At 38.8% G+C, this 144,179-nt stretch overlaps 6 protein-coding genes across 8 annotated transcripts in view; 5 read left to right on the forward strand and 1 right to left on the reverse strand.

The window, feature by feature from the left end:
- The window catches only part of afap1l1a (actin filament associated protein 1-like 1a), a 36,485-nt gene extending 34,771 nt beyond the window's left edge, over nt 1–1,714 (forward strand). The window contains exon 15 of the mRNA XM_039776338.1: nt 888–1,714. Within this exon, the coding sequence (XP_039632272.1) occupies nt 888–914 (27 nt within the window). The 3' untranslated portion in view covers nt 915–1,714. The remainder of the gene's footprint in view (nt 1–887) is intronic.
- A 28,102-nt stretch (nt 1,715–29,816) lies between these two features.
- On the forward strand, nt 29,817–47,424 carry grpel2 (GrpE-like 2, mitochondrial). Its single transcript, XM_039775344.1, has 4 exons — nt 29,817–29,940; nt 38,681–38,837; nt 46,075–46,156; nt 46,414–47,424. The coding sequence occupies exons 1-4, from the start codon at nt 29,858–29,860 to the stop codon at nt 46,764–46,766; spliced, it is 675 nt and encodes a 224-aa protein (XP_039631278.1). The 5' UTR covers nt 29,817–29,857; the 3' UTR covers nt 46,767–47,424.
- Nucleotides 47,425–58,514: 11,090 nt separating this feature from the next.
- Nucleotides 58,515–68,016, forward strand: LOC120542752 (prenylcysteine oxidase-like). 2 transcript variants are annotated; one of them, XM_039775389.1, is made up of 6 exons: nt 58,515–58,689; nt 60,338–60,544; nt 61,060–61,234; nt 64,073–64,284; nt 65,238–65,378; nt 67,045–68,016. In XM_039775389.1, the coding sequence occupies exons 1-6, from the start codon at nt 58,572–58,574 to the stop codon at nt 67,695–67,697; spliced, it is 1,506 nt and encodes a 501-aa protein (XP_039631323.1). In that variant the 5' UTR covers nt 58,515–58,571; the 3' UTR covers nt 67,698–68,016. The 2 variants fall into 2 exon arrangements, with proteins under 2 accessions (XP_039631323.1, XP_039631322.1); XM_039775388.1 differs by having other exon boundaries at nt 58,516–58,689; nt 67,042–68,016.
- A 15,712-nt stretch (nt 68,017–83,728) lies between these two features.
- LOC120542705 (interleukin-17B-like) lies at nt 83,729–92,179 on the reverse strand. 2 transcript variants are annotated; one of them, XM_039775329.1, is made up of 3 exons: nt 91,974–92,179; nt 89,576–89,889; nt 83,729–84,665 (listed from the first exon to the last, which is right to left on the reverse strand). In XM_039775329.1, the coding sequence occupies exons 1-3, from the start codon at nt 92,016–92,018 to the stop codon at nt 84,407–84,409; spliced, it is 618 nt and encodes a 205-aa protein (XP_039631263.1). In that variant the 5' UTR covers nt 92,019–92,179; the 3' UTR covers nt 83,729–84,406. The 2 variants fall into 2 exon arrangements, with proteins under 2 accessions (XP_039631263.1, XP_039631264.1); XM_039775330.1 differs by lacking the exon at nt 91,974–92,179 and adding an exon at nt 90,887–91,384.
- A 9,652-nt stretch (nt 92,180–101,831) lies between these two features.
- On the forward strand, nt 101,832–107,651 carry rpl26 (ribosomal protein L26). The gene is made up of 4 exons (XM_039774996.1): nt 101,832–101,935; nt 103,138–103,310; nt 105,638–105,778; nt 107,478–107,651. The coding sequence occupies exons 2-4, from the start codon at nt 103,143–103,145 to the stop codon at nt 107,604–107,606; spliced, it is 438 nt and encodes a 145-aa protein (XP_039630930.1). The 5' UTR covers nt 101,832–101,935; nt 103,138–103,142; the 3' UTR covers nt 107,607–107,651.
- A 4,479-nt stretch (nt 107,652–112,130) lies between these two features.
- atp6v0e1 (ATPase H+ transporting V0 subunit e1) lies at nt 112,131–121,610 on the forward strand. The gene is made up of 4 exons (XM_039775294.1): nt 112,131–112,390; nt 114,656–114,703; nt 118,384–118,511; nt 121,137–121,610. Exons 1-3 carry the CDS (start codon nt 112,287–112,289, stop codon nt 118,475–118,477), a joined length of 246 nt encoding a protein of 81 aa, XP_039631228.1. The 5' UTR covers nt 112,131–112,286; the 3' UTR covers nt 118,478–118,511; nt 121,137–121,610.
- The last annotated feature ends 22,569 nt before the right edge of the window (nt 121,611–144,179 follow it).

The following is a 144,179-nucleotide window of genomic DNA, read 5'->3' on the forward strand; positions in this document are numbered from 1 at the left end:
GGAAATGCTGAGAAAAATTCTCATCAGCATAACTTGTAGACAGGAGGAGATGAAAATTAATGTAAAAGAAGCTATTGAAATGATTACAAACACCTGGATGCAAGTTAAAGAACGCACTATAGTGATAAATACAGAATCTCATTACTACGGAAATTTCATTACAACAAAATATTTATTAGGTCCCTGGCACTTCATTGTAATGGAATTTTACCTGTATTATATAATAAAATGCTAAGTAAGGTGTGTGTTTCTGTTTCCTGTGAGCAATCTGATTGGTCAGTTTGGCTTTGGTGGTACAATCAAAAGAGGAACTGCATGTGTGAGACACATGAGAAGGAGTAAACGCGTAGGAGGCACGCCGAGAGTCACCTTTAAAGAATGGAAGTATAAAAGTGGACTGAAGGCAAACAAGGTGCCTCAAGATTAGAGTCTGGGAAACAGGCTTTATAGGAACACGCTTGAGAGAGAGAGAGACACAAGGATACCAAATAATAAAAAAAAGAAAACCACTGAGTCCATCAAGCTTGTTGGTTAGCAAATGGCTAAACTGTCAGTAGTTGATCCTGGTCGCTCTTAAATGCAATCAAGTTATCAACTACCAGGCAGTGTTGTTCATGGCCCTTTGTATAAAGACATTGCTTTCATGATAACCTTAAACATGCCTTACAAGTTAGTTGGTTTAATTCTGCTAGTAAACCTTTATTGATTAATCTCATTGAGAATTTTTTCAAGATGTAGATTTGGACACTTTAAAGCGATTTCTTTTCAGAACTGATGAGGCTCAGTTCCCTTAGCATGCCTTTTTGTCTATGAAAGCACCTGACTGCTTATCTGTAAACTTTTAAGGCCATTATGTAAAAATAGATTTTCTTTTTATATCTTTATAGGAATGGGAGACCAAGAAAGGAACTTAAATGAGTCATACTCCTTCAAAATGGACTGTTGTATAGTAAGTCGCTGCTGAAAGGGAAGAATCCTTTTGCCTATGCTCCACTGGGAATCAAACAGACTGCCAAAAGATTTTTCCCCAAAAAAAGGAAAATTATCTTTTCCAGATTAGGTTGCAGTTTATCATTTTTGTTAGACAAATGATTTAAACTGTCAATGTGCCAGAGGAAAAGAAAAAAAAAAGTGTCGTCCAGTAAGTTGCTAGGAACAAGTTTGCAGGACATGTAGTACAGTACAAACCTCCTCCTTATTTATATCAGGCAGGCAGCATTTTCCTGTCAACATCAGAAAACTAAGCCGGAAATTGCAACTGAAGAGGAAGTGGATTCTTCACTCTGACCTCAAACAGGATGCACAATTTTTCCTTTGATCCCAGGCAAGTGGCTCTTCTTACTGCAGAGTGGTGAATATGTGTCCTGTTCTTTATTGGGATCATACACAACTCTATAAAGACTTTCTGCTAGATGTCACATACACCGGATCCTGTTGACAGTTTTTCACTCTGAATCAGAGAGGAAGGTAAAGTGACTTGGCATGATGTTTACTCTCTGATGCTCCCTTTTTCCAGTCACGCTTTTGTAAAGAGTTTTCCACATTGCTGTCTCTGCTGTGGTGAAGAGCCTTAAATAGCTTGTAATGAGGCACACTGCTAGTCACGCACACCAGGGGTTTTCAGAGAGCCAGACCTGTGCCTGGTCAGTGAAGCACTTTGTCATAATGGTCACCGTGACGGACAATGCATCAAATAAACCTTAACTAACTGGAACACTTGACACACAGTATTCACAAAATCATGTTTTATAGTACAGCATATTCCAGTCTGTTCCTAGTTATTGGAGAGGGGCCCATTTGAGGGAAATGCAAATCTACAAAGTGGGTTTCCTGTGTGGAAAGAGGAAATGATCCACGGAATAAGGAAAGAGATGTCATAGGTCAGGGAAGGGAGATTATCTGTGACTGTTCTGACAGAGGGTTAAATTGAAATCTGTAGATAGTAAGGGTTTCCTTTGAGTATTTGGCACAAAGAGTGTTTTACAATATTTTGCTGGAGAGAATGCTGCTGTGAGATGGTAGCCTAGGGTCAAAGAAATGGGACAGTGCATCACAGGAGCTTGGGAAGAAAAGGAGAGTCTGTCATTAACATCTGAGGTGGGTAAGGTCTCTCTTATTTTCCAGGGGCTGTTCTACTAGTTCCTACTCAGAAGGCCCTTTCTGGAGACCCTAAGTGAATGCTGCTCCTTTGCCTCTTTCTGTGTTATGAAGATCAGTTCCCATATTTATCAAGCATCTCAGAGTAGGAAAGTGGTCCTAACTGGCACAAAAATCTCAGAGTGACACAAATTTGGCCCTACTCTTAGGAGTAGAAGTCGTAGTATTTAATCAATTTCCCTAATTTAGAAAATCATTCCCAATTTCACCAGGATTTAGAAGAGCTCATGATATGTCCTGACACACTAAGAGCTGTCAGAAGATGGCATTCAGGTGGAAATCGGCACCTACATTCTGTGAAAAACAGAATCTTTTGGAAACATTGGACAACAATGAACTTAGATAGATAGATACTTTATTAATCCCAAGGGGAAATTCACATAATCCAGCAGCAGTATACTGATACAAAAAAAACAATATTAAATTAAAGAGTAATAAAAATGCATGTAAAAGCTGACAATAACTTTGAATAATGTTAGCATTTACTCCCCTGGGTGGAATTGAAAAGTCGCATAGTTTGGGGGTGGAACGATCTCCTCAGTCTGTCAGTGGAGCAGGACGGTGACAGCAGTCTGTTGCTGAAGCTGCTCCTCTGCCTGGAGATGACACTGTTCAGTGGATTCTTCATGATTGACAGGAGTTTGCTTAGCGCCCTTCGCTCTGCCACAGATGTTAAACTGTCCAACTTTATTCCTACAATGGAGCCTGCCTTCTTAACACGTTTGTCCAGGTGTGAGGCATCCTTCATCTTTATGCTGCCTCCCCAGCACACCACCGCGTAGAAGAGGGCGCTCGCCACAACCGTCTGGTAGAACATCTGCAGCATCTTACTGCAAATGTTGAAGGACACCAACCTTCTAAGGAAGTATAGTCGGCTCTGACCTTTCTAACACAGAGCATCTTGTAAATATCTTGTAAAAAGATATCGATTTAAAAGCGATGGAATAATATTTGTAACAAATTTTGTATGTTACAAGATTGCTCCATGTATGTGGAGAAGCCAGTGTGCTGTCAGCCAAAATGAAAGTAGCAATGATTTGGGCATGTCACAACCAACCATTTCTAGAATTTAGTACCAAACTTTGACATCCTTACAGTACTTGAGGTAATGCACAGCCGTATAAGTTTCTGCACCACTCAACATGCAGCAATGTTAAAGTAAATTGCATTATTTCAAATCTCTGGGTTTTCTGCAGTTCTTGGTGTGTTTGCTGTCACACATATAAAGATCATTCCCCCTATTGTGGATGAGCATGCATCTGTGAAGTGCAAGCTATATCACAGTATCAACACATAGGAGGTCATGGATGCAACCTGCGTTATTCTTGATGTTGTTGTGAACTATGTGCAGCTAAGCACAATATCATACATTATTATGTTTTCCTTGTTGCTCTTCTTCTCATACTACTTTGAATATTATTATTATTATATTTATTCACTTTATGGTAAACATTAGCATTTGCAGCTCAGGATGCCATAAAATGTCATTCATTCACAAGCATGGCCTCCTACTTCCTGCTGGGAGTGTGAGTAGGATGCTTCATAACTACCCATCATGTCCTACTTTGTGGTTGGACAAATTCTCATCCTATTCAGACTTTTAGTGCAATTCCTGGGAGCAAATCTGAGGTGTTTAATAAATGTGGGCACAGGTATATAAGATGGTCTGGGGCTTTAAAAAGCGAGCACTACTAGGCGTCCTTAAAGGTTACCCTTGTAAAATGACATTGAAATGGGGGAGAAAAGCAAATGTTATGAGAAAAAGTGGGAAAGAAACATAAAAAGTGGAGAAGGAAACAGAATGAAAGCAGGCAGCTACCCTTGTATTTAAGTATGTCCCCTGTACTGGGAGATGGTGTACCACAGTGACTAGCACTGCTGCTTCACAGATCAGGTGTCCAGGGCTTGAACCTCATGCCTGGTCATGGTCTGTTGTCTGTTTTCGAGTCTTTTCTTATCTGCCAGATGTGTTTTAAGTTAATTTATGACTTCAACTTGGCCAAGGGTGGCATAGGCCCTGCTGCAGATTGGTGCCCCATCTATGGCAGGCTGGTTACTTAGCATGTTCTACTGCTGGGATAGGTTAGCTTCTAGCCCCCCAGTGACCCCTAACTGCATTAAGTGATTTTTATGCACTGTTATGTCCCAGCGGGTCGGGATTGTTGTGTTGTGTCGTCATCATGCCGGTTAATCCTTCCCTGAGCAATGGTGAAAGGATGGCCATTTTACCACTGTTATTTCACACAGAAGTAGTCTGCCAGGCAAAACTCATCGCAGTATAGTAAAAGTCAAGATGTATGCTTATTATTATGAAATCTCACAGGAAACAGAAATAACAAGCTGTAATTTGGCTTAGCAAAGCTTCATTTGCATTTTCCACACTGGAGTGTCCTCACATTGAATGGTTTTCTTTTTAAATGTACTACTAACCCTGTCAAAGATGCTTTGACATGAAGCTATTTGTTGAGAGTGAGACTTTTGGTAACACTTCAGTTTAGGTACTGTTAAAAATACCCGTATTACTCATTTACTGTTCATGTAACAAGACAGTAACTAAAGCTTCTTTTGGTCTTTGTAACTTTTACAAAGCATCAGTGGCCATTCAACTTTGCGCAGCGTGGCATATTGACATGCAGGTAAAATTGTTAATTTGAAGAATTCACAGGTCTTATACTCAAATACAGTATGAAGTATCAAGAGAAGCAGGTCACAGGCAAGCCACCTCAGACCATTCCAAAGTGAAGTTATTGCAGTGATGAATAAACACTTAATTGATGCTTTGTACGGTAAGTGCCATTAAGACCAAAGGAAGTGTTTGTTACGTAACAATAAGTGAGTAATAGCTGCATGTTTGCAGGACCTAAACTAAAATGCTGCCAGACTTTTCATTTAGATTTCATGAGTAATCCCCACTCCCATCTGCCCACCAGCTAGAACAACACCATCACATTTTATAGGCCCTTTCCAAAGTAAACACCATGCCAAGTTACTTTGCATTTACAGTGTTGTGTACTTGTTTTTATTTTTTAAAACTGGAGGACTGGCAGATTAAGTGACTCCCTCAGGTCACACATTGAGTTTATGGTGAAATTGGAAACCCGGAGCCTTGCCGTTTAAAGACGACTTATCCTCCAAGCCACACTGCCTGCCAAAGTCAAGACAGGGATGTCATCCTTTGGTGAAGATGATGGAAGGTGGCCTAACTGGAAGTCTGTACAGTGGGGAGTACCTGTGGAGGAAACAACTCTGCTCTGCCATGTGTCCAGCAAGCAACCCACAGGCACGCAGCTGCCCACTCATTTAGCAGACATGCCTGCAGTTACGAAGCTCATTTTTACACTGCGCCATCTTGTGCTACAGAGATGGGTTTGTTCATTTTATGATGATTCTGTGGGGTGTTTTGTTCACAAAGATCCTTAATACAGCTTTGTTTTCAGGTGACATTAGCCAATCAAACAATAGGGAGATCCCTCTTACTTAAGAACATAGTTGGAATGAAACCCAGCCACCCTACTGCTGTCCACCAGGACCTGTGTTCTCCATCCCCATTTTGATCAATCCGTTATTTCTCATTTTTACATTTTCAAAGTTTAGTTTTCCAGTGGATACAGAGAGATAGATCAGTGGCCTGACTCTGTGTGGCTATCATTTCTACCGTCCTGCTTCTCTAACCCCCGGAAGCTCCTCTTCGATGAGTTCCTTTATAATAAGCACTTTATGGTTGGTTTGTTGTTTTTTTTTCTTTTTAAGAAAATATTTTGTGTGTGTGATTCAAACTGTGCTCCTGTTTGGATTCTGGTTTGTATACTGAGTTGTAAATTAAAATGAATCTCTTCCATATGTACGTGTGTAAGTCGGACTTACTTAACAAAGTCTGAGAGAAGCCAGTGCTACTCCATTTACAGATGAGCTGGGCTATCCATCATTAGAAGACTTTCTTTGTGAAATAAAAGAAATCTAAGCTTTCAGACCGGGCTAGCTGCTCATTTTGTGACTGACGGTGTCTCTGCTAGGACCCTCCTTGGAAGCCTTCCATGTGAATGGCGTGTCGGTATGTTTTTTTACAGAGGTGTTAGGGTCTGCCTTTACAGCTGGCTGCAATCAAAGCAGGAAGGCCATCAACATGAAAGGCCCGCTTCTTCTGCTGTTCTCAGTAGTGTATTTAAAAGTTACCTGGAGGCTAATTTGTCCCTTAGTCTAATGATGCAGTGAAACGTTGGGGCGACAGAGATCAATCAGTCTTTATTTTACATACAGTACCACCTGTCATAGTGAGCTTCTCCATCACGAGGCACTTAACAAACCAAATAACTACGGATAACCTGAGATAAGCAAGCCTTGTCTGTGCGCAAGGAGAAAATACGAAGCAAGACGTACACTTCAGCTTCATGCGTTAGCACACAGGAGCCATATTAGAATGGAGGGCTGCATTGTATCACAGCAGGGGTTCATCTTTATTTCCTTTATAATCTTTCTCTCCTTGATTTTTTTTTGGTTTTTTTTCTCTTTTTTTCTACTTACTGCAACAATATAATAGCCATTGCTTGTTTTTGTATTTTTAAACTTGAAATTGCCTCAGTTATGTTACAGTTTGACTGCATTCATTTAAATACTGAAGATTACTTCCGTAATGTACTGTACATTGAAATTGACTCCTACAAGACTAAGCCAGCCAAATAGCATTGGCTTGTGGCCATTTGAAATCTGGAAATTAAAATTGTCTTGTTTATAAGGCCAAGCTAACAAAAACTTCAATCTACCTGACAGTTTTGATGTGGGCGATGCATTTTCTTTAGCAGTCTTTATATTACCTTGACCGTCATTTTCTAAAATACTGTCCCGGGAAAAGAAACTACCTGCTAACTGTCCCGCTCACCTAGTTTCCCCATTTGCTTTTAGAGACAGAGAGAGATCGATAGAAGAACTTTGTGTCCCAAGGGGTAAATTCGGCTTTTTCCAGAAGCTTTTTAAATAGATAAGTAGGTACGTAAGTATGTAAGCAAATATACATGCACATTTTGGACTGAATACACACCAGAATGACTGTAAAGCAAGAAAATTAAAAAGAAAGAAAACGTCTGACCTGACTGTCACAGTCACAGCGAGGCATTATGCAGACGTTTTGGTGTTGGTATAAAGGATCCCCAGTAGCATTTCCTGACACACCTCAGCTGAATAATCCATTGGCTGAAAGTCTTCGGTGTTAGTGTGTCAGAGAGAAGACGTGCAGCAATGTTCATAATGGCACTCCGTTTTGTTTTAATTCTCTCCTATCACTACTACCTCCTGGGCGTCCAGAGGGCATCCTATAATTGAGTTTGCCCTTTTAATTAGTCTGTGGATTCGCTGGGCCTCTCTTCAAATGATCTTACCAGCCCAGCACACCACAGTGTACAAAATCTTTCTGGCCATTACAGAGTTGTAGAAGATGTGAAGGATGTCACTTCACACATTAAAGGAACACGGTTGCTCTGCCCTTCCTTATGTAGTTCCTCCATGTTCTGAGACTAGTCCACCCTGTCATTAATGTGGACCCCCCCCAAGTACTTGTAGGAGTGGACCACCTGTACATCTACTCCTTGAACAGTGACCGGACATAGAGTCTCTTTTGTGTGGTGAAAGTCGATAACTAGAACCTTGGTTTTGCTGCTGTTCAGATGCAGACAATTCTTTTTGCACCAACAAACAAAGTCCTCCACCTGATTCTTATACTCTGTCTCATTCCCTTTGTCAGTACACCCTATAAGTGCAGAATCATCCGAGAATACAAGTGACATGGCCAGCTGTTATATTTATAGTCTGAGGTTTACAGACTGAAGAGACAAGGAGACAGGACTGTTCTTTGTGGTGCTCCTGTGTTGCTCACATCTGTATCAGTAACACAGTCCTTCAGTCCTGCAAACCGCAGTCTCCCCAACAGATTCAGGCAACCATAGGCTCACCCACTGCACAGCTGCACTCGGGTCCTAATCTGGGATCCTGAGTTGGTTTGTCGTGTGGTGCATGCGGCAATGCGCTGTATTAGCGCCCGCTCCTAACCTCCTCCTCCTCCTCCACCTGCATATCTCTGAGTTTACCCCTTAACAGGGTTGGCTGGATGGTACTGAAGGCGCTGGTGGAATCAAAAAACGTAATCCTCACAGTTCTACCGGCTTTGTCCAGGTGAGAACAGGCATTGTGGGGCAGACCAATAATTATTTCCTCCACTCCAATCTTTGTCCAAAAGGCAAATTGCAGTGGATCCTGGTGGTCTACCACCTGGGGCATTCTACTCAACAACCCCAATTCTTTGGTCACAAGCTGCTACTACTACTTCAGAAGACTGCTCAGCAGAGTAGCAATGAAAGGTGAGATTTTAAACATAGCATAGCCTTGTCTTGCATTCATTAATTGTAAAAAGTTTGCTCGACTAGCAATGTTGTATTGTACTTGTTTTGAACTTTTACTCTCTCTTTTTTTAGTTGAGTTCTCATTTTTGTGAACTTACATACATAACTCCCACTCCTCCGTTTAAAGAGGTTAATGCACTGCATGACACGCCTCATTAATCAATGTTGATAAATCTGCTTAGTGGGGAGATGGGAGGGCCAATGGCTGTCCAGGCCTTGACTTGCTTTAAAAAAAGTGCTGGGGGAGTGGAGAGAAAACTCAAGTTGGAAATGAAAGGCAGATGACATTATCTCTCTCTTATAATAAAAAATCCAGGGACGAGACGTGATTTTTTTCAGAGAGATACTTTCCCGCGAGATGAGACTTTGTGCCAAGAGATTTAACCACGCCCGGGCCGGAAATAAAAGACAAAGAGTAGATAAAAAAGGAGAACGTCGTAAAGAATTCAAAAGTGACTTTGTGCACAAGAGATTGGAAAAGCAGCAGGCCCTGATAGTTTTACCAAGCACTAATCACTGTCTTTCCAAAACAAAATAAGGACTTATTACAATGTGCATCATACGGAATACGTTAAAATACTCTCGGAAAACTTATGTTTAATGTAATATACTCACCAACTAAATCAAAACCCCAGACATTGGATGCAGAAAAAAGAGTAGATGGATTAAACTGTAACTAACCCAGAAGCTTCAGTTTGCATCAATAACATTTGAACGTGGAAGGATGCCCTTTGTGTTTGCAATTGCCATTGAACCACTGGCAATACATTGTCGAAATAATCAGATAAAGGGGATTAGCAGAGAAGGACTGGAACAGAAAATCTCATTATATGCAGATGACATGGTACTGTATATATCGGACCCAGAAAATTCTGTGCCTGCAGTCTTAGCAGCACTCACAGAATTTCAAAAGCTCTCTGGTCTCAGAATTAATCTGAATAAAAGTGTACTCTTTCCGTGAATTCAAGCATATAATATAGATTAGACACCCTTCCTTTTATCATTGTCGGGGTAAACATCACAAGTAAACATAAAGACTTGCATAGATGGTCAACCCTTCATCTCACACTAGCTGGAAGAATTAACACTGTTAAGATGAATATACTTCCTAAGCTCCTTTTTTATTTCAAAACATACCAATATACATTAATAAATAAGCAATTAGATTCAACAATAACCTCATTTATTTGGAATTCTAAACATCCAATTCAAAAGTGTTCGGCAATACACTAATAACCCAATTGTGCTCCACTCACATGGAACCAATGTAGAAACATGCAGAGCAGGTTAGAGATAATGGAATTAAGTAGAGACTTTATATAGAAAAATTTGAAATTGTACAAATTTCTTTCAAAAATGATAGTAAAGCACCCTCATCCACGCTGGAAAAATTATTGCATTAGACTCCATCTCTACAATATATAAAATCCTTTTACAATCCCTTCCTTTCAAAATCCAAGAAACAGAAATTAGGAGTGGAAAGTACTGCAGAGAATTCACTGAAGTAACAGAACAGTGAAAAGAGATTGCAACCAAGCCCCAGCCTCACTATATGTTCTTGCTCCAAATTAACATTATTTGGATTTAAACTAATTTGTGTTGCCATCACTGTGGAAAAGTCGTGTTTCTTCCCAGTTAGAATGAATGGCAGGATCTAATCAGTAATATTTTGAAATGAGTTTATCTGTGAGAATGAAAGTGAAATCCACATACACACAGACAGGTTAGAGATAATGGAAGCGGCAGATCGCATTAGTACAAACAAACAGAAATTATTAGTGGAACAGTGAAAAGAGATCGAATATATTGTTTGGATTTAAACTAATTTGTGTTGCCATCAGGGAAAAGTCGTGTTTCTTCCCAATGAAGAGGCGTATCTGTGAGAATGAAAGTGAAATCCACATACACGAGCGGCAGACATAGACGGGGTTTGGAGAGCTTAGACAGCAGGGGGCAAAGCCCCCCAGTTAACATTAGAACAGTCTAGACGAGAACGAGCCATTCAGCCCAACAAAGCTTGCGAGTCCTATCCACTTAGTTCTTCTAAAATAACATCAAGTCGAGTTTTGAAAGTCCCACTTATTCTTACTTATTCCAAGTGTGTATAGTTCACTGTGTAAAGAAAATCTTCCTAATGTTTGTGTTAACAAGTTTCCAACTGTGTCCCCGTGTTCTTGATGAACTCATTTTAAAGTCACAGTTTTGCTCCGCTGTACTAATTCCCTTCATAATTTTAAACACTTCAGTCATGTCTCCTCTTAATCTCTTTTTACTTAAACTAAAAAGGCTCAACTCTTTTAATCTTTCCCCATAACTCATCCCCTGTGGCCCTGGAATGAGCCGAGCCACTCTAGGAAATGCTGTCCTGTAATAAAAGTCTTACAGACGTGTTCACCTCACTGGTTTGTGTGGATTTAAGGGGGTGTGTAATTTCTGCCCTGAGCCTTTTAACAGGATATCAGGTTCAGGAACAGAATTTTGAAAAGAACTGTAGAGTTACTCTGCATGGATTTGTATATTGTATTTGTGCCAGGACTCAAAGAAAAGCTGCCATGGTGAAAATCTTGTAAATACCTCTTAATGGAGGAATGAAGTGCAAAAATGGAGTATTTGGCCAACGGAGGTACAGCATTGTGTTTTGTCAGTTATCTTATAAATGTAAGCTTAGATCACCATTGGCATTTTCTTTCTTCCTGGTGAGTACCGAGGGTCAGTCAGCTGCCAGGTAAGAATGAGGTGGACACCGGCATCCTTGACCTTAGCAGTTTAAAATAAAAAGATTTTTAAACATAGACATGATGTTTTATAACTTAAAGTAAAAATGTGCGCTTACCATTTGTGATTGATGCTTTTAGATGAAGAAGAAGTACTTGCATATTGTCATTAAAACAAACAGCATCTTGATAATAGAGGATATTGACAATTAAGCAACATGAATAAGTCTTCTGGAGTTTTGTTTTCTTACTAAGTATTTGTTCAGCATTCATCTGTGTGCTCAGATCTCATAACTGTCTTCCATCATTGTTCATTTCAACTGCAAGCAGAGTTTTAGCTTCCTTTAAAAAGTAACCAAAGCATGTTGCACTTCTGCCATCTAGTGATGCGTCCTGGAGCCATAAAAAATCTAATCGTGGAATGCCAGGAAGAGGCTGCCATTGTAAGGAAAGCAGTGCCCTGTGAATACATCTAAACGAACAGTAAGTCAATCAAAGAAATAAATGCACTGTAATAACAAAACATATTATTTTTGTAGTGCCTGTCTGCCATGAGTACAAGTACGTAGTTACAGTATGACTGTTTAAGTGTGGCTTCCAAGTAAAGAGTCAGGTCAGGTTGGGGAGCATGCACTGGTACAGCACATTACCGCACCCACCACACGACGAAACAGCTCGGGATCCTGGTTGGCAACCCCCCAGGCAGACACGCGGTCCGGGCCCACCCTTCAGAAATGCCTCTCTACCTGCCGCAGCCAGGTGTTATGTGGGTGTCCCCTTGGCCTGGTCCAGCCACTTGGGTCCTCAACAATGAAGATGACCCTCTGGGAATCACACCACATTGTAGAGAATTTATTTTAGTTATCATTACTGTTGTGTATTTGGATGATTCCTTTACCCAAGTCTGTTTGAAGAATCAGGATAAATTACAATGTATTTACAATTCCAGCACATCAGTGTTAAGAGAGTTGCTCACAATGAATCAGTGGTGGGATTAAATCAAAAACTTTGGGGTTTAAAGGTCCAATGTCGTAGAAACTACATCACACTTGCTGAAATGATATACATTTCAAACAAATGTACAAATTACGATTTACAAATTTCAAACACCCAACTTTACAAGAGATCAAATGAGCAATGCACTCATTTTGAGGATCTGTTTGTTCCAGGACTTGGCCAATAGGTGGACCAAGCCCATACTATCACATATAGATAAACTGCAAAGGTACAGACCAGCCTTGGACGCAAGTCCATCATGGAACACACTCGCACATAAATCCATTTCAATCAAGGCAATTTAGACTAAACAGTTAACCTAAAATAAATTTCTTTGGGAAGTTAAATGAAGCTCAAGTACATGCAGACACCACACAAATGGTCATCCAGCCAGGAACCCAGCTGGTCCTTGAAGTCATGAAGCAGCAGTGCTAAAAGGCCGCAGTGCCCAGAGTTCAGAGTCTGCATGTAATGTCACAATGTCTGTCTGTACTACAGCCCGGGCTCCAGCAGGGCACTTGATAGATTTTTTCAGGCTGCAGTCCAGGGGTCATCAAGTTCAGCCATTCAAGGCTGCTGTGGTTACAGGTTTTTGTTCCAATTAGGGCTGACACGATAATAATCATCAATCACCGATTGGCTGGACATATTGCTGATAAAAATAAACATCATCGGTTGGTTCCAAACATTTGTGGAAATTTCGATAAAGGGCCATACTGCCGCCATCACTTTTTTTTCTTTTAAACCCTGCACGCCTCACGGGAAAGCTGTCAGGCAGTCATATTTGCAGCAGAAGGTGCGTTGAGATTCCTTGTTTAGCAGAGGTAAGCTGTAGTTGAGGGAAGGCAGCCTGATCAGTACGTCATTCAACAAGTTTGAATGGGAAGAGTCGCTGTGGTGTGTAGACCTCCAGTGCTTGAAGTGGGCCACTATCACCGGCCATTATGGCAGTTAGCGTCCAATGGACTTCAGCCCGTGCAAATTAAAACAGTTGAAAGAAACTGAGGATTGAGCTCCTAGGACTCTCCACAACCAATGCCGTTCACAGGATAGGACCCTATGTGGTTAGAGCATTAGAACATTCTAGACGAGAACAGGCCATTCAGCCCAACAAAGCTCACCAGTCCTATCCACTTATTTCCTCCAAAAAACATCAAGTCGAGTTTTGAAAGTCCCTAATGTCTTACTGTCTACCACACTACTTGGTCGCTTATTCCAAGTGTCTATCGTTCTTTGTGTAAAGAAAAACTTCTTAATGTTTGTGCGAAATTTACCCTTAACAAGTTTCCATCTGTGTCCCTGTTGTATTGATGAACTCATTTTAAAATACAGGTCTTGATCCACTGTACTAATTCCCTTCATAATTTTAAACACCTCAATCAGGTCACCTCTTAATCTTCTTTTGCTTAAACTGTAAAGGCTCAGCTCTTTTAATCTTTCCTCATAATTCAACCCCTGTAGTCCTGGAATCAGCCTAGTCGCTCTTCTCTGGAACTTTTCTAGTGCTGCTATGTCCTTTTTATAGCCAAGAGACCAAAACTGCACACAGTACTCAAGATGAGGCCTCACCAGTGCGTTATAAAGGTTGAGCAGCACCTCCTGTGACTTGTGTCTATGCAAAGAGATGAAAGGGTTGAAATCAGGCGTCCGAGCAGGCTGCATGAGTGGGAAAGGCGATCGGAAGGAGCAAAAGTGGGCAAGTCAAATTAAGCACAAGAACAGTAGTCAAGGTGTTAAAGCCCAGTCCTGACTCGGTCATCATCATTGCCTGAGTGGGGTTGCCTGTGTCGACACAGAAACTTCCAGCTGCTGTCATGTGTCAGAAAGAGCCGTGCTACAAAATTGAACTAAATACAAACAATAGGGACACGTCACACAATAAAAATAGAAGCTTCTGTTAATGCACGCCAGTTACGTCAACCATGTCAATAGTAATACAAGGCTAGAGCAAGACTTGGGCATGGCTGGCACATATGCATCACAGGTGCCATGAGATAAGTAAGGAGCTAATTCTGCGTTTCCCCACAAGCTTTGCCAGTTAGTCGCTCTCTTTCATGCCTTCAGTGCATCGAGCAGTAGTAAAGGGTCCAACACAGGTGAAAGCACTTATGTCCCAGTTTCAGGGGGCAAGGGATGAAGATCCTGTTTCAGTGGAACATTTGATGATAAGTGTTATACATTAAAAAATCAAGGAAAGAAGAAGAGGGAATTTAAAAATGGCACAAATCAATACAAGGTAAAGGTGCAGTTTGTACATGGAGGTAAATTTAGGTCAGAGGAATGGAGTTTAGGGCCTGGGCCCCCCAAAAAAAAAAAAAAATCTTAAATTTCATATAGGTTTATGTATTTTCAATGAATGCCTTTTACAGAATAACATTAAATAACAAAAAAAACTGAATTAAAATCAATGTCTGGTGAAAATAGTGTAATGTGGCATATTTTAACTGATTAAACTGAGTCATTTAACTAAATCTGGCAAAAAAAAAATGAACCTCATACTACCGTTTTTTTCTGTGGTGGCTCACTTTTTGTAACCAAAATCATCCCAAGTTACACCGGTATTCTAGTAACTACAAACACATTATATCTCATCTGTTGTTCTGGGGAGGATGTGTCAATTTTTGGTCACCTCTTCGTTGTGTCTTCTATTGCCAATCCTTCATCCAGCTGTTCTTCAATACTAAGCCTGCCAAAAAAAATAGTCTCATGCTGTTGTCTAGATGACTGCAGCTACTTTCATGCCACTTGCGTTTTTCAGAAAGATGTTTTAAATCTCGTACACTGTCGTTATCCACACTTTAGTACCAACACTCGGAAACAGGAAACAGGGAAAGCAAAAAAAGGCATTACTTACACTGCATCGGTTAGCCAACTCCATTTGTCATAACAAGAGCTGGAAAAAGTCCGTGTGTGAGCTCATCCTCAAATTTTCAAGTCAGGTCAAAGCTACTTTATCTTCTTTTTTTCCTTCAAGTGAACGATTTATGAAGGGGTGTTTCGTTAAATACCGAATTTCCTTTAATTTGTAAAGTTCTGCTTGAAGGTGCCATCTTCTTAAAGTCGCGCTTGCTCATCTGTAGTTACGTAACGTTAAAGGCGGGTGTGAACGGTGAACCATTGACGTCAACATGACAACATCAACAGGCATTGACAATTGTCCAATCATGTCAGATGAAAAAACACTAAAACAATACTAATTCATTGTCAATGAAGGGTGGGAGTGTCCGGGGGCGCAGAGAGCTGCATCACTTGAAAAATCTGAAAGCAACCAATTAAAGGGCAGCCTCAGGTCACATGCATGCCAAAAGATCAAGAACTTCCATACACTTTCAGCTGGCCGGTGCCCGTCACTCTGGAAATATAGGTATTGATACAGAATTTTTTTTTAAATGTACACAGACATTAACAAATGAAAACTGGAACAAATTTTTAAAGGATGTTAACATGGGTCGACACTAGGCATGCTGTGCAAATAATCAAATTTATTTCATGATTGTTTCACATTACCTAATTAATTTTAGTAGAATTTTTAAAATATTTGGGGGGCAGTGCCCCAGCAACCCACATTTTCAACCAACCCTGGCATCAAAGTGAATGTTCTGCGTGTCTTCCAGTGTCAGCAGTCAGGGCATGCGTATAAAATTCCCACATTTCCTATGTAAGTCAGACAGCAGGGCCAAGAACTGACATTGAGTTAGATGGAGTGGCCAGCTAGTAAAAAAGCTACGGCTTGGTGCCATAAACATCATCAGACCTAGCTTGGTGGTTCCAGGTATAATGTGCCTGCCAAACCCCTTCATTTTAAGCTTGGTTTAATGAAAATATGGAGCCTATCTGCTGTGTTCCAGGTTTGTCTGTGGCTCAATTAAATAGGCATTTTTGTTGGGCCTGATAATAGAAAACTGATTTCTGAGGTAGAATCTGATGGTGTGATGAATGACCTACAACAACAGGCTTGGGTATCATTCAAAGAAGTCATTTCAAAGTTTATGTGCAAATACGAGGCCCCTTCCTGCAACTTGTGTTGACTAATAAGGGAAGGTTAGCCAAGTTGTTATCTTAACTGGAATCATTAGTCAGAAAGTGCGCAATAATACACTTGTAATGTTTGACGCTGTTCAAGGTATTGCCGATGTAGAATCTGCACAGTCACCTTGAGCCTGTAACCATTCATCTCTCTGGAATGCAACTTTCCCTCCACATCCCAAATGAAACCATTTTAAGTTACTTGGCAAAGTTTAATATGGCCTTTTAGATATAAATGTGCCCTGTAATGAACTAGGATGAATCCTGTAGTGTTCCTTAATGCTCCAAGGGCTGGCTCTGTGTCCTTCTAACACTGAACTGGAATAAGCAGGCTTGAAATTGAGCAGGTGGCCACACAAGCAAACTCTTTCAACTGGAAGCACATCCCCGCAAGTATTATCGCAAACCTGTCGTCTAACACACACACTCTAGGCAACACAAAAGAGACCAAGATATAAACAACGGCACAAAAAATGACTCCAACTAGACGCCAATTGCCCAGCTATGACAGCAGAACAGGTTAGTAATAGTAGGGTGTGTGCGTGTGAACGTGCTTTTATTTATGATTCAAATGTCAGGCCCTGCATACTTCGGAAAATAGAAGCTCTGTTCTCTGCCATACCAGATTTTCAGTACCTGACCTCTGAGCTCTCTGATGCATGGGGTAAGCCTGACTCTTTATCACTGTTCTCTGTGCAGTAGGGTGTGTGTGTGTGTGTCTCACATGAGAGCAAAATTGTTGTAACTTAAGTAAGAGGAGAGGGAAGGAAACAAAACAATGTGTCAATGCATATTCAGGACAGGGAAATCTCCTCTGCCATCTAGTGGCTAAAATGTTGAACAGTAGGTCACCCTGCTGCCTCTTCAATCACAATGTGAACTCTTTGTACTTGTGACTTGTAAGTCACTTTAGATGAAAGTTTTATTTCAATAATGGAATAGAAATGTAAAACCTGTTGCTGCTTTCAATGTCAAAGATAAGATGGACATACGCAACCGGCAGTGTGCTGTAGAGGTTAAGGCAGTACGAGGCAACTGGCACAACTCCTGCCTGCTACCCACTGCATGACAGCAAGCAAGATATTTAACCTGTCTGTCCTTCATTTGTAAAAAAAAAAATACCTGTAATGTACACTAACATTAAAAGTGTTAGTCAAATTTTGAATAATAATAATAAACTGCACAAAAAAATGAACACTCAATTAGAAAAAAAATCTTGCTGGATATCTATACTGATATGGACTGGTAATGTGTTAGGAACAAAAGGATGCCACATCATTTGATGGAAATGAAAATGATCAACCTACAGAGCAAGAGAGGGTTAACCGTGGACATGACACCCTCCCGTCCACAGTCCATTGGTTCATTGACCTGTTGACAGCTAGCCATGATGTGCCTGAGTTCTTCGCATTTGTAGCAGCAGAGAGGGGCAGAGGAGGGTCCACAGCAGAGCAGTGAGTCCACAGCAGACTTGAAGTTCTTATTTGAGAGTGTTATAATTATTGGCAGCTTTTTATTCTATATTGAAAACTCCCTTTTGTGCCTCACCCATCAGGAGTGGATCCAAAATTTAGGCCTAGTCTTCTTTAGGCTAGTATTGTCTTGTGGCTGTTCATTCAAAGATAAGTAGTTAAACTTCTACAAAGTTTTTGGGTTCCAGTGACAATAGTACATGTGAGGGTCCCGTAGACTTTTCAATGAACCTGTTGCACAGATACCTTGAGCTGCAGCTGCCAAACTTGCTCCTCGAGGGTTAAGATTACATCAGTAAAGTTAACTGGTTTGGACATCATTCAGTCTGGTCCAAATCCTGCTGACTACGCCAAATGAGATTAAATTAAGAGCTGAGGAAGCCCGAAAAGGGGATAGTGAACCAGTAGGGTCCCGTTTAATACAGATAGGTGTTGAAAAAAATAGGAAAATATATAACATTTGAGGGCGCTTTAAAATGTAAAAGAAGCAAGTGCTTCTGAGCTGTCCATCTTGGTCACTGTGAGTCTGAACAATTATTGCCTCCTTCCAGTCCCAGGTAGATTTAAAAAGGGTTGGTTTCTGGAAGGGTGGGTCTTCATTGTAGAAACCTGGCAGTGACGGCACTCATACCTTTGGTCAACATCCTCCTGAATTACAGCTGGAAAAGAATGTTGTGTTAGCAAGAGCATCTCCTGTCATCCCACGGTGGTATTGCTTACCTGTTCAGACCCTTGAAGATGTCTCCTACTTGCATGTGCTTGACCAGTGGCGTAGCGTGGGTGTCAGCCGCCCCCTTATTTAGGTATTTCAATTTAAAAAACTAAAATACACAGTAATTCTTTGCCACCCCCTAAAAGTGCTGCCCGGGGCGGGCCGCCCCCACTACGCCATGCCACTGTGCTTGACAATGCAAATTCTTTTTATGGATCTTGTCTTTGTGAAGGCCATGTCACATTAGGCGACTTTTACAGTAATTTTCAGTTGTAGCCTTCATTTACATAACTACAGTCAGCAATGTGCTTCCATAAAGGACAGCTGCCTTCTGTGACATTTTTGGTGACTCACTCCAACTAGTCTGCCATTTGTCCCAGCAAAATCAAACAGGATACTCTGTCCCTTCTCCCATCTTCCTCTCTAGCACTGGATCAATCCCAGCTAAAAGTGTTGTGTCCATAGTGGAACTCGGAACACTACTTCAGGTAAGTCCAGTGCTTTTTGTGAGGCTCATAGGCACAAAAGGGCATACTTTAACACAATGGCAAAAGTCTGAAATCCGATCCGCCATGAACATTTCTATAAGAGATGGGAGTGGCTGAGCATACAGCAGATAAAGCAGGCATCCTTCAGCATTGGACAGCTGGGCCCCTATCACTGAGCACAGATGGGAGAAAGTGCGGCAGGAGCTCGAAACAAGGATAATAACAATTAACCCTGCAGTGTCAGAACTGCTCAAGCTCACCTTATGAACACATCTTCCAGTTTTATTTCATCTCTGAAGATTTACTGTATAAAGAAACAGACTTCAAATTCACAGAACATACTTAAGAATGTGAAAGATATTTTCAACCTTTCATTATTTCAGTTATTACAACAAGCTAATGGGGTCCTGGGGAGACAGTACCTACTCTAGCAGCACTGGAAGCAAGGCAGGAACTAACCATGAATAGGACACTCAATTATTAAAAGAAAGCATGCACACACAAGGCCAGTTTTCTAACAGTGGTTTTGATTCTTCCATAAAAGTGTGAAGAAAAGGTCAGTATAGAGCGGGTTGCAGTTTTTATGGGGAAATTAAAAAGAGAATTCTGCAAAGAACCGGGTTGAATTTAGGAAAGTCTAAGAAAGCTGCAACCAAAACAAGAAAATCATACCAGCTCAAAAAAGTGAGAAACACAACATCAAAATTCCACATTAAAAACCTGAAAAAGAAATTGCCCTAGGAACTTGGTTTCCCAAGCTTTACAATGTTCAGGCAAATACTGAGTTGTAGCCGAGTCTTAAATAAGATGGCCGCCATGGGATCACATGCATGTGCACAGGTGCTTAGTATCATAGCAGCCAAGATCCAAAATGGCAGAGCAATTGACATATAAGGCAAGAATGAGACAAAATAACAAACTGAAAAAAATCAAATGCTAAAATTACTATAGTGTAAAATTAGGATAAACTTTCAATGAGTGAGTGAGAGAAGAATTTAGAGGTTAACAGTCAGTCAGTCATTCTCCAACCCACTATATCCTAACACAGGGTCACGGGGATCTGCTGAAGCCAATCCCAGCCAGCACAGGGCGCAAGGCAGGAACAAATCCCGGGCTGGGTGCCAGCCCACCACAGGGCACACACACGCACACCCACACACCAAGCACACACTAGGGACAATTTAGGTTCAACAGTGCTCCTCACCTGCATGTCTTTGGACTGTGGTAGGAAACTCACGCTGACACGGGGAGAACATGCAAACTCCACGCAGAGAGGAAGTGAACCCAGCGCTACCACTGCATCACCGTGCTGCACTAGAGGTTTAACAATAGTTAAGTATTTTGGTTTGGAGTTATGACCACCGGGGGCACACCAGCTCCCCAAACATCCGACACAACACAAGACTTTTATTCAGTGGGAAACATTTTCCCAGTTTCCCACCAGCACCAAGCACAGTACAGAAGTACAATACAGCACTTTTCTTCTTCCTTTTCTTCTGTTTTCCACCTCCACTCCTCCTCAGTTAAGAGTTGTTGTCCTCCCCCTCCCAACTCTGGCTCCCAGAATGGAGTGAGGTGGCTCCTTTTATAAAGCAGTCAGAAGTGCTCTAGGTGTCCCGTGATCTCCTTCCAGCAGCACTTCCGGGTGTGACAGCATTCCTGCCATAAGACACTCTGCTGTTCTCCATGCGCCACCTAGCAGTGTCTATGGGTCCCAACAGGGCTTAGCTTCCAAGCTCCAGACCCGTGGTACTGTCCTAAGCCAGGGGGACTACCCTCTGCCATTCTAGGAGATGTAATGCCCCTTGCAAGCTCACTCACTGGTTCCTTCCTTTATGCAGGTGTCCTGGTCGGGTAGAAGCCCACTACACAATGTACATTTAAATTTAAGAATTGGTTTTGGAAAACTAATGAGATGGTCTAGCAAACAAAGGATGTACCAGAATGAAAAGTTGATGTAATAGACAAAATGAACCAAAAGATGATTAAGAAGTCAGCACATGTCCTTTGAACAACCAGAAAGGACAGTTGTTACGTACACAAAAATTTAAAGGGTGGAGGCTCAACCCAAATGGCATAAGAAAATTAAGAATATAATAAAATAGACTTTTATTTTATATATATCATTTAGGTGTAAACCAACCAGAGTAAAATGTATGTATTGATTGTTTATTATAAAATGGACCTATACCCTTAATATTTTGAGTATTTATTGAAGAGTAATAAATGACACAATAAACAAGGTTTTATCAGACTTGTCCTGTTAGAGGATGAGTTTCTTTTTCTAAGTCGTATGTATTTCTACCATAACTTGCCTTTGTGTTACGTAAGGAAAGAGAAGTACAAGCTGGAAACTTCATAGTCACTGTTAAGAAGACCCAAACTTCACATAGACAGGGCCCAGAATTGTGAAACTTTGAGGTAGAAAGGTAACAACAGTGTTGCCTCCTGTTCACAAAATGCAAATAAGAAACCTATATCAGTGTAGGTGAAAATCAATATGGTACTCCTAGGACATGCGGGCTAAATGACAGGATGCTGGATTATCCCCTGGCGTTATTGCAAATCCTCCATTTTCAACTCTTCCATAAATTTCAGTGTACTCTAGTTTTTGCAGTTGCACTCCACAGCCGATTTAACAACATTCTACAACAAAGACATTGTTGACATTTTTTACCAGGTATTTTGTGATCCCCGGGTCTCAGCAAGGTTTTCCCAAGGATCTAATTGTAGATGATACATTTTCATTCAAGATCTGAGTTGAGAATCATGTGGCCTTCTGACACCACCTAGAATTGACCATCTGGCCAAACTGAGAAGCCGAGCAAGAAGGACCTTGGTCAGAGAGGTGACCAGAACCCAACGGTTGTTACTCTAACAGAACTTCAGAAGTCCTCTGCTGAGATGGGAATACCTGTCAGAAGGATGACCATCTTAGCAGCACTCCATCAATTGGACAATTACGGTAGAATGGCTAAGTAATGCTTGGAGTTTGCTAAATGTGATTTAAAGGACTCTGAGAGCATGAGGAAAACGATTTTCTGGTCTGATGAGACAACAGCTGATCTCCTTGGACAGAACTCCAAGCGTTATGTCCGGCAAAGACCAGCCACTGCTCATCACCTGCCTTTTATTAACGCTACGGTGAAGGATGGTGGTGGCAGCATCACACTGTAGGGGATGCTTCTCAACAGCAGGGAAAGAGACTGGTCAGAATTGGGGAAACAAAGGGTTTGTACTTACCTTCATGGAAGTAATTATGGTGCAGTGTGGGATGCCAGCAAAGGAGGCTGAATGGCTGCACAGGTAGAGCACAGTGTGCCAGCATGACAGGCTGTAAGGAACTGTTCGGTGAGGGGAGGTGGTGGACAAGTTGTGTGAGCATGAGGCCTATTGGGCCATGAACATTTCCGTGGTAGGTGTTGACACCCTAGCAGTGCTCCATTACAGCAGGTGAGATGCCAGTTCATAAAAGCCATTCAAGGGTCTAGAGAGAGTTCAGGGAGAGGTTTTTGCCTTGTGCCAGCACCGGCCCCCTTAATTCTGAATTGGGTGAAGCAAGCTTGTGAATGTTCTGTTTACAGGAAGTTATAGATCTGCACATTTTTTGAGGATGATGGAGGAAACAACTTTTAACTGATAATGTCGTGGCAGAGGATAAAGCTGAAGTATTTGTGCAGAATTGTAACTTAAAAGTAAAGATGTTATTAATACTGGAAGGCGTGTGTATTAGATAGCCCTGCTGTATCTCAGTGATAGGGAGCTGAGTTTAAGTCAAGGCCTATGCATGAGACAATACTACTACTACTACAACTGCTACCATACTCCTACTACTAGTAGTAGTACTCGGTCACTGTCTTTGTAGGAGGGCTAGGTATTCAGTTTCCCTCACATCCAAAAAGATGTGCATTTTATATCACTTGGGAGTTCTAAATCGCTCAGGCATGAGTGAGTCCTGGGATCATAGTACAGTTAATATAATCCATCTAAACCCACTTATTCAGGTAAGGTTCCCAAATCATACACGTAAACACTGCTTTAAAATAATAAGAATTAATTTAACTGTATAATCTCCCTGTAGAGATTTTATGGGCACGACCAGCTGGGAGGAGACCCTGGGGAAGACCCAGAGCTCACTGGGAGGATTATATTTCTCAGATGGCCTGGGAACACCTTGGGGTAAAGAGCAGAGCTGGGACAAGCAGTATTCCTCATCACCACTCAGTCTACATCCCTGCTCCTCACCATAAGACAGAGTCCACTCTTTTCCAATTCAAAACCTTAGATTTCGTGATACTTACAATTAGTGCTGGGCAGAATACCGGTTCATATTGAAAACCATTTTTTATTTTTGTTATGATGTGGATTTTTGTTATTCCGCAACACCGGTTTAAATTTCCTAAACGACAGTCGGAACGTGGCGCAGCAGGAAACTGTTCAAGGGTGGACCTTTTTCACTGTTACACCACTAATCACATAAGACCGGAGTACATGCGAAGGTGCTCGTGGCTGTTGGGTCTCCACCGGCTGAGGGAGCAATGGGTGAGCCAGGGAGAAAGAGAGACTGCATTTTAACTTCTGCATTTTTAACCTCTGATTTTAAAGAATTTATTTGATTTTTATCCCCACTGGACACTTGTTTTATGGAATATTTATTGAAACCTGATGCACTGCACTTTGGATACTGATTATTGTTTTAATAAAAGCACTTATGCACTTTTTGGGAAATATCCCCTGGCTTCATGTGAGATTTGTCCTCATTTGTCAGCTCATCTTGGTTATAACGATCGACGGTGTTCAGTTTAGGGACACCCGGAAGGTGTTGGGAGCGTGGAGCGAACCGGCATCGTCACAATGGCATATGGCAACCCACAAAAACGTATCCATCGCTTACAACTTCTTCAAAATTGTGCTGCCAGGATAATAACCTGTTGTTCTAAATCCACTGAACATACTACACCTACTCTCTCTCAACTTCACTGGCTTTCTGTTCACTACAGAATACAATACTAAATACCGCTCTTAACATTTAAAGCTCTCCACAACCTCACTGATCTCCTACAGACTGACACTCGTCTCGCTCACTCTGATTCTAATCTACAGTTCTACTTTCTGTACCACACATCAAACTCTGTGCTATGAGAACTCCAGCGTCCTCTCACAGCGCTCCTGAACTCGGGAATTCTCTTCCCTCTCATATACTTCAGCTCGATTCAATAACATATTTTAAAACTACCCTCAAAACGTATCTTTTCAAACTGGCATACCAATTGTGAATTTTGTACTGTTACTGCCAGTTATTTTTGTTTGCTTGCTAATTATTGCTTTTTGATGTATCATTCTCTTGTTTTAATTGTACTAATGTTGTTTAATTTTATTGTAAGGTGACCTTGAGTGCTAAGATTATAAAACAGGATTTTCTAATGGCCAAATATAGCCAAAACAATTGTTCAGCCTTACCTATGAAATGTAATCCCCCGGGATCTGGTTTGGAGTGTACAGCGGTTTGTACAATCCCAAGAAGAAACATGCGTGAGGAATCTTTATCCATTACTTCACTCCACAGCAGTGCCACTCGCAATATGGCGGCAACATTGACATACGATGCTGCTGGTCATGCGGCATCTAGTAATTCTATGCCTATGAGTGTAGGTATTGCGCGGTGAAAATGGACAGAGAACATTCCGAAACTGAAGCTGACGATAAAGTTGAACATGATGACACAGAAGAACTTTGCCAAAAAAAGGAGTCACATCCGTTGCCTGGAGATACTTTGGTTTTAAAAGGTCGGATATGGACCATTCTGTTCAAATGTGTGAATACTGTTTCTATACTACTGGGTAATACTGCAAGCCAAGTTGTAATTCTTTTATTTTTTTTCAATACTGTGTGATGTACCTGGGTATTGTGTAATGGTGAGACGACATGTTGACTCTATTCTCGACATTTCCACTTTAATCTCGACGTTTATGTCAAGATTAAAGTCGACATGTTGACTTTATTCTCGTAATTTGTCATTAAAGTAGAACATCATAAACTAAACTTCATCGTAAAATGAATATTTAATTTACTAGATTTTCTCAAACCCCATAATAAGTTATATAGCACATTAAATGCTTTGTGTTAAGTGTTCCCCGAGCCATGTTAAATCGGTATGTGCTTCTTAAACTGACTTCCTCTTGTACTGAGGAGGCACTGGCAGTGATCGCCGCATAGAATACATTCACTTCATGATATTCCTGCTCCCTGAACATTTAGAATGCTAAGATAAATACTTGATATAATTTTCATGATGAAATGCATTAAAGCATATATTAATCATGTGGGGGCACGGCAGCAAGGGGGTCTCGGATGTACCCTGCCTGGTTCTGTTATGCTATATTGACCCTACTAGTGTATGTGTTGCTCGTATTCACCCTGCAATGTGCTGGCGTTCAGGATTTGCTTCTGCCTCACACACAATGCTTGCTGGGATGGGCGCAACCCTGAATGGATGGCATAATTAAACATGTATAACAAAGATTTTTTTTAAAGTTCTGAACATCCCGTGGGCAAAGTTTATAACTAGTTTTAATTTCACAAAGACGTTTATCGTGTGGTGATTGGTTAGATGGAGAAAGAAAAAGGAAGGATAGGAACTGAGGGTTTGGTATGTCAGACAGACAACACGCATGCAATAAAGAAAGCTCACTCAGAAGAAATTCCATTGAATTCTGTGTTCGTGTCTCCAACCACCAGATCACAAACCCAACATTTACACAATATTTAAGTTAAACCTGTGCGATACCCATTCATACATCCAATTTTTTGGAGCCTCGTCACACCTGCCATAAAGTTCTCTACACTGAACATACACCTGGGGACCCCTTACTGCGAGGAAGCAGCACTACCGCCACACTACTGTGCATGTTTAATACATGCTTTAATGCATTTCATCATGAAAATGATATCAAGTATATATCTTAACATTCTAAATTTTCAGAGAGCTGGAATATCATGAAGTGAATGGATTCTGTGCGGTGATTGCTGCCTGCACCTCCTCAGAAGTCAGTTTAAGAAGTGTAGTGATTAACAACTGGGTCAGGGAGCACAACACAAAGCATTTAATGTGCTACATTAACTTATGACGGGGTTTGAGAAAATCTAGTAAATTAAACATTGATTTTAGGATGAAGTTTATTTTACGACATTCTACTTTAATTATAGAATAATCTATGAGAATAAAGTGGAAATGTCGACTTTAATCTCAACATAAGCGTCAAAATTAAAATGGAAATGTTGAGAATAAAGTCAACATGTCGACTTTATTCTCAACATATAGTTTGTTTTTTTTCTTGCGTGTCCATATTTTTGTTTTCCTCACCGTGGCCCTAAAACAATTCCGTGGAGCTACACCACAAATAGCATTATAAATGCAAGTTGCAGTTTTATTATTTACTAGCAAAATACCTGTGCTTGGCAGTGGAGAAGTACTGTGTTGAAGAAGTTATAACAAAGAAAAGGAAACATTTTAAAAATAATGTAACATGATTGTCAATGTAATTGTTTTGTGACTGTTATGAGTGTTGCTGTCATCAAGGATTTGATTATCATTATTTGTTTCAATCAGGTTTGTATTTGGAGGATGTGTTGTGTGTATTCCATGTTTGTCAACCGTTGTAAACATAACAGGTTTCATTTATCGAAGTGTTCACTACCCAAATTGGTACTCATGAATCTAAGATGTTTAACAGGCATTCCCGGTATCAAGTTGTGGATTTGCCTGCGAATATTTAGCAGCAGTGTGTCTATGAACTGAATTTAAACTTAAGCTTTACACCTTGCTTTCCTATTGATATGTCTACAAAGGCTAGTTCAGCTTCAGAGTTTTGTTCCTTTCTTACTGCATCAATAAACAGCTCGTCTTCCTCTTTATGTGAGACATCACACACTGCATGCACGGGTTTACCTTTCCCAGTCCTGCAAACTTTAGCAAAGTGGTTCAATTTACCACATTTTTTACACTGTCTTCGTTTAGACGGACATTGACTTTTTCCACCGTGTGTTTTGTTTCCGCAGTACCTGCACTTATGAATATGCTTGTATGCGTCACTCACTTCATATTCTTTTGTCAATGTTCACTAAACATACACTATAAATATTGTCACATTTCAACAGTCAGACTATTTCAGTGTTGCCTGCAACTGAACTTTATATAGGTGTACAAGGAAACCCAAACCTTCTCAAGAAGAACTGGAAATGTCTTAGTCCACTGCTGAAATGAGAACTTTGTTAAATGTAAATATACGCAGAGGTGTTAGACCAGAACAAATACCTGGCCCAGTGCTCAGGGATTGTGTAAACCAGCTGACAGAGACAGGCAGTCATCTCCAAGGGCTTCAGATCCACCATCATCATACCCGTAACAAAGAAGTCCACTGTCTCTTGCCTCAATAACTATTGCCCTATAGCACTCACACTTGTTTTTCGAGAGGTTAGTCTAACTATTCAAGTGAAGTTGTCATATCACCTGCTCTTCCTTAGGCCCTGTCCCATTTGGACAAATGAGACACATATTGTATGTTAGAATGCTTTTCGTTGACTTTAGTCCAGCTTTCAACAACATCATCCCTTAAATGGTCATAGAGAAGTTTAGTCTGCTAGGCTACAACACTTCCCTATGTAATTTGATCCTGGATTTTCTGGAAAAGAGATGCTAGACAATTTACATCAGAAATATCATTTCCAGTACCATCACGCTGAGCACTGGTGCCCACCGGAGCTACATACTCAGCCCACTTCTGTTCACTCTGCTGACTCACGATTGTACAGGGATATTCACTCAAAAGATGCCTGGAATATTCTGTTGTAACTCCTTATAAGATGAAGCAATCTGACCCAAAAACATTATGCTATATACTTTGACACTTGTGTAATCAATTGTATTGTATGCAATGCTGGAAGTGGTTTCCGTTTTCTGCCAGACACATTTTGACGTGGTGCTCCATGTTCCTGAACATATCGGAAAGCATCTCGGGGGGGAATAGCAGCAATTTTACATTGGATGTTTTTCTTCAAATCGTCCACACTGCGAGGCTTGTTCTAATAGACTTTTTCTTTGCGCATACCCCAAAAGAAGAACTCAGTTTCTGCCATGCTCCTTGCCAATGTGTGACACATTGCTCCATCTTGCAGAAAGTAACCTTGCGTTAACTCACGATCATCCAGTTGATTCTGACATCACTTAAACAAATTGGTGACCCAATAGGTTCTCATTATTAAGACAAACTGTTCAGTACTGTACACCACCATCCTGATGAGAAGTCAAGTGACTGAGTGAAGGGGTACGGGTGGTATGCACCCAAAAGTAGCAAACAGAGGTTAAATGTTGCGATGGCTGTCTGGTGCCTACCTCATCGCTCTGACACAGGGGCATCCTGGCTTGTTCGTAGCTCCATATAGTGAGGAGCACATTGCAAGTTGCTTCGTTCAGTTTGCTTCGTCATAGCGAGTTATTACAGAATATTCAGGGCCTCTTTTGAGTGAATATTCCTGTACATCTGAGCATAGTTCTAACAACATCAAGTGACACGACGATGGTGGATCTCATCAGCAATGGGGTTGAACCAGCTTACAGAATGGAGATACGATGATCGGTGGACTGGTGCAAGTGTAACAATCTGTCTTCTAATGTGGACAAGATGAAAAGAGATGGCTGTTGAATTCGGAAAGGCCCATGCTGTCCACTCCTTACTGTACAATGAGGGCTCTGCAGTGGACTAGATCAAGAGCACCAAATTCCTTGGTGTGCACCTGACAGCTGACCTGACTTGGTCAATTAACACCACCTTCATAAACAAGAAGGTGCAGCAGTGTCTCTACTTCCTTTGCTGGCTGAAGAAGGCAAGCCTATACATCGCCCCATTCTTATAACATTCTACAGGGGCGCCACCAAGAGTGTTCTGACCAGCTGCATCACTGTCTGGTTTGGAAACTGCCGCATCTCTGACCATAAGGTCCTGCAAAGGATAGTGGACACAGCAGAAAAGATCACTGGGACCTCTCTGCCTAAAGACATCTTTATAAAGCAATGCATATGCAAAATATATAGCATTATGAGGGACTCCCACCCTCTCCCATGATCTCTTTGTCCCACGTTCTGCCATGTTCTGTCCGGACTGTGAGCTCTCTGCTGCCCCTAAGCCTCCCCCCACCGTCGATCTGCTCCTAGTAGTTTGTTAATATGCAGTATATTTGTTACTCTGATTACTACTGTTTTTTATTATTAGTTATTGCTGTTTTTTATTACTATCTATTGTACTTTAAATTATTATTTTCTATTATCTTACCTATTTATAATATTTATTTATTGATAGTCTAGTATAGTTCTTGTGTTTATGTATATGTTGTACCGAGGTCCTGGTGAACATTATTTCGTGCTTCTGTGTGCCGCAATACTGTGTATGAATCATATGACAATAAAGCTAATTGACCTGAATAAACTTTTATTCCATTTCGAATGCAAAGTATTACCAGCCTAACACTGCTGCACCATTTCCTCCAAGTATTATTATTACACACCTAAAAAGCGCGAATAAACTGAATTCAAAAATACTAAATCAGGAATAAAACACTCATACAGTGTACAGTATATGGTTTTGTTATATAAATGCATTTGCTAAAAAACGAAATCAGCGGGTGGATTATACACAAAAAATAAAGTATTCTTTGCGCTTATCTTCTCGGATAAAAGATTTTTCTTCTCAAAACTGAACGTTCGTTTAAATTGGCCCTGTTGTGTACTGCTTCGCGTTCACCTGAAGAGGAGAAAGAGAGGAGATTTTTCTCGCAAAGGCCACTGGGATTTGTTGTTTTTTACGCTCATATCATCTGCGCATGCGTACCAGTTTTACACTATTCGAATATGGCTGTTAGGTGTTTGAAAGCGGCTCAGAAGAATCTACAATATTTAAATCATTTGTTATCGCTGGCTGCGAGGAATAACCGGTAAGCATTATATTGTTTTAGTGAACTTAGCAGAAGGTGTAGTAGAATATTTTATTGTGTGATGTTGTGTGTTGGAACGAGCAGACTTGAGAAATGTCTCATTGCCTTCGAAAGGGCTCGTCGCACAAAGTGCAATGAGAATATCGTGATGTCGTTTAAACAAACAAAAAAGGTTTACTTGGACTTAACCCAGCGTATTGGACCAAATAATTGTACGGCCACAACTGGTAATGTTATGGTTGTGTAGATATTACTGAACAGCCTGTCTGCGATTAAGTCATAGTTTTACAAATTAATCAAACAAAATAACTGTAGTAACTGAATTCAGTCTTTCTTATCACGTGCCTTGGGAACTACAAATTAATCAAACAAAATAACTGTAGTTTTCATATCACGTGCCTTGGGGGCCACGCTTACCAGGGTGCATTGAAGTGCGAGCTTCTTAGAAGTCAGACAATGGACAAACCTGGTAGTTTTATTTCACATTGTGGTTTTCGGTACACACGTATTCATTTGAACACAATCTAAATAAAATCGGAAAAGTAAAACACTTTGTAGATAGGTTTCACGCAATATATTTCGTTTTCTTATCTAACCATAGTTGCGTGACGCTTGTAAAGTTGTGCGCTATGATGAAAATGCAGATTTGTAATGCTTTAGGAGTATAAATTCCACCTAAACGGCTGCTATATCGAATGGAGGGTCGTCTTTGTGACTTGGAGGCTTAGTCTCGTGACTGATCAAAAGCCGCTGGCAAGCAACTCGGGCGCCCCCTTCTTCGCGTGATCTGTCAAAAGTGGACGCGCTTTGCGTTTTGGATGACCGCTAAAATTGCGGTATAATTGCATAGTATCTGTGTTCCATTTACCTCGGTAACGATCCATTCTTCATAGGTGGTTTGTTTTGCGTTTCCCACCCCCACATAAGATACACGTCTCTTCTTGGAAGAAGCCTAACGTCCATTGCGATCGCTCGGCTCATCACGTAATCTCGAACTGCAGCGCGGCCCCGCGGAGACTAGAGGTGTGAACAGACAGAGAGCGTGTACGAGCCAGACACGTGTATCCGATCTAAAGTATCTTTTGGTTACTTTTAACAGATTAAAAGTAAAATTTACCAGTTTCATTTATCATTGGGTTTTCCATGAGCTCCGGTCTATTAGTGTTTTTCTTTTTTTCATTCTGTAGCCCAGATGTCTCTTGATCGTTTAATACTTTACAACAGTTTGAACATTCGTTTGTGTACAAACACCTAGTGGTCTATCAAGACCCCCAATTAAACTAAATATGTCACCTCTCATTAATGACATCAAGAAGCTGCCGTTTGAAAAGTGTATTATGTCTCGTTCAAGCTGCATTCCAGAATAAGGGGGTAATGCAGTATTGACACGTTTTAGATTTCTATGTTTAACGAAATGAATGCTGCTTTCGACCCGTTTACTTAAGTGCTTCTTAAATTCAGGCCAGGGTGCGGGCCTGGCGCCAGTCCACAGTTGGTCGTGCCTATAGTCATGTAGGACAATTTAAGAGTCTCAAGTTAATCTAACCTATACGTAGATTTAATTTAGACGTTTAGTGAATATACCATGGACGGGGGTTCTAAAGGAAAGCTCACACCAATTGTTGTACATGATGAAATACTTGAAAGGCTGTCCTCTGTATATACTGCAACTGGCACAACACATTGAAATATACGTTCACAGAGGCTTAACGAACGCAAATGTTTAGTAAACATGATTTCAGATTTTATAGAAGTGGCAAATTGGCCGGCTTGGCTACTATCAAAAAGAATTTCATTTGTGTATAATGTAACGAAAAGTAGCTTGTGGTACAACCCTGTAAAACCACACAAGTGCACTTTTGGGTCGTGGCGTTTTAGAACAAATCGTTTGGATAGCCCCTTTGCTTTCACCGGTCTGTTCCAGTCCTGTGCCGTTTGAAAGTACATTTATTGTGAAGGTGTATGGTGTGCCCAGACTGGCGTCAGACGACTTTGCCATTGTGGGTGAAGGTTACAATACATTGCAATGTTGCCACCAAAAGTTACGACCGAATCAGATCTTGAACCACATTTTTTATACTACACTGAATATTACCTTTGAAATTCTGTTCATCTTTCATAAGCTGAACGCTAATGGTAAGACTTAAAGAAGACGACTAAGAAATTCAAAATTTAAATTGTAAAATGGAGCAAAAACAATAAGGTCTCAACAGTAGAATGTCACACTCCTGTTTAATGCACAAGTATTACAGAAAGTAGAATCTGTTTGGTCAGATTGGACTCGCCCACTGTATTCTCAGTTTTGGTTGTTAATAGTAGGTCACAGGTTTAAGGTCCCAAGGCTAAAAAACAACCCGTTCAAATGCTATTTCATCCTTACTGCTGTTAATGTTCTAAACAAGTTCAGCTTTAACGAATAGTTAGCTTTTGCCTTATTCAGCAGTCAAGTCTGAATTTTTCTAATATGTTTGATCTAATATGTCATTAAGTATGTTCACTACTATATTGTAATTATTTTACATCTAGTTTGTTTGATGGCCATATGTCATCTCTCTGTAAAACCTGCTAAAACCAGATTCCCTCTTCAGGCAATAACAGTGAATTGGATTGAGAATTAAAAATGATAGTAACTTTGACAAAGTGCAAAAGTAATATAAAAGTAAGAATTGCACAATGAGCTGTGGACCCGCTACACCACAGTGAGTTTCAGGTAACTAATTGATTGTTTTGTTATGGGTAGCCTTTTGAAAAATGTGAGGAACGCAGACATTCCTTTACAACAAAGTTAAGCAGGAAATTGCTGAGCCGAATTACCATTTGGCCCAGCCTGGCATGGTTTGCTTCAGACCTGCTGTTCTCCATCACCAATGGAAGGATTGTGCTTGAAATCCATTGAAGCACATGGAGGAGAATAACCTTAAGGCATATTCTGGGAACAGTAAAAATGTAGCAGCATATACCATATATAATAATAGTAGTAGTATTGTCACACATACAGAGTACAGTGAGATTCTTACTTGCATATTCTAATCAGTTTGCAACACATTGCCACTCTCCTGTGCCATGATAAACAAGAATTTATAATGCCTTTCATCTTTATCTAGCAATCATATAGTGCTTTTCCTCTCTCTGTATCTTCTATATAAAGCTCAAAATCTGTGTGTGTATGTATGTATAGTATGTATGTCTGGTATACAAATCCGCACCACTGGAGCATTCTCTGCCAAAATCTGCACACCTCCCTCCGAGGAAGACCATCAACTATGTCCCAACTGGAAATTTTGATATTGGGTTTTTTTTTTTTTCTTCCTCCTACAGTTTGAATGGCAGTACCACCTGATGTTTTAGAGCAAATGAAACCACAGAGTAGACTGAAGCCTACCTGATTGATAAACAGACCACAAATTAAAATTACTTGTGCAATGCTGGGTGCTGCTTTTAGTCAGTTATGTAATGTGTTTCCTAAGTACCTGAATATCTATCATATAGTGCCTTTGTGTTCTTACCGCTTTCAGATTTGGCCTATACTGCTCTTCAATTTCCTATCCATAGTATTGTTTATGTTTACATCACCAATGCATTTTGCCATTCGAATATGCTGTGCAAATAAATACACAATTTCTTGCCAACATATTTTCATTTAGACTAAAGAGAAAAAAAAAATCATAGTTTGTGTACCTTTCGGAATCTTGGCCCCTCTATTTGTCATCAGCGTTTTATGTGTGAATATCATTTGCACGTGAAATTGCAGAGTCACAAATAGATGTAAATGGTAAGCATGGGGCTTTCTAGTGATGTGTATGTTAAAGGGTATACAACTTGGAAATGAGCAGTGAAATTGTATCTAGAAAGAAAAACTTCAACAAAGAAACAGATAGACAAGTACAATACAAAGTAGTCCTTGCTGATTTAATGTAAATTTGGTGAGGGGAAGAAGCAAATTGAGCTTTGTGTGGTAATGGTTCATTGTTTGCTGTTACACGATTATGTAAAACAAATCTTAGATGGCTGTAAGAACCTGACTGCAGCTGAGCTGTACTGTTTACTTTTTTAGACAGTTCATAGGGTGAGATTAATTCGTGTGTAACACTCAGTTGTTTGTAATCTACTCTTGGCTGGTGCCTCTGTTTGAGTGGGTTTGTGTTTTAAGAGGGGATGCTGGTGGGGGAAGGTGTAGTAGGTGGGAAGAGAATGTCCCTGGCCAAAGAAAACACCAACATGAAGACATCTCGTAACTTTTAATAATGACTACTAATATAATACAACATTGTCAAACCTGCTATATTTCATTTTGAGTTGTGGAGAATCAGAGCCTTTTTGGACACTACTGTGCTGAAAGCAGGAATTCGACATCCCTGCCCATTGCAGGGCTCATGTTAACACCTACACTCACAGTGTGATAGTTTGGAATCGGTCAGACATAACATGCATGTCTTTGGGATGTGGTGACCAGAGGAACCCCAAAGAAATTGATGCAAACAGTGTTTGGCTGCCTTCCACTCCTTTTCTGAAATGTTGAGTGAGAGATCCTGTTCCCACTGTACTATGAGATCTTTGAAAAGGAGGGACTTCCAAATGTTTTTATATATTCTGGAAATGCTGTCTGAGACTTCAAGACTGAACAATGTTTCTGGAATAGAAATAGGTGGGAGGTGAGGAAAATTTGTTCCTTCTGCATCTAGTCTGTCTCTGTATACTTTGCATTTGGAATTTGCAGCCATTGCTTTTCCATCAGTGGTAAATGCCAGTTGTTCGTTTGCTTAACGTCTTCAAACTAAGCGCCAAGTGCTGTAAATTTATTCTCAAACTTAGAATAATTTTCCTGTATTTTTTCCTCAATTTTTATAGCATACCTTTAAAGGTTGTCTCAAAGTGATTATTTAAATGTTTTTTTAAAAAAAAAAAACACATTGACATTTGAGTTCCTCACTTGCCATTTAAATAGCTGGTTTTCTTTGAGTGACTATGGGAGTCATTCACATTAGGAAAAAAAACATGCAACTATAGTGGCTAACAATAAGACAGTGTTAAACAATTTAAACTAGCAGTCTTTGTGATGTTTTTAAGACTATCACTGTGTTTTCCTATCCCTTTTATTAGACTTGCAGGTTTGGTTGATTGTTATTGAGTGTGAGTGAGTACATGTGAGCCTGCCTTGCAGTGCTCAGAACAAAATGTGGATTACACGCTTAGTAAGTATAGCAACACTGGGGTTTAAAAAGAACACTCAACAGATTTTGTCAAAATATTTTAATACTTTAATGTTGCCTTAGACAAGATCCATCCATCCTTTACCCAACCTGCTATATCCTAACTATAGGTCACGGGGTTCTGCTGGAGCCAATCCCAGCCAACACAGGGTGCAAGGCAGGAAATAAATCCCGGGCTAGGTGCCCTTTGACAAGATGTTTTAGTATGACAAATACAATCAGCAGATGCTTATATGAGATAGGTTACAAACATTTTTACAGTGAGATCCCATTTGGAGAAAAAGGCAACTCCACCACACTTATTTTCTGAGTTTGATGGTCTACAAAGGGATTTAATATATTTTTTTATGAAAAGTCCTCACCTAATGGCAAAACCAAGACCCCCACCCCCCATTTCTCTAAATGCAGGATCTAAATAATGTTGTTTGAAAAGGGCACAATAAAATCTAGGAGTATGTGGTTATAACAAAACATTAAAAATAACACTTTAACGGAAATAGTATTAAGCACGCACCTTTTCCCCCCAACACAGTATATAACACCGATTTTATTCAAATAAACTTAAAAACAATTTGAATGAAGACAAAGGCAAAGAAATTCTGTGTGAAGTAAAAGTAAGGAACCTTGCAAACACAGTACATGAATACAAGTAAGAATTACATCCATCCATTAATTATCAAGATTGCTTAATCCAGTTTATGATCACAATAAGCGAAACTGAAAAGTATAAAAACATTCCATTAAAGTCAGACTTTGGCTTGTGATTAATACATTTTTAGAAATCAACAGCAACTGGATATAGGGTATGAAAGCCACTGGTCTGGAGTTAATGGTTGAATGTAAAATCACTGTAAAGTAAATCCATGGTTAGATTACTGTGAGGCACCGATTAAGTCAGTTAACCATCCTGTGCTTGAAATATTTGCATATATTGTGCTGAAGTGTAATGTACACATTAAGAGCATTTTGACATTACGAACAAAAATCTTAAATAGTGATCAGCTGTATAAGTTCATATCTACAAAACATTTGTGACTCAAGAAGAACCAGCTATCGTAACAGATAGGTCTACCAGTGAGGATGCATAACAGGTACAGTATGCATAAACATTTAAGGTTAAAATTTTTAAAGGAGAAAAATACACAAGTACTACATGCATAGCTTGGCATGATGTATGCATGTATCCGCCCCAGTCTTTGTTTGTCTTATAAAACTCAAACTTCAAAACATTTTTTGTTTCCAGCCTGTTTGTTTGACTGCTTAAGCTGCATGGGCATGAGAAAAGTTCTAAAAATCATATAATTGGTGTATATTACTGCATAATTACAGAAACATACTTTTTGCATTTAAAGCTAAATCTTACAGTGCAGTTTTTCACAAGATGAACAATCTGTTGTTTAGGCTACTGTTAAATATTTTTGTACAATATATTTCAGCATACTGTAGCTTTATTATGTCTTAGAGAAATCTTGCAATGCACATATTAATGCAAAGTGATCATCCATAGATTTAAAAAAAAAACAAAAACTGACCACTCTAAATAAATAGAAAAGTGAAATCTAGTTAGACACACACATGCATACATATATAATAACCAAAACAGGACAGAGTGCAAATCAACATTATTTAATCTTTTCCGTATCAATCTCACTTTGTGGCAAATGGTTGAGGTCAAAAGATGTGGAGCGTATCGGTTACAAATCAACAACCTCGTCAGAGGAAAAGTGGAATAACTTGAGAAAAAAATATTGAGTATGAGCAAACATCCCACAGATAACCAGGGTGTAAACCTAAAACTCATGAGCTGTAAGACTGTGCACTAACCACTGTGTCACCCTGCCATTCTCCACCTTATTCAATATTTTCATATAAGATTAACAGAAAATAGTGTTAATCAATGCATTTGCACTGTATCCATTTTAGTTCTCTGTCTTTTGGAATAGATCTGTTGCATTAACCACAAATAAGCACTTTGATGATCATGCAAATATTGAAGTGATACAATATCAAAATATATAGAATCACACCACTTTACAAAATAAACAAGATTTGTCACCCAAATCCTCAGCAACCCTATGTTAGATTATCTGAGGTAAAGAACTGATAGATGGATGGTAGGAAAAATATTAAATTTAAACTGTTAAAACTTACTATACAAATATAGAGTAAGTCAATGCATTTATTTTTATTATCCTCAGTTTTCCATCCCATTATTTTTCTGTGAGAGAAATGTATACTAGTTCTGTGTATCACTTTAAAATTACATCTCACTGACATTTAACAATAATAATAATTCTTTACATTTATATAGTGCTTTTCTCACTACTCTGAGCACTTTACATTTTGAGTGGGGAGCCACTTTATCCAATACTACTGTGTAGCATCCACCTGAATGATGCAATGGCAGCTATTATTGTACCAGTACATTCACCACACATGAGCTATTAAGTGGTGAGAGACAGAGCCAATAAGAAACCAGGGACGATTAGGGGCCAGAATGAATGGGCCATTGATTGTAATTTAGGCTGGACATCAGGATGCACTCTGCTCTTTACAGAGGATGCCCAGTTTTCACCACAGAGAGGCAGTACCTTGGTTTTATGTCTCTTCTGAAAGGTACTTTTACAGCAGTGTGTCCCCATCACTGCACTGGAGTATTGGAATCCACATTCAGACCAAAGGGTAAGCACCCCCTGCTGGCCTCGCCAACACCTCGTCCAGCAGCATCCCAAGCTTTTTCTAGATGGTCTCCCACCCAAGTACTGGCTGGGCCTGAGCATGCTTACCTTCAGTTGGATGACGTGTTCTGAAGTGTTTTAAGAAAGTCATTTAAAGCAAAAATGCTGAATAAACATCAATAGCAACTCAAGAATGTGTAGGTGTAACAAATGTACAGTGTGCCTTGCTATGTTTCGATACAGAAAATAATTCAGTGTTTAATTACTATAGTGACTAAATATATATAGCTATCCTATAGCAGACAGTTACTATATTAATGGTAATAAAAAGGGCTTCTTAGCATCATTGTGTTATTGACATATTTGTTTCATCTTTAAGTTTGTTGTAAAAAGTGGTGTGGATCCACGCACATAGATGTTTTAACAATTTAATATTTTAGTGCTCAATTCTGATTTTTTTTTTTTTTTGGGGTTAAACCAATGCCTGCTAATTGTTCACACCACCATTCTTTTGTTCCTCTATTACAGTCCTCAGTTTGCTCTTTATCACATCGCTACACTCAAAGTACTTCCGTCTCTGAATCCCTCAAAGTAATTTTTCTCCCCCTTTGGGAGAGAGTTACTTAAGCATTTGCTAAAGAGTGTCCCTCAATATTTATGATTTTGATTATAATTTATTGTATCAGCCTAGACAGAATAAGTAAAAAAGGCTTTGTCTACTACAGAAAATGTAAAACGTCTATCAAGCGGTATGACAAAAACCCAATGGTATTAAAAAAATATATATATATGAATAGGAATACAAGTTCTAATATTGTAATGGTGTACTAATTGCATTTATTCTTTTTACAGGGGTTCTCTGTGTTTGCTGAGTACAGCAGCATACCAAAGGACAACCGGTGAGGACCAAAATGTTGATGAAATCCAGGATGAGCAAAGTCAGTCATTAACTATAAGGGCTCTTGAAGTGAGAGCTAGTAAACTTGAAGAGCAAGTCCGTGATCTCACTGTAAGTTGTCCTTTGTACTGAAATACGGTGTGTTTTGATAACGCCTATAGTGAAGTGTCAGACCTGCAACTTTTCAAAATAGCAGTTTATTTTGGGTTTGACACTGTCGTCCCTAGAGTCTGATTTCCATTTAATTCTTTCTTGTACATTTAAATATGGGGAAAAACACAAACAAAATGAGCCTCTGCAAAGGATCCTGCAGTCATCCACTGGGGTTGGACTCACATTTCAAAGTGAAAAAGCAAATGCACAAATACACTATATATATATATATATATATATATATATATATATATAATATACATACAGTTGTACTTGAAAGTTTGTGAACCATTTAGAATTTTTTATATTTCTGCATAAATATGACCTAAAACATCATCAGATTTTTCACTCAAGTCCTAAAAGTAGATAAAGAGAAACCAGTTAAACAAATGAGACAAAAATATTATACTTGGTCATTTACTTATTAAGGAAAATGATCGAATATTACATATTTGTGAGTGGCAAAAGTATGTGAACCTTTGCTTTCAGTATCTGGTGTGGCCCCCCCTTTGCAGCAATAACTGCAACTAAACGTTTCCGGTAACTTTTGATCATTTCTGCACACCGGCTTGGAGGAATTTTAGCCCATTCCTCCGTACAGAACAGCTTCAACTCTAGGATGTTGGTGGGCTTCCTCACATTAACTGCTCGCTTCAGGTCCTTCCACAACATTTCGACTGGATTAAGGTCAGGACTCTGACTTGGCTATTCCAAAACATTAACTTTATTCTTCTTTAACCATTATTTGGTAGAACAACTTGTGTGCTTAGGGTCATTGTCTTGCTGCATGACCCACCTTCTCTTGAGATTCAGACAGACGTCCTGACATTTTCCTTTAGAATTCTCTGATATATTTCAGAATTCATTGTTCCATCAATGAAGGAAAGCCTTCCTGGCCAAGATGTAGCAAAACAGGCCCAAACCATGATAATACCACCACCATGTTTCACAGATGGGATAAGGTTCTTATGCTAGAATGCAGTGTTTTCCTTTCTCCAAGCTTTTCATGTAAACCAAAAAGTTCTATTTTGGTCTCCTCCGTCCACAAAATATTCTTCCAATAGCCTTCTGGTTTGTCCATGTGATCTTTAGCAAACTGCAGACGAGCAGCAATGTTTTTTTTTTGGAGAGCAGTGGCTTTCTACTTGCAACCCTTCCATGCTTACCATTGTTGTTCAGTGTTCTCCTGATGGTGGACTCATGAACATTAGCCAATGTGAGAGAGGCCTTCAGTTGCTTAGAAGTTACACTGGGGTCCTGAGATCTCTGCAGGAATACCCTGGGAAACTCTTAAGGCCTTCTTAAGAGGTCAGATTATCTCATATCTTTCCCACAGAAATAAATCCGAAGCCAAGAAAGTAGCAGAGATAAAAAGCGAAATTACTAAAATAGATGAAGAACATGCCAGACTACCAAGCAAGACTCTACATAGGAGGAGGCAGGCTCTACATTCAGAATTAAACCTCTTGACAACTAAAGAAACGGAACAACTAATCTACAAAGCCAGACATCATTATTATGAACATGGAGAGAAAGCTAATAAGCTTTTAGCTCAACAAATTCACAAGCAAGAAGTGCAATGCAATCTCGTAATCACCAACACGAACGGAGATAAAATCATCGAACACAAAAATATAATGCACACTTTCAGAGACTACTATAAATCCCTATATACTACTGAGTTTAAAGAAGACAATACACAATCTAATGCATTTCTGGATACATTACAAATACCACAAATAGACGCTTTTAGTGCGGAGGAACTTGATAAACCTCTGCATTATCAGAATTACTAGATGCTATAAAGTCACTCCAAGGCGGGAAAGCAGCAGGCCCTGATGGCTACCCTGCAGAATTTTACAAGAAATTCTCCGCTCAACTAGCTCCCCTCCTTTTAGCAACATTTACAGAAGCCAGAGATAACCAATCTCTTCCACAAACCTTTCGCCAAGCACTAATCACTGTTTTCCAAAACAAAATAAGGACTTATTACAATGTGCATCATACAGACCAATTTCACTTCTGAATAACGACGTTAAAATACTCTCTAAAATCATAGCTAGAAGGATGGAGAAAGTGCTCCCTCGGTAATATCACAAGACCAAACTGGATTTATTAGGGGCCGCACTTATCTTCAAATCTTCGACGCCTGTTTAATGTAATATACTCACCAACTAAATCAAACACCCCAGAAATATTATTATCATTGGATGCAGAAAAGCATTCGACATGATTGAATGGAAATACCTTTTACTATTTTGGAGAAGTTTGGGTTTGGCCCAACATTTGTGCATGGATTAAATTACTGTATACTAACCCAGAAGCTTCAGTTTGCATCAATAACATTTGCTCAGACTACTTTAAACTAGAACGTGGCACAAGACAAGGATGCCCTTGTCACCACTGCTGTTTGCAATCGCCATTGAACCACTGGCAATACACTGTCGAAATACTGATCAGATAAAGGGGATTAGCAGAGAAGGACTGGAACAGAAAATCTCATTATATGCAGATGACATGGTACTGTATATATCGGACCCAGAAAATTCTGTGCCTGCAGTCTTAGCAGCACTCACAGAATTTCAAAAGATCTCTGGTCTCAGAATTAATCTGAATAAAAGTGTACTCTTTCCGGTGAATTCTCAAGCATATAATATTAGATTAGACACCCTACCTTTTATCATTGCAGAACAGTTTAAATACCTCGGGTAAACATCACAAGTAAACATAAAGCTCTTTATCAACAAAATTTAGCGTCTGCATGGAAAAAATTAAACAAGACTTGCATAGATGGTCAACCCTTCATCTCACACTAGCTGGAAGAATTAACACTGTTAAGATGAATATTCTTCCTAAGCTCCTTTTTATTTCAAAACATCCCAATATACATTAATAAATCATTCTTTAAGCAATTAGATTCAACAATAACCTCATTTATTTGGAATTCAAAACATCCACGCATCAAAAGAGCGACCCTACAAAGACAAAAGGCAGAAGGTGGCATGGCTCTACCTAACTTCCAGTTTTATTACTGAGCAGCAAATATACAGGCGATAAGAACCTGGACACAAATAGAAGAACATACACAGGCTTGGACCAATAGAAGTAAAATCCTTACTTTGTATTCCTGCTTGTGCTCCAATAAACACACGCTATCGGCAATATACAAATAACCCAATTGTGCTCCACTCACTTAGAATCTGGAACCAATGTAGAAAGCATTTTAAGACGGAGAAGCTTCTATCTGTGGCACCTCTGCAAGAGAACCACCTCTTTCAACCTTCACAAACATATGCAGTTTTAATATCTGGAAAAATTTGGAATTAACTTGCTTAGAGATCTTTATATAGACAACGCCTTTGCATCCTATGAACAATTACATTCCAAATTTAACATTCCAGCTACACATTTCTTTCACTATCTTCAAATCAGGAACTTTGTTAAACAGAACCTTCCAGATTTTCCTCATCTTGCACCCTCATCCATGCTGGAAAAATATTGCTCAATCTCAAGGACTTAGACTCCATCTCTACAATATATAAAATCATTTTACAATCCCTCCTTTCAAAGATCCAAGAGGACACTGGGAAAAGATCTCTCAATTAATATATCAGAAAGGAGTGGAAAGTAGCAATGCAGAGAATTCACTCGAGCTCCATATGCAAAGCATACAATTATACAACTAAAATTATATATCGAGCACATCTGTCTCGACTAAAACTCTCAAAATGTTTCCAGGGCATGATCCAACCTGTGAACGCTGCAAAAGCCCAGCCTCACTAGGTCACATGTTCTGGGCCTGCACCAAATTAACATTATTCTGGACAAAATTTTTAATTACCTTCAGACAGCCTTGGACTCACAATCCCTCCTAACCCATTAACAGCTGTGTTTGGGGTTCTTCCAGAGGGCTTAAAGTGGAGAAAGACAAACAAATTGTGATTGCATTCACTACACTTTGGCACGCAGACTTATTCTGATAAACTGGAAGAACCCAAACTCTCCTCTTTAAGTCAGTGGGAAACTGATGTGTTATATTATTTGAAATTGGAAAAATCAAATACTCAGTTAGAGGATCGTACAGACTTTTTCAAAACATGGCAGGATCTAATCAGTAATATTTTAGAATAAGTTCATAAAGCACTGAGAATTTATTAATTTAGGTATGTTTAAAAGCCTTAAATTTTATGCCGCTTGGCTTGCTCTCTCTCTCAAGGGTGGGGATCGATCTGTTCTTAACTCTATTTTTCTTTTTGTAAAAACTTGATTGCTTTGTATGAAGTGTAATAAAATTAATAAAAATAAAAAAAAAAAAAAAAGAAGAAGTTACACTGGGGTCCTTTATGACCTCACCGACTATTACACGCCTTGCTCTTGGAGTGATCTTTGTTGGTCGACCACTCTTGGGGAGGGTAACAATGGCCTTGAATTTTCTCCATTTGTACACAATCTGTCTGACTGTGGATTGGTGGAGTCCAAACTCTTTAGAGATGGTTTTGTAACCTTTTCCAGCCTGATGAGCATCAACAACTCTTTTTCTGAGGTCCTCAGAAATCTCCTTTGTTAGTGCCATGATACACTTCCACAAACGTGTTGTGAAGAGCAGACTTTGATAGATCCCTGTTCTTTAAATAACACAGGGTGCCCACTCACACCTGATTGTCATCCCATTGATTGAAAACACCTGACTCTAATTTCACCTTCAAACTAACTGATAATCCTAGAGGTTCACATACTTTTGCCACTCACAAATATGTAATATTTGACCATTTTCCTCAATAAATAAATGACCAAGTATAATATTTTTGTCTCATTTATTTAACTGGTTTCTCTTTATTTACTTTTAGGACTTGAGTGAAAATCTGATGATGTTTTAGGTCATATTTATGCAGAAATATTGAAAATTCTAAAGGGTTCACAAACTTTCAAGCACAACTATAGTTATACTAATAAGGAAATCTATGGTAAGTTATACTAGTTAGGAAAATTATGGTATGTATGGTACCTGGTATGCTGTAATTCATTACATTATTTCATGATTTGTAGCCTAGTGGCTAAGCTGTTGGAATGTAAATCTCATGGGTGCAGGTTCTATCAACCGCAAACACTGACTTGTTATGTGACCTTGAGCATGTTGTCTAACCTGTCTGTGAGTCAAGTGCCTATAAAAATTAGGCCTGGGAAAGTTGAGTTAATTTTTGCAATTAATGTGTCCTGTTTTAATGCATTAAAAAATATTGTTGCGTCCAAGGCTGGCCACAAGGCAAACGCCTCAGTCAATGCTTTGGTCAGAGTGGCATTTTCTTGTATTTTTTTTTTTAAATACAAAAATGTTAAGAGTCAGGTCAGTTTGGGGAGCATACAGTGGTACAGGGTGTTGCTGTACCCACCACACAGCTGAACAGCTCAGGATCCTGGTTGGCAGCCCCACAATGGCAGACACGTGGTTCCCGGAACTGACCATCTGCCTCAGCCAGATGTTACATGGGCATTCCCCTGGCCTGGTGAAGCTGCTTGGGTCCTCACAATGTGGCACCTTGTTAGGGTTGTTCTCAGTAGGATCCATGATCATTTGTTCACCTACCAGCAACTGGAGCAGTCTGGTTTTATGCCTAAGAAGTCTAAAACATCAACCATATCCTGGCCCTGAGAGTTCTAATGGAGAACAAACGCGAATATCGGCATTTCTTTGCAGCCTTTGTCAATTTTCAGAAACCGTTGTCGGATATCATGTTTACAGAAAATTTGGCAACAAAATGACGTGCAATTGCTTCACTGGCATAATACCTCACATAAAGGATCATTACAATGTTGAATATTTCACATTATCCAGTCCAATGCTCAAAACATGGAAATTAAATGCATGTTTTGCTGAAATATTATTAGTGCTTACTTCTGGAAAACTTACCATTCCAGATAAACCATGAAGACACATTCCTGTAATTGAAGATCCGCGTCGCCCCCTTCATTCATTGGTCAAAAGTCCTGTCTTCAATTCAAAGTATTATGGGAATGCTTCTTTCCTGTTTTATTTGGTTCTCGGTTCTTGCGCTGATGTTGCTTCCAGAAGCAGTTTGGAACTCTCTTGTGAGTGGGGCAGCATAGGATATGCAACTTTGACATGCTGTGGGCTTCAGCACTTAGCATTGTGAAGCTTACCACTTTGTGGCTGAGCTGTCACTGTTCTTAGATGTTGACTGGGGCAGATCTAGTAGTGCAGAAATTTCACATACTGACTTGTTGCAAAGGTGACAGCCTATAGTAGTGCCACATTTAAAGTCTCTTAGCTTTTCAGTACAACCCATCTTACTGCTAGAGCTTGTCAATGGAGATTTCATAGCTTTGTGCTTGATTTTATGTGCCTGTTAATAATGGGTGAAGTTAAAACAACTAAACTCAATAATTTGGAGAGATGTTCACATACTTTTGGCCATAGTGTATTTGCATGTTTTCATAATAATACAATTGCAGCACAGCATATACTGTTACACATGTACTTCTATATTCCAGGTTTGCGACTAAGAATTCTGTCTTGACATTAAGAGCCTTAAGGATGTTGTTTGAATATTAATTTAATTATTGTTTTATTTAAAAAAAAAAAGCTGAGGATTTTTATGAATCATTTATAGCTGGTGATGAGAAGACATTCATTGTTTTCTTTTGCAGACTGCTTAAAATCATTTAACAGATGTTGTGCATTTTTTTCACTTCAGAGTACCACCTACTTTGCAAAATCTGGACCTTGTATTTTCATGTTGACATTAGAAATATCCATTCAGCAAAGCCCAACCATCCCTGTATTATTGACTAATTTATTTTTGATTCTGTTATAATTTTGTTTCATCATTACAGTAGTTGGAGGGGCATACTTTTAATATACCAATATAAAATAAACATTGATGTATTATGCTGTTTATATATTTAGTTTTTGTAGGGTTTTAGCATACTTTACTTTTTCTACTGTATTTGAGAAATAGTTGTTAGGATGACATCAAAAAGAATGCAATCTATCATTTGTGGCCAACTAAACACATGCACTTCTTCAATATACATTGTTTTACTGAGGCGTGCAGTGGAATTTGTATTCCTATAAAGAATTGGTAGTGAATTTTTTTTAAAGTATAGTTTTAATTTAATCATACAGATAATGTGTGCTTTGTCATTTCTCACATTCTCATCTTCTTTCATTTTTCAGGAGAGGTATAAAAAAGCTTTAGCTGACTCTGACACAGTTCGAAGAAGAACTCAGAAGTTTGTGGAGGATGCAAAGCTCTTTGGTAAGATGAAAGACCAATCCAAGTATCGTAACATTTACATGCTGACATATTCTATGCAAATTCAGTCTGTTATACATCAAGGACCAATATACTGCCTCTATCTGTCTGAACTGTGAAAGCTGATATAAACAAAATGACCTTTCCCTATTTTATGACTAAAATGTTCGATTTTTGGTAGCACATTTTATATTCCTAATGTCACCTCTATCATTTTACTTGTTGTATTTATCTACAACCTTATGTTTATGTTTTGGCAGGTATCCAGAGTTTTTGTAGGGACTTGGTGGAGGTTGTTGACATCCTTGAGAAAACTACAGGGAATGTGCTTGAGGAAGAGTTGCAAGACCCAAACCCTACCTTGCGAAGCCTTTACGAGGGACTCTCACTTATTGAGTTAAAGTTGCAAAGAGTGTTTTCAAAACATGGGCTTGAAAAAATGACTCCAATTGGGGGCAGATATGATCCTTATGATCATGAAATAGTATGCCATGTTGCTGCAGATGGCGCCGAGCCTGGCACGATAACGGTTGTAACTCAGCATGGGTACAAGCTTCATGGGCGTACAATCAGACATGCACTTGTAGGAGTAGCAGTTGAATCTCAAGAGTAGTAGTCCTCCTGCATTTGTTAGGTTGGAAGTTGAGAAGAAAACTAATATAATTGAGAATATTTATGGTTAATATCTGTTACATGACATAAATGAAAGACATCGATTAGCATACGGAGTATCCTGTTTCACTATTGCACAAAATCTGCGTTTTTTTTAGTTTTTGGGAGTTGTACAAAAGATTCAAATGGTGCTGGTTTATTCATGACATATGATGTTGGTGTACACACTGCTGTAGATTAGAGGTCTGAAATTACCTTACCGTTTTTTTCCTAATTTATTTATGTATATAGCTTTATATTATCATCATATTTTTGTAGCATGCAAATGTGCAGTTTATTCCATTTGAAACATCTTGTACTAAATCTGTTAGAATATGTCTGTCTGCTTTTCAGACCTGGTGCACAAATATCCTCATGTGTGTTATTTTCTGAAATATGCAGTGATTTGTCCTTCTGAGCCTTCTTTCCTTTTAAGGAGTTTGTTAGCTTATACACAGGTACTGGGCATGCTTTTAATATATAAAACTGATTACAATTAGATTGTTTTGAGAAGATGTGGAAATGTTCTTTGAATTTGGATTTTTTTAATATATCTATATGTAGTCAATCTGAGTGGTTTCCTGTGTGAAGGTTATTGATTATTGAAGGTTACTGTGCATGTGAAGAATATTGAAGGTTACTGTGCATGTGAAGGATTTTTTTCTTTGTAATTAGTTTCAAGTATTGTGATTTAATTTATTTTTTTTTCTATCAATTGATTTGAGTTCTGTTTTACTTGGATTTTGTTTTTACTTGTCTTCAGTCTATTCGTATTCAGTCTTGTCTACCTCCTTTGTTTTGTCAATTCCTCTCCTCATTTTTTTTTAATGTGACTAAAGTGATTTGTACGTAACACAGAATGAACAAGAGTCCCCGTCTGTTTTTTATGTCTCGTTTTATTTTCTTGAGGTCTGCCTCTGTTTAATTTTTGCTTTAATAAAAAATGTCTTAAGACATTTTGTCAAGTTTTGTTCTTCACACAATGTAAAAAAATGGCACATGATTTCACCTTGTAGTAGGGGTGGATTTACGGCCTGTTCTTAATTATTCGTAAATTGAGCACATTAATACTTGGTCAAGGCTTAATGCTTCTTTATTTTTATTTTTTAATCAGTTTGTATGTTTGTTTTTTCTAGTATTTTGTTAGATAATTTAGTGAAATGTGTAAATACTGTTCAATATGCTTTTGTCTTTCTGATATTTTCAGTTTATTAGCATTAGTATTGGTATCATGAAACATGTGTCCACGTTGGGAGAGCTACAGTCAGTGTCATCTGTACATATTAAGTTATTTTGATACATTTGTAAATTATATATGCTTAAAGCTTTATTGTACAGAAAGCTATTGTTCAACCATTAACTTTCAAGTGAATGCTATTTAAATAGGATCATATAAAATTACTTGGAATAAATAAAATAGACTATTATTACAGTTAAATGTGTCTGATCCTTTTTAGTATCAACAACATTCCTGATCAATATTATACTGTTATCATTGGTGTTTCAGCTTAATTATATTTGGTAATATGTTTCCTGCTTTGATAAAATTGCACACATAATCAAAGACTGTCTCCCAACAGCACTCCTTTACAGTCCTGGTCATCTAATTACTGTTTATCAGCCTGTCTAATTCTACCACATAATTAGTATATTTCTTTATGTCTGCTAAATTGACTTGTTTTTTGTATCCGCTAATTCCCCTTGGGCCAGATTGACAGTTCTTAGGAAATGGGTAGGATATGTGACTTCCATGGTGCTCCAAACAACCACCACATCAATCTCAACAGATAAAATACCTCAGACTATCGGGAAATTAGAACAGTCACAGTTAGTACTGGCCTTTCACTTTAACATTGTTTGTCAATCTCTAGTTGCCTAACTATTTTTAAAATTCTGTTTCAACACATGCAAAATTCACAACCTTGCCACATATATTTTCATCTCATCTGCAATGTTTTTCACTATGTTTAAAAAGCATGAAGAGCACTTACAAGCATGCATTTCAGGGGTGTTTTTTTTTATAGCTAAAATCAAATGACCTGCAGACATGGCTGCCAGCAAACCTGATACTGGATTCTGTCTTGGATCAGCTTACAGATTTGGACAAAGAAGGTGTAGATGTTATTACCTGTGACCTCAAATGAGTGGTGTGAGGCAGAATAGCTTCAATGTGCAGGCATGCAGTGCATGAGGCAGATGTGGAGCTGCATGGAACTAGCCATGGAAGACCAGGAAAAGAAAGGCATGACCATTAAAGAGCAATATTACCTTCCATCCCAACAATGTAAAACAAAAATCAAACACCTTATTTTAGAGAGTTTCTCCTTTTACAATTGCAAAATTGCATGTAAAATGGATGTTAGGGGCAACTTCACAAAACTGCATGTGAAATGAACTCTCCTGTTTCACTTATCATTATTTGCAAGCCAGGAAACAACCCTGGCAGGCCAACCCAATGAACACAGCCTAATTTATCTCGGTATGTGGCCTTTGTATTGTGTCAATTTCCTGCCACTACTTTGAATTTAAATTGAACTGAATTGTGTTGGATAGAGTTGTACATGTCAGTAATTGTTTGAGATGCTTCATTTAAAGTAGAAATTACATCACAGAAGAATGAAGTTTGGCCTTCATAAAATATGTATCATTTGGTGCTTAAAATATCTTGATAAGGAACAGTTTAAGAACAGTCTGCAAAACAAAAGGCTGAAACTGTTCAAATAACAAATACAGAAGCTCATCTCCCATCAGTCTGTTAGCATTATAGCAGATCCACTGATGAGGCGCAAATGGACACATTTGACCTGAAATGACGATAAGACTTGCCAGTTTTTATTAACGTACACATGACCTGACTAATATTTTCTTTAATCAATCTGTTTTATATGACTTTGATTACAGTATGTTGCAATCATGTAATTTTACATTATAACAAAAATAAAAGGAATGTCCATTTTAAAAAATAGATTTGTGAATCTACTGTAGGTTAGGCCTTCCTAAGGTCATAAACGTCAATTAACTAGAAATGAAGGACTGATGATTTTAAGACAAATTTCCAGATATAAAAAAATGTAAGAAAACACAGCCTTAAGTAATAATCATCAGCTAGGTAATTCTCACTAGCATGGAAGCATAACCCTTGGCACAAGGCTGGCATACCTGTAATAGTCAATCCACAATTGTGTTCAATGTCATGTATAACAAATAGCTATAGTAGACACTGTTTATCTGATTTTTCCACTAGCAATCAGGAATCAGACCAGATTCCTGTTTTGTTTTTATTGTATTATATAAAGGTTCATTGATAGAGTCCGGATATCCCATAAGTTGGCCTTGATCCATCTGTGACGACTATTTTTTTAATCTGTATTTGTCCCTTAGCTTTGATATAACTAATTTTTTATTATTTTAATTTGTGTAGATGTTCCACATTATTCTTCATACAGTACCCTCCATAATGTTTGGGAAAAAGACACATTTTTCCTTGATTTACCCCTGTGCTCCAAAGTTTAAAATTACAAATCAAACAATTCAGCTGTGATTAAAGTGCACACTGGAGACCAAGTTTATTTACACACATTTCGGTCACACCCTATAGAAATGATCATTTATCTACATGGTCCCCCATTTCAATGCACCAAACTGTTTGGGACAATTGGCATCAGAGGTGTTTTTGATTACTAAGGTGTGTTTTATTTCTTCATTAGTCAGGCATAAGATACCTAGGCTTGCTTCTATCTTGGAATCTGTAGTTGCCATGGTTCAACATGAGTACATGAGCTATGCCAATGACAAGTCAAAAAACTACTGTATTATGAGGCTGAAAAAGAAATATAAAACCATTAGATACATTGTTAAAACCTTAGGATTGCCTAAATTACTGTCTTTGAATGTCAGTTAGAAGAAAGAATGCAATGGTGAGCTCAGTAATCGCAAAGGGGACTGGTAGGCCAAGGAAGACCTCCACTGCTGCTGAAAGAAGAATCTGACAGATTAGAAACAGTCTTAAAAGAACCTGCAGAATTCTGGAAAAAGGTCTTGTGGACAGATGAAATAGTGATTAACCTGTATTAGAGTGGTGGGAAGAGCAACATGTGGAGATGAAAAGGAACTGCTCAAGATCCAAAGCACACCACTTCATCTGTTAAACATGATGGTAGGGGTATTATAGCTTGGGCATGTATGGCCACTTATCTTCATTGATGATTTAACTGCTGACAGCAGTTGCACTATGAATTCTGAGGTGTGTAGAAACATCCCCTTGAGTTCCCATAAATACTTCCAGATACATTGAACAGTGCTTTATTCCTACAAGGTAATGATACCCAACTAAAATACAAAATTAATTATATATATATATATATATATATATATATGAAACACTTTACACCACACAGTTAAGTATCACCTCATATAAGACTATATGTGTCATGAATATTTTGAAATCTTAAAAATGAATTTGCATGTACTGGTTCTGATTTAAGCTGTTTTTTTATTATGAAAATTATGTTTATGATGTTTTTGCACTGCCATTTTGTGGATAGCACAGTAATAAAGTGGTAGTGCTGCTGCCACACAGTAAGAAGACCGTGGTTTGTGTTCTTTGTCTTTCCTGTGTGGAGTTTGCATGTTCTCCCCATGTCTGCATGGGTTTCCTCCCACTGTCCAAAGTCAGTTAGATTAGGTAAATTAGTGACACTAAATTGGCCCTAGTGTATATGTGTGTGTGTGTGTTTACCCTGCAATGGACTGGTGCCCTGTCCTGGATTTGTTCCTGGCTTGTGCCCTATACTAGCTGGGTAAGGCTCCAGCCTCCACCACAACTACATTTTGGATTAAGCGAGTTAGAAAATGACATTTACATTTTGTGCTCGGTTTTAAATTGTGGTTGTAACCATTTTATATTTATTTATTTATTGTCATGTGCCAATGACAGTTTAAGAGTAGAAACAGATATCATTCTTGTCCAAGTTTCTGGTCTCCTTTTAAAACATTCTGCTTTATGAATGATTAGTTATTTAGGGGAAGGGTATCAAGTAAATCAAAAATCTATTAGGCTTTATTTTCTGACCTCAGGTTATGTTTAATTGGCCTTTGATGGTTGTGTTGTTGACTTCCTGGTATTGATTTCAGCACTTGCTTTACTCATAACAATAAATACCTAGGTCCATGGCCACTGTCTTAGACTGGATCTGAGAGAATTTAGTTAAACTATTCATATAATTAACTATTAAATTTGTTAGTGTATTTCAACATGATCCCATGGTGATGTTCATTGATCTGTTTAGTATCTTGTGTCTGCTGTTTCTTTTAATCATGTGCTATATGTAACTGCATGTTTATGCACCAGTGGGACTAATAAGAAATGTTTTCCTCGTACTATAAGGTATATCAACAATAAAATGATTTACCAGACACACATACACAAACAGCTAAAGAGCTCAAAAGAAGTTAATTACATGGCAGGCCAGAGGGTGGCAGAGTTCAAATATCCTTTCTCTTTTATCTCTGCAGACCAAACACAGATAATTCTGCCTGGACCCAATGACGCTATTTCCGGCTCCAGACATCACTTCCAGGCCTGACAACATCACTTCCTCTGACCAACCTTAAAACCCCAGCATCTACCTTCTGTTAATCATTTCTGATTTGAACTCAAACCTGTAAAGAACCTTGCATCTAATTACCTACCCCAAACTTTCTTGTGTCAAGGCATATACTATACTATATATATATAAACTGCTCAAAAAAATTAAAGGAACACTTTGAAAACACATCAGATCTCAATGGGAAAAAGAAATCCTCCTGGATATCTATACTGATATAGACTGGGTAATGTGTTAGGAACAAAAGGATGCCACATCGTTTGATGGAAATGAAAATGATCAACCTACAGAGCCCTGAATTCAAAGACGCCCCAAAAATCAGAGTGAAAAAATTATGTGGCAGGCTAATCCGTTTTGCCAAAATTTAATTGCAGCAACTCAAAATTGTACGCAGCACTTTGTATGGCCCCTGTGTTCTTGTATACATGCCTGACAACATCGGTGCATGCTTCTAATGCGATGACAGATGGTGTTGTGAGGGATCTCCTCCCAGATCTGGACCAGGGCATCACTGAGCTCCTGGACAGTCTGAGGTGCAACCTGGTGGCATTGGATGGACCAAAACATAATGTCCCAGAGGTGTTCTATTGGATTTAGGTCAGGAAAGTGTGGTGGCCAGTCAATGGTATCAATTCCTTTATCCTCCAGGAACTGCCTGCATACTCTCACCACATGAGGCCAGGAATTGTCGTGCACCAGGAGCCACTGTACCAGCATAGGGTCCGACAATGGGTCCAAGGATTTCATCCTGATACCTAATGGCAGCCAAGGTGCCTTTGTCAAGCCTGTAGCGGTCTGTGTGACCCTCCATGGATATGCCTCCCCAGACAATCATTAACCCACCACCAAACTGCTCATGCTGAATGATGTTACAGGCAGCATAATGTTCTCCATGGCTTCTCCAGACCCTTTCACTTCTGTCACGTGCTCAGGGTGAACCTGCTCTCATCTGTAAAAAGCACAGGGCACCAGTGGTGCATCTGCCAATTCTGGTATTCTATGGCGAATGCCAATCGAGCTGCATGCTGCTGGGCAGTGAGCTCAGGGCCCATTAGAGGACATGGGGCCCTTGGGTCACCCTCATGAAGTCTTTCTGGTTGTTTGGTCAGAGACATTCACACCAGTGGCCTGCTGGAGGTCATTTTGTAGGGCTCTGGCAGTGCTCATCCTGTTCCTCCTTGCCCAAAGGAGCAGATACTGGTCCTGCTGATGGGCTATGGACCTTCTATGGCCCTCTCCAGCTCTCCTAGAGTAACTGCTTGTCTCCTAGAATCTCCTCCATGACCTTGAGACTGTGCAGGGAGACACAGTAAACCTTCTGGCAATGACACGTATTGATGTGCCATCCTGGAGAAGTTGGACTACCTGTGCAACCTCTGTAGGGTCCAGGTATTGCCTCATGCTACCAGTAGTGACACTGACTGTAGCCAAATGCAAAACTAGTGAAGAAACAGTCAGAAAAGATGAGGAGGGAAAAATGTCAGTGGCCTCCACCTGTTAAACCATTCCTGTTTTGGGGTCTTCTCATTGTTCCCCCTCTAGTGCATCTGTTGTTAATTTCATTAACACCACAGCAGCTGAAACTGATTAACAACCCCCTCTGCTACTTAACTGACCAGATTAATATCCCATAAGTTTCATTGACTTTATGCTACACTCTGATTAAAAAGTGTTCCTTTAATTATTTTGAGCAGTATATATATATATATATATATATATATATACACTCACCTAAAGGATTATTAGGATTACCATACTAATACGGTGTTTGACCCTCTTTCGCCTTCAGAACTGCCTTAATTCTACATGGCATTGATTCAACAAGGTGCTGAAAGCATTCTTTTGAAATGTTGGCCCATATTGATAGGATAGCATCTTGCAGTTGATGGAGATTTGTGGGATGCACATCCAGGGCATGAAGCTGCCGTTCCACCACATCCCAAAGATGCTCTATTGGGTTGAGATCTGGTGACTGTGGGGGCCATTTTAGTACAGTAAACTCATTGTCATGTTCAAGAAACCAATTTGAAATGATTCGAGCTTTGTGACATGGTGCATTATCCTGCTGGAAGTAGCCATCAGAGGATGGGTACATGGTGGTCATGAAGGAATGGACATGGTCAGAAACAATGCTCAGGTAGTCCGTGGCAATTAAACGATGCCCAATTGGCACTAAGGGGCCTAAAGTGTGCCAAGAAAACATCCCCCACACCATTACACCACCACCACCAGCCTACACAGTGGTAACAAGGCATGATGGATCCAAGTTCTCATTCTGTTAACGCCAAATTCTGACTCTAACATTTGAATGTCTCAACAGAAATCGAGACTCCTCAGACCAGGCAACATTTTTCCAGTCTTCAACTGTCCAATTTTGGTGACCTCGTGCAAATTGTAGCCTCTTTTTCCTATTTGTAGTGGAGATGAGTGGTACCCGGTGGGGTCTTCTGCTGTTGTAGCCCATCCGCCTCAAGGTTGTGAGTGTTGTGGCTTCACAAATGCTTTGCTGCATACCTCGGTTGTAACGAGTGGTTATTTCAGTCAAAGTTGCTCTTCTATCAGCTTGAATCAGTCGGCCCATTCTCCTCTGACCTCTAGCATCAACAAGGCATTTTCGCTCACAGGACTGCCGCATACTGGATGTTTTTCCTTTTCACACCATTCTTTGTAAACCCTAGAAATGGTTGTGCGTGAAAATCCCAGTAACTGAGCAGATTGTGAAATACTCAGACCGGCCCGTCTGGCACCAACAACCATGCCACACTCAAAATTGCTTAAATCACCTTTCTTTCCCATTCTGACATTCAGTTTGGAGTTCAGGAGATTGTCTTGACCATGTGATTGGTTGATTAGATAATTGCATTAATGAGAAATTGAACAGGTGTTCCTAATAATCCTTAAGGTGAGTGTGTGTATATATATATATATATATATATATATATATATATATATATATATACACACACACACACACACACACTATAAATCCGGTAGAATTTGTATGTGCAGCAGAGACACGAAACACAGTTTATAGCATTCCATGCAGTTCTTTCCCAGTGATATACATAAGACAAACATCAAAAAGAATCGCAACACGTATACAGGAGCATCAAAACACCGTCAGAAGGAAGGACCCACGATCACTAATTTATACACACAAAAATTCAACCGGACATACATTTAACTGGGACAATGTACAAGTACGATTTAAGGCCAGTACTAAAAGTGCCAGAGAGCTGGCTGAATCTTGGCTGTCAAACGAAAACGCCAATAACAGACATTTGGACATGAACCCAGCATATGCAAATTTAAGAAGAACATCCTCATAATAAATAAAACTTTACGACCAACTCCATTCTAACTCCCCTCATTAAACCCCATTTTGCTATATATTGCCTTTGATTCTTCTATGTCTAATCATTATCCTCTGATGACGGCTCCTGGCAGGAGCTGAAAGCTCAGGGGAATAAAAACTACTTTATGATACATGATTCATTCTCTCCCTTTGTGGATCTGCAACTACAAATATACAAAAATACTATATATATATATATATATATATATATATATATATATATATATATATATATATATATATATATATATATATATATATATAAAATATATATAATAATAATATAAATAATATAAATATAAAATACTACATATATACAGTATATATATATAATTTGTACAAAATAAAGAAAAAGTGCACTGTACATCAGCAAGCTACAATAACTAGTTACATTTAGAGCCAGAGAATTGTAGTATTCAACATAAGTGTAATCAGTTGCAAACTGTTGAGTTTTGGGAAATATAAAAAAAAAGCTGTAAGTGTTTTATGAAGCATAAAACAGTTTCAGGAAAAAAAAGGAAAAATAAAAATTATTTTATGCTTTTTGTATAGAATAGTAATTAGCACTTCTGCCTCATCAATTTATGGAGTTAAATCACATAACCAGTGGCCATGTACAGTATATATGTCTGTGCGTGCGATTCTGCTCCACACAATCAATATCCCTAAACTTTACAGGTTAAGTTGATTTGATTAGCGACTCTAAATTGGCCTCATGCAAGTGTCTGCCCAGTGGTTAGACTGGCACCCTGCTCAAGGTAAGATTGTGCTTTGCACCTGATGCTACCAGATTAGACTCCAGTCCATAATCCAGTGACCCTGAACTGAATTAAATGGGTCTGAGAATACTATGTTTATGCTAAAACTATGAATATAAAAATTCAGAAAATGTGCACAAGGTAACTTTGAGGTGCAAACATGTACTCAGTGTTTATGTTACACTAAAAGAGCGCATTATTCTACACATTTAATGTTTCAGTTTTTCTCTGACACTAATTTATCATTAAAGCTCCACAACTGCTCTATGCTATCACCCAAAAAGCAAAAAAGTTTACCTTGTGACTTCAACAGTGATTTTAACTCATCATTGGGTGTTTCTTTTAGTTTAAGAAACTCATTGACCCTCCACAACCAAGAAATAACAACAGTATACAAGTCAATGTCATTTTTATATCACTTGAATTTAACTTTGGTCTATCCCTGTGTCCTTTAGATTTAAAATATTTTCAATTGAATATAAAGCTCAAAACAATCTAGCGCCACCTTATGTTTTGGAGTAATTCTCTCTCTACAGTCCTAATTGTAATCTTTGATCTTTTTAGCACCGTTTTGCTCAGTATTCCTCGAGTGAAGTATGGAAGAAGTGGTGAGGCAGCTTTCTGTTTCTACACATCAAAAATCTGTAATAATTTACCATCGTGAATACACTTCGCTAGTAAAGTCAAACACTTTAAAAAAAAGTAGAGGGTTGATTAGTTTCAAACCTAGTTTTGTTAAACTTGACTTGCTAGTATGGATTGTTGTTTGATTCTAATAGAATTATTAAAATGTTAAAGAAAAGAAAATAAAAAAATATTAAAACCCACCTCTTTAATCTGTCTTTCATGATCACTTAAGAAATTACTAGTATCATTAGCATTGCTTCATACTTGGGGATTCTTTTTTTTCACTTCTATTTGCTGTTTTATATACTCTGGCCACCAATCCCTACTTTTGAGTGTTTTTTTTTTACCTGGTACTCTGTTGATGCTATATGCCTCTGCTCTCTGGCATGTTATGGTATGTTACAGCCACCTGAGATGCTGGGAGGATGAAGAGAGCTCAACATGGGTATTCTGTTAATTGTAATACATTCAGAAACTGTGGAATGTTCAGGGAGGTCTGGGTGGTCTTTTGAATCCCACAGGATTATTTTCTCCAACATTCCACCAACTGGAGTTATTTTTCTGTCCTCCCTGACTATTCGACTACAGTATGTAAATACGCTGGACATTATTAATCATGTTATAAATAACTGTTTTAAAGTTTTTCTTTACCTTTTGTAATTATATTTAGCTATTATTATTGTAAAGCACTCGGAGCTACTTTCATGTACTGTATAAAAATGTGATATATAAATAAATACTGTTAACTGGAAACATTTAGGCCACGACAGGTCAATATGTGTTTCGTTTTTAACTACACGAGATTCTTAAGTAACGTTACAATGTGTGCATTTAATGTAGCCTACTGACGCGTATAATTGTATTCTATTAGCGTTGTTATTTAACCGTGCGATTCACTGCATATTTAATATATTAAAATGTGACAACTGGCTCTAAATTACTAAAAAATTTAAATAGTCCAACTTTCAAATAAGTCCCCGAAAGCTCATGAATGTTACATTATGCGTGCATTTTCTAACTTCCTAATTTTGCAAATCGACTAGAGGACCTCGTATTTTTCTTTGCAAAAGCGTCAACCACTTAAGAGTAAGGGAACCATATAATCTATTAGCAAAATTACTTATTTTGTTGTTGACTTCCTTTGATATTTCCAGCAGTTCTTCTTTGTAGGGAGGTCTTTTCAGCCCCGGAGAAAAATTCGTTAACTGACACATTTCTTCTAAGCTTAAGCAGGAAAAAGCCAACCCATCTTGAAGATCCAAACTGTTGCTCATCTGAACATCCCTGTCTTTGCCAATTATAGGAAGCTGCCTCTCAGCTAAGCGTTATGGGTAATGAAGTCCATTTGCCTTCCACCACGCTTCCTCCAGTTGTGCCCACGTGACGTGTAGCTTCAGCTGAGGTAAAAGCCTGAAGTAGTGATGGCCGTTGTAATATTCCTGCGGTTTTTCCTCCATCTACTTCTGGTCTTTTCGTGTGGGGTGTTTGTTTATGGACAGGAGGCGGAACAGGGATATGGGAATCCTCCGTCCAAAATAGGTAGGGAGTAGCGGGTGTGAGAGGCAAGACCATTTCTGGCCTGTTGGTGCTGGCACGTATTTTTTTTGTGTGTTAAATTAACTTGCTAAGAGATGCAGCATCGTCAATGGCGTTTATTTATTATTATCATCGCATAAATAGTGTACACTGTTATAAATAGACGTACGTATTTGTTTCACCCAGTATTGTTAGATTAATTTTAGATTATCCTTTAAATGATGTATCGGTAGTCCATCGAGCTTCATTCAGAATATTAATTAACATATTTTGTAAATTTTATATAAGGAGAAAGTATAGAATGGGCAGTTATATCTATTGAGATATTTAGTACATAATTTGCTAATTCTTGCATAGATTTCATAAAGGTTGCGACACGATGTCTCGGTTCACAGCTGCAGAATCCTCCGTTTGAATGCCGGTGCTGCTGGTGCAGAGTCTGCATGCTGTCCGCCCAGCCTCCAACCTGTTTGTTTCCTTCTGTCTGGTCTTATGTAGCATTGTCTGCAATTGGATCAAATGCCATTAGGCAGTGTGATGATTTCTTAAAAATGGTAAACAGGGCAGCAGAATGGGAGTGTAAAATACTTGCATTCAGGGTGAACATTAAATATGCAAGAGATAAATAATCTCACACACACACCAAGCGAGAGAGTTAAACTATGTAAAATGGCTTTAAAGCTGCAATATGCATCCATTATTATATGTGTATTACAAACCAAATTCTATTCATGTATGGTCTCCCACAACGTACAGTATATCAAACCTTACAACAGCTGAATCTATTCAAATAGTACTCGGCTCAAATCCATGACAGGGATCACTTCTTTATGTACCGACAGTTACTAGTAGAAGTCATTGTTAAAAATACCACATAAACTAAAACGTACCCCTTTGCCATTAGGAAAGGAAAACTGGTTTTGCCAACAGAAGTATTTGTAACAGTAACTCATATTGTCATATGATCCAGTCCGGTTTTTAAGAAAATGGATGCACATAATTTAATTTCTTAAACATTTATTGTTTTTTTTAATCTTTATTATCAGCATCGGTAATTTTTTAAATCATTTTAGTATGTGGGAATTTTTAAAAAGAAAATAGCCAAAAACAACCTAAATTTGTAAAATAAAAAACTTGCATAGAACACCTGCAAAAATATATAGATTTCTTCTCAGTCATTTTATTTAATTCTTCTTTAGCAGCTTTGATTTGTCTGCATACCTCTTTGCCTTGGTGCATACTGTACATTTTAAAACTGCTGTTGGATGAAACATTGTATTCCATTACTTCTTCAGATATTTAGACCATCTGAAGGATATTGTAAATGTGTAAACGTTATACACTTATAATATTTCATTAATTTTCAATATAGTTCACAAAACTTATTTACTGTAGTCCTTACCCATAACGGGTAGAAGTAGAAAATGAATGACAGCATAGCGGTGCAGAGGTTTGCACTGCTGGCTTACATATCATTGATGCTGGTTTTAAAATTCATGTCCTTGTCTGGGCAGAATTTGAAAGCAATCTTGTGACTATGTCAAACCCCTACCCACCCAGCTTATGTTAATAGGTGATTCTAAATGGGTATGATCTTTATGATTACACAGGCTTTATTTTTATTTGTCCGAAATGTTTTTTTCCTCCACAGCGGTGATAGGCTCTGGTATAGGAGGCACAGCAACAGCACACTTCCTCCGGCAACATTTTGGCCCTGATCTACAGATTGATGTTTTTGAAAAAGGTGCTGTGGGTGGCCGACTGGCCACTGTCACCGTAAACAACCAGAATTATGAATCAGGTGGCTCTGTCATCCACTCTTTAAACCTGCATATGCAGGACTTTGTTAAACAATTAGGTGAGTTAAGAGGGTTCAGGGATTTCATATAAGTTATGGTATAATGTAAGTTATTTTAATGTTGGTTAGACATTTAAAAATGTGCATAAGCAGTTGAAAAGCATGGCTGATAATCATGATGCATCCAGCATCTCACCAGAATAGGGATATCTTGTTAATCAAAACTATAGTAATTTAGAAAAAATGTGATAATTCGTAAATTTGTATATTTAATATTTTATATAGTATCCTGAAAAGAAAATCATAAATGTAATGCATGCATAAAACAGTAATTTAAAGCTTGGACAATCATGTTAAATTTTTTTTGGGGTTATAAAATTGATATCAAGTCTGCAGTGTTATAGTATCTGCTTCAACTTGGAACTTAAGTTTAGTACATTAGTACACTAAAAGCCTTCTGAGACTCTTGAGAAGCATATTTAAGTCTAGACTAAGTTATATTTAATATACAAAAAGAATAAGAATGTGATGCATGTGCTGTGTTTAAAATTTTGCTGTCTGGTTTAATCTGGCAGGGCTAAAGTACCGTCGGAATGTTGCTGGTAAAACCGCTGTATTTAATGGAAAGCAGATTATTCTTGAGGAAACTGACTGGTACCTACTTGACCTGTTTCGACTATGGTGGCGTTACGGGTTCAGTTTCATTCGGCTTCAAATGTGGGTTGAGGAGACCATGGAAAAGTTCATGAGGTGGGTGAAGCCACGTGCATCTTAAATAGAAAAGCATAGTCTGTAATATGGCAGTGTGTCTTCCAAAAGCCCAGAGACTATAGACAAAAATATGACCTTTAAACATAAATTATTTTATTGAAATGATTTATTCAATAAAATAATAAATCATTTTTTAAAGTATGTTTGGTGTATGTTGGTGCTTTTTCAATTGCATAATTAGAGTATTTCTTTTATAGTACAAAATTCTACATACATTTAAAATGATCCTAGGTACACTACTTTCTTTTGCTTTTAATTTATAATATTAGACTTAAACCATGAATCATGTCTCTTTATTTTTTCTAATTTTGTTGAAAAATTACCAGAATTGTGTGGTTACTAAGCATCTGTTTGTTCTTCTACCCAAAGTTTCAGTGGGAAGTTTTAACAGTTATATGATTGTCCTTTTTCTAGTTTGAAACTAAGAATAACTTAACAGGGATCACTGCCAACATATTTAACAGGAAAATAAGAATAACAACAACAACAACATTTATTTATATAGCACATTTTCATACAAAAAGTAGCTCAAAGAATGCAACATGAACCATTTGTCTTGTTCATCTCTGTTATAATAACAACAATTTATGGTTTGAATCTAATGTCTCCAGTGAAGTCAATTCGAGGATTCAGATTCAGTTGCTTCTTGACTTTACATCCTTACTGGTGCAAGTCTACAACCAAGAATACAGTATATCGGGTTAGAAGTAGGTGCTGTCAAATTAACCAAAAATTAAAGTTTCAATGTTCAAAAATAAGCATATACTTGAATATACTGTACAGTACAGGCCAAACGTTTGGACACACCTCCTCATTCAATGTGTTTTCTTTATTTTCTTGACCATTTACAGCACTCCATCACTCTCCTTCTTGGTCAAATAGCCCTTACACAGCCTGGAGGTGTGTTTGGGGTCATTGTCCTGTTGAAAAATAAATGATCGTCCAACTAACCTGACTTCTGCACAACACAACTGCTGGTCCCAACCCCATTGATAAAGCAAGAAATTCCACTAAATAACCCTGATAAGGCACACCTGTGAAGTGAAAACCATTTCAGGTGACTACCTGTTGAAGCTCATCGAGAGAATGCCAAGAGTGTGCAAAGCAGTAATCAGAGCAAAGGGTGGCTATTTTGAAGAAACTAGAATATAAAACATGTTTTCAGTTATTTCACCTTTTTTTGTTAAGTACATAACTCCACATGTGTTCATTCATAGTTTTGATGCCTTCAGTGAGAATCTACCAATGTAAATGGTCATGAAAATAAAGAAAACACATTGAATGAGGTGGTGTGTCCAAACTTTTGGCCTGTACTGTACCTTAATATAGGTTAATGATTTTAGGTGTTTACATGAAACGTTTGTGATTACATGCTCTTTTAAATTTATAATATTAACATTTTTACTTTTTTCTTGCAGCTCATTTGTAAAGCATGAAGTGTTTGAATTCTTACCAGTTGTTAAAAAAACAAACATAAAACTCAAATGAATGTAACATTTTGGATCACAGCCTTTCACAAGAGTGTGATTCTTTCAGGCACAGAATGACATCAACAGATAGGAATAAGGCATACTTCACACTGCCTGTACTTCATATAAGATACCCAGGCAGACACACTTATAACTACTTGAACATGTTAAATATAGCCAATAATAATATTTTTCTCCCAGCTGTGCATCTTTTTATACTAAATGTCAAAAGACTTTTTCCAAGTGTCCCCTTCTCTTATAAAATCTGGGGCACTATGAGTCTATACCAGGGGTCCTCAATCACGGTCCTGGAGAGCCGCAGTGGCTGCAGGTTTTTGCTCCAACCCAGTTGCTTAATAAAAAGCACTTATTGCTAAAGTAACACTTCTGCTTCACTTTAGTGATTTTGAGCCCTTATTGCTTAATTTTGTCTTAAACAGCTATTTTAATTGCTCCTTATTATCAATAACATGCAAATGACAAGAGAGAGCAGCATTTCTCCATTTAGCTTATTTACATTTACACCTGTGTGTATTTATCTGCACTATTGGGTTTAATTAAATACTTGGAAGAAAAATGAAGAGAAAAAAGTGAAGGACTGAGAATTACTCGTCCATTTTAGCCTTCAAATCATTTGCATGATAGAAAGGGAAAGAAAATCTAGGATATGAGAATGACCTGACATAGCAGAGTTAATTTAATTTCATAGCTTGTTAGTGCTTTATTGGCAAGAATTGCTTTCTAATTAAGCAACCAGGTCAGAACAAAAACCTGCAGCCACTGCGGCTCTCCAGGACTGGGATTGAGGACCCCTGGTCTATACTGTACTTGCTTCACAAATGTACTAAGTGTGAATTATGATGAGCTGCACCTTTTAAGTATTTCCTGCACATTATAATTTATTTCTGTTCTATTTTTTATTCACAGCAACTTAAACAAAACTTATGTGAAAATTAGTTTTAGTGTTTATTTGGAAATTACTACTTTAAAAAAACATGAAACACATTTTTAAGCAAAGTCAAAGAAGCTTACGTAGTAGATTGGGTTTGTAGGATCCAGCTTGGTATTTTGCAGTGTGGAATACCAGTTAAGAGCTGCAGGCAGAAGATGGTATTTAAGGAATAACATGAACTAAACCAGTCACTCTTTTTGTCCTTTTACATCTACATCAAAAAAGTAGCACTCTTATACATTATTTTAGGGAATGTGTATAACAACATTATCAAAGAAGTCATTTACAGACTGTGTAAAACCATGTATTGCTGATACTGAAACGGTTCTTTACAGTGGTAATATCAAAACGACTATTAAAATTATTTTTTAAATACTATTTTTTCCTCTTGCTTAGGATATACAAGTACCAGGCACACGGCTATGCATTTAGCTCCGTGGAGCAGCTGTTACATTCCTTGGGTGGAGGTACATTCATCAATATGACTCATCACACCCTGTCAGAATCCCTCTTGGAGCTTGGTGTGTCACAGAGATTCATTGATGAAGTCATTGCTGCAGTCATGAGAGCTAACTATGGTCAATCAGTCAGTGTTCCAGCATTTGTAGGTATGGACACATTTCTCTGGTATTTTAAATATTCTTTTGCCTGTAAGCACCGGAAAATTACTATGCTACAACAAACTGCCATTTTGATATTTCACACTTGTTTATGTATATGCATCTGCATTGGTTTCAGTAAGAACAGCAATTTGAGAGAGCTGTGGGGATAATCAACTATGGTATCATTGTCATTTTCTTTGTTTTTCAAATGGCAAGAGAGTAGGCATAGAAGTAAGCTGCAAATATATAGTATTTTATAAGATTTTAGTTTTCTTGCAGTGAACAGACAACCAAGGATAAATGTGATCCCATGGCCTTTCCTGTGTGCAGCTTCCTCAATTGTCTCCTCACTTGGTCATCAGTTATGGACAGACCATACTGATGATCAGAGATTAACTCATTACTGGCCATTCGGATTAAAGTGGTAGTAATTGATGAAGTAGCAAAGATGATGTGGGGAGAAGTGGCAGTGGGAGGGAAAATCCATTAAAAATGTGATCAGGGTGTTAGTTTTGTCCACATCCCCTTTGAGCACCTAAGCCCTCATTGCCCGAGTTGAATTATTGTGCCCAGTCCATTCTAAACGTCTCATGTTATTCCGAGTGACATTTTTTGTTTTTGCTTTGTAAGCTTCTTTTCCTTCACTCAGCTTTTTCTTCAACATTCACTAGGTTCCCTTCAGAGCCTCTTTGTCACTAGATTTGAATGCTTTCTTCTCCTCATTCAGGTGTCTTTTTAGCTCATTTGTAATCCAGGGCATGTTGTTTGGAAAGCAGCGCAGTCCCTTTGAGAGCACCACAGTATCAACAACAGGTCTCAACCTAATATACACTCGTACATGTGTAGATCTATGTTTTTGTACTGCTTTGCATTTTGTAAACATTTAAAACAATTGTTTTAGTTTTGTATAATTTAATTTTAAGCTTTTGATTGCCTTTCTGTTTTTGTAAAATTGGCAGGTGCTGTATCCCTTGCGGGTGCCCAGACAAATCTATGGGCAGTTGAAGGTGGCAATAAATTAGTCTGCTCAGGTTTACTGAAATTAGCCAAAGCCAATTTGATTCAAGCCAAAGTAACAACTGTTTCTCTACACAAAACAGGTAATGAGCTATAGAAGCAAGATAATAATATTTTCTTTACATATTTAACAATCTTTTGGGAATGGCATATTGCTAAAATGGTATTTGAAAGCTAGTTTGAAGAGTATACTTTAAATGTCATATCAGTATATAATTTATTTATTCCTATGATATACCATATATCAGTGTATTTATTTAGTATAAACTGAAAACATTTTATCTCCATAATGAATTTCACTTTGTGAAGGGTGCTTCAAATTAACCTTATCCATCCAGGACACCTTTTGCATGGAAGGACAATGGCAGACAACTTTGGTTTTGTCTCCCCCAAGGCAGTAGATGGCAGTCCCTTTGGATTGTGGCATTGTGTGTTATCATGGGACATAGAGTTTGTCTACTCAGCCCTGTTGTGTTCTGTGGAATGCTGCTGCAGGGACTGGGGAGCTGTACTCTGTGGGGCTCCAGCTTTACCCAGAAGTGCTCCTGGGCCAATACAAAATTAGTGCCTGCCATAGCTTCCAGAGCCAGAGTCGGGAGGAAGGAGACACTGTTTTCCGGGAGGAATGAAGGAGGAGGCAGAGAGTGAGAGAGAGAAACAGAGAAAAACAAGGATTGCTATGTGCTGTGCTTATTGTACTGTGTTTGTGTTGTGGGAAATACTTGCTGGAAGAGTTTCCCACAAAATAAAAAGAATCCTCCTATTTTTTGGCAACTTGTGTCCATAGCCGTGTGTGTTGGGTGTTTGGGGATCTGGAGCACCCACAACTTGTTATTTTGATTGCTATTTACGCCTTATAACCTTGTTTGCTGTAATGTGTCAGTTAATGCAGCACAATTTCTCTGTGAAAAATATAGGCTTTGATTTTTATTGTGAAGGATGATTACAAGTATATTCACACACATTTCTTCTTACAACTTTGTACTCAAAAGCAATAAGTGATACACTCTACTAGAAGTAGTATTTGGAGTAACTTTTAGAATATGCTCAGTAGTGCTTATTGCTATCTTCAGTGGCAACCACTAGCATATATCTGTCAAGCAGTACTGCTCCTCATTTTATGAAAGCAAAAGAAGAAATATCAGCCTTTTGGTAGGAATGTAAAATATCTGACATCCCAGATATTTTGGTTTCAAAGGGCTGTTGAAACCACACAGAATCAGAATTCTGTAATAGTAAAATGGACCAGTTTAAATGTGAAATGTAAATTCCAAGTCAGATTTTACATAAAATAACTCCAGATTATTATTGAACGTTTAACGGTAAAAAACCTTTTACTAAGAGCACCCATGCTAGATGATGCAAGTTTAAAAAAATAAATAATAAATTATATGTGCGTGCTTGCTGGTATCAATTATTCATCCAAAATTTACTTTAAGTGAAGAGGGTATAGTTTTCTGGAAGGTAAACTACTGGTCCATGTAAGCTGTGGTACTTATTGTGTTTTTTATGTAATGTCTGATGTCAAAGCTGTACACCAATTCTGTACCAAGTGTGATTATCCGTGAAATGTTAATTTGGTCATATTGCATCTTGTTTTTAATGGTCCTATACATTCCTGGAAAATTCAAAATGATATCATAAATCAGGAGTTGTTCCATTCATACCAAAACCTTCTGATTGCGTTTTTTTTTTTTTTTTTTTTGTTAGGAAATTTTAACTCTTACTTTGTTTCTTTTACTGAAGCAGATACAATACAGTACAAGCTGGACTTTGAGGCACCACAGGAGAGGGGCTCAGAGTTATACGACATTGTAATTGTGGCTGCACCCTTACAGAATGGAATGGCGAATTTAACTTTTGAAAACTTTGATCCTCCGATCCCAGAGATGTCTGGATCATACCACCATACAGTGGCATCTATAGTGCATGGATATCTTAATAGCACTTATTTTGGCTTCCCTGATCCAAAACTATTTCCTTTTGCAAGCATATGTACAGTTGATGATGATTTGTTTTTTAATACAGTTGGCAATGTTTGCCCAGTCAATGTCTCCACTGAATTCAAAAGAAAGCAACCTCAGGACGCTGCTGTATGGAAAGTTTTCTCCCAGCAGCCTTTGGAAAAGAAAGATCTGAAAACCCTTTTCAAGTCTTATTATTCTGTTCAGGTCACTGACTGGCATGCATATCCTGAGTATGGCTCCACTGATAAAATTCCACCCATAATCCTACATGACAATATGTATTATCTTAACGGCATTGAATGGGCAGCTAGCGCCATGGAGATGAGTTCAGTGGCTGCTAAAAACATTGCTCTATTAGCCTATCATCGGTGGAACCAACAGACAGATATGATGGATCAAAAGGAGTTAATGCACAAGATTAAAACAGAACTTTAACATGATAGTTTTTACAAGTTACAAGTGACTGTTGAGATTTGTTAATACATATTTTAAGAAAGAAGTCATTGATTCTATTTGGAGGTAATGACTAACTTCAAAAAAAATTCTACTTGATCAATTCTTAAGCCTACTGTTTTGCTTATCACTGGAATAGAACATTACTTTTATTGTAAACTGATTTTTTTTAAAAAACCTGTAGTTTAATGGTTCTTAAATTGTTATTGACAGAAAACGTAATGTCATAAATTACATTGTAATGTGAATTTAAAATATGTAAATTATTTTTCTCAAATATATAAATTAAAGTAAAAAGTATGGGGTACATTTTTGGGCAGAGTATTAATTGCTTAATTTTTTTTTCTTTCAGTTTGATTTAGAACAGAAGTCCTCAATCATTGTTCACAGTGGCTACAGGTTTTCATCCCAGCCAGTTTCCAAATTAGAACCCAGTCCTTGTTGTTAATGACACCTTGTAATTAACTCTTTGCCTTTATAGCACTTTCATTTATCAAAGACAGATTTTTAGTTACATTGTAGATCAGAGGTCCTCAATCACAGTCCTGGAGGTCCACAGTGGCTGCAACCAATTTCTTAATTAGAACCCATTTATTTACTACTTAAAGCAATATGTTTTTGGGCTTAATTTTCGTTGTCTTGCTTGTTACAATGCAGAACCCTTAATTGCCTATTTTTTGTTTTTAGCAGCTGCATTTAAGTTTTAATTGTTGCCTGTTTTCTTAACCAGACATTAGTTAATAATGAAATGCAGATAACCAGGGACCTCGTGCATAACGCCGTGCGAAGAATTCACACTATAACATGGCGTACGGACAAAAGAGGAAATGTTCGTACACACAAAAAAATCCAGATGCATAAATTTGTGCGTTCACCAACTTCCACGTTCTTCCGCTACATAAATCCCAGTCAGTGTGAAAAGTAACGAACATGCATGCGTCTGCTGCCATTCTCAAACTCCTTCTAGAATTACACCTTTTTTGAATATGCAAATCAATATAAATAGCCCTTAAGCTCAGCATTCTGTGAAAAGGCAATGGCAAAAGCACGGGGGTAAATAGAAGAATTTCAGCGAATACCAAGTGGAGGCAAAGAAAACATACTATTTGTTGGTTTAAACAGTGGTATAAACAACAAAAGGATGATGATCAAGTGACATAGAGTGTCAGAGAAACTCGAAAGCTCAGGTTCACAAAGTTGCACAATGCCCGAAATAAAAAAGTCAGATATCAAAGTCACCATGAAAAGGCAAGTCGTAGCCCACCGTCTGAGTGTCATATGAAAGCTTTTTAGGGTACAGAGAAAAAAAAAAGGCACAGTGGGGAAAAAAGCACGAAATGTCAACTTCAATCTTGAAATTTCCACTTTAATCATGTAGTTTATTTTGTCATTAAAGTAGAACATCATAAACGTCATCTTAAAATCATTTACTTAACCAGTTTCTCAAATCAAATCGTAATTAAAGTAGCACGTTAAATGCTTTGTTTTGTATTTGATCTTCTATGTGCTCTATGTGTGTGAATCACTAAGTGCTTCTTAAACGGGCTTTCTCTTCCTCCGACAGGACACAGAATCCATTACATTTGTGATATTACAGTATTAAAATACTGAAATGCATACTTGATATCATTTTCATGATGATATGAGTTAAAGCATGTTATTAAACATGGGAACACGGTGGCGCAGTGATTGTTCATGTCTCATGCAAGATGCTTGCTGTGCCGTGTGCAACCTTTGATGAAACAATTTATTGCAGCAGTACTATCTTTTTCACACGTACTAACCCCCAATTCTCGTCCTTCCTTTTCTTTCTCCAAATACCCAATCGCCACACAATCAGCTCTGTGATGGATGTTAAGCCATCTGTAAACTTAGAATGCCGATTCATCAAACCTTTTAAGGAACATTGAAATATCTTCAAAGTACAGTGCATCCAGAAAGTATTCACAGCGCCTCACTTTTTCCACATTTTGTTATGTTATAGCCTTATTCCAAATGGATTAAATTCATTTTTTTCCTCAGAATTCTACACACAACACCCCATAATGACAATGTGAAAAAAGTTTACTTGAGATTTTTGCAAATTTATTACAAATAAAAAAATTTAGAAAGCACATGTACATAAGTATTAACAGCCTTTGCCATGAAGCTCAAAATTGAGCTCAGGTGCATCCTGTTTCCCCTGTCTTCCTCCGAGACAGGATTATCTCAAGGCACAAATCTGGGGAAGGTTGCAGAAAAAATTCTGCTGCTTTGAAGGTCCCAATGAGCACAGTGTCCTCTATCGTCCGTAAGTGGAAGAAGTTCGAAACCACCAGGACTCTTCCTAGAGCTGGCCGGCCATCTAAACTGAGCGATCGGGGTAGAAGGGCCTTAGTCAGGGAAATGACCAAGAACCCGATGGTCATTCTGTCAGAGCTCCAGAGGTCCTCTGTGGAGAGATGAGAACCTTCCAGAAGGACAACCATCTCTGCAGCAATCCACCAATCAGGCCTGTATAGTAGAGTGGCCAGATGGAAGCCACTCACACACTCCTTAGTAAAAGGCACATGGCAGCCCGCCTGGAGTTTGAGACAAAGATTAAACTCTTTGGTGTGAATGCCAGGCGTCATGTTTGGAGGAAACCAGGCACTGCTCATCACCAGGCCAATACCATCCCTACAGTGAAGCATGGTGGTGGCAGCATCATGCTGTGGGGATGTTTTTCAGCGGCAGGAACTGGGAGACTAGTCAGGATAAAGGGAAAGATGACTGCAGCAATGTACAGAGACATCCTGGATGAAAACTTGCTCCAGAGCGCTCTTGACCTCAGACTGGGGCGACGGTTCATCTTTCAGCAATATAACGACTTTAATCACACAGCCAAGATATCAAAGGAGTGGCTTCATGACAACTCTGTGAATGTCCTTGAGTGGCCCATCCAGAGCCCAGACCGATTGAACATCTCTGGAGAGATCTTAAATTGGCTGTGCACTGATGCTTCCCATCCAACCTGATGGAGCTTGAGAGGTACTGCAAAGAGGAATGAGCGAAACTGGCCAAGGATAGGTGTGCCAAGCTTGTGGCATCATATTCAAAAAGACTTGAGGCTGTAATTGCTGCCAAAGGTGCATCGACAAAGTATTGAGCAAAGGCGGTGAATACTTATGAACATGTGATTTCTCAGTTTTTTTTATTTTTAATAAATTTGCAAAAACCTCAAGTAAACTTTTTTCACGTTTTCATTATGGGGTGTTGTGTGTAGAATTCTGTGGAAAAAAATGAATTTAATCCATTTTGGAATAAGGCTGTAACATAACAAAATATGGAAAAAAGTGATGCGCTGTGAATACTTTCCGGATGCACTGTATATGTTTAATTATTCTATCCATCCAGTGTCACGCCAGTACCACCAAGAATACAGCGCGAGGCAGGAACAAACCGTGAGAGGAGTGCCAGGTACTTGCTAGCGCTGCAACACCCTGTCCTCACATGGTTATTTATTAACAATATAATTATTTAAATTAAGTTAAAGTTTTATCTATATAATAAACATTTTGCTGCGTTTCATCTTAAAAATGATATCATCATATGTAAATACGCGCTTTATAAAGTGGCTCAGGTTGTGCAATATTATAACTGTATCGCAAGTTTACAGTGAGGTAATTGTACTTATAAGTACTAACAGTTCTACAAGGAGCACTTGATGGACTGATTAAACGCTTTTATAGTTCTTGGGATGAAACTGTTTCTGAACCGCGAGGTCCTTACAGGAAAGGCTCTGAAGCGTTTGCCGTGTGAGCAGTTCAATAGGCAGCATGGCTGAGGCAGTGTGTGCTTGATGCTGTATCCCAATAATTCTCTTTCTGATCAGCTGCTGTACAGTTCTGATTCCTCACTCAAATACAATGATATAAATACTCCGAGTGGTGCAGTGACAGTAATATGGAAAAAGATGATCCGCTGTGGCAACCCCTAACAGGAGCAGCTGAAAGAAAAATAAGAAGGAGTAGTGAGAGTAACAACACTAAAGCAGCTATAGTATTTAGAATACAGGGAGTGCAGAATTATTAGGCAAGTTGTATTTTTGAGGATTAATTTTAATATGGAACAAACACAGTGCTATCAGTCAATCCAAAATGTTAATAAACCTGAAACCTGAATGTTTCACAACGGAAATGTGAGTGTGAACATCATCAGGGGAATACATATGTGCGCACAATTATTAGGCAACTATTAGTGTGCAGATTTATTATGCAACTAAAGGAAAAATGAAAATTTTCCCATCTCACTCGTTTATTTTCATCTGTTATAGTGAGAATAATAAACAAACACCTCAAAATTTACAAATAAACATCTCTGACATTTCAAAAAAAATAAATCAATCAATCAATGACCAATATAGCCACCCTTCTTTCCAATAACAGTCATAAGCCTTTCCATTCATGGAGTCTGTCAGTTTCTTGATCTGTTGACGATCAGCTTTTTGTGGAGCAGTGACTACAGCCTCCCAGACACTCTTCAGAGAGGTGTATTGTTTTTCTCCCCCGTAAATCTAGCGTTTAAGAAGTGCCCACAAGTTCTCGATAGGGTTTAGGTCAGATGAGGAAGGGGGCCATGTCATTATTCCTTCATCTTTAAGGCCTTTACTGGCTGGCCACGCAGTGGAGAACTTCGATGCAAGTGATGGAGCATTGGCCTGCATAAAAATCATGGTCTTTTCCGGTATCACTGTTTGAAGAAAGTGTCTTGAAAAACTGGCAGTAGGTTTGGGAGTTGATTTTGAGTTCATCTTCAATGCAAAAAGGTCCAACTAGCTCATCTTTAAAAATACCAGCTCATACCAGTACCCCACCTCCATGTTGGAGTGGAGCTCTGTGCCCATTACTGATCCACAGGTCCATCCATCTGGTCCATCAAGAGTCACTCTCATCTCATCGGTCCATAAAACCTTTGAAAAAAATCTGTCTTCAGATATTTCTTGGCCCAGTTTTGACGTTTCAACTTATGTTTCTTGTTCAGTGGTGGTTGGGTTTCAGCCCTCCTTACCTTGGCCATGTCTTTGAGCACTGAACACCTTGTACTTCTGGGCACTCCAGGTAGGTTGCAGCTCTGGAATATGAAAGTACTGGAGGATAATGGGTTCCTGGTAGCTTCACGTTTGATTCTTCTCAAATTTTTGGCAGCTAATTTGCGTCTTTTGTTCTCAACACGTTTCTTGCGACCCTGTTGACTATTTGCAACAAAATGTTTGATGGTTCTGTGATCACACACCAATATCTTAGCAATTCCAAAAGTGCTGCATCCCTCTGAAAGACTTTTTACAATTTTTGACTTTTCAGAGTCAGTTAAATCTCTTTTTTGGCCCATTTTGCCTGAGGAAAACTAGCTGCCTAATAATTCTGCACACCTTGATATAGGGTGTTGATCTCCTTCGGCCACACCCTCCCTCATTACACAAATACACATCACCTAACGTGCTTAAATCCAATAAGCATTCAAGTTAATACAGCTTGGAGTTGGAATATACGCATTAAAAATGATGATATGGTCAAAATACTCACTTGCCTAATAATTGTGCACACAGTGTAGTTTGACCATTCTGTGGACCATTATATTGTTACAGGTTAATTACAATCAGATGCATTAAACTAATAAACAATATGCGGTTAATTTCAGTGTATTTATAAAGCCGCATCAGGGATGTGGATCTAAGAAAGAAAGGGAAACCACACTGGAACAGTAGCACAGCTTTGATGCTGGGTGCCGCCACGGTATGAGGTACCATGGATATGTGTGTGGCTTTACGCCAAGTTTAGGTCTTATGCATCGTGATTTGAATGTGAAAACGTTTGTACGCAACATTTTTGTGCGTACGCACTGTTTATACTTGAGGCCCCAGGAAACCAGCAGCTCTCTAGCTAACGTGCTTCCTTTTAAACCTGTGCATATGCACACAAAGTGTCTGTGTTAAAAATATTTAGAAATAAATGAGAGGGGAATTGGAAGGAGCATTAAGTTTAAATCTGTTCTCGTCCACAAAACACATGTTCTCAGAGAAGGAAACTTTCAAAACCAATCAAACTAATCAAAATTTCTTTTGTATAAATTAAGCACTAACAAGCCAAATAGTTAAATACTAAGTCTCATTATCAGCTAGGACTATCTTCAAATTAGGAAACTAGTTGGAAGGAAAACCGGCTGCCACTGGCGGTCCTCCAGGACTGTGTTTGAGGACCCCTGACTTAAGAGATGACAACTTTTATTGTAACGTTTAGTTGAACTCTGTGTTACAGTGCATATAACTTCTGTTAGTCATCAAAAATGATCCTTTACCAACTAAATTTTCCATTTCATCTTATAGATTTAGTGATTTAACATAGTATTATGTTGCATTTAAAACCAATTCATTGTCCTAGCTGTTGCTTATGCCTGCTGGATACAGTATATGTAAAGTCTTTACAATTTTTTTGATTTTTTAATGCAGGCCGAAACAGCCGTATGTTATTCTTCATTCAGTAACATTCGTGCAGTGAGCATGGGTGTGTGAGTTAGCAATTGTAAAATGAATGATGTACTGCCGGGTGCAGATGATCAATGCAACAGAACACTGTAGTATTACTTTGTTGTGATAGTAGTACTTTTTGTACTTTCATTTTTGTGTCATTTGTAGTTACAGGAAACTCTGGACAATGCTAACTTTAGGGGTGTGCAGTTTTTAGAACATTGCAAAATTAACTGCCACCACATTTCTGTAGATGGCGCACTGCTAATATTAGAAGTGTTGCAGAGCTTCCAATGCCTAATGTACTATTTTTGTTTAGGCCAACTTGCATTTTGACTTCATTGCTGTTATGAATCAAAGTTTGCAAACATTGTAATACGAAAGTCAAGTTCTCTTGCATACTACACTAGAAACTAGGAATGTGTTTAAATATGGAATATTATTTGTGCCAAAATTAAATACATTCAGTTTTGGCATGATTAATGCCTGGTCCTAAATTAAAATGCAAAACACTCGGAGCAGCTGCTAAGCGAAATGTAATACTCTTGCATTGCTTTTAGATATGATGTATGATCTATGGACATGAGTTTAATTGCAATACGCTTTTATATTGCATTTTAAACTGACATGAAAATTGCATCCAGTAGTGGAAAGTAATCAATCATGTGGTTGAAGTATTTTTTTTATTATGACATGATAAAACCATGCCAAAATTAAATGCACCACACATATATCCAATGTTTTGCAATGTAATCAGCATATTGGATTGCATATAATTTTGGCATGATATTTTAGGACTTGATGTGTACTAAATCTAGAATCCCACTTGTGCATAAAACTGTTAGTGAAGAAAAAGTGTAGACGCACGAAACCTCATTTAAAATGACTTGTTACATGCAGCAGTGTTGACAGACTCTCATGGATGCTTTTTGTTCCTGTCTTGATTGGTCTGTCCATCCATCCATTTTCTAACCCGCTGAATCCGAATAGGGTCACGGGGGTCTGCTGGAGCCAAACCCAACCAACACAGGGCACAAGGCAGGAACCAATCCTGGGCAGGATGCCAACCCACCGCAGGACTTGATTGGTCTGTGTAAAATGTAAATCCGGTTTGAGCTGCTGTGAAGGTCTGCAAGCGCAAAATGAGAAGGAATGTGTTTATCACGTACAGTAGCTAATAATTAAGGTGGAAGCGTTGTTAGTATGATGGAAATGTGCAATACTCAACAAATTTTGCTTGTGCATGAAAATTTTACAAAAACAACAAGCTAATGCTTTATATGTACCTCATAGCAGCATAAATTTATGTAGCCTCTGGATTTTGACCTGTTTATTTGTATATTGTCAAGCAGTAGTTCTACTCTCAGATTTTGGTTGACAGTTCTTTTATAATTGTTAGAGCTCATCTCTTACAGGCAAAGCTGAAGTGCTAATGTGTGCGGGTTACGTAAGATAACTGTACAGAATGCCTGTATGCTTCCACAATTAGATATTTAAATGGGATGGATAAATTCAAGTTTTTTCTCATATGTCATAGATCTATACCTTATTGCCTATACAGATAGAGCTTCAACTTTTAACTTAGATAAAAAGAAAGTAGTAAATTACAATATTTAAAATATTTTACCACATAAAAATCCAAATATCATCATGACCCAAATATCTGGATAATATCATGTTGTGGGCACTTGGCAGCTGACTCTCTTTTGAGCATCTTTAAAGCAGGAGTCAACTGACTTGTCTTTTTCTCACTGAACTGCAAGTTTAAATCTGCATGTACAGAACTTTCAGTCAGTATCCAAGCTGGTGCAATTGCGTCTTTCTTAGTCTGTTTATGCCTGACACAGGTTTGAAATGCCATGTGTTATCTACAAGCATTCTGCAGCACCCACCGAAACTGGTAATTTGTATACAAGATTACACCACTATATAATTAATCCATTTTTCACCTACAATGACCAATATATAAAACAAATTCTAAATTAGGTGTTCATAAGAAATGTAATGATTTACTTCATGAGGTTGAAGTACATAGTAAACAAGAACAGTTGCATCAGGTATTTGAAATATGAAACATTTTGCTTCAATTTAAATATTTAAGTATTCTAGAAAAAAAATTAATAACATCATATTGGTAATCACTGACCTTGAAATAGTCTTAAAATGATACCCCACATTCTTATGTTTAAAATTTATCATTTGTAGCCTTCCGGAAGTGGCTCTTAGGGGCTAGGACCACCAGTAAAGACTCAAATATCAAAAATATATTTGTAAGCAACAACCTTGAAATAACACGAAAGACACTCCACATGCCTATATTACTGAGCATTGTTCTTTGAAAGTCTTGTGAATAGGAGTAACTTTGACCTTTCACATACCATTAGGGGTGACGTGCATGATCTTTGTCCTCCTGATCTTTTCACTGAAGGCACCTATTAGTTTATTCTTTATCATCAGGGTGCAATTTCCTGCACACAATTGGTCTAGAAATGGCCTAAAAATGACTGTTTTTCAGGTCTAGAGGGTCGAAAATAAGGAGGATCCCTAAAAAGCTTAATGTCTTGCATAATTTGATCTGAACATGGGTCAATGGTACATCATGTGGGTATTTTCTTATACGGTGAAGTGATTTCAAAGCATTCTTAAGTAATTGTTATGAACAAAATACATGTCAGTTAAAATTGTTACCTGCTTAATTAACTTAAAAGCTGTGAATATATTGTGTATACAAGGTGAAATGTAGTAACATTAATAGGTTGTTTCTATCAAACAAAAAATAATGACTTGCTTTACAGGCCAACTCTGACTATAACTCAAAGACACATGATATTCTATATGGTGTTCCACAAGGCTCTATCCTGGGTCTGCTGCTCTTTTCAATTTACATGCTTCCATTGGGTCAGATTATCTTGAGGCACAACATGAGTTACTACAGCTATGCTGATGACACACAGCTGTATTTATCAATAGCCCCTGATGACCCTGACTCTGTTATTTCACTAACACAATGTCTTACTTGTGTTTCTAAATGGATGAATATTAATTTTCTCAAGCTAAATAAAGAGAAAACAGAAATGTTAGTGATTGGCAATAATGGATCTAATGAGGTTATTAGAAATAAACTTGATTCATTAGGATTAAAAGTCAAGACAGAGGTAAAGAATTTAGGTATAACTGTTGACTGTGACCTGAATTTTAAATCGCATATTCATCAGACCACTATGACAGCATTTTTTCACTTAAGAAACATAGCAAAAGTTAGACCTCTTATATCACTGAAAGATGCTGAGAAATTAGTTCACACTTTTGTTTTCAGTCGACTAGATTACTGTAACGCACTCCTCTCAGGGCTACCCAAAAAAGACATGAATCATTTGCAACTAGTGCATAATGCAGCTGCTAGAATCCTAACTGGGAAAAGAAAATCCGAACACATTACTCCAGTTTTGATGTCACTCCACTGGTTACCTGTGTCATTCAGAATTGACTTTAAAATACTGCTTATGGTTTATAAAGCCTTAAATAATCTCACTCCATCTTATATATCGGAATGTCTGACACCTTATATTCCAAATTGTAACCTTAGATCTTCAAATGAGTGTCTCCTTAGAATTAAAAAAAGCTAAACTTAAAAGAAGTGGTGAGGCGGCCTTCTGCTGTTATGCACCTAAAATCTGGAATAGCCTGCCAATAGGAATTCGCCAGGCAAATACAGTAGAGCACTTTAAAAAAACTGCTGAAAACACATTACTTAGGGCAATTCGTAGGGCAAAATGATAATTTAAACCTACTTTGCCTGAAATGGAATCATTTTGGGAAACAAATCTAAATACCTGTTGGCCTACTGTATATCTCAATATATATCACCCTTTCTGATGCCATTTAAATGCATTGTGTGTATTCACACAAATGTAAGCAGTCTTGTAACGTTTTTTCATCTGAATAAACAAGAATAGTTGCGTCACATATTTAAAATATTAAACTTTTAGCTTCAATTTAAATGTTTAAGTCTAAATACTCTAGAAAAAAAAATCAAAAATAACATATTGGTAACCACTGACCTTGAAATGATACCCCACATGCTATGCACAAAATAATTGTAGTAGCCTTACACTTAAAATAGGTTTGCCGATGTTGCTTATCCTCTGTTTAGTATTCTCTTATGCCTCCTACTGAGACAATTCTAATTTAAATATAAATTAAGAAAAGTCCCTCCTGATTCAGTGGAATTATGTTTAGTTTTTTTGTATACCTGAAAATGTCTTTGGCAATGAAAGAATGACATGTTTACAGGTCCCTTAGTATTGGAAATTATTTTTTCTCCAGAACATCATCACACATAATAAATTCCTAAAGCATAGTAAATAAAGTACATTATTTTTAAAAAACAGTATGTTGTAGTTAGATCTGGGAACATCTGGATGATTTCTACATTTGTTAAAGTATATTGGGGTGGTCCAGGTGTATAAAACATTATGTAAACTAAGTGATTTCTGTCTTATTACTAACATACATTTCAGTCTAAGAAGTAATAAGCTTGTACATGCTATAACCAATGTACAGCTTACATTTTTGTATAGGATAATTTTGATTTAATATGAAATGCTTTGACCTGCCCTTTTCTCATGATTATGCCCTTATGTTTCTATAATAGAAAGGGGTAGTTTCTAATTTAGTGTAATAATTTAAGCAGCAAATAGTGTTTTTACTCACTACGCTCGTACATTTCAACTAAAATTGATGGTTCTTCTTGAATTTTCTAAAAAAGTGTATGAATAATCTACATAATATACAAAAAATGTAAAAAGGAAAATTAAGCAGTTTAACTTGGATTTTCTGAGATGAAATGGCTTCCTGTCCAGAGTTTGTTCCTACCTTGTACCCAATGCTGCTGTGATAGGCATCATCCCACCTTGATTCTCTTTTGCATTAAGTTGATCTTAAAAATGAATGCATCAATTCATTTTAGTTTATCAGAATTAAGTTTTACAAGCATAGATGAAATATTCAAAGTGACAGCTTCCACCCCAAGCATATAAGGCACTCCATTATTTTCAGCCAAGCACTACGTTACAACCATATTTGCTCAGACCCGACACACCGGGATAAACAACTGCAGGATCTTAGACAAGATTTCATCAGACAAAGTTATACCCCCAAAACAACGGACACTCAAATAAGAAGAGGTACTGCCATACCCAGAGACAACCTTCTGGGAATATAAAAACAAAAACTGCATCATGAAACCACATCTTGAAGCACTTTGAAAAATTATGAAAGAACTTCAGCCAATGCTACACAATGATGAAACACTGAAAAAATGTATTTCCAGGACCTCCCCTCCTGGCATAGAGACAACCGCCAAACCTGCAGCAACTAATTGTCCGAAGCACCCCAGGTAAACCAACAGAAAGTGGCACAACTCCCTGCCTACAGAAAAGATGTAAACCATGTGCTCACAGTTATAATACAGACTGCGTAGTTATACCATCCTGCCGACTAGAACATTGCATAAAGGAATCATTTTCCTGCAGATCATCTAATTTGGTCTACCTCATTCTCTGTATGAAATGTCCTGACACTGCACTCTATGTGGGAGAAACCGGACAAACAATCCGCCAGAGAATGAATTTCCGCAGGTTCCACATCAAGTGTGGCAACACAGATGTTCCTGTAGCAGCCCACTTCAACAGCCATGGACACTGTGAGAGGGACTTTAAAGTTACAGTGCTTATGGGCAACTTCAGAACACAGCAAGAGAGAAAAGAATGGGAAGTTAAACTCATGCTAAACTTTAATACATTACAACATGGTTGAAATAGTTTTAAAGAATTGTATGGCCAGATATGAGGACTGTTTGCATCTCTCAGACTGACACAGACAACCTGTCTACAGACCCACTTTGTATTGAAAAACTCGACAGAAACTTCAAAAGACTTTGCTGGACAGTTATCTTATCCAAAGATCTTGACCTTACATTGTTCTTCTCTCTTGTTAAATGAATCTTAGCCTGAAGAGGTCTATTAATTTTTTACATTTAAGATGTCTCACTTTTCCAATGTGGTATCTGTCCTGGTGTCTATATAAACACAGGGACCTCCAGTTTCTGTATTACATCTTGAAGGAGGCTAAGTTGCCTCGAAAACTTGCATATTGTAATCTTTTTAGTTAGCCAATAGAAGATCTCATTTTGCTTGACTTCTCACTACATTCATAATGACTAACCTGGTATAACACCCTAGTACTACAGATTCTGAGTGTTCATTTTTCTTTTCTATATAAAAACTGAGATATATTAAACTTATATAAATGCACTCGTTTTTAACTGAGATGTTTCTGAAGATGGGTGGCGCAGTGGTAGCGCTGCTGCCTTGCAGTTAGGAAACCAGGGTTCGCTTCCCGGGTCCTCCCTGTGTGGAGTTTGCATGTTCTCCCCGTGTTTGCGTGGGTTTCCTCCCACAGTCCGAAGACATTCAGGTTACGTGCATTGCTGATTCTAAATTGTGCTTGGTGTGTGTATGTGGGCTGGCACCCTGCCCGGGGTTTGTTTCCTGCCTCGCACCATGTGCTGGCTGGGATTGGCTCCAGCAGACCCCCGTGACCCTGTAGTTTAGGATATAGGGGGTTGGATAATGGATGGATGGATGGATGGTTTCTGAAGATGAAATTTGTTGAGGAATCTTCCCATGTTGAACAGCTCCCATCATAGTTATATTTATAATAAATATGCACCTTTTTAAAAAACTGCATAGAGTGCCTTGTTTAGATAATGTGTGCTGTTGTTTAAAATGAAAAGATTTTTTTTTAATAACTGAAAATTTTAAAGAGGTTCACAGTGGCTCAGAGGTAGTGACTCTGGGTGTTCTTTTCTTGGACCCTGCATGTTCTCCCTGTGTCCGTGTGGACTTCCTCCAGGTGCTCCAGGTTCATGTGACAGTCCATGTAGCTGCGTTTACTCAAAATTTTAAAAGTTCTGCAGTTTTAGTTTGCTTCATGGGATTCAGCAGTAGCTTGACACGTTGAAATTATTCCACAGACAAAATATCTTCATTTTTAAAAGCTTTAGTAAAAATCCAAAGTAAAACAATTCACACAAAAACAGAGAAAAAATTGATATAGCAAAACAAATGTTCTTGTTTAAGAAAAGTTCAGTTTAAAGCTTATTTATCTTGTTTCATTCTTTAAGTTTGCTTATACAGCTGAACCATTTCTAAACAGTCAAAAAACTGTATGCATATCCCATTTGCAAACTGCAAAATGGTCTTTCAGTCCATGCTAGCCATGGGACTAATTCCTAACACACACTGAACACACTGTACTTCAGATACAGCAAGAAAGTTCTATCTCATATTAACTTACAGGGGGTAAAAGACTACCATATTCTTATAGCTATTCTTCTATATGAGTTAAGTAAACACTATATGGATTTAACTTTAAGCATTAACTTTCTAAGATTGGCTCTTACAGTCCAAAAACATGATGTATGTGTGCGTGTTCACCCGGCTGGCACTCTGGCCAGCGATTCTTCCTGCCTTGCACCCGGCGCTTGCTGGGATAGGCTCCAGCTTCCCTGTGACATTGCTCTGGAATGGGTTTAGAAAAAAAATGAATGAAATTTGTAAAAAAATAAAAATAAGCCATTACTTATTAGTCATGTAATTTGGCAAGGCTGTCAGAAACACAAATATCAGTAAATAAGAAAACAATGTGCTGAGACATCATTAAAGGTAAATGCTAAATAATCTAAAATGAGTGATAAATCATGTGGTGTATAAAAATGAAATTGATTTATATGCACCTTTCCAACACTGTCATCTATATTTTTGTGTATCACTTCATATTTATTTTTTAATACAGGTGTCTAGCAGGTTTATTATTGCAACACTGAATTACTGTAAATTGTTGAAATGAATACATTTAAAGCATTAAATGGCCAAGGTCTGGCTTACTTGTCTGAACTTATCATGAGATACAAACCAGAGCGCACATTAAGATCTCAAGATGCCGGTTCCAAAAATTAATAAAATAATAGTTGGAGGTTGAGCTTTTAGTTACAGGGCCCCTAAACTGTGGAATGGTCTGCCTGCTACTATAAGAGATGCCCCTTCAGTCTCAGCTTTCAAATCCCGGCTGAAGACTCGCTACTTCAGTTTAGCATATCCTGGCTAGAGCTGCTGATTAACTGTACAGCAGCTCTGTTGTCATCATTACCAAGGAGCTGGTGGTGAATTTTAGGAGGCCCAGGCCCCTCATGGACCCCGTGATTATTAGAGGTGACTGTGTGCAGAGGGTTACAGACCTATAAATACCTGAGAATGCAGCTGGATGATAAATTGGACTGGACTGCCAATACTGATGCTCTGTGCAGGAGAGGACAGAGCCGACTATACTTCCTTAGAAGGCTGGTGTCCTTCAACATCTGCAATAAGATGCTGCAGATGTACTATCAGACGGTTGTGGCGAGTGCCCTCTTCTACGCGGTGGTGTGCTGGGGAGGCAGCATAAAGAAGAGGGACGCCTCACGCCTGGACAAACTGGTGAGGAAGGCAGGCTGTATTGTAGGCACGGAGCTGGACAGTTTAACATCCGTGGCAGAGCGATGGGCACTCAGCAGGCTCCTGTCAATCATGGAGAATCCACTGCATCCACTGAACAGGATCATCTCCAGACAGAGGAGCAGCTTCAGCGACAGACTGCTGTCACTGTCCTGCTCCACTGACAGACTGAGGAGATCGTTCCTCCCCCACACTATGCGAAACTTCAGTTCCACCTGGGGGGGTAAACGTTAACATTATACAAAGTTATTGTCTGTTATAACTCTATTTTTATCACTCTTTAATTTAATATTGTTTTTTATCAGTATGCTGCTGCTGGAGTATGTGAATTTCCCCTTGCAATTAATAAAGTATCTATCTATCTATCTATCTATTAGCACTAAAACATAAGTAACATGATAGTTATAATTTGATACTAACCCTCACCTATTCTATTTCTCTTCTTGGTACTCAAATGTGGCCCAACTGCCAAGTTGTTTTGCCTGCCTAAGGTAAAGTCATCCCTGATGGAGGATCGCAGGAATCGTGGGGTAGAAGGGTCCTTTCATTGGACTGGCTTGCCCAGCACTGTCTCAGCAGTGGAATGGCCAGTAGGGGGAGGCAGTTTGAGGGCTGAGGTCTCCAGGACTTTAAAAAAAATCCAAATCATATTATAGGATATCATCTACTGTTAAATTCTGCTCTGTACTTGTAATATTTTTATTTTTATACTGTATTGAGGATTACTTGTGTTCTGTTCTGTGTATTATATCGTATTGACCCCCTTCTTTTTGACACCCACTGCACGCCCAACCTACCTGGAAAGGAGCCTGTCTTTGAACTGCCTTTCCCAAGGTTTCTTCCATTTGTTTCCCTACTAGGATTTTCTTTAGGAGTTTTTCCTTGTCTTCTTAGAGAGTCAAGGCTGGGGGGCTGTCAAGAGGAAGGGCCTGTTAAAGCCCATTGCGACACTTCTTGTGTGATTTTGAGCTATTCAAAAATATATTGTATTGTATAAATAAATTGTATTTAGGTTAGAATTTCCTCTCTAAATAACAAAAATGACAACATTCATGAACGAACTGATTTGTATATTACTAATACTAGAAAATAACAAGAATGCTTTAAATTGATTCTTCCAGAATTTGGGCTTTTAATTTTAAAAATTTTTCTAATTATATTTTGCTTTAATGAAGATGTTTATACTGCATAATCCAGTATTTGGTAACAATGAACAGAACTTGGCAATCTCCCCTTTCTTTATATCCAGAAGTTCCACTATTAAGTCACTACTGGAGGTAAGTAGTAGAACTGACAAAGTGAAGAAGAATAGGTGCCCCCAGTTAAAAGAAACATATTTTGGGGAAAATAAAAACGATGATGTACCATTTCGTTGTAGCCTTTCCAACAAGAATTAAAAACTTACACAGGCCCTGCACTATACACAGGTTATTCATATCTTGAAGGCGTGAGTTTTTCTCAATATATTTTAGTTAATTAAAGGGATAAAGAAAAAAAATGAACGCCTCCTGTTTTGATAGTCATTTTTCTCTACTCTGCCCTGTGCTTTAAGAGAATGATAAAAGCTCATGTGTAGGCAGAGTGATTTGTTAAAAGAGTTCACGATAATTTAACAGGACAACCACATTCACAAGGAAAGCACCGAATGGAGCTTAGAAGATACACGTACAGCCTACAGCAATGCTTTCCATTACAGCTTTATATTCCTCCATGCAGTTCTTCTTTCTTTTTCTTTGCTTTCTACCAGTACTAACGCGGCTGCACAAAATTCTTTTAACTGGGATTTTGGTGTAAATGGGCACACTTGTCATGGTCCGATCTTCTTGCATTGTGAAAGGGTTAATGCATCCTGAACACAGACAGTGAGCCTCTGGAATGTCAACTGGGATTCGGTTTTCATCATGATTGACCCTGAAACGAGACACAAAGCAGTTTACAATAAGAAAACAATCCATTTAAAGTGCACAGACATCCCACCAAGTACCTTCATGTTTTTAGTTTCCATAAAGATAGAATAGCCAGAAAAAGGTGCACACTTGCTTGGCATGGTTGCCTTACTTCTAGGATTTTATGTGACGCTGCACACATTTATGCAAGTTCTTCCTAGAAGAACCTTAATTGCATGGTCACCGTAATGCACTGTCTAGTTTTGTAATCTTGGGCGCTGGTAATTGTTGTATAGGATACACAATATACAAAATGGTAAGGGTCGTCCATCTGTCACACAAAAACTCATAAACCACTGGGTCTTCCGGCTTTACCTTGGTCTCAGTTGAGAGGTATGGTGGTTTGCCATGGCTAACCAACAGCTGCACAGACACAGCCATGAAAAGTGTAGAAGGGGGCACCTGTCCCAGCTGACAAGAAGACAATGGCTGCAAGTGTACACGGTGCTGACAGTGAAGCACACTGCACAGGCTGACTGATAACCAAAAGTCTTACATTCTGATCACAAAATAAAGTGTTCATACCAAAATGAGAGGTCAGCCACATGATTTGAGCATCATAAACACAAGTCATTCACTCCGAGCGCAACAGACAGTCATACACAACCAAAGAATTGTGGGTACAGGCTTTCTCCGCCATGTTATTCCCGGACCAGAATGGTCATGCACTTCCTTGAGAACCGTGGGTCCGAGTGTTTCTATTAGTCATCATTATGATTTCCAGTCTACATGTCTTTTTAAGAGTCCAGGTTATATGCAACAACCATTTTCTAAACTCACTTATCCACAACAGGCTTCCTGGAAAGCTGGGTACAAGGCTATAATGACCCCCTGGATGGGGGTGAACACACATGCACACATCAGTGACCAATTCAGCAACACCCGTCCATCTAAGCTGCATGCCTTTGAACAGTGGGAGGAAATTGGAGCACCCAGGAGACACGCAAACTCCATGTAGTGAGGACTACAGCAGCATTACCACTATACCATCCTTTCACTACCGGTCAAAAGTTTTACAACACCTCAGTTTTTCCAGTTTTTCTTCAGATGTAATCAGTTGAAATGAAATGAATGATCTAAAATGATGAAAAGGTAAGCCATGAACATCTAGAGGTTTAAATTTAAACTTTTGGTTAGCAAAAACTGAAAAAAGGGAAATATCAGAATATTACAAATGGGCCTTGTTCAATAGATTACAAGTATCCATCCATCCATTTTCCAACCTGCTGAATCCAAACACAGGCTCACGTCGGTCTGCTGGAGCCAATCCCAGCCAACACAGGAACCAATCCCAGGCAGGGTGCCAACCCACCGCAGGACACACACAAACACAACCACACACTAGGGCCAATTTAGAATTGCCAATCCACCTAACCTGCATGTCTTTGGACTGTGGGAGGAAACCCACGCAGACACGGGGAGAACATTCAAACTCCGCGCAGGGAGGACCCGGGAAGCGAACCCAGGTCTCCTAACTGTGAGGCAGCAGCGCTACCACTGTGCCACCCAGATTACAACTATTGATTACAAATTAGATTTGTAAGGTGCCTGATGAAAGGCCCTTAACTGCCTTGAAAGCTTGCATTTGTAATTTATTTAGTTAGCCAATAAAAGGTGTCATTTCTCCCTACTTTCTCCTGTATCAATCTATGGCTAACACGGTACAACACTCTACTACTGTAGGAAGTTGTAACTTCCAATGATAATGGCAAGATAATGGCAATTAACAAATGAAATGTGACAGCACATTATTATCTTTAGAAGTGTATGTCTTTCACTTAGAGAAATTACAAAAGAAAATCAAAGTGTTAGTAAGTACGTTTCTTCTATGAAGAGATCTTTGATTTATTGTCATACCAGGGCAATTTAGAGAGACAGATAAACCTAAAATACATAACAGTAGGATGTTATTGGAAACTAAGAAACCCATTCAGACACGGGCAACATTCAGCTTCATAAGAACATTACCCAGACTGGGACTGAAACCCAGTTTCTAAGAGCCATGAAGCAACAGTGCTAACTGCTGTGCCATTGTGCTGCTCAGTTCAGTTTTAAATGATTAATTTTACACAAGGGGGTGATGCAGTGCTAGTGCTGCTGCCTCACGGAAAGGAGACCAGGGTTTGCACCCTGGGTCCTCCCTGCATTGAGTTTGCTCATTGTTCCATGTCTGTATGGGTTTCCTCCATGTGCTTTTGTTTCCTCCAACAGTCAAAAGAAATGCAGGTTAGGTGGATTGGCAATTCTAAATTAGCCCTAATGTGTGGTTTGTTGTGTGTGTGTTTGCTCTAGGATGGATTGATTCCTTATTCTAGCTGGAATAGGCCCCAGCACCAGCAACCCACACCGCAACTCTGTTTAGGACTAAGAAGGTTACACAATGATTGACTGATGATTTTACACCAAGTAAGATTGCAACCCCATTAATAAATTGACCCTAATTTCTGACCTTGCTACGTTGCCTTTTGTGTGGGGTCTACATGTTCTCCCTGTGCTCACATGGATTCTTCCCACAATACCAAAAATATGTTAGGTTTTTGTGAGGTTAACTCCATTCACAAACTATTCTCCAAAATGCACAGGAGAGTGGTTGGGAAGAAAGAAGGCACTGTCCATCCAGACTTGGAGCCATCACCCCTTATCCCAGCAGGTGTTTTTGGTATTGTTGTGAGGGCTGTATCTGCTTACAGATGGTGGATAGGGCCCTATAGAGTTATCTGCTTGTTTGCTATCTTTCTCCAGCCTCCCCTATGGCCTCATGTGCTTTGGAGTTGGGTTAGAATTTGAGGACTTGATGCTTGATCCTCGTTGCTCAGGCTCCCCTGGCCCTGTAGGCTTTGAGTTACAGATAGGTTCCTGGAAGCAGCTTACTGTATTTGCCACTAAGCTCCGGTGGCTTCTCCCTTTGGCCTTGTGTGCTGTCCTAATGTGGGACATATCTGGGTACAAACAGTGGATAGTGACCTTGGAGTTATCAGTCTGTCGATTCTCCAGCCTCCACTTTGTCTTTATGGGCTTTGAGGTGCGTACTGGTCCTGGCCATGAAGCCACTGGCCGAAGTCGTATAGCACTCGTCATCCAGGCTTTTCTGAAAGGGTTTGATTCTCAAGTGTCCCAGTATGAATGAAATCCACATCGGGGACTGCTTTCTGTCTTGTGCCTGTTGTTGCTGGAGCGAGTTCTGTTTCATAATGACTCTGCTAAGGGTAAAGTATCAATATTTTCAGATGGAAATATACACAGCAATATGCATGCTTGTGCTAATTTAATGTAATGATTACGTGCTCTGCTGAAAAATCTAGTAATGTGTTTTGTGACTCTTCGTTGTGCAACAAAGAGGATGCTACCATTTTCTCTGTTCATGGTCTGTTTGTAGCAAAATAAAGTCAGATGCAACAACCACAAAAATAATTAAGCACAAACTTTTATAAATTACTTTTTAAAACATCTGAAAAATGAAGCATATGAAATGTCCCTGCTTTGCTGTGTGATTTATTACTCCATGTTCAGTCTCAGTGCTGCCACATTTGAATAGTGGCTCTGATTTGAATATTTTTGTCCTCCCTACTTCTGTAGGACTTACCCTTAACAATAGGCTGAATTATGAATAATGTTTAATATTTAATGAATACTCACTAAGCAAATAATTAGAAACATAATACTTATACTGGCTAGGGTCTTTTAAAACAGCCTAAATTATTTGTGGCATAGATACCGCAAGATATTGGAAACATTCCTTTAATATTCTGGTCCATGTTCTTAGGATTGCATGACGTAATTTTTGCAGATTTGTCAGCTGCACATTCAGGCTTTGTATCTCTTGCACTTTCACATGCCAACGGTGTTCTGTTTGAATTGGGATCCAGTGACTGGGAAGGTCACTGAAGAATACTGAACACCTTGTCATGGTCATACAACTTATACTTTGTAACATGGTGTGTTATCATGCTGAAAGTAGCCATTAGAAGATTGTGACCATTAAGGGATGCACATGCTTAACAACAATTTTCAAATATTCTCCGGTATTCAAACAATGATTGATTGGTATTAGCAGGCCAAAAGTGCAACAAGAAAACATTTCCCACACAATTACATCTCCACTACCACCAGCCTGGACTGTTGACTCAAGGTGGGTTGGGTGAATAAATCAATGCTGCTTAGGCCAAATTCTGACCCTACCGTCTGTTTATCTCAGCAGAAATCAAGATTTATCAGAACAAGTTACGTTTCTCCAGTCTTCCACTGCCCAGTTTTGGTGAGCCTGTTTCCACTGATGCCTCAGCATTCAGTTCTTGGCTGACAGGAGTGGAACCTTACATGATCTTCTGCTGTTGTAGTCCATCAGTTTCAGGGTTTGACAAGTTTTGCATTCTAAGAAGCTTTCATGCTCAACGCAATTGTACAGAGTGGTTATCTGAGCATTTCTGTCAGCTCAGTGGTTATCTGAGCCTTTCTGTCAGCTCAAAGCAGTCTGGCCAAAGTCCCCAACCCCTCCATCCCACCCCACAACCCCGATCTTTCTTGTCAACAAGGCATTTCCATCTGCAGAACCTCCACTAACTGGATGTTTTTTTTGTTTTTCTCAGCATTCTGAGTAAACTCTAATCAACCCGTCTGCCACCAACAAACATGCCACAGGTGTGAACATTAACTGAAGCTCCTGACCTGTATCCGCATTATTTTATGCATTGTGCTGATGCCACATGATTTTATAACTGCATGTAAAAGAAAATGTTCAGATATTCCTAATAATTTGCTCTGTGAATGTATGCGTTTAAGGGATGTTTTAAGCGTTTGGGGTGGAACAGAAACGACCTATAAAAATATCAAAATTCCTTACCAAACTAAAGACTGAGTGCATTTTCTTAAACCTACCTGTAAGACCAGGGTGACAGACTCCTACGATTCGATACCCAGATCCGCAGGCTGATTTCACACTTATTCCCGGACAGTTCGCTGTTGTTTCGTAACTGCTGCACCATGTCGTCTATACTACGCTCGAAGTCTTCCTCCAGCACCCGCTCTCCTTTCCCCAGAGTAGTCACTGAATTTACAGGATCCGCCGGTCTGTTATTGGTCGTCACTGATTCAATGCCTCGAGCCTTCTTTTTCTCGTTATTGTCCGTTTTTCTGCGTTTGTTGTTGACAAGAGGGTCGATCGAAAGGCAAAATGACAGTAGCAGCAGCAGCTGGAATTGAGATCAGGGACAACATGTTAGATAGATAGATAGATAGATAGATAGATAGATAGATAGATAGATAGATAGATAGATAGATAGATAGAAAGGCACTATATAATAGATAGATAGATAGATAGATAGATAGATAGATAGATAGATAGATAGATAGATAGATAGATAGATAGATAGATAGATGAGAACAGAAACATTATATAAGAAATGTGTATTTTCTGAATGAGCTTTAATATTTATGTTCGTAATGTTTTTATAATGTCTTTGTATTCACTTTATGTATATGTATATAAACACACTTTATAATAACAACAGCACAATTAGACATTACCCTGTATTTGTTAGTCACATTAATCCATACTATAGAATTAGATTTTTGATTATTTTTATTTATTTTTTTTTTTTTTGCGGTGGTTGCTGCCTCATAGTATTGCACATATTTGAATGAACTTTCCGGTATATTTTTTCGAGAGGAAGACAAATTTATTTTCAGCTCATTTACCCTAAATAACACGGAATGTGCGGGTGTGTATGAAAGCAAGACAGAGTGCAAATTAATGATCGAATGCAAGTCCCAGTCTTGGATTCCGTCCGTTCGCAACCTTACAGTACAAAATGGATCATGAAAAGGGGAAAAATACGACACAAACACTTTAATATGCATAACATGGAGTTTCGTCAAGTTTCTGTCTTATGTGCCTCAAGCTATAAAGAGCTGTTTTTTCTGCGACGAAAAAAATCTGTATTGGAAAACACGGATGCAGAATATTTGTGACTAAGCATCAATATACAGAATTTTATCGTTTAATGGATTTTATTCTTTTAATTTACAAAATAGTGAGCATTTTGGCTTTAATGCATTATTTATCAAGTGAGTGCAAGATAAACGCACTCTTACGAAGAATCTCTGTCTCAAAAGTGTCATCATTGTTAAAATTAATTATTGAAAAGACATTAATCACTTTCATGAAAGAAGTCAAAAAATGCGACTCACCAACAGTGGACGTCGATTAAGCTTCATGTTGTACTGGACTGACTGCTGCTTCTCCGGCGGGAAGTCTGCGATCAAGTACCATAAATTTAGAATTTGCCTAGTAGGGAATAATAATCCTCCATATCAAGCGCAAAGAAATATGTAAATGACCATGAAACCACGTGTGTTCAGCTAATATTCAGTGACATCTTTCAACAGATGTGTATTGTTTTGCTGAAGATGGGGATGTAACACGTCCTTTGAGTGACGCGCTGTGGTTTGCACGTCTTCTTTCCTCATTGTGTCCTTTTTAGTTAGTAAAGTATGCCCTTCTAGTTAAAAAAAAAAAACACTTAGTGGTTAATGTGTACGTGTAAATAAAATTTACGCGGTGATCAGCTTTTAGTTATATAAAATTATTCGTCCGCGTTACTATTTATATTACGAACTTCGTTATTAAAAATGTATATAGTGAAGACGATTGTTGTACGCTGTTGGTAAAAATTAATGCAAAAAAACGCTCTAAAAAAAGGTTGGCGCTTCCGCGTTGGAGTTTCACATCACAGCTCCTGTTCAGTTCGCAGCTAACTTATCTGGGATCTGTGAACACCTTGTTCGGAGGGGATCCCTCCCAGTTCCAAACGCCCTGCAATTAAGTTTATTTTCAATTTTAAAAAGGCCGATGTGGGTGTGGTTGTGTACATAAAAGCAACTTGTGATGAACCCGAGTCCAGTCACTGGTTAAATCCTGTGCGGCAGCAGTTCGAGCTCTGAGTGCGCTATACATTCACGGCACTTGTCTACAATATGCACTACACAAACGGTGACAGCGGGCGAAGGCAATGGTTTTTAGTTTGGGGACGACCGCAGTTCTGGAGAGGCTGACATTCTTAATTCCAAATTAATTAATGAATTCCAAATTGTGAATATGTCCATTAAATTGCATCGCGTCGTTTTTAAATAAGCATAACTCAAAATGATCTGTAATCGTTGCATAAAGCTGGTCCTTATTGACCCTAACAGCTGTCAGGTGATAGACAAGGAAACAAAATAATTAATTAAAGAAACAGATACATAAATAAATAACGAGAAAAAAAGTGTTCCTTACAAAGGGACCGTTGTTTACACATGCAGCAGCTGAGCCCGGCTCCATGTTCGGCTACGTCTCCCAGTGCTCCTTCACTCTTCAAATAAGGGTTCTTTAATGGCACTGTGTGGTTCGTTAATGCTGTGTGGTTCTTCGTAGCTCCATTGCTTGACAAAGAAACATTTCATTCTGGGAAGAGTTCTTTGCACATGAAGTTGTTTCTTTGTGCTTTGAAAAACTTCCTAATTTGGACAGAAGAAACCTGAAATATGTGCATGTTTAACAGGACACTGACAGATTGTGCAAACTTGGACTTAGCCTGGTTTATTGTATGCAGCAAAGATCTTTTAAAAATCATGACCCATTGGTACTTCACAAATAACTTACCATCTATGGCTATTTACTGCATGGAGCCATTTACATGCTTGATAAATAAAGGTTCTTTCTGGAACCTTCAAGAAGATGGGTCTTTTTGGAGACAGTGTACCAGAGCGGTTAAGGCTTTGGACTTCAAACTCTGAGGCTGTGGGTTCAAATCCTGCCACTGACACCCCTGTGTGTGACCCTCAGCAAGTCACTTCACCTTCCTGTACTCCAATTGGAAAAAGAAAAGAAATGCAATCAATTGTATCTCAAAAGTTGTATGTCGCTTTGGGTAAAGGCATCAGCCAAATAAATAAATGTAAAAACAATTCCCCCATTGCTCTGAAGAACCATTTTGGCAGCTTTATTTTTAAGGGTGTACTGTATAGGTGGATGCTGTGCTGTCTTTCTCATCATCTCATTTCAGCAGTCAGTGTGTCTACCCCACACACACACCTCAGGTCATATGTACTAACAATATTAATAAGCATTTATGGTGTACCATCATTTTAAGAACTGTTTTAGAAATCACCAGAAGAATATATTGCAATGGTGCTGACAAGTTGTATCAGCCCAGAGATGAGACACTTCAACTATGAGCTGGCATTCCATCATGTACTGTAAATGGCCAGCTACAGAGTGGATGTAGGGTAATCTATAAAACCGGTAAACCTACAAAGCTAAATATGAATTCCGTCCATCCAGCAACAGGAGTGACCCTTTAAAGGATGGCGAGCTGCTCAAAAGATTGATTTACAGAGCAAAGAGTCTATATTTTCACTCAGCCCGGGTGCTACATTGGTATTAGAAGTGGCACAAGGATAAGACATACAGTTCACAAAGTCCCAAGCGCCCCTGAAGCATGAAATGGACTTACTTAACTTATCTGTTGCTGGAAAGTCTTGAAGCTGAGACCCACATCTGGAACACCGTTTGCAGTGCAGTTCATTTAAAGAAGACAGCGATGAGAAAAATCTGCAGCAGCACACAAGGAGGTTCATCTATCCACGTGGACATTTCACTACAAAGATATGTAGAATTAAACATCTCTGCTGCATTCCTTGACAGTGCAACACTCAACATCCCTGCTGCACCATCTAATGACGCAGCATTCAACAACCCTGATGGTACCATCTGACAACAAAGCGTTCAAGCCTCTTGCTAATGTACCTTTGTCACTGGTTACACAAACACTGCAGAAAAAGAGACTACCTCATCATTTTGAAGAGTTTGTGTGACGTTGCAAGGAGATGGAAGTCGACCCTGCAGCAACTTCGAAGGGAGGGCTATGTAACAACGCTGACAAGTTACATTAACCTATGGGGATGAGATAGCTACAGAATGAGCTGGAAGTCCATTGTGTAAATCAGCACCCTCTATGCCAGCTACAGGGGAGCCAATAAAAATGACAGGCCTGAAAGGTCACATATTAATTTCATCAAGTGTGGCAACAGTGAACAGTTTTTAAAGGATAATGATCTTACCCAAGAGAAGTGTAATGAACAAAGTATCTGGCGCTCAACACTGATGAACACTGCCGTGGTGTGGCACTATATTGAGGGTAAAAGATAAATACTAACAATTATTAATAGTAAAATAAAAATGTAGCATTTGTTCATTAATATTGATTAGTAGCGTTTGGTAACCTTCATCATTCCTTAAAATATATACAGGAACAGACTCAACATAGAAGCAGAACTGTGTGGCCATGACGCTAATGTTGCTCGGATTGATTGCAACGGTGTGCCCTGTGGGGATAATGCTGAGCCCTATAGCCCGTTGTCCTGTGTTTTAGGATGTTCAGTACGTTATTGTTTGTTTGTTGTCAGAATTAAAGTCCAACACCTCGGAAAAAAAATCAACCAAAGGAAAATCGCTATATTGAGTGAATAAATAAAAGTGCGTTGGTTTAAATACATGAATGGATTGGTTTTTTTTTTGTTTTTTTTTTTTTTGTTATTCCTCGGTGCACTTTTACCCCTTATTACTTTTCCTCTTCATTTCCACCCATTCAAGTTTTGTCTACTGACTACATTTTTACTCCATTGTGGACTTTCGTGTTGTTCCCTGAGCTACTGCAATGAAATTTCAACCGTGATTTTGTGTTATTTTCCTGAATTGACTCTTTGTCATTCAGATGTTGTCTTGTGAATATTTTCAAACAGATTATTTTCATTGCTATCATGAGAAATTAGGCAATCAAGTGAGTCAAATTAGGACAATACAAATCAAGACAAGCAAAATAACTTTCCTACAATCCGAAAGAACAGCAAATAAAAATGAATCGAAGGGGAAAAAACTAAGGTAAAGTAAACACTTCCAAGTGATAACAAAGTCTTTCTTGAATGAATAGATGTTTTCTTATGAAGTGGAGGCTCGGAACAAAAGAAAACGCAGGAAGCGCCCGTGGTGCTGGCCGCGCAACTCATATTACGTCGTTAATCCGCCTCACCGTATCAATATTGATGTCTGGCCCAGCCTTTCAGTCACATCCGGACTAGAGCCCAGGTTCTAATCTGCTGTTGACAAACGAGTGTAAAGGAACATCTGTTGAAAAGCATCGGGATGTTTGCAGACATATTGTTGCTCTTTGCCTGTGCTCTGACGGTGACCCGAGGTAGGCGCGTTCGGGAAATGCCCCTCGATGACTAATTCGTGGTTTCGTATAGTTTATGCACAGGGCATTGTGGACCAAAACGCAATTAAAACAGCACAATTGAATCGTATGTATTTATTTTTGTATTATGCATTAAGGTTACACGGGCGCCGTCTAAGTGCAAAACACTACTGTAATCAAAATAATAATATTAAAAAAGTAGAACAGTAAATCATATTCAGGATGTGTTTGGTAAATAAAACAACAGGTAGAGATATTTCCAAAAATCAGAGAAATAGATTAAATCATACAAATATAAATATGTATTTTATGAAAAGACACTCTGTATGATAATCTTCTAGTTTATTTCTTAAAGGTTTTGTCACACCTGTTAGAAACCTCTTGGTGAAAACTGTTTTTTCCTTTTATTAAATTTCACACTTTGATTTTTGATGGGTTTGTTCAGTACAAACATTGGCAATGTACAGTTTTATGATCACTAGATCCTAACGGTCTAATGCACTTTTGAATTTTTTTTTATTTTTTTTTTGCCACATGAATCAATACAGGTGAATCTTATCATTTTTTTCGTGTTGAATTTAAATATTCAATCAGACGTTCACTATCTCATAAGGATTTTAGATGACACACAATTAAAATGTATAATCAAAGCATATTTACGTTATATATGCTGAGTTTCTGAACCTTAAAAGTATAAGTGTACAATTTTCTGCTGTACACTCTTAAAAATAAAGGTGTTAGTGATTCCTTTAAGGAACTATCTGCATGAAAGATTCAAGAACTTTGATTTATTTAGATTCAAAGAGTGAGAGAAAGGGAGAGGTTAGGAGCATTGCTGCAGACACCACCTCCATAACAGGTTCCAAAAATAACCATGAATAGATTTGTTAAATACCAATATGTTCATGATTTTAAAAGGTATCCTGCGCTAGTAACTACAGATTTCTGTTTTGTTCACAAATTAGCAACCTTTTTAAAGCCCAAAAAACAAATTTCATATATAAAGAATCCTTCACTGAATAAAATGTTTTTTGTCAAAGTGGGAACCGCACAGCCCAGTAAAGTGCCATTAAAGGACCCTTATTTTTAAGAGTGTTCTTGGCTTCAGGAATTTCCCTCAAAATGGTCCAACAGTGGTCAGCAAGCATACTGGATTCTCACTTGCCTTGGTATCACTTTTCCAGTTCAAAAATGTCCTGAAGAAACCTTTCAACAGGTTCATTGCTGACCACTGAGAGATTTCTAGGGAAAAAGTCCAGATGAGAAACCAGGAAATTAATTAAGACATGTTACAACTACATGGCTTTCTTTGAATTCAAAAGATTATCCACTACTTTTTGGTAGTTATCTGCCTTTTGATTCCCCAATAAGTTCCTGTAAATACTTTGACAGGACTGTCATGTAGCTTTTTCCTTAATCTGATGTCCTAAGAAATTTCATTCTTTAATCTTGGCATTACTAATCCTATGAAATGTCCTTCTTACATATGTGAATCCAAGTCCATTTTGATACATTGCTTTAATAAAGTTCTTCATAAGTCTAAGCTTAGTGGGGAAAATTATAAAATGTTCACAAACAGCTATAAAAACATTTTTTTCTGGAATTTAACTTTAACAAAATCCATATACCTCAGATAAGGTTCACATATACTTAATATGCAGCCTACAAAAAAGATAACTCTATAACTATGATTAAAAATTCTGAGTCTGTTTCTGAAACTAGAATGAAAAAGTACTTTTAAAGGATACCTAAGTTGTTCAATGACAAACTTTTTGCTGACCCGTGTAACTTTTGTATTCTGGATTCAGTGTTATTATAGAATTTTAATATGTTTTCAATGATACATCAATAAATTCCTATAATTACAGTCACCAATCAAATTCTAATTGTAAGTTCTTTTTTACATTATCAAAAAGTTGTCTGTTGATTAATATAATTAGGGACTCTAAAGTGTGTATGCGTGTGCCCTGCTCTCAACATACCTCATGCAAGGTTGTTTCCTCTTTTCACCCAATGCTGTTGGGTTTGGCAATGGCTTCTCATGACCCTAAACTGGATAAACGTGTTAAAAACAGATTAGTGGATGGGCTATGTGTTACAGTATATAAAACTATAGCGTCATAATTAAAAAATCATAGGTTCACATCTCAGTCTGGTTACTGTATGTGTGGATCTTTCACATTCTCTTCATGTCCATGTGTTTTGTGTTTTTTCTAGCATCAATCTATTGCTAAAATACATGCACATTAAGCTAATAGTGGCTGGGAGTATATTAGTGCATCCTGTAAAGAAATAGCATTCTGATCAGTGTTGATATCTGTCTCATAAATAAGGATACTATCTGTGAGCCTAAAATGGGTAACGTGGGATCGTAAAATGGATGGATGGATGTTTTATTTCATGGTCAGGTTTCTCTTTATGCAATTTTTCACATATATCACTACCTAAACCCTTATCCACTCAGTAACCTCTTTGATATTATATTGGATGGAACCCACTTGCTCAAAATTCAGGCTACCTAACCTGCCTTTGATTTATTGTTTATCACTTTTTAAATCAGATTAGTAATACAGTAGATCTTTTTTATATCGAATTTATAAATTTACTCCATAGAACTAAAGCTTCTTCGGGAAGGGGAGTTCACTATAACATAATATTCTCAATCATACTTAATAACTCAAGAGTGCAAGGGGCCACAGTTTACTTTGGTGATGCAGGGCACTAGGCAGGAAAAATCCTTGAACAGAAATCTATCTATTGTAGGGTCTACTCGACCCCCCACACACACACAGGTTCAGTTTAAAGTCACTAGTCAACCAATGCAGCATTTCTCTGAGCATGTAGGAGGAAACTTGGAGTACCTGGAAGAAAACCCACACAAATACAGGGAGGGCATGAAAACTACACACAGACCAATGACCAGGTGCCGGACTCAAACATCATGCTGGATCCATGAGGCAATAGCCATTGTCACTATGCTGCCACCATCAAATCACCTGGAATGAGATTACAAAGTAAGAAAATTATATAAAAGAGGGATACAATTATATAAGCAATATAATTCAAATGCATTACATTGTGAGCCCAGTAATGAAGCGATTTGTTGCTGCTGCTTAATGGATCCAATAATTTGTGTTTGAATACCACAGTCAATTGTTGTCTGTGTGGACTCTTCACATTCCCTTTTGTGCCCCTGTAGGTTTTGCAGCAATAACTTTGGTTTGGATACACTTCTACCCTGTGCTGCATTGAACTGGAGTAAGCAGTTCTATGAGTGTTTTATTTTAGCTGTCTTGTTGAAGTATGAAGTTATTTGAAAAGAATCAAAAGGTATATTGATAAGGTAAACAGAAACACATAACAGTCAATCTTTTCTGCTCATAAAGTATTATGCAACTAATACCTTAACAATAATTTTCTACTTTCATCATAATTCACTCTTACTTTTCAGGTATTTTCATAAAGCACAACCTTGATAAAGGATAGATATAAAGTTCTTACACTGGCATGTAAAAGTAGTTTTCAATGCCTATTTGCAAAAGTACTGTGCATAATCAAAGTTTCAAAATTATTTAATTATTTTGTTATAGCTTGAGTGGTAGGGGTGTAGTTCACTAAAATCTGTCTGACAGTTTGCTACACACATTTAATATTGCATTAACTTCAGTTAGACATGACAACAGAGACACCATCTTGGGGCTGTTGGTTTCCCACTTTAAAGGTGTACAGAGCACAACAATTTTACTTGCAGAGGTTTGACAGAACACCTCAAATCCAGGCAGCCTGTAAATCCAAGGACAGAAGAAATCTGCAGACAAGGCAGGAAAGGATCACTCTGCACAACTGAGAGCCCTTCCACATGTGTGTTTTAATTTTATTGCTAGTTTTTATTTGCTATTACCAGTATTACTTAGTTTGCTCTATCAGTCTAAAAATACAAACTAACACACCACTATATTGATATGTTAATTTGTGTGAATGTATTCATGCCAAATTATTTATTAAAGATTCATTTTTTGTTGTATGGGCATAAATAATAATTTATTTTTAAGTTTGTACAATTGCATATTATCATTAATATTTGTAAAATTATATGGTTTCAAGGATATCAATCTTTATAAGATTGGATGGGGCTGTATTTAAACTACCTGTTCAATGTCTGGAATAGAAAATCATATTGGTTATTGTTATATAGTTGCATAAAATAAATAAGACACCAAAAGTGCTTATGATATTTTATTAAATTAGTGAAACACAGGGACCTCCGGCCAAAGATATTCTTGCAATCAGTATTCTGTACTTGATGCTCAGCAGATGGCGCTGCTGTTCTTCTTTTCTCTTCCTATTATGGTCTATTTTTGTCAGGTCATTGGCCTCTACAATTTGTTTGATGTTTAGCAGAGATTCCTGGTCTTCTTTGTTTTTCCACCATGTCACTTTGTTTGCCAATCATTTTTCTGTAAGAGACCCATGAACGCTGGGCAATAAGCTGCTATTTCTTAAATATTTTGACTTACCACAACATTTCCAGAACAGTCATAAGCTTTCGCTCTAGAACAAGATCAATATTCAAGCCCCAGCAGTTACCTGTATTGGCTCTCCCTGTTTTGTATGCTGAAGAATTCATTACATTATTTATCTGTATAAGTTTCTCTGGAGAAAATTGAACATATCTGATATTTATTTAGCATGACTTATACCATCCTGCTTTCTGCAGCATAGCGTTATACCAATCATACACTAAGTAATTTGAAAAAACTGTCTATACATATTTTTACATTTCTAACAATTATAACAAAACAAACTTTGTCAAAAATGGTTAAGAAATATAAGTTATGACTGACTGATATGGAGAGAGAGAGACATTGAAATCAAAGAGTCGCAGTTAGGGCAGGTGATGGAAGGACCTTTACAGATGGTGCTGCTGTTGTGACCTGCTGGGCTGGCTGATTTGAGCAGCTGTTTAAAGCTGATCCTCCAGCTAGGACACTGGACATCTCTGGGTCCACAATTCCTGAGGCTGATCCTCCAATTAGCTGTGAACCACACAATCTCACTGAGATTGCACAGGTAGTGAACCAGCTGAGGGTAGGGAAAGCTGCAGGGATCTGTGGTATCTGGAGTGAACTTCTCCACTCTGGATGCAAGGCTGTCCTCCTGGCATTGCAAGCAATCTTTGCTTTCATTTGGGAGACGATCATCATCCCAACTGACTGGAAAATGTGACTTGTCATCCCTGTCTGGAAAGGGAAGGATGACCGCCTGGATTGTGGCAAATACAGGGAGATAACACTGCTCTCAGTGCCGGGTATGGTCTTTGCTAGGGATATCCTCAACAGGATCTGTGATCACTTGTTCACCTACCAGTGACCAAAGCAGTCTGGTTTTAACCTAAGAGGTCTCCCATCCACCACATCCTACTACAGAGGGTTCTCATTGAGCTCAAATGCAAATATCAGCAGAGTTTCTTTGCAGCCTTTGTCGATTTTTCGTAAAGATTTTGACTCATTTGATCAATCTGCCTTGTGGGACCTCAAGAGACTTTGCAGGATCTCCCTGGAATAGCTGGATAGCTCCAGTGCTGTGTGGAGTGAATGCAGAACCACTGCATTTTTCCTAGTTGATTCTGGGGTTCATCAGGGCTGTGTTCTTGCTCCTGCTCTGTTCGATACTTGCATGTACTGGGTGTTGGGCAAGGTAGTGGGGTCCAGCTGTTGTGGGGCATCTGTTGGTGAAAAAAGATTCACTGATCTTGACTTTTCTGATGATGCCGTGATCGTCGCAAAGTCAATGGAGGCCCTGAGGGGTCATGAGGTTAGTGGAAAGGAGTGGGTGGAGCTCCCCATATCTCTGCAAAAGGTCTGTCTTTAGAATCCTGGTGTCTCCTGTGTTGCTATATGGTTGCGAGACATGGACGCCATCCAGTGACCTGAGAAGAAGACTGGACTCCTTCGGAGAATCTTTGGGAACCGCTGGTTTAACTTTGTGTTACTCATGGAGTCCTGTATAAAGTATATTACATAAATTGTGAGGCAGCGTCAGTTATGGCAATACGGTCATGTGCCAAATCCACAAGGGTGATCTGGCTCGCTGGATCCTCGTTGTTGAAGACGAGAGCAGCTGGACCAGGCCAAGGTGACGCCCACGTAACACCTGGCTGTGGCAAACAGATGATCATTTCCGGAAGGTGGGACTGGACGGTGTGTCTACCTGGGGGTTGCCCACCGGGATCCAGAGCAGTTTGTCCTGTGTTGGGTGCAGCAACACGCTGTACCAGTGCATGCTCACCAACCTGACCTGATTGACTGAAACGCAAGATCTCAATGAATCTTGACCGCTGTAGTACAGCAGGTGTATTGATGTATCACCGCTAATAGGAACAACAGTTAATGCCGCAGCTATTTGTGTTCATCTGTGAATGTGAGAACCTTGTAGTACGATTGTTTGGGTCCCGATACTGCCGACGGTAATGTTATGAACGTTGCAGTGTAAACATACAATGTATACAGTTGAATAGTATCCGTTTATTCAAAATAATTGCTGCAGTCCTTGCCGCGTAAATACCGCACACGTGCAGGTTAACACGAGCCATGGCTTATTATTTAAAGTGTAACTTGCTCAAAGCAGTTTCATCTACAAACCACACAAAGGCGCCTACAATGCATATTTAGTGGTTAAACCATATTCGGTTCTATCTGTCCACTTTCAGTTATATTAATATTTTTATTGCAAGATATTTTTATTCAATTTTGTTATGTAAAAGAAGAGATCGCACATGCGTGTTCGTTGTAAAAAAAAAAAAAGGAAAACAGCACAAAATAAGGCCACCTTCACAAACATCCGCACGCACATTAGATAGACAGTACTCCTGAGTCTGTTGAGGTCAGCTCGCGTATATTTGCGTACATTCCCTTTAATTCTCGCGAGACTACCAACTCTCTAATGTGAGCGGAAGTGCGTTTAGACTTTCTTTTCCGGCGGCCGTGGTGGATTGTGGAGAAGGGTAAGTGTCTGAGGGAAATCTTTTATGCTTTAATCTATAGTCATCCGTTTTTTTGGAGCTCCAGATACAGTTAAATCATAATAATTTGGACGAATAGTATACTGAGATGTTTTAAATGTGAATATTATGCCACAGTTAGGTAGATAAAAGACTTAACTTTCCGATCGAAGAGAGAGAGTATCGCTGAAGAGTATGGCTTTGGTGGCACAGAAGTCTGCAGAATTCAGCAGTGCCTAATGAGAACGTAACAACATTAAACGAGTTAAAGGGATAAATTAACTAGTAATTGATCACCAATACGTTGGACTAAAGAGAATGTTTATTTGCTATACATACCCAGAGGTTTGTGAGGCCTACACACCATAATTGCCCTGAGTTGAAAACCAGAGGTACACGAGGGCCGACTCGAGTTCTTCGTGCACTCAAGTCGTCTGACATTAGCGGGATTATTTGAAATTGTAAATTTGTTTGGCCGTGGATACATACCGTTTATCCCCTTTAACGGTTGTCGTCAGTGATGACCCTTGACATCAACTCTTGGGGAACTGCACAATGTTATCTTGTCTGTTTTGTCCACATTACAAACATGTAAACGTTTTTACACAAACATGGGCAAAACTGTAACCAAGCTTAAGCGTTCTAAAAATAAACATTTTGGTCAATATTGCCATTAATTTAAGCCTTTTATATATTTCCTTGAGTTTTATGTTTTTCAGAGTTGGTGTTATTCATTTGCCTCAAAATTAACATGTAAAGAAAGCAATGACCATCAAATTGACATTTAGCTGCTGCCAGAGTTCATGTGCGGATTTCTCCCAGCATGGAGTTTGTATGTTCTCTTGGTGTGTATGTGGGGATTTCTTCCCACATTCCAGACATGCAGCTTGGATGGATTGACAATGCTAAAATGTCTCTTGTGTGTTCACCCAGTGATGGACTGTCAACCTGGCCTCAGGTTGTCTTTGCCTTACACCCTGTGCTTTTTGGGATAGTGCCCAGCTTCCCTAGGACCATGCTCAGTATAAAGCTACTTTGGAAAATGAATATAAAGAAAATGCAACTAGTTATGATGATACTGTGACAATAAAGGTTTGCCGTATGTTTGGGAATGCAAGTTTAGCATCAGTTCTAATTGATTCTTTTGCTTTTTAATTAAGCAAGAAACAGTAATGTGTGTGATTTTTATTTTTTATCTCCCCCAGCCACCATGAAGTTAAATCCATTTGTTACATCATCCCGAAGAAAGAACCGGAAGCGGCATTTTAATGCTCCTTCCCATGTTCGCAGAAAAATCATGTCTTCTCCACTTTCAAAGGAGTTGAGGCAGAAATATAATGTGCGCTCCATGCCCATCCGTAAGGATGACGAAGTACAGGTATGGTGGTCCTGCTCCTGCAATTATTCTTTTTCTCTCCGTATTAGTCTTTAATCATGATGCTTACGGCACTCGAGCCCTTAAGTTGTTTTTAACAGGTCAGGGAGTGGAGGGTGAATATTATTCCATGTTAATCTGATCTTAGTTGTAGATCTTGCATTGTTTTCTAGCTTTCAGAAATGTCTGAGTGAATCTTCTGTAGTTTTCGGACGTTTGTTTTTTCTATGTATAATATATATACTCTGCATAAACCCAGACATCATTGTGTACTTAACATTTTTACAAATTCATATGTTAATGTATTTGAATGAGGGGGCATGAGTCTCAAAAGATTTTACTTTGGATACTGTTTTTCCAGACTATATCACAGTAGATCTGAATCCTGTGTTCATTTTCGTTATTCTCTCCAAAGAAGTTTATTGCTCGAATGCAAATAAAAAGTAAATCTTTCATTTTGGCACTTGCATTCATCAAGTCAATATATTTTTAAGACATGCCTCAGTTTGTCTGATTGTCTCAATCATTTTCTTTAAGATGAATATTCTTTTCGTTAAGATGAATATTTGAGAACATAAGTGGATGCCATCCTCCCTAAAGAGTAAATATGTCTAATTAAAGAGAAAACAGTAGTATTGGAACAAATCTCGCAGTGAAGGCCACATGTAAAACACACAGTGCATGGATTTAACTGGTGTTCTAATAGTACAGGAGTGGTGAACTGTGCAAAACAATGGGTATGACCAAGTAATTTTTATTTATTTTTTTACTTGATACTCGAGTGCATTAGGGTTAGACACTACATTTTTAAACATTTCTATGTTTGTGGTGCTATATTTGTTAAATTAATGAATGTGCACTGCTGAAAGAATTAGCAAGTAAATGTTGGGAAAATTGGATATTACACTAACCACAAATTGAGTAAACAAAAACAACTTTAAATTGATGCAAAATGAAGAAATATGGTCATTTTATAACTATGGTCTTGCGTGACGTTATTTCATGACATATTTATTTTGGTTCACCGTGACTGTGTAATACATATGCATAACTAATACAGCTGCATGCCTTAAGCTGTTTGTGTTGGAAACTTATAAAGAAAAACAATTGGTTTTGTATTGTTGAATCAAATACTTTTTCACCTGTTGTATTTTAATTGGTTATTAGCTGCATGATTGCCTCTTATTCGCAGGAGCCCACTTCTAAGCACTCGTATTTGCAATACTCAATTTTTCAAACGTTTGGTGACACACTACAGTGTTACCCTGTTAATGATATTGGCAATACTAGTCATGCTTTTTTTCTGATGGCTCAAAATGTGGACCAGCAACTGTATTGATAAGGTTTTATAAACGCGCATAAATATCTGTATGCCCTATTGCAAACTCGGCCTAAATATGCTTCTCCAAAATTAATTTTCACATTATAGACACCATAGTTGCAGTAATCCACCATTCATCTTTTAGATACAATGCCATCCTGTACAAATGTACTTGCATATTGCCTACATTCTATAAAGAGAGGTGCAGGACTATTTAAATTGCATACATTGTAGTATGATTGCTATTTTAAGGAATATGCAAGCCTTTGTGATGTGTCATAATTACAGCCACAAATCGAACTGGTTTGATTTTTTTGTAGCAAGTCACAGAGTAGTTGGTCTCAGTTGCTGACGGTGTCACTTTAGGAGATCTGCTGCACAGGAGCACACCGCTGAATTGCCTCCAATTCGCTACAGCATTTTCTAAGATTCACAATGCTACAACTGAAAATAGCTGGAAAAACCACATAATGTGACACACTTTTTGAGTTCAGTTTTATTTTGGGTCCTGTGAAGCTTGGGTAACTTGCAATGATGCATTTGCTACTTAACAGCCAAATGACAAGACACTGGCCACATTTAATGTGGTTCCACCCATTGGTTTGTTCATTACAGTTTAGGAGCTAATGTGAGATTTGGTCCTGCTATGCAGTGGGTTGTGTTTTGATGAATGCTAAAGAGCAAGTTGGGTTTGGTGCGGATATAGGCACAGTAGATAAAATCGAATGTGTGCTTGTCCCTGCACCAAAATCTACTAATGCCTTTTTTGTCTGTAATGTTTCAGTGGTTTTTTAATATAGGATAAAATCAGATGCAAAATAATTTAAAGTATTCTTCCTTGGATTTTTTTTCATCCTTGCATCTTTTGCAAGTTAAAGAAGCAATTATCCCCTTTAACAACAACCACATTTCTCCAATACTGCACTTCTTTGACCTTTCTACTAGAAGCATTTTGTTAAGTGATTGTATGTTTTTCTCTTTCCACTAAACAGTACCCATTATTTTGCAGGTCGTCAGGGGACACTACAAAGGCCAGCAGATTGGCAAAGTTGTCCAGGTTTATAGAAAAAAATATGTAATCTACATTGAACGTGTGCAACGTGAAAAAGCAAATGGCACAACAGTCCATGTTGGCATCCACCCCAGTAAGGTAGTACTGTCTTCTGCTTATGGCTAGTTTTGCCTATGTAATTACTGTTTCATCTCCAGATTTAGTGGTTTGGGGCTTTCAGTACCAGCAAGAGCATACTCTGAGATTGGCAGTTAATGTCTTTTATTGGTGGAGACAAATACACAGTCAGTAAAAACGAGTGTCAGTGTCCCATAATGTAATTTGTTTGCAGGGCTTCCTCTTCAAAACTCAGTGTAAAGTTTTTATGTAAACAAAATAGTCTGCCTTTGCATAATTTAAGACTTTTTCTCTCACTGAAATGCTGAATGGCATTATAGAGTAATGAGCACTCATTTTGTGTCAAATGGTATATAGTAATCCCATATTTTAAAAATATATAGCAGCATATGAAAGTGGATTTTAACATTGACATCTGGCAATTTCAGAAGTTTGTGTTGGCAAACAAATGTTTGCAAAATGGTTTTCTTATAAATTAATATAAGCAGTAATTTACCCAAATATGAGCCTTAAGAAATGTCTGACAGTCATGCAAGCATTACAGCCAAGGGAATCAACTAGGTTTCAAAATAATTCTTTTATTAAGGGTGATTTACTTTAAGTGATTTATGTGTGGATAAAAAAAAAAATTTAAATTGTTTTAGTAATTATGAAATTTCCATTCTTGAGGTTATAGCGAAGCCAAGTTAAATTTCTGGTTTGACTGCACATGAAACATTAGTCTGTTGCAAAATGAGAGGATTTAAAAAAATCATTATTTTTTCTGGGATTAAATAAATTGTCTAGTGACATTCCAAGTATCCCAATATTTTAACGGCATACACAGCTGAGTACGTTCAAATTGTGGTTCTAGTGCACTGTGTTTTTATGTACATCCTCGCAAATAGAAAGGCCAGTTTACAGGAGAACATAACTGATTACATTTTCCTTGGGTTACAAGTGAAGCAAGTTTCCAGCTTATTTGTCCTAGTAATTTTTTTTTTCTCATCATGTTCAGACTCATGACCGCTCTCATCTTTAAATAACTGTTTACTGTTAGGACATTGAAAATGATTCTTCCTCAGTGCATTTGTTAAAACCCTTCTTTACAATTCAACTGTTTCATTCCTAATGTCTGAAATTTCCTGTTTTCTCCAGCATGGTATTTTCAGTAATACCACTGCTGTATTTTATTTGCTTAGCTCCTTTGTGGCTTTTTCCTCACTAACATTGTGTATTAACAATCTGGTCTAGCACCATTCACATTCATGTTTAAAAAGTCTTGTCTTGGAATGATACATTATTATTGTTCAAACAATAATTTATACACTCAAGATTAATTATATAGGTTAAGTCAGAATGATGTTAACATTTGAATGGTGGAAACAATTTATTCACAAAACATGCTTCATATGCGCAAGATTTACAGGAATGTCTCAACCTGTCCATCATGTTCAACACATGTACCTTATGTGGCATATAAATTGTCCACAAAATTGTATATATTTATATACATAGCAGTACCATTAGTGTTAACATAATTTTGACTTGCGCTGTGTGTGTGTGTGTATGTATATATATATATATATATATATATATATATATATATATATAGTGTGTGTAACATTATTTTTGTTTGCGAGCGTACAGATAAATTTGACAGTTTAAATTCAGTTGTTAAGATGGAGACAGTGGTGAGTTGTTGAGTTTTAATTAATATTTCTAATTCTCATTCTTACAGGTTGTGATTACCAGGCTAAAGCTTGACAAAGATCGCAAGAAAATCTTGGAACGTAAAGCCAAATCTCGTGCTGATGGCAAAGAGAAGGGCAAATACAAGGAAGAAACAATTGAAAAAATGCAGGAGTAAAATTGTTTGGATTCTGTTAATATCAATAAAGACTAAAATTTGGAATTTTGTCTGTTGTCTTTGAACTTTTAAGTTTTAAGAGCACTTATAAACAACATTAATGTGGAAATTGAGATTTTATGTAAGCTGTTTTTTCTTTGCCGTGAATGCTATCTTAATTTGAGCTAATTTTGTTTAATTCACAACATGTGTAGGCTAATACTTTTATTTAAAATCTGCCAGAAATGTTTTGATACTAGTCACAATTTGTATTGCAGACTTGGCTAACAGTTTAAAGAATAATAATCAAGTTTCTTCCGAATGTAAACTAGAGAGCTACAGTATGTTAATATTTTTGGAATGAAAGTTGTAATCTGATTTTTGACCCACATCAAAGTGCCTAATACCATCTTTCTGCTAACACTTGGAAACAAAATGAGGCTTTTGGCTTGCTTCCACATGTGTTTTTTCCATTGCAAGCATGAATATATAAAAGACATTACTTCCACTGGAATTGCATTACATGTTAAATGACATGGTTTCTTACCTCACTGTGGATATGAAGGAAACTACTGCAGTGCTAATTCTTTCTGCTGTTTGACATACTATTGCTCTTTAAGGCAGATCCTTCTTTTGTAGGATATGTCATTCCTGGCTGGTGTGATATTTTTATTAATGTGTCGGGATGGAGAAATTATTTTTCTTAGCATGCATTTGTGTGTACATGTAACATTTTACAGTTTGACTCAAGAAGAATCCTGAGATTTCAAATGCAGATGAAGATTTGACCAGTAATAAAGTGGTGAAGTGTCAGCATGCATTTCACTGCAGTCTATATGTGACAATGACTTAAAACATCTTGCCTATTAACTTTAACCTTTGTGTGGTGAAGTCACATTGTAGCCCCACTTAGCGTTGACATGTAGGGAAACAGATGCTTGTTGGTGGATTCAACTTATGGGCTTTACATCAAAGGTCTCCAGGACCTTTTGGGTTTGCACCAGCACAGATTTGAAAGCAGAATGCTGAAAATTCAGAGCTGGTGTGAAAGAAGGGTTTATCTGCATAGGTAGGTTACCTATGGTAAAATGGATCTGAGCTGGCTCAAAACAGGGATGTAGAAATTGTATGAACCAGCACTAGTCTGCTTAGTGTGGTGCATTCAGTCTGTTCCTACTGCAGCTCCTACCAGCAAAACAAGTTGCATGAAACCCAGATGTATTGTTTAGATTTCCTTGTTTGTTACGCAACCTAAACTATTTGCTTTTCTCAGAAATAGTTTGCTATGCGGTATTGCAGTGTTCTCCAAACATAGTCTTCGGTAAATACTGTTTACTCAAGTCAAAATTTCTTTTCTCAACAACCCTTGATAAAATATGCAACAGATGGTTATTCCAGGAGCAGTGAGCAAATAAACCACCCTGAACAGGGCAGCAGTTCTTTGTAGGGTGTACTTGTATAAAGTGCCACCTTAGTGCTGCCAATAAAACTAACCTGTATGTGTATTAGGAGGTAATAATAAAGTCCATGCTTTAAATTCCACACATGCAGTACGTTGGCCCAGACTGGAGCCCAAAACCTGAAGAATGTGGTTTGAAAGTTGATGAATGGGTACTGTTTGTTATAGCTTTATATGCAAATTACGTTTTTAATTCTTTTCTGTTCATTTTTTTATTGCATGCAAATTATTTGGTTGTTGACATCTAGGTTATATGGCTATTTATCACAAACTTAATGTGCATGTGCCAGATCTTAATTCTGTCATTCTCTGAAAAAAAATAACACTGCATAATCTCCAGTTAGTTTTGAAGAGAGGGTTGGTTTTTTATATTTAGTATTTTCTGCATATATTGGCTTTTCACTGAAGACTAGGGTTTGATATCAAAAGATGAATATCAGACGAGTTCAGAATTTCTGTTTTCATTTTCTGGTATTGATGTTAAAATTTGTTAAATATAGGAGATTAGATCTTTTGTAGCAGACCACCCAACTTCTTTGGTGAGCAAAGATATAGGGAACATGTGGGTGTTTGTTGTTCCCTTGGTGTGTCCTGTAAAAAGATGAGCTACATAAGTTCAGGAGACAAAGATTAACCTCTACCAAAATAGCTATGGAGGAAGACAGGATCTGCTCATCATCCAACATATACTGTACAAGCTCATCTGCCAAGCATCAGAATGAATTCAGAAGTTTACAGGAACATCTTGTCTGATAACTTACAGAGAAAGGCATCCAAACTAACTGAAATGAACTTCATCATGCAGCAAGACAATAATCCCAGATAAACTGCCAACTCAACAAAGGATTTCATCGGGGGGGAAAAGGTGGAACGTTTTAGACTGGCCAAGTCAAATCGCCACACCTTAACTCAACTGAGCATGAAGAGGAAACCCTGAAACAACCAACAATTGAAAAAGGCTGCAGTAGCAGCCTGAAAAGCTGAACAAAAGTAGAAATCAACCATTTGGTGATGTTGATGAGTTGCAGGCTTGAAGCAGTTGTTACAAACAAGAAATATGCAGTCAACTATTAATATTCCTCCCAAAAATATATATTTTTATAGGTTACTTACCTAATGTGTTTTGTAGTGATGACTAAGAATATTTTTTAGTCTTGTGTTTTAATGATGATAAGACAGTTTTTGAAAGAACAATGCTTTATGGTGAGCAATGCTGAACCACAACAAACAATACCAAAGAACCCATGAAAAAGAAAAAAGTTAATGTTATTTGAGTTGCATAATCCACGATCATGTATATCATATGTTCAAAATGTGTATAATGCATGCCTTTTTTGCTGAACTATTATTAAATAAATGCTTCTTGACAAATTGGCACTGGGCATAAATAGGAAATGCAATTTGTAAAGGATTAAGCTTTGAAAATGAAGATGAGTTTCATATCAAAAGCTCAGCCCCATGTGAATTGTGTTTTCTGTTTATGCCCAGCACTGATTATTTTTCAGGAGCATCTATTTAACAATAGTTTAGCACAAATGCCTGCGTTTTGTATGTTGTAAACATATAACTGGATAACTGATATGTGGGTTATGGGACATGAGTAATGTGAGATTTCTTTTTTCATTGTGGTTTTTGATAATCTTTGCTGTGGTCTAGAGCTGGTCACCATAGAGCTCAATTCTGTCATAAACTGTTTTATTTTGCACTCCATGAAAAGCTGAGATTAAGATTGTGTCTTGGTCATCACTACAAAACACACGGGGTAAGAAACATTTTTAAAAATATCATTTTTGGGCTGAGTACTCCTGTATTTATTATTTAAGTTTACTTTAAGTCTATCTGTTTCTATATTTTTGCTTTGCCTAAAAGATTGGGTGGTTTGTTACAAAAGGTGTCATCTTTAATATTTTTAAACACCTCTAGATGTTAATACCAGGAAATAAAAGCTGAAATTCTGAACTCTCATCCCAATTTCATCTTTTTATCTCAAACCTAAATGTCTTCTGTGCATAGGTCAGGGCAGGTCAGGTTGGGGAGCATGCACTGGTACAGCAGGTTGCCGCACCCACCGCACAACAAAACAGCTCGGGATCTCGGTTGGCAGACCGAAGACACGTGGTCCAGCCCCACCCTCCAGGAATGATCTGCCAGATGATATGTGGGCATCCCCTTGACCTGGTCCAACCGCTCGGGTCATCAGAATCAGGGCCTCGTTCTGTCTCCACTCTGCACAGCACACACAGTACTGGTGTACAAGCCAGTGTTCCGTTGATTTGTGTTGTCTTGGCGAAATAAGCTACACATGCAAATATTTACACGTTTAAAAGTGAAAACGTCAAACGGAATATAACATTTTTATGGTATTACTCACCATCAGCCGAAATTTCTTTCTAAGGTTGCAAATAGCAATGTACTTCGGCTTACAACCACAACAATGCTGAAAAAAAAACCAAATTAAAATGGGAAAGGTTACATTGGGACATTGAATACGTTTGCACCTAATAGCTTAAACGACAAATAATAATTTAGTAGGGTCTGTTTTAAATCAATTTTATTTTATTTATTGATTCAAGAAACAGACTGTTTAAGCATAAATATACTACGCATGCGTAGAAGCACATTTTGCTAGGTTGCGTGGTTTGACATGATATTCAGCAATTTAGGGGAGATCCCACGTAGTCTGTGGATGTCCTACATGGCAGCTCGATCAACTGGGTCGAACACTTTACGAAAATGTGTACAGTGTACAGCAAAAACAAATTAAATGTCCTTGTCATTCCAATATTTTCGATGGCGGCTGTAAGCGTATATTATTTTTGAACTCCAGTTCAGTTAAAGGAAGAAATCAACGTCTGATTGAAACAGTCTCTAAAATCTAGCAAGCAAAACGTTAACCCGAGACCGTGAATGGAAAACACTGCTGTATTCTTTTTTCAGTGCATAAAAATTGAATCATCTAGCATACGTTCCTGCTCGTCATTCTTAGATGCTGTATGCATAAAATGAGTGAATAAAGTCGATTACCAAAAAAAAAAAAAAAACTGTCCACGTTAAGGATCTGCGCATGAGCATTTCCGCCCTCCGCGTTCACGTGACGATTGCTTTCCTTCGGCTGTTGTAGTCTGGGGAGGGTCGGAGTTTTCTTGTAGTTTTTGTAGTGTCTGTATACCTACAGGAAAAGCGATTGCGGCGACTTTGTGTTTATTCTTGCAAAGAAAAAGTGAGAAGAGTCGACTCGAGAAATGGCGTACACGGGTTTGACGGTGCCCATTATCGTTATGTCTGTGTTTTGGGGGGTCGTTGGTGGAGTCGTCCCCTGGTTTATTCCCAAGGGACCCAACCGAGGGTAAGTTACTTTATTGTTGCTGTGTTGTCGTATACGTTTCACAGTTTTTAAGGAAAACTAATTTGAATTTATTGATAGAGAGTTAATAGCCCCGTTTCACGTTAAAAGTTCTAAACTCGACTTGTCTCGAGCGATTTTGAAACTGAAGTTTGACAGTTTCTGCTTTTTTGACCCCACTAAGGTGGACAGGGAAGTGTCATCCTGTCACGAGGGCTTTGCACAGAAAAACTTAATGAAAAGTGGGAAACGTTTTAGAAAGGTAGTCGCCGCGAAAGGCGCTTTTGATTAAACCATGTGCATATTGTGTATTTATTTAGCATAAACATTTGAAAGTACAGTTTAACCTGTTAGTCCCCTCTTGCAGAGTTACGTTTAGTTAGGTGACTCCTTAAACCAAAGCGACTTGCAGCCCGGGAGTGTATAGCACAATGCTTTTTATATCTCTAAAGCTGGGCGAGTAGAAGTGAATCCAAACCACTGTGTGACTGTGAGTCAGTAGGGAGGACTAAACGGGCAGCCTTGTGTGACGCCGTCGGCCATGGTGTGGTGTAAGCACATCGGCCTTTTAGGAGAACGTGTCCCAGTTCCCTCTGATAAAGTAACAACCAAAAGCTGCTTTCGGAATACGTTTTTCTTATATCGATCTTATGTTTTATTAAAGAAAGAAGATGCTGTAAAAACTCTAAGTGTCAATGAGATGTGGATTTTTTTCAGTTTCAGAGTTTTTGCCATTCACTGGCGTATAGCAGTGTGTAATGTATATTGACAGGTACGGTAACTTCTAAGTATGTAAAACCATTTAAAATACCATTGAAGAGAAAATATTTGAAAGAAGATTTAAGAAAATTCTTATTCAGTAGCAGTGGGAGGATTTGAACCATCAGTCGTAAGGTTTAGAATAAAGTGCCGTTGCCACAATGTGACACAGGTACAGAGGGACCATTTAATGATCGGTACGTGTCAGTGATGTTGCCTGTTGCTCCTGTGTCAGTTTCTTAAAACTTGCTTTGGTTGTTGACAGCTGAGATGAAGTGTTTGTTGTTAGACCTGTATGATCCAATGGTGTAGTGAGGGTGTGTTGGAAACGACTAGGGGATGTCTTTGTTCAGAAGGAATTAACCTTCAGAGAGGTCAGGGACTTAGAATCTGAATGGGTGTTGTTCGTTCAGCACCGCAGTACTGGAGCCAACTGCAAAAAGCTGCATTTTTCCTCCCCCCTTCTTTTCTTTGAAAATCTTGCATACCTTCTCATGCTGTTGCTGCTTGATGTTAAAAGCTAACATTGAGACAGACTAAAGCTGAAGGTGAATGAAAAACAACTTTAATATAGTTTCTGGAACAACAGAACCCCAATGACATCAGTCCGTCAAACTCAAAGCAAGTTTAGGAAACTGCTGGCTGTATAGTAATGAATTGAATTTCCTATAGTGAAACACTTGGTGATTGACTTGTGTCCTACTCTGAGCACTTTGTGACTGGAGAACCAAGCATATATTACAAAGAAAGGTCAATTTTCTTTAACCTCGACACTCTGCTCCTGAAATATAGTATTTTTCTTATAACCGAAGATTGTCCGTGCTTTGTATTATGTGTTTCAATCCACAACACCACCACTGTAAATGCATTTAGATTAAAAGTTACAAAATTTGAAAGGTTTTATCTTACTGTTACCAGAATCGTTATTTTTAAGCACTTCAGCTTCCTCAAAGTGTTTCTCTTTCCATTAGTCAGGCTGATCAGTTCCTTATGCTGTGTGGTGTGAATGTTCCATTAGGCACTTGGGTGTCATTTTACCAGTCTGCAGTACTTTAATGTGGGCATTGGCAGCAGACTTGGGCTCATTTGAGAAGGGCTCTTTTGGCTGTAATTTGTATGGCTTTGTAGCCCGGAACATGAAAGGACTGTTATCAATCCGGACAGAGAACTTTTGCCACCTTACCTTGGATTTTGAAAAAAAAAAAAGCCAATTCATTGGACTGGTGATTAGGGAAGGGGAAAATGTGCCTTGATATGTAAAAGAACGTTGACCCATTTTCATAATAAGAGATTGAGTCCCTCTGTGATGAAAATGAGGATCTGTAACTGAAGGTTTTGTTAAAAAAATGGTCAGCATATCTTTCTTTTGTCGACAAATGTCTGTGTTTTTCACAGAATTATTTTATGTGTAGTACTTTTTCAAGACACATCCAGTCTGAACTAGGAATTCATCACAGCCCAGTGAATGTATTCTCATTTTAATGGCCGTCTTTTCTCCTTTATTTTCAGGGTTATCAACACTATGCTGGTGACTTGCGCAGTTTGCTGTTATTTGTTGTAAGTATAAACACCCAGCCAGTCCCGTTCTCTGTGTTTTGGGTATTGATCAGGTTTGTGCAGCCTGAGGCCAGTTTATACTGTTTGTCATCACTTTGCCTTCTATTCAGTGGACAGCAACACTGATGACCTTTACAGTTGCTTTAGCTCATTCCAAAAATGCTCCCATTTTCTGGGATAATCCGCTGTGGTTAATAATCTAACAACAGGGAAAGCATATGCAGTGAGGTCTCTGTAATTCAAAGCACATGTTCCTACAAAAGTTCCAGTAATAAAAATCTTTGCTTATTTCTTTTAGATACTGGTACATATTTGTTTCTGTTATTCATACAGCATCCAGAGTAGAATGGCCAAGTACTTGCTGCATGTAGGCTACAGTGTTTTGCATGATGCTGGTTCAAATTCCATTACTGCCAATTTAATGAAAGACCTTTGTCATCTTCAACCTTTCTTTATTAAACATATCATTATTTAGAATTAGAATATACTTAATTTGTATGATGGCAGTATGGAATTATGCTCTGGGCATTGGATGTTTTTATTCATATATACAAAAAATACCAGTGCTCCAGTTGTATATGTGTGCATTCACCATGTAAGTTGTCTTGGGTAAAAACAACACCCTATAAAAGAAAAAAACACACAACACAATTGTATTGATGTTTTAGTGAATATGTACAGATTGCCCACAGTGGTGGGTTTTTATTTTTTCTTTGCTCCTACTTAGCTAAGACTTTGATAGATCCTCCCTTTTACCCAGTACACTAGGCTATGGTTCCTCCTAACCTTGTATTGACAACGTGTGCTCAGAAGAGTATGGGAAAAGGTAACTTTAATAATTAAAAATGCATTTAGCCTTATTTTGAATCTTTAGTTTTGCTGATTTTGGATTTACAAATAATAATAGAAATTGTCTGTAACCTTTTTTTTTTTTTAACCTATTATTAAATTAGGTGTATTTTTTAATTGATGGTGTTTTAAATAGTGTGGTTATCTTATGTAAAGGGAATACATATTTCTTTTGTTTTAAAGTTATTTTAGCAAAATGAACTGGCCAATTTGGAATCAAAAGTTAACATGCCGTACACATCTTTGGAGGCAGCGAGGGTGACCAGAGTGCCTAGCAGAAAACCCACCTTGACGTAGGTGGAGCATGCAAATAGACAACATGAGATTCAACCCAGGGATAATGAATCTGAGAGTTGGCAGTGCTATCCACTATGCCACCATTCTGCTTCTAAATTAGGTTATCAGTTTACAATTAATAAAACTACTGCTATTTACTTTTTAAGTTATGACTAAAATAAAGACCGAGTACTGTTTGTGTGGAGTCAGCACAAGCTGTCTACATGGGTTTTCTCATTGTGTTTGAGTATGTTTGATACAGAGACCAGTCCTCATTGGGACTTGGTCTCTAAATTAATGTTTTTATGAAAACCGAGGTTCTTAATTGTTGATTTATTTAGTTATTTATTTTCATTTTACTCACAAGATTTGTTTTATCCTTGAAAGTTATAGTGGCCTAGTTTATCCCAGATAATATTGGACTTGCTCACTGTATACTGGCGTTCCTAGATGTAAATGATTAGTTTGTTGGTCAATATTCTGGGTGTAGCCCTGAAAGAGAAAAAATAGCAGCAATTTTTACAAGTAAAGCATATTTAAGTCTCAAAAATGCGAAACAGACCATGTTGAATAATTTTCATAGAAAATTAACAGTAAAGTAAAATCCAAAGGTTTGACATTTGCTATCAAAATCCCAATATTTTTGAAGCTGTTTTCTCAGAGGTTAATCTACACTGTGACAGGTTGCTCCTGACCTCGCGCCTAAAATGTAATCTGTGTCTGTTGACAAGTCTTACATTTAGTCCTGAAATGCATAACTTTAAGAAGGGTACCACAGGAATGCTGATCTCTATTTAAGATTTCCTGAGAAATGGTCGGTCTGGTGGTAACTTTTGCAAAGCGATACAGCATGTCATTTGAAATCTGCCATTTGCACTGCAAGAACTATGCTTGCGTATTAAGTGCTGAATCAGATCTGTTCACTTAGAGTATGCTATTGAAGGGTCCTGTTTCCTGTACTGTTCAGTTTTCACAGAAAGGATAAGAAGGTACAACCACAGACTGGAGAGTGCCCAGTTTTAGAGCTAGAGGATTACGTCTCGGCCATTTGGAGATGATGATGATGACCGCTTCTCTTTGTTACACTGTGTTCTGGATGTAATGTAGTTGGGAAGAGAATGTTTATCTCCAAATCTGACAATAGTGGCGTATTCACTGCAGTTAATAGATGAGCAGCTTCCCCCAGTGGAGGAGCTCAGTTATGGTTGGGCCTTGTTGATGAGTAAGAGTAGAAACCACCTTGAGACTAACTGATGAATCAGTGCACCAGTGATAGTTTTGTGGATGTTGTACTGGACAATGTTGGTGAGTCAGGAGCTAATCCTTGAATAAAGGATTCCCTCACCCATCCTCACCTTTGGTCTTGAGTTCTGGGTAGTGAATGAAATAATAAGATTCTGAATATAAGAAGCTAAAATGAGATTTCTGCGCCAGGTTGCAGAGCCCATAGTCCATGAGAGGGTGAGGACCGTGGCAGTAAAGGATGACCTCTGTGTAGAATCAGTGGTTCTCCAGATTGAAGGAAGGCAGTTGAAGTAGTTTAGATATTCTTGCAGGAAGAAGCCCAGAAGGTAGACCCAGGACACACTGGAAGGATTATATCTCTGAGCTGCCTTTACAGTGTCTGGGAATTCCACAGAAGGTTTTGGAAGACAGGATAGGGTAGGTAGAGGTAGCCCAGCAACTTTCAGTATACAAGGGAGCAGCGTTGTCATGGGATGTCAGAACTCAAATAAATACGGTATACTTTTTTGAGCCAAAAATGATTACCATGTATGTGAATGAACTGCATTGGAGGTACGAGTATTCTAAGATAAGAATTAACATTCAAGAGGTCCTTTTGCTAACTACACTGAGTGCCACATGGGGGAGCTGTGAGACAGAAGAAGCAGCAAACATGGTATAAGTGAAATTGGCAGTTTATTTATTGTTTTTTTTTTTTTTAATTGAGCATAAAATTCCTTTTTGTATTGCTTTATTTTACCTACAGTAGTGTCTTTATTGATTGCTATTCAGTGACCTTTGGTTTAATTGAAGGAACAAATAAGATGTATATGTGCTTTTATGTGATATCTTTTCAATGTGATTTAAATGAAAATTGCTACTCTAGCATCTTCAGTTCCAAATTTAGCTGGAAGTCATGCATTGGTATAATTCTTGCAAAGCAGATTCACGTCAGTTAATTATTTTAGTTATTTATTGGTTTTGTGCATTGGTAGTTAACAAGAAAGATAAAACCAGATGGAACCACCTTATAGCACAGCCCTCTATGGCATTATTGGTTCTAAAATAGCATAACTACAGATCCAGGCCTACAGTACGAGCCTTGGCTTGTGCTGTAAAGCAATTCACTCTTGCATTATGTAGGAGTGAAGGGTAGTACCATTTGAAGGTACAAGCACTGTGATACAGCAGCAGCATCCATACTGGTTCTGAATTGTCTACAGTTTAGCAAAGGCGTGCAGCAGTCTTTACTGAGATGCTCATTTGGAAGATACTGTGTAAAGGGGACACTTTGAAAATTTCACTTTCTTGTCTCACTCTTTGTATTGCAGCTGGCTAATTGCAATCCTGTCCCAGCTTAACCCACTCTTTGGACCACAGCTCAAAAATGAAACTGTCTGGTACCTTTATCACCATTGGCCTTAAGTGGCTTGGCATTCAGACCATGGTCACTAATCAGGTAATATAACTGCGTATTCTTCTATTCTATCTAACATAATCACAGCGGTCAATGTCTGTTCAGTAACACAGGTCTAGTGCAGTGGTCAAGCTACTTAATCACTGCAGTCAGTGTATTACTGTCAATTGCCTGGAGAAATACACTATTCTGATCTGTTGCTTGTAGTAAATACTATCCTATCTAGACCTTAAGGTAGTGTGGTTGACTTGCACCAATGAAAGGCTGAGTCTTTTTTTTTTTTTGTACCCTTGAACAAACTGTCCATGCCTAGCACTTCATTGAACTTAAGTGTACAACACTTATTTTGTACAATATTTCAATTAACACCTTCCCTTTAACTCTTTGAGGGCTGAATATTTCTTCCAAACAAACACCGTTTTCTGAAAAGTACACAAAGCAATGGTTACACACATATATCACCATCAAAACATCTGTTACCGCAAGCTGTGGCCAACAGTTTGCTGCCTCTTGTGGACTGAGTCACTCAGGGGCAGTCTGGCAGCTGGCAGGCTGTCTTAACGTGGCAGTGGTGGTCATGGTCGCAGTGCAGTGCAATCTGGTTTGTCCCTCCTGTCATCATAAGTGGCGGTCCTACTCAAGCGCCTCATTTGCTTTTTCAATCTTGATCTCCAGATCACTTACATCAAAATCGGAGTCCGACATGTCGGATTCCAATTCAGACATAATATGCAAAACGCCGCCCACGGAGTATTTTGCCTTGGCATTTGCTTCGATCTCTCGTCAAATGTTGATGCCATTTTTGATTTTGTTTGCTCTTCACTACTCACATGAGTTAAGGGAATCTTGGTCAAACCAACAAGGCTAACTTCCCTCCTAGCAAAGTGAGTCAAACTAAATTGTAACATTAGGTTTTGTCACCATTTACAGTTCATCATCACCCTCAACCCTTCTTGTTGACAAAAGTCATCATCCACCTTGAAAGAGTTAAGAGGGCCTATGCACCTCATTTTATCATTTTGATCCCCTCTTTAGAACAGATCATGAGCCCCAAAGCTAGAGCTTGTTTCTGACCCATACTGTAATTGACTCTTCACCCTTACGGTGTTTCTGCTTTTCTGTCCGCTAACGGCTTCCTATCTGAGATGGGTTACCTCAAAAACAGCAGACTTGGGCTTCATACCATCACAGTTTGCTGATCTTACAACAGTAGAAAATAAATGCTGGACTGTTCTAACATTTTACATTAGCAAGGTTTTAATTTTTCATAGTTTAACTGTTGCTTAATACTGTATAATTTCATGATTTGTGTATTTTTTCACTCCTGCCAATCTATCTACAGAAGAACCCAAAATGCCTTATTTATATTTAATGACTTAAAAGTGCATACATGTATTCCATTGAAAACTTTACATTTAAGGAGTGCATTCTAACAAATATGTTACCTTGATAAGATGCAGATGTGTGAAGGTTTTGATTAATTGAGGATATTAAAGGAAATTTAAATTATTCAGCATCTCTTGGAATGCCAAGAATGTCAGGTTGATCTTCAAAAGGTGTCCATTTACAAACTGATCAGTGGCATAAGCTGGTCGCTGATCAGAGAAGACATCAGCAGGAAGATAGCACAGTAACTACACAGTTTGTTTGACTGAAATGGTGGATGTTTACATTGTGTCATCAGTAAGTTAGGGTCCCTGCAAATCAAGCATGGCCTTAAGAATGCCACATCACAAGTTTATAAAGAAGAGGACAAGTAAAGTTCTGTTTTTCAGAAAACTAAATGGGAAACTTAAAATACATGACAAGATGTACTGATATTAAAGTATTTGACTATCAGTGAAATTGGAATGACTGCATTCATCAAAATGAATGAAAGTGGTTATGTATACAAGTGTGGCCTATGATGGACAGAAATCCTGTAGAAGCCTGAACATTCCTTTTTATTAAGGGCTGTTGGAATAAGCACTGCCTTTCCACAGCACTACTGGATAGGTGGGTTAGAAGTTGGATTACAGCAGAAGCGGGAGTTTGGCTTTCAGTGTTGATCATGAATTGGATTAACAGGGTAGATGTTCCCATACCTTGTTCTTACCAAAGAGCTTCACATTTTAATAAATTGCTTCTGTATTTTGATTATTTGAAGGGTGGAGAACTTTGTTAAAGTTATAAATATCTAACATTTTGATCATAATGCCTCAAGTTGTAAATAAAGTCCAATGACATTGTATGCTTTCTACACTGTTAGGTCAAGTTTCTTGTTGCATAGGTTCTGATACAACATAATGGTACCCTTTTAGTCACATCTTTTATCAATTTTCTTTGCCATCTTAACCATAAAACATGAACGCATTTTTCCATGAACGTGTTTCAGTTTTGTAAGTGTTGTTAGCCATGTTCCATTTCTCAGAGTAGCAGAGTGGTGACTTTCTTTTCTTGGAATGGTGATTACAACCAGAGCATATTTATTAGAGAGCTCAAGGCCTTCCAGTAATGTAATTTTTTACATTGTATGCATGGGGGGGCTGCTAAATAATATAAATATCACAGTTGGGGTTAACATTGACATACCATAAAGCTGAGTTGATAGAGTTGTTAGATCTTCAGGTCTGTATCTGATTGGCTTGGTCTTTGCTTATGTTCATTTTTTTTTCTTGTCTCCCTTAGCCTTTACACAATGACGCCTTTCCAAGGACTTCCACCATTAAGTCTTTCTTCACAAACATTCCAGATGAAGCAAACTTTTTACTTACCGCTGCCTTACTCAAAGCGCTTTCTGACCACATTAAATATTTAAGAGTGTCCTTTATAAAGTTTGTTTGCTTTAAATCTAATTTTAGGAAGAGAAGGAAGAAACAAAATGCAGATATAAAGCATTACTTGGCCCGGAGTTTGCCTGTGGATGTACTACTGATTAAAACTTTGCCAGGTTTTTTTTTTGTTTTGTTTTAAATAATTCAATATTCCCATTTAAATGATTTATGAAACAGTTTAACACAGTGTTGTATAAAGGTACAGAGGAACTGGCAGAATCAATGAAGCTTAATGTTAAAATATTTATTTGTTAATTTGGATTATACTTGGAAAATGTCGCATTGCCATGATTTCTCTTTCATGAAATAAATGCAATCTTGTGTTTCACATTTGTGATTTAAATTACGTTTATTAATTCATAAAATCCCATTTGAGGCTCCCTGTCCCATTTTATTTTCCAGATGGTCTGAAACAGGGAGTGTTTATTTGCCTGCAAGGACAGAAGTTGACTAACACTTTTTCACTGTTGTTCATTTTTATACCCCAGTAATTGTGCTGTGGTGAATCTCCACTTGCGGTCTAGATCAGGGGTGGGTAATATCGGTCCTTGAGGGCCACAGTGACTGCAGGTTTTCATTCCAATCCAATTTCTTAATTAGAAACCAATCCTTGTCAATCTCAGACCGTATTTAATTTTATGGTTTGTTGCTCTGCAATGTAAGGTCTTATATCGTAGGCTATCATCCAAATGATTTGAAGCCTAAAAAGGATAATTTTCAGTCTGTCACATTTTCTGTTATGCATTTTATCAAATCAGACAGTGTATGATGAACACCCAGAGATATAAATGGAAACAAGCTAGATGGAGAACTATTGGCTGCTTTGTCATTTACATCTTATTGTTAATAAGGAGCCATTAAAACAAAGAATGCAGCTGTTTAAGATTGAAATAAGTAATTAAGGGTAGGGAACCTTAACAAGCGAGACCACTAACATGAAGCATCAAAATGTCACTTAAGCAATAAATGCTTCATCAGCAATAATTGACTTCTCATTAAGAAACCGAGTTGGAAGAAAAGCCTGCAGCCACTGTGGCCGTCCAGGACCGACGTTGCCCACCCCTGGTCTAGATGTCTGCTGTTAGTTTGTTTGGAGACTCTTTAAAACGTTCCAATGTGCATCTGTGTTCTCTGTGATGGACTGCTGTTTCACCTGGTAATAATTTCTGATTCATACCTATTGCAGCTACAGGATGGACTCAGACTCCCAACACTAACTGCTGCCAATAGTACTTACAGGTAAAAAAGGAAGTATAAAAATGTATAGATGGCTATAACTAAGTAGTACTAAGCATTGAAACACTTGCCTGTGCATTTCTGGCTCATTTCCTGCATTAGGCAATCAATTAATGCTGAGAATAATGACCCTTTGGAAAATCATCTACTTTAAATTTCAATAAAACAGAAAATTCAAAAAGAGTTTCCACTCTGGCCCACAGAGATGTAAACTTGCAGACCCTGGTCTCTGGTTCATTTCTCTGCTGCCATGGATGCCTTGTAGAATGATTTTGCATGTTCTCCCCATGTTCTTATGATTTTCCCCCAGGAATTCAGGCATCTTCCCATCCTCTGACAGTCCTGCTCTTAGGCTCAATTGGCAACTTTTCATTGCCTTTTTGTGAGAGCTTCTTTGATAATACCCAGTGGCAGATCCAAAACTGGTTTCTTTAGTTTCTGCCATTCTGTATTGTAAAAGGTACATTAAAAAATGGATATTAGTAATAACATACTAATACAGTAATAGATTTACCAGAACCCTTCCTAGAGCTGGCCGTCCGGCCAAGCTGAGCTACCGGGGGAGAAGAGCCTTGGTGAGAGCAGTAAAGAAGAACCCAAAGATCATTTTGGCTGAGCTCCATAGATGCAGTCAGGAGATGGGAGAAAGTTGTAGAAAGTCAACCATCACTGTAGCCCTCCACTGACAGCCCGCATGGAGTTTGCTAAAAGACACCTGAAGGACTCTGAGATGGTGAGAAATAAGATTCTCTGGTCTGATGAGACCAAGATAGAACTTTTTGGCTTTAATTCTAAGCGGTATGTGTGAAGACAACCAGGCACTGCTCATCACTTGTCCAATACAGTCCCCACAGTGAAGCATGGCGGTGGCAGCATCATGCTGTGGGGGTGTTTTTCAGCTGCAGGGACAGGACGACTGGTTGCAATCGAGGGAAAGATGAATGCGGCCAAGTACAGGGATATCCTGGACAAAAACCTTCTCCAGAGTGCTAAGGACCTCAGACTGGGCCGAAGGTTTACCTTCCAACAAAACAATGACCCTAAGCACACAGCTAAAATAATGAAGTGGCTTCACAACTCTGTGACTGTTCTTGAATGGCCCAGCCAGAGCCCTGACTTAAACCCAATTGAGCATCTCTGGAGAGACCTAAAAATGGCTGTCCACCTACGTTTACCATCCAATCTGACAGAACTGGAGAGGATCTGCAAGGAGGAATGGCAGAGGATCCCCAAATCCAGGTGTGAAAAACTTGTTGCATCTTTCCCAAGAAGACTCGTGGCTGTATTAGCTCAAAAGGGTGCTTCTACTAAATACTGAGCAAAGGGTCTGAATACTTAGGACCATGCGATATTTCAGTTTTTCTTTTTTAATAAATCTGCAACAATTTCAAAAATTCTTTTTTTTGTCTGTCAATATGGTGTGCCGTGTGTACATTAATGAGGAAAAAAATTAATTTAAATGATTTTAGCAAATGGCTGCAATATAACAAAGAGTGAAAAATTGAAGGGGGTCTGAATACTTTCCGTACCCACTGTATGTACTGTAGATATAATATTAAAAGGTGATACCCCTACCTTAGTGATACGGCAGTAAGAAATTCCATAGGAGAAATAAGTTAGCTTTCTTTAATGACAGTTTACACGGCATAACACATGAAGGATGCCAATGGCAAGAACCCAGTTCAGGAGTAGAGGCCCAATGTGTAGAGTCTGCCATTTCCATTGTGCAGTGGGAGGGTTTTTAGGATCGGATGATGTTATCTTCCATCCGTCTATTGGCTTCAAAGGTGCGCCGGGCAATGTTCCAAGGCTTTGTACTCTTTCTTCATGTGCAGGCCTCCACTTCAGTGAATCATGCCATTCCAAACAAGGCAAAGAGGATACAGTTTCATGCCGAGTTTGACACACAGAAATAGTATACAATGGTCCTCAGTCTGACTGCCCATTTCGCAGTTGCCCCTAACTGTCTTGAATTAAAATGCTTGCCTAGCAGTTCTTATATGGTGAACCCCTGTGCTAAATCTGGCTCTGTGTCAACTGTGCATGTGAGCAGAAAAAGGCAGATTTATAAAATATATTTGCACAGAGCACAGTGACATATTCAACGTATACACTTATTACAGCACTTCTCAGGATTAGAAACCAAACTGCAGTAAAAACAAAGGTGTAATTCGCTCAATGCATGCAGATAACTCTAAATCTCTTGCCCTACAACCTATATATAGCCCAAGGTTTGACACAACATGGTTTGTTCAGCACTGCTTAAAGACAATGCTAATGGCCCTATATGAACAGAACAAGTTTTTAGGGACCGGCACGTTTATTTTGACCTTGATGATGACTGGCTTATGAGACAATTTGGGCTCCCAGGAGCCATTTTCTTGGAACTACGTGCTGAATTTAATTCAGCATTAGAACTACAAACTGTCCAAAACCAGGTTGTACTTTTTCATATATTTCCAACAACAGACACCTACTAGAGGGACTGACAGGTCAGGAATATCTCAGTCAAAATTCATCTCCTTCATGCCTGCTATGCTGGAAGCCATAAACCAACTGACGAGGCACTACATTCAGTTGGCATGTGGTGTGGGTGTACAGACCAGCATAAAGAGCTATTTACGGCTGCATTTCCTTATGTAATTGGGGCAGTTGACTGTACTCATTTGCAAGGTGGGCACCTACCTAGAATGAAGCTGCTTTTGTTAAATGGTGAGATTCTATTAGTGCACAAGTCATCCATGAATCCAAGACAAGACTGATAAAACACTGCGGCTCAGTGGCCTGCGTCAACCCATAATTAATTTATTTTGAGGGAAAGTAGTGTTGGCAGATGACTTGCTGACAGTGCTGTTTGTGACGGCAGGATGCATCAGGCCAGGGGAGGTCTGCAGCATTGTGACTGCATATGTACGAGCTTGATTCGCATGGTCCAAAAATGCATGTTTCAAGGTGACAACTGAGCAGGATTTGAGGTGCATTCGTGTACGCACATTTAAGAGACGATTGTCATTTATTAAGCGAGCATTCACATTTGCATACAGCAGGTTTTATAATTCTATTTTTTTTTTTGACGGACACTTTCTCATTTGAGTCCACGCAAAGTTTAATAAATCAGATCCCAGGTCTGTACACTTGAGTACCTTCATTTTAAAAACAGCATATTGAACAGCCTTTTATTTTTTTTTTTTTGGATTTCAGCTTTAGAATAACCTGAACGAGTTAACAACTGTTGAGGTAATTAAGGAATCAGTGCTGTTTGGGCTTTTGGGGATACTGATTTGCAATCTCAATATAATTATTGCATCAGATTAAATTAAATACCGCAGTGAAATGTCAGTCCTTCTCATCAAGGTCCTGCTGTGTTCTTGGTGCTTTTTATCGTTGCTGCGCCCGCTAATGTCCTTTGACAGCTCAGCCTTCTGTTTTGTTATCATGCGCTCTTTAAAAACAAAAATGCAATTAGTGATTTGGGAAGCCAAAATAATGACCAATAATAAAAATATAAGTGAGAAAACTCCTAGTTCCTGTTGGAGTAGGATGTACCCTGAATCAATCAACCTTTGTTGCTTTTGTTTGACTTTTTTCCCTGAGAGTACCATCACACAGTTTACTTAGCAAACATGAGTACACGAAAAGATCCCCCTGGACAAGAAATGATTTCATATTAATTTGAAAGCAAATCCTGAAGAAGCATCCGTATTACAATGGTGCGGCTATTGTCAGGTATACACTGGTTTATATCTAATGTTTGGTAGAGCGGCTCGGTGCTCAGCAATGCTCTTTTACAGTCCAACAGTGCTGGGTCCAAATCCTGTTCCAGGACCTATCAGTGTGAGGTTTGCATGTTTTCTCTGTCTCTGTGTCTTACTTGCTTGCTCCCTATTTTTTTTTTTTCTTTCATGTCGCAAAACCTTACATGTTATGTTCAATAATGAATCTAAATTGGTCTCATGTTTATCCAAGTGGGCCTTTTGATGAAATGGTGTCCTCTGTTTTATTTTTTTTCTCCGGCCGTCTGGAGTTTTTTTTTGTTTTTTCTGTCCCCCCTGGCCATTGGACCTTACTCTTATTCTATGTTAATTAATGTTGACTTATTTTATTTTTTTACTTTGTCTCTTATTTTTCTATTCTTCACTATGTAAAGCACTTTGAGCTACATTTTTTTTGTATGAAAATGTGCTATATAAATAAATGTTGTTGTTGTTGTTGTTGTCTGTGGAATTCCTTCTCAACAATTGTCCAGTGCTGCCAGGATCGCTGCTAGCTTCCTGCTGCCTTGAACTGGTGTGGTAAAAGATTGACAGATGGACGGACAGATGTATACAGAATGCTTTCCCCTTAGTCCAGGGGTGTCGAACTCCAGGCCTAGAGGGCCGCAGTGGCTGCACGTCTTCATTCTCACCCTTTTCCTAATCAGTGATCAGTTTTCACTGCCAATTAACTCCTTTTCCCTTCATTTTAATAGTCCTGGTTTTAAGGATTCAGTCATCTGAATTGATTCCTTCCTTCTTTAAATGACAGCCAAACAGAAATGAAATGTGAAACGAGCCAACAGACGAGCAGCTAAACTGGGATTTCAAACTCCATCCAATTTCACTCCAACCAGTCTCTTAATGAGAAGCCAATTCTTGCTGTTAATTAAACCCGTTATTTAATTCCACAGCTTGTTGTTGCTCTCATTCTGCCATAGTGGACATTTCCAAAACTGTTGATTTTTCTGTTTTTTCTAAGAACACCGTCAAAATGTTTTGGTGACCTGAGCAGATCAGCCTTACTGAGGCCATCACCTTTCTTTATTTTCAGATATTGTGTGATGGGCACTATGGAGGAATATTTCGGACAAAATGAAATAAATAAATAAATGCGTAAATAAATAAAAGTACTGTGAAATGTGAGCATAAATAAATAAATGTGTCATGAAATGAGAGCCTTAATAAATAAATATGTCATGAAATGAGAGCATTAATAAATAAATGTGTCACGAAATATGTTTTTCGTTTCTTATTTATTTATTTATTTCATTTTGTCCGTAACATTCCTGCAAACCATCATGAAATACGACTTGAAATAAAATCAAAGTTGAGAGGGTGGGCTCTAACACGCCCTCTAGATACTGATTGGTGAATCGATAGCACAAGAATTAATTAGAAAAATGCTTACTATTAGCCGATGAAATGGATTCTGCTGAAGATATTACGTATTTCAGAGAGAGAACTGAAGATTTATCGGAAGAAATTACAATGTTGGCGGCCCTTTTAGAACTGAGTATTTGACCCTTGTTTTACGAGTAGAAAGTCAGTTGCATATTCGCAGCTACTTTTTCAAACAACTGTACAGCTCTGATCAGTGGTAAAGTTGTTCAGTTCAAAATATTAGTTGGAGCTGCTTTGAGCATTCCATGTCAAAGTACCTAAACTAAGACAGCCGTTGCAGCTTACCGTATATCAAACTGGCTCATTCGCCTTGTGATCGTCTTCTCCGATACACCATATAGATCTGCAATCTGTCGTACTTTTAAACCGCATAACAGAAGGTGTTCTATTGACTCAGCTGGAATGTCAAAGGATGGACGTCCAGAGCAGGGAACTGTGTCACCTGAACTGGAGTGTAGGGAGTCCGTTCCACCTGTTCTTCGATAATTTCAAAAACAGTTTCATCTATATCGGAGTCTAAAAGGGCCGCCAACATTGTAATTTCTTCCGATAAATCTTCAATTCTCTCTCTGAAATACGTAATATCTTCGGCAGAATCCATTTCATCGGCAGTAGTAAGCATTTTTATAATTAATTCTGGTGCTATCGATTCACCAATCAGTTACTGAGAGTTAGAGCCCACCCTCTCAACTTTGACGAGTGAAAGTGACAGTTTTATTTCAAGCCGTATTTCATGAGGGTTTGCTGGAATGTTACGGACAAAATGACATAAATAAATAAGCAACGAAAAACATATTTCGTGACACATTTATTTATTAATGCTCTCATTTCATGACATATTTATTTATTAAGGCTCTCATTTCATGACACATTTATTTATTTATGCTCACATTTCACAGTACTTTTATTTATTTACGCATTTATTTATTTATTTCATTTTGTCCGAAATATTCCTCCATAGGGCACAGGTGAGCCGGTCATGTGGTGACTCGTTTTGTGTCTCATTACTGTTTGGCTGCTCATTAAGGAAAAAGAGACAACTAAGGTTGTCTTTGTCGCGTTAATTAAAACTAAGGCAAAAGAAGTGAATTAGCAGCAAAAACTGGTCACTAATGAAGAAGACGGTTAGAATGAAAACCTGCAGCCACTGCGGCCGTCCAGGACCGGAGTTTGACACCCGTGCCTTAATCCAAAGGTAATGCTGTTTGGGTGGTGGGTGACTCTGAACTGGCTCAGTGTGTCAACAGAATGATTTTTTGAGTTGGTTCAGAGAACAGGTGGGAGTAAAATACTTCAGTATTAACTCTTCAAGGGGTCATTGCCATAAAGTTATTTTGTACTTGTGAATTCTTATGTTAATAACATGCTGGAATGTTCCATGTTAACAACATGCTTTGGGACATTGTCACAAAGATCTTATATAAATAAAACGCTTGAATCCTTCCTCTCCCTTGCTAAGTGGGAATTAAATGGTTTATTTTTTTTGTTGTACAGAATTTCATTAGATTATTAGAAAGCAACTGTCTTCTAATGTAATACGCTACCATGGCTGTCCGCTTGTCTGTCCAGGATTTGAAATCACCTGTAGCCTGCCAACCGTTTGACCTCTTGACCTGAAATTTGGTACACGTGATGCCTACTATCCGCTTTTGGGGTGATGATTGACCTCCACGGTTATTCCTCTTTTTATTTTTATTTTATTTTATTGTAGAATTAACTCTCGGCAGCAGCCAGCAGGGCAGCCATGCGGCACATGCGTATGGACGCCTTTCTCATCCCGGGTCTTGTTCAAAAAGCAGACGCCATCTCCTTCCTGTTGTTTGTTTTAGACTGGCCTACCCCTACTACAAACCCTGAACTTAAGGTTTGTGGGCATAAGGCCAGGTACACCAGGGTCCCTAATCTTAAAAATTTACAGTAGGTGCCTAATCTTAATGGTGGCGCAGTGGTAGCGCTGCTGCCTCGCAGTTAGGAGACCCGGGTTCGCTTCCCGGGTCCTCCCTGCGTGGAGTTTGCATGTTCTCCCTGTGTCTGCGTGGGTTTCCTCCGGGCGCTCCGGTTTCCTCACACAGTCCAAAGACATGCAGGTTAGGTGGATTGGCGATTCTAAATTGGCCCTGGTGTGTGCTTGGTGTTTGTGTGTGTCCTGCGGTGGGTTGGCACCCTGCCCAGGATTGGTTCCTGCCTTGTGCCCTGTGTTGGCTGGGATTGGCTCCAGCAGACCCCCGTGACCCTGTGCTTGGATACAGCAGGTTAGAAAATGGATGGATGCCTAATCTTAACATAGTGTAAGGGTGCCTAATCTTAAAAACAAGTAAATAAGTGGTGCCCGCTTTCTGAACAAGAGGCCTCATCGATACCACCTTCCCTTACCTCTTCATATCTTAAATCATTCTTGAGTAGATTGAAGACTTAAGTGAAAAATTAAAGAAAACAAGACTAAGTAATTGCAACACAAACACAGACTTAATCAGATTTAACGTGAAAAGACACCAATGAAAGAAAAGAAGTGGCCTGCTAGGGTGGAGAAAAGAAGAGCTGCTCAGGAAGCAGCAAGCGCATCAACCTCTGAGCAAACGAATGGTAAACTACAGAGAAAGAGCATGAAAACTAGGAATGCTCAAGTCAAGTGAATTCACTGCACATTATCATGCAGTGCGCCGTTACTGGTATCTAATAATTAATGATGTTTCAAACACACTAAAGGTTAACTGATCATATTTGTAGTTTACACTGTTAATGAGAAAAATTCCTTTTTATTTTTAATATTAGTTATCTGAAGCAGACTTGGCTTTTTCACCTTCACTTTCTACAGCAGGGGTCTCCAACTCCAGTCCTGGAGAGCTACCGTGGCTGCAGGTTTTCATTCTAACTCTTTTCTTAATTAGTGACCAGTTTTTGCTGCTAATTAACTATTTCCTTTTATTTTAAGTGACTTTTCTGGAGACTCTGACCGCTGAATTGATACTTTTTTCTTAAATGACACCTAAAGATAAATTTGATGTGAATTGAGTGAGCCAACAGATGACCAACTAAGTTGGGGCCTCAAACTCCAACCAAATTCACTTCATTCAGTTTCTTAATTTGAAGCCAATTCTCGTTGCTAGTTAAACCCGTTATTTAATTCCATGACGCTCATTCTGCCATGGCAGACATTTCCAAAACTGTTGATTTAATTTTTTAAGAGTGCTATCAAAATGTTTTGTGGACCTGAGTAGATCAACATTACTGAGGCCTTCAGCTTTCTTTATTTTCAGTTATTATGTGATGGGCGCAGGTTGTTGTTTATGTGTTGGCACATTTTGTGTCTTAATATTGTTTGGTTGCTAATTAAGGAAAAAAGAAATAATTAAGGGGCCTGAGTCTTAAGTTGTGCATCAATTAAAATTAAGGCAAAGAGTTAATTAGCAGCAAACTCTGGTCACTAACTAAGAAAAGGGTTACAATGAAAACCTGCAGCCACAGTAGCTCTCCAGGACTGGAATTGGAGACCCCTGGTCTAGAGGTTGCCATTTACTTGGGGTGAACAAAATCAGTACCTGGAGGGCCGCAGTGGCTGCAGGTTTTTGTTCCAACCCTGTTTCTTAATGAGAAGTCAATTATTGTTAACGAAGCACTCACTGCACAAGTGGGGCTTCATTTTAGTGCTCATGCCTGTTAAGCATTCCCCCAATGCTTATTTCAGTCTTGTACAGCTGTATTCACTTTATAATGACTCCTTATTAGCAATAAGATGCAAATGACAAAGGAGCCAGCAGTTCTCCACCTAACCTGTTTCCATTTGCACTTGTGTGACTTCATCAGGCTAAATTTGGTTTAATTAAACACTTAAATGTGACAGACTGAAAATGATCTGTTTTAGGCTTCAAATCCTTTAGATGATATCCTTGGAAAGGAAAACAAAATCTATAATATACAAACCTAACATTGCAGACTAACAGGCCATCAAATGAACTAAGGTCTGAGACTGACAAGGATTGGTTTCTAATTAAGCAATTGGGTTGGAATGAAAACCTGCAGTCACTGCGGCCCTCCAGCACCGACGTTGCCCACCCCTGGGTTTACCGTGTGGATGTGTATTTACTTTAAATGTTAAGCTGACTGATCTGAGAGAGAAAAGAATTCTGTTTGATACCGTTTTGGTGTATTTCAAATTATTCACAGATGTGTGTGAAGGAAGCTGTTAGAGTAATGACAACTGTAAGCGCGTTAGTGGAGAGCAGCAGAGTGAAAAGGCATCTGTGCCAATTGGGAGGTGGACCACTTCAGCCCTGAATCCTGATACTTTAGATCACTACACTATTTGTTGGTTTTCATTCCAACTATGGACAATAAGGGGGTCAAACATTTTCATGTTATTTGAAACAAGCTGGCAAATTAGTCAAACGAAGGATAAAGAATATGAAAAGGACACTGTGACCAGTCCTGCTGTAAAGTATGAAGCCAGTTCTGATAATGAATGGCTCACAAGTAGAACGGGCAGGACTTGTACTTACAGTATGTAGCACAAGCAGGTTACCTGAATTACTGGAAGCCTGTACATGCAGTCTTCCATGAGTTTTAGTCCACCAAGCACACAACATTACATGGCTTCTGCTCAACAGCATGGCTGGAATGGAAATAGCTAAAGTATGGTCACCCTTTTTATGAGTGGTTTGGTTTTCTTAACTTGTGTTTAAGGGATTGGACTGCAGAAGACAACTTGGCACAAGCAGATATGTGTAACTCAGCATTTGCCATGTTCTCAGTCAAGCTCTCTTTTTATTAGTTGCATGTATCTGTTACACAGAGAGCAGCAGAGAGCAAAAACAAGAAATGAAAAAGGCCAGAGGCACAGGTGTCAGAATTAGCTGAAGTAACTTGGCCCTTGGCGTACACAGCGTTTCAGTATCTGTTCCTCACTGGTCTGATTGGATGATGCTGGCATCCTCCGTCACAATGCAAATAAAAAACGAGGGCATCATGTCACGCTCTTTCCATGTTTCATGATCACTTGGTGCCCCAGATATTCAGTGTTTTAGCTGTTTTTGTTTGTGTGTTTAATTATTTTTAGGTAGCCAAGTGCCCAAGTTTCTAGTTTTTTTTTTCTTTATTATTGATTGTTCTTGCCTTGTCTTTTCATTTTACTATGCTTGACACTTACTGTGTTCAACTGCTAATATTCTCAAACCCCCTCAATCCAACTAAGAGATGTAGGTTTCCAGAGCCTTCTTAGAAGCAGACGGAAACAAACACCGGATAGAGTACCACTCCATCACAGGGCACCTGCACCCTAACACTCACATGGGCTCAGTTTAACCTAACGGACAATTCTGAGATTGTGAGAGCATGTTGGTAGTAGTTTGAAGTTTGCTCCCCATTTATGACATTATTAGGCAAGACTTACTACACTGAAGCCCATCACTTAGTAGGGTGGCATGGCGTTGCCTCACAGTAAGGAGACCAGGGTTCGTGGAGTCTGCATGGGTTTCCTCCCACAGTCCAAGGACATGCAGGTTAGGTGAACTGGTGATTCTAAATTGGCCCGTGTGTGTGTGTGTGTGCCCTGCGAAGGACTGGCACCCTGGCCAGGCTTTGCGCCCTTTACTAGCTGGGATAGGCTCCAGCAGCCCGCCGTGCCCCTGTTCATAACAACAAGAGATGGCAAATGGCTGGCATCACTTAGCATGTTAGAATTTGTTAAAATGATTTCTTCTCCAAAAAAAAATCATATGAGACTATGAGTAAATTAAATGATAAAATAACTTAAGATCACATTTGATAACAGTGCTTTTTGGGAATTATGGGACAACTCATGTAGACATAAGTGAAGTTTGTCATATAGTCAACCACTAATGAGACATGCTGTGTTATTACATACATGTGTGTAGCTGTGCTAGTCAGTCATTTCTGTTTCATATGTGCCTAAAGGTCTTCAAAATGATTTCTTTTGAAACCATAATTCAGACAAACCTTTGCATGTACTCCTTTAAAAATTGATTCTATTTTCAAATACTGTATATATTTTAAGTCTGAATCACAATCTGATTATTAGGTGGTTACCTACCAGGTAACGTTTGTGGTTGGTTGGCCAGTCGGCAAACATCCACCACGTCCTCTCAGTTACAAGAAGCAGCTCATAGACACATCATATTGTCAAAAGTATTGGGACACCTGCCTTTACACACACATGAACTTTAAAGACAACCTATTCTTAATACATAGGCTTTAATATGGAGGTGGCCCACCATTTGCAGCTATCACAGCTTCAACTCTTCTGGGAAGGCTTTCCACAAGATGTAGAAGTGTGTTTATGGGGATTTTTGACCATTCTTCAAGAAGAGCATTTGTGAGTTTAGGCACTGATGTTGGCCGGCATGGTGGCGCAGTGGTAGCGCTGCTGCCTCGCAGTTAGGAGACCTGGGTTTGCTTCCCGGGTCCTCCCTACGTGGAGTTTGCATGTTCTCCCCGTGTCTGGGTGGGTTTCCTCCCACAGTCCAAAGACGTGCCCGTTAGGTGGATTGGCGATTCGAAATTGGCCCTAGTGTGTGCTTGGTGTGTGGGCGTGTGTGTCCTGCGGTGGGTTGGCACCCTGCCCATGATTGGTTCCTGCCCTGTGTTGGCTGGGATTGGCTCCAGTAGACCCCTGTGACCCTGTGTTCGGATTCAGTGGGTTGGAAAATGGATGGATGGCACTGATGTTGGATGAGAAGGCCTGGCTCACCGTCTACACTCTAATTCATCCCAAAGGTGTTCTATCAGGTTGAAGTCAGGGCTCTGTGCAGGCCAGTCAAGTTCCTCCAAACTCACTCATCCACTTATTTATAGACCTTGCTTTGTGCACTGGTGAGTAGTCATGTTGGAACAGGAAGGAGCCATCCCCAAACTGTTCCCACAAAGTTGAGAGCATGAAATTGTCCAACTGGCTTAGTATGCTAAAGCATTAAGAGTTCCTTTCACTGGAACTAAGGGGCCAAGCCCAACCCCTTAAAAACAACCCCACACCATAATCCCCTCTCCACCAAACTTTACACCTGGCACAATGCAGTCAGGCAAGTACCTTTCTCCTGGCAACTGCCAAACCCAGACTCATCCATCAGAATGCCAGGCAGAGAAGCGTGATTTGCCACTCCAGGGGACATGTCTCCACTGTTCTAGAGTCCAGTGGTGTTGTGCTTTACACCACTGCATCCAACGCTTTGCATTGCACTTGGTGGTATAAGGCTTGGATGCAGCTGCTCGGCCATGGAAACCCATTCCATGAAGCTTTCTACGCACTGTTCTTGAGCTTTTGGAGGTCTGTAGCTATTAACTCTGCAGAAAGTTGGCAACTTCTGCACACTATGGGCCTCAGCATGCACTATCCCCTCTCTTTGATTTTACGTGGCCTACCACTTCGTAGCTGAGTTGCTGTTGTTCCTAATTGCTTCCACTTTGTTATAATACCACTAACAGCTGACCGTGGAATATTTAGTAGAGAGGAACTTTCATGAATTGACTTATTGCACAGGTGGCATCATATCACGGTACCACGCTTGAATTCAGTGAGCTACTGAGAGCGACCCATCCTTTCACAAATGTTTGTAGAAGCCGTCTGCATGCCTAGGTGCCCGATTTTATACTCCTGTGGCCATGGAAATGATTGGAACACCTGAATTCAGGTATTTGGAGTGGGGGGCAATACTTTTGACAATATACTGTATGGCATACAGTTTACAAATAATACAAAGAGTACATGACACATGCTTCACTCTTATTGGGGCTCATCAGTTGTACGCACTTTTGCACCCCCTTACAAGGACTGAACCTCAGATGCTGCTCCACAGCGACTGGTTTGTTTATTTGGCAGGGTGAAGATCGGAGTATTACATTTCTTAAGTCTGAATCGCAATCTGATTATTAGGTGGTTATCTATTTTAGTGATGCCACATGCCAAATTAAAAAAAAAAAAAACACAGATAGAACTCCTTGTGTGGTGGCCATTTTGGAAAATCATTTCATTGACTTTTTCTTGGGCACTGCCGCCCCAATCATTCTGATCCATTGCATCCAACCATAGCATGTCCTATTGCACATTTTATAAACTTTGAGGACAGAGGTTACATAAAAAAATCAGTCATGTTCCATCACATAGCATGTGTTACATTATCCAGACAACATGAATTTCATAAAGTCTAATGACTCGATTATGTGTCTTCTCTGCAATAAAGTGCAGCATATCCACAGAACTTGGCATTTCTGTACCACACAATGCAGTCAGGAGGTTTTGAGCAAATCATTTAAGTTGATGCTACAATGGTAGCATCCTGGGTATGACGTTAATCTGCATCCAGCCCTGCATGTAGGTCCTCCAACCTGCAGGGAAAAACCTGGGGGTTGGTAGCAGAATTGGCACTCCAGCCACCATTAAAAAACTTCACACTGTTCCTCTCCATCTGAAGTAGTGTGACGCTGAGGTGTCACCCGTTGCATGGCCACACTTGGGCCGTAATCTGGGATCCTGAGTTGGTTTGTCATGTGGTGGGTGCAGCAATGCGCTACAGTGGTGGAGCTGTGCCATGACAGTCAATAGTAACTATTCTTAGGTTTCTACCTATATTAAACAAGGCGGCAAAACTATCCATAATTTACACAAAATCTAGCACAGCAGAAATAGTAAACATATATTTTTATGTTTAGACATTTATATAAATAAATAATTTAGCTATAGAAAAAGATGGGGTGGCACACTGGTTAGTGATGCTGCACTAGATCTTCATCCATTTCTTGTCTATGTGTGGTTTGCAGGTGTTCCCTGTGTCCATTGTGAGTTTCTCTTCAAATGTTCCAGTCTCCATCCACATCTCAAAGACATGCATGTTAGTTTAATTCATGATGAATATGCACTGGTCCTGTATGAGTGACCGTGAATGTGCCCAGCAATGGACTGACACCCTGACTAGCGCTGGTTCCTCCCTTGTGCCTAAAGCTGCTGGAGTAGTCTCCAGTCCCTTGTGACTCTGATTTGGGTTAAATGGGTTTAAAGGTGGATGGATATAAAAAGTAATATCATGGTGGCGCAATGGTTAGCACTGCTGCCTTACATTTTCAAGCTTAGTATAAGTCTGGTCATTGTCAGTGCACAGTTTGCGTATTTAGACTGTCTTGGTTTTGTTTGTAATGACCATCCAAATAACATCCAAATAACATGCATGCCTTGTTAGTGAATGGTGATATGCTAGCTTGGTATGAGTCAGTATACCCTAAAATTGAGTCGGTGCTTCCTTTATACAGTACTCTTCTCAGTCAGGATATTTACTTCTGTTCTGTTCTGATCTGTGTATTGTATTGTATTGACCCCCTTCTTTTTAACACCCACTGCACACCCAACCTACCTGGAAAGGGGTCTCTCCTTGAACTGCCTTTCCCAAGGTTTCTTCCATTTTTTCCCTACTAGGGTTTTTTTTGGAAGTTTTTCTTTGTCTTCTTAGAGAGTCAAGGCTGGGGGGCTGTCAAGAGGCAGGGTCTGTTAAAGCCTTTTGCGGCACTTCTTGTGTGATTTGGGCCTATACAAAATTAAATTAAATTGTATTGTATTGTATTGTATATGCTCCAGTTACTTGTGACCCTGTTCTACAGTAGAAAATGCTGGTTTAGGAGAAGAACAGATTGTTAAATAGACGGAGTGGTGACTCTGTGGCTAAGGATCTGCACTGGCAATTGGAAGGTTGCTGGTTCGAATCCTGTAAATGCCATTAGGGACTCTGCTCTGTTGGGCCTTGAGCAAGGCCTTTAACCTGCAATTGCTGAGTGCTTTGAGTAGTGAGAAAAGCACTATATAAATGCAAAGAATTTTTTTTTTTTTTTAAATAGACAACAAAAGGGACAAATCATTTTTTTTACCAAAAAAGGCTGTAATTCAGCAAAAAAAAAAAAAAACCACTGAAACAAAGTGATGTGAAATAATTAACAGAATATGGGTTACAAAAGCACAAAGGTAAATCCGTGCCATTCTTAGACCTGCCTAATCTAATTCAGAATAGCAGTAAGCCATTGCCTGTCCTAAGAGCATCGAGCACAAGACAAGATCAGCTCTGGATTGGCCTCTGGATTATTGCAAGGCCCACCTGCACACACATCCACACTTGCACAAGGTCAGTTTGGAATCTCCAGTTGACCTAACCCACATGGAGTAAAAGCCACAGAATTTGGAGCCAAGACACTGGAGCTGATAGACACCATAATTAGCCACTACTTTAGTGAGCCAACCCAAGGGCATTGAAGCTAAAGCACATTTTAAGATACATTTCTGAAAGTGGAGTAAAGTTAATAATGCCAACTAAACTAAGTTCTTGCGCTTTATGATTCAACTCTAGATCTATGAGGTTGTGACGATAACCACTGTGGCAGCAGCCAGTTTCAGAATGTGAATTATTGTAATGTCAGTTACCAGCTGGAGATTGTTCAGTAGCTATGCACCATTTTTTTGTTGTTGTTTTTGATTTGACATACGTTATTAATCCCCAGTTGGAAACTGTCTTTTCACGTGATCGTTGGATGTCAGAGCGCAAGGTCATCCATTGTACAGCGCCCCTGGAGCAATTTTCATGTTAACAGCCTTGCTCAAGGGCCTAATAAACCATATCAGTGAGATCCAAAAATGAAGGCTCTTTATAACAACACTTTTGTGGACAGTTAGAAGGATAAGCAGAATTGTCATGACATCACTACCTTGTGAGGCATCTGTTGGTGAAGAAAGATTCACTGATTCACTGATCTTGACTTTGCCGACGATGCTGTGATCTTCGCGGGGTCAATGGAGGCTTTAATCGGGGCTCTCGAGAGACTGAGCGAGGACTCTCAATGTCTGGGCTTGAGAGTATCCAGGATAAAAACCAAGATCCATGGCCTTTAATGACCTATTGGGCACAGCCATAAGTAATGCGTCTGCCTATGGAGAGAGTGTCTCCCAACCTGAGAGGTTTACTGCGATATTTATGCCTCCGGGGACTCTTCCTATGAAGTCGGTAGACGGATTGGCAGAGTACCGAGGGTTTATGAGGTCTCTGGAAAGGGGTGTGTGGCATTTCCGATATCTCTGCAAAATAATGATGGTCCAATCTTTATAGTCCTGCTGCTTCTTATCTTGCTATATGGTTGTGAGATATGGATGCTATCCAGTGACCTGAGACAAAGACTGGACTCCTTCAGTGCTGTGTCTCTTCGGAGAGTCCTTGGGTACTGCTGTTTGACTTTGAGTCCCAAATGAGGCACATTACCTGCATTGTGAGGAAGAGTCAGTTACACCACTACAGCTACTGTATGTGACGTGATTCCCCGAGGGTGATCCGGCACACAGAGGACCCAATCAGCTGGACCAGGCCAAGGGGACACCCACATAACACCTGGCTGTGGCAGATAAGGGTGGGACTGGACCGTGCGTCTGCCTTGGGGGTTGCCAACTGGGATCCTGAGCTGTTCGTCATGTGGTGGGTGCACAACATGCTGTACCAGTGCATGCTCCCTAACCTAACCTGACTTGACATGACTACCACTACAACCCTTTACAAGTAAACAAGTTCTTCTGACGGTTATGTCAGTTTTGGATATGTTTAAATAATTTTCTTTTTTTTACAATTCAAGAATTTACAGTATTTACTCAACAAATTCAGACCTTGGCAGAGCTCTTTTGAAATCAAATCAAATTTTATTTGTCACATATAACTATGCACATAGTACAATATGTGGTGAAACATTCAGTTGCAAAACTCCAATACTGTGCATTTGAAGAATATAAAACGACCAACAATAACTCCATAATTATAAATTAATATCAATATAGACAATGGCAGCAGTGATGTGCATTATATTAATATTTTCCAAATTTACAACCATTTAGAAGAATAAACAATAGGGCATCAGATAGGCCTAGGCACTGTAATCATTTAGGATATGGATGGACTGTGCAAAGAAGCTCCTCCTCACTCTGTCCGCCCTGGTCTTCAGGCAGCGGTGACTGCAGCACAGAGAAGAGACCGTCATTGGGATGGATGCTATCACTGACCACACTACTATCTGCAGAAGCTTGTGGTCCTCCTACATGATGTCCACAAATCAAGCGGTAAAACTTCCTGCCAGGATGCTTTTGATGGTGGATATGTAAAAGTTCTTTAGTATCTGGGAGGGAAACTAAATTCCTTGAGGACACTAAGGGTCTTGGACCAGTTCAGGGCTCTACTGTATTGTTTTTTCCCACAAAAAATCCATTACATACTTGAAATGTTAAGCATTTACTTCACTTTGTGGTGTGTTAGTCTTTGTGTTCCATTAAAAAATAGGTTTTAGTTTAAATAGCATGTCCAACGTTTTTAACATTTTATAATTCCATAATTTCGGGCATTTAATAAACTAATCAAAAACAACTTGGTGTAATAAAGGGACTGAGGGATTACGGCCCACATTTGAGACCTGGAAGCAAGCAGCTGTTCATTCTTCTAGCATCCCACATGCCCTCAAAGACGAGCCGCAATGTAAAATCATCCATGTACTGCTGAATAAGGTCCATTTAAAGTCGTATTTCATTTTTATTGAATATAGTCATGTCTGTATTCTGTGCAAAATCATGAACGCCGACTTTCTGTCTAGACTGAAGATGAGACAACATCTCATTACCTGGTGTAAGGTGTGGCAGGCAGCAGCAGGCATCTCTGCTGGAAATAGATTCCTTTCTCGTGCCTGGCCAAGAGACACAGGAAGAAAATGGACCTGAAATGATGCAGGAGGTCCCCTGCCTGCAACAGAGTTCAGGGCATATGGTGCCCTGTAAGGAATGGGTACGTTGGTATGTTGGCAGGAATCAACAGAAGAACATAACCCGGCCAGCTTAAAGGAAGGAGAAGGGGAGCTGAATTATTACATACTCCCCAAAATGGCTAGATGGCAAGATACCTGAGGAGAGGTACAACCATGGACAACCGCAGGGTATGCTGGGGTTTGTGGTGCTGTAGAGCAGCCCTGTGAGGGTCCCTGGCTGCCACCAGAGTGTGCTATTATGGGCTATCCTCCATGGTCTTTGGGTCTTCTGACCAACCCGGAAGTTCTCTCATCGGGCTATGCCCTGGCACCGGAAGTATTCCCGGGTCTAAGATAAAAGGTATTGCCCTGCCACATCCAGAGAGTTGGAGTTGGGAGCACAACATTCATCTGTAGGTGTGGAGGAGAGGGAAAAAAAGGCAAAGAGAGGTATTGTGTATGTTGCAAGACCATTATAAGGATTACTGTGGTTAATAAATTACTTATTTGAGCCAAGGACTTGTCTCTGTGGTGGTGTCTGAGGTCTGGGAGGCTGCAGTACCCCTACTGTCCACACTCACCAATATTCTCCATTTTAATTTGTGAATGGACTGAGCTTAAACCAGGTTTACAGAACCCCTAGGAATGAAAATAGGATTCAAATTAGGGGTTTGAGGGGCTGCTTGTTCTCTGAACAGTGCCTAAAGGTGTCAGCCTTTGACATTTCACCATTAAAGTGTGTGAATTTTGAGAACAATGTTTGTTGTCTAAATATTATGCTGTCCAAACAGGTTTAGAGCAGTGGTGAGCAATGTCAGTTCTGGAGGGGTATTGGTTGCAGGTTTTATTCTAACCAAATTGCTTAATGAGAAGTTAATTATTTCAAATGAAGCACCTACTGCTCAAGTAACATTTTTCAGCTTTATTTTAGTTGTCTGCTTGTTAAGATTTTAAGCCCTTAATTAACTATTTTAGTCTTAAATAGCTATAGTTACTGTTTTTAATTGCTACTCAATACAACCAATGGTTCTCCATCTGGCTTATTTCGATTTACATCTGTATGTATTCATAATGAATACTCTGGTTTAGCAAAATACCTAGATGGAAACTTTAGAGAAAAAAGTGAAGGACTGGGTATTACTCATTACTCATCATTTCAATGATATCATTAGGAAGGGTCTAAGATATAAGACTGACCTGACATTGCAGTGTTACAACACTAACAAGATGAGAAATTATTTAAGATCTGTTATTTGCAACAATACAATATTGCTTCCTAATTAAGCAACTTCATTGGGACAAAACCCTGCAGCCACTGTGGCACTCCAGGACCGATGTGGCTCACTGTTGGTTTAGATAATCTGCTGTCCCATAATTCCCAAACAATTACGTGGAGAGCTGACCCCACTAAAGCCCTGCCAGACCACAATTTAATTGGTGAACATTAAACAATAAAAAAAATACATTTTTTAAAGAAATGGACAGCAAATTTGCTTTTTTAATGTTGAGTATGCTTGTTAGTCCACATGTAAAACTCTGAAAGCCATGAGCTTCCAGTCCTTTTGTGGCCGGGCACTTATAAAGTCTCAGCTTCCCACTTCAGCTGCCTCCATGTAGATTATGTTACATGTCTCAAATGTGCCATTTACAAGTGGGGCAGGTGCAGGCATTGCTGTCTACTTCTTGAATAAGCTGGAGTATTAAATTATAGGACTGTGTCGGTTCAATCCCCACTATTGTCTGACAGACTTAAGAAGGTAAATTAATCAGGAGGGAAAAAAATTATTCAAAGAACAATATTAAATATTTTAATATATTTCTTTCCTGGTTAATGGTACAGGACACTTGGCATTTGCACCATTAAATTTATGGACCATTTTACGTACAAAGTTGCGAGGTTACCTAACAACCATACAAACTGACAACTGTGGAGTACTTTTTATATATATATATTGCTCAAAAAACGTAAAGGAACACTTTTTAATCAGAGTATGGCATCAAGTCAATGAAACTTCCTGGATATTGATCTGGTCAGTTAAGTAGCAGAGGGGGTTGTTCATCAGTTTCAACTCCCTTATTGCACTAGTGGGGCAACAATGCAACAACCCCCAAAACAGGAATGGTTTAACAGGTGGAGGCCACTGACATTTTTCCCTCCTCAACTTTTTGGACTGTTTTTTTTCCCACTAGTTTTGCATTTCACTATGGTCAGTGTCACTACTGGTAACATGAGGCAATACCTGGACCCTACAGAGGTTGCACAGGTAGTAAAACCTCTCCAGGATGGCACATCAATATATGCCATTGCCAGAAGGTTTGCCGTGTCTCCCAGCACAGTCTCAAGGACATGGAGGAGATTCCAGGAGACAGGCAGTTACTCTAGGAGAGCTGGACAGGGCCGTAGAAGGTCCTTAACCCATCAGCAGGACCAGTAACTGCTCCTTTGGGCAAGGAGGAACAGGATGAGCACTGCCAGAGCCCTATAAAATGACCACCAGCAGGCCAATGGTGTGAATGTCTCTGACCAAACAATCAGAAACAGACTTCATGAGTTTGGCCTGAGGGCCCGACATCCTCTAGTGAGCCCTGTGCTCACTGCCTAGCATCGTGGATCTCGATTGCCATTTGCCATAGAATACCAGAATTGGCATGTCCACCACTGGCACCCTGTGCTTTTCACAAATTTGAGCAGGCTCACCCTGAGCACATGTGACAGACGTGAAAGGGTCTGGAGAAGCCATGGAGGATATTATGCTGCCTGTAACATCGTTCAGCATTACTGGTTTGGTAGTGGGTCAGTGACAGTCTGGGGAGGCATGTCCATGGAGAAACACACAGACCACTACAGGTTAGACAACAACACCTTGACTACTATTAGGAATCGGGATGAAATCCTTGGACCCATTGTCGGACCCTTTGCTGGTGCAGTGGATCCTGGGCTCTTCCTGGTGCATGACAATGCCCGGCCTCATGTGGTAAGAGAATGTGGGCAGTTCCTGGAGGAATTGATACCATTGACTGGCCCCCACGTTCACCTGACCTAAATCCAATAGAACACTTCTGAGATATCATGTTTAGTCAAGTCAAGTCAAGTCAACTTTATTTATAAAGCACTTTACTTACAACAGCTGCTGACCAAAGTGCTGAACATAGGCTAAAATAAATTTAAACAAAACAAACTAATAAATTAGTAGATAAAATACAATCAAATAAAACAAATTAAAACATAGTAAAACAACTAAACAGAGTTAACACAGAGTAAAATCAACTGCTCACACAGGATCAAATGCCAAACCAATGTGGGTAAGTCTTGAGAGCAGACTTAAATATGGGCAGTGAGGAGGCCTGTCTAATGTGGATCGGCAGTGAATTCCAGAGCCTTGGAACACTTCTCAAAAAAGGTTTAGGTCCATCTGATGCTGCCAGGTTGCACCTCAGACTGTCCAGGAGCTCAGTGATGCCCTGGTCTATCTGTCATCTCATTAGGAGAATGGCCCAATGTTGTCAGGCATGCATACAAGCACGTGAGAGACATACAAACTACTGAGTATGATTTTTGAGTTGCTGCAATGAAATTTCTGCAAAATGGAGCAGCCTGCCACACCATTTTTTCACTTTGATTTTCGGGGTGTCTTTGAATTCAGCCCTTTGTAGGTTGATAATTTTAATTTCCATCAAAGATGTGGCATCCTTTTGTTCTGAACACATTACCCAGTCCATATCAGTATAGATATCCAGCAGGATTTTTTTCCCCA

This window comes from Polypterus senegalus, chromosome 13, assembly GCF_016835505.1.
Source record: "Polypterus senegalus isolate Bchr_013 chromosome 13, ASM1683550v1, whole genome shotgun sequence".
Classification (NCBI taxonomy): domain Eukaryota; kingdom Metazoa; phylum Chordata; class Cladistia; order Polypteriformes; family Polypteridae; genus Polypterus; species Polypterus senegalus.

Coding starts and splice junctions, on each gene's coding strand:
- rpl26 (XM_039774996.1), top strand. CDS start 103,143: ATGAAGTTAAATCCATTTGTTACATCATCCCGAAGAAAGAACCGGAAG. Junction 103,311..105,637: donor GTAAGGATGACGAAGTACAG/GTATGGTGGTCC, acceptor ATTATTTTGCAG/GTCGTCAGGGGACACTACAA. Junction 105,779..107,477: donor TTGGCATCCACCCCAGTAAG/GTAGTACTGTCT, acceptor TCATTCTTACAG/GTTGTGATTACCAGGCTAAA.
- LOC120542705 (XM_039775329.1), bottom strand. CDS start 92,018: ATGGAGCCGGGCTCAGCTGCTGCATGTGTAAACAACGGTCCCTTT. Junction 89,890..91,973: donor GTGTAAACAACGGTCCCTTT/GTAAGGAACACT, acceptor TCTCAATTCCAG/CTGCTGCTGCTACTGTCATT. Junction 84,666..89,575: donor CTGTCACCCTGGTCTTACAG/GTAGGTTTAAGA, acceptor GTCTCGTTTCAG/GGTCAATCATGATGAAAACC.
- atp6v0e1 (XM_039775294.1), top strand. CDS start 112,287: ATGGCGTACACGGGTTTGACGGTGCCCATTATCGTTATGTCTGTGTTT. Junction 112,391..114,655: donor CCCAAGGGACCCAACCGAGG/GTAAGTTACTTT, acceptor CTTTATTTTCAG/GGTTATCAACACTATGCTGG. Junction 114,704..118,383: donor GCAGTTTGCTGTTATTTGTT/GTAAGTATAAAC, acceptor TTTGTATTGCAG/CTGGCTAATTGCAATCCTGT.
- grpel2 (XM_039775344.1), top strand. CDS start 29,858: ATGGCTGTTAGGTGTTTGAAAGCGGCTCAGAAGAATCTACAATATTTA. Junction 38,838..46,074: donor AGCAAGTCCGTGATCTCACT/GTAAGTTGTCCT, acceptor TTCATTTTTCAG/GAGAGGTATAAAAAAGCTTT. Junction 46,157..46,413: donor GGAGGATGCAAAGCTCTTTG/GTAAGATGAAAG, acceptor ATGTTTTGGCAG/GTATCCAGAGTTTTTGTAGG.
- LOC120542752 (XM_039775388.1), top strand. CDS start 58,572: ATGGCCGTTGTAATATTCCTGCGGTTTTTCCTCCATCTACTTCTGGTC. Junction 58,690..60,337: donor GAATCCTCCGTCCAAAATAG/GTAGGGAGTAGC, acceptor TTTCCTCCACAG/CGGTGATAGGCTCTGGTATA. Junction 60,545..61,059: donor GGACTTTGTTAAACAATTAG/GTGAGTTAAGAG, acceptor TTAATCTGGCAG/GGCTAAAGTACCGTCGGAAT.